Below are 144,179 nucleotides of genomic sequence, written 5' to 3' on the forward strand. Positions count from 1 at the left end.
CATGCATGTTAAGAGGTGATAAGTAGGCATTCAATTCAAACCTAAGCCAGTAAGGGGGATCAGGAGTGCAGGGACTGGGAGGTTTGAAAAGCTTGATTTTTAAATAATCAGCTTAGGCCTTGTTGAAAACATGCTCTTTTTGAGCAAAAAATATGGAAGAAGTAAGAGATGACCTACATAGATATCTGGGGCAAGAGCATTTCTGCAGAGGGAACAAGCAGTACAGCATCCTTGCAGCAAGAATATGTTTGAGATGTTCAAGGAGCAGCCTGTCGGTTCCTCAGAAAGTTAAACATAGAACTATCATATGACCCAGCAATCCCGCTTCTAGGTACATACCCAAAAGAATTGAAAGTGGGTACTCGCACAGTTATCTGTACACTGATATTCAAAGCAGCATTGTTTACAATTGCCCAAAGTGAAAGCAACCCAAGTGTTGACCAACATGAATGGATTAACAAAATGTGGAATATACAATGAATGCAGCCATAATAAGGAATGAAGTTCTGATACATGCTGCTACATGGATGAACCTTGAAGATATCACCTTGAGTAAAATAAGCCAGATACAAAAGGACAGATGCTGTAAGATTCCACTTATAAAGTAACTAGACTGTGCAGATTAATAGAGACAGAAAGTACAGTACAGTTTCCTGAGGCAGGGTAGAGAGGGAATGGGGAGTTAATACTTAATGATGGATACAGTTTCTGTTTGGAGTGTTAAAAGGTTTTTGGTGGTAACAGTAGCACAACACTGATTTATTTAACACCACTGAATTGTATCTTTGAAAGTGGTGAAGATGGAAAATGTTACATTTTCTATCTGTTACTGGATAGTTTGTTAAGCTGCCTGGAATGCAGTATACCAGAAATGGAACTATTTTTAAAAGGAATTTAATAAATTACAAGTTTACAGTTCTAAGACTGTAAAAATATCCAAACTAAGGTATCCAGTGAAAGATACTTTGACTCAAGAAAAGCTGATGGGTCCAGAACACCTCTGTCAGTTGTGAAGGCACATGGCTGGCACCTACTGGTCCCCTGCTTCTGGGCTCTTGCTTTCAGCCTCTGTCCCTGTGGGGATTCCTCACTTTGCTTCTCCTTGGCTGGCTTTCATCTCTTGGCTTCCCTTGGCTCTCTCCAGGTTCCGGTTTGCTTAATAATATCTCATGGTGATCTCTGCTGGGCTCCAAGCATCTCCAAACATCCGTGTCTCTGTTCTGAGCTCTCTCCAAAATGTTTCCTCTTTTAAAAGACTCCAGTAAACTAATCAAGGCCCACCTGGAATGGGTGGAGTCACATCTCCATCTAATCAAGGGTCACACCCACAACGGGGTGTGTTACGTCTCTGTGGAGACAGTCTAATAAAAAAATTTCTGCCCAACGCTGTTAAATCAGGAGTTAAAGAAACGGCTGCCCCACACAAGATTGGATGAGGATTAAAACATGGTTTTTCGGGCAGGCCATGGTAACTCAGCAGGCTGAGTTCTTGCCTGCCATGCTGGAGACCCGGGTTCGATTCCTGGTGCCTTCCCATGTAAAAAGAAAAAAAAAACAAAAACATAGCTTTTCTGGGGGACATAATAGCTTCGGACTGGCAGTTACCGTAGTAGTTTTTTTAAAGGGGCAATCTGAGGCCAAGAAGCTATCTGGGGGAAAGTATAATTGGTTAAATTTGACACAGGTATGAAAATGTATGGAATTGTCACTGTAAATATTAACTAGAAAATGATTAACCCCACTGAAAATAATTTCAGAACAATGAAAATGGCAAAAATTGGCTTTGGGTTAGCTGCACCACTGTATGGTATTGATTAATTAAATTGGCTCAGGGGCATTCACTTCAGGGCAAACTTTCTCAACAGAAATTCATCTGAGTTGATATAATTCCAACTTAAAATATTAATATTGGTAAGCAGAGCCATCATATCAGAGGTCAGTTGCATGTGAGTCAGAGAGGCAAACCCAGGGCCAATTTAAGGGTCAGGGTCCGGGCAAGGCAACTTGAAATCAACAATCACGACCTGCATGTTCATTAATTCAATAATCTATTCACTCATTCACCCCACAAATATTTACCAAGTGCTTTCTGTGTGCGGGGGATACAGCAGTAAATAATATAGGAAACAGTCCTGTCCTTTTGGAGCTGACTTCTAGTATAGGGAGACAGGTGAAAAATGTAAAAAACATAAATATTTGGCATCATCAATATGACCTCATTTTGAAAAAGACCATTCCTGTAAGCAAAGAATCAAGTGTAGTGGTCCTACCCATTCCAGCTCCAACTGCTTAGCAACTTCCTGTAATTCACATTTGAGATTTTTGCAGCACTCCATGAGGTACTTCACATCATAACAAGAAAAAGCAATCAAAGCAGTCAAGTTCCCCTTCAGGCAGATTAGATTTGGTCAGGATTTTTATTAAATAGCCAAAGTCATCACTATTATAATATGATATCCATTTGACACCTCCACAGAGAACTACTCCATACGTCATAAGAAACTCTGCAAAGCACTGGGTCTCAATTCCTTCCTCTCATGTTTTTTAAATTGGATACCAAATGTTGTTAGTTGCTCTATAGAGACCTGGGCATACATGTCCTCCATCAAATTATATTTAAAATTAAACTTAAATTTAAACTACCACATTGACGTTCCTTAGAGGATATTCTGCTTGCTCATTCTTAAATGTCAGTCCTAGCTGAATTACCTTTAACAAGTTTGCATAGACAGCATTGCTTCTGAATTTTCCAATGGGCCTTGCAACCGTACCTGAAAACTCTACATCCAAACAAGGTAATTATAGTTTTGGATAAGTTGAGAAATTTTCTTCATCTCTTCATCCAAATTGCAAGCCCAAACTTCACAGATTCTTTGGCTATGATCTAACAGTACCTGCTGGCTTAATAAGGACACAAGGAAATCTAAATGCCAGGCATCAAAATGTTATACATGATTGAAGATTTGTTTCATAAAATGCTTTCTCCTTGGACTCTCAACTCTAGCTTTTCCTGTCTTCAGGCATTCTTGATCTATGCAACCCTCCACCAACACCCAGTGAACTATGGTAGAGTTATTTCCCTGTTTTATTTGACAGCACTTTGGAGACAACACTTGACAGCACTGTGATGACAGAAGTGAATGGAAGGACCATACTCAGCTTGACAAGTCAACTCATGACCTAGAGGTTGGGCCAGGTTTGTCCTAGACCTCAGGCTGGAGATGCTCCCTCCTGGGTGCTAGCTACTCTTGCAGCAGTAGCAGTAGATTCATCCACACAGACCCCTCAAAGTTCATGTTTACAATACCTCTTTGTCAAGAAGTTGTTTCTGAGCTGAGAAACATGTCACAAACTGACATGAGTGAGAAAGCAAGCAGTGACCTGGATATGTCTTCTGAAGTTGATGTTGGTGGATATATGAACGATAGGGCTATCCTTGGGAAAAATCTCAGGACTGATGACATCAATAGTGGGTACATGACAGATGAAGGGCTCAGCCTGTATACTGGAAGTCTGAACTGGATACCAGACACAGCGACTTCTGTGGATGTCATCCAGAGAGGGGTTCAAAATGTGACAGTGGATGCAGACAGGTGAGGTGACAGCAATTCAGTGAGCAGTGGCCTCAGTGACAGCCTTGATAACATTAGCATTGATGACCTGAACACCAGGTGCTCAGTCAGCTCTTACTCCAACATCACAGTCTCTTTGAGGAAGACTATTTAGCTGAAGACAGATTCAGATAAATGTTCCACAACAGATGAGACTGGGATAGTATTGAGGAGCTGAAAAAAACAGAAGAGGACTTTGGCTGCCATGGGGATGGTGACGGCAAGTGGAAAGGTGTTTCCTCAGGATTTCCAGATGACCCTGAGAAGGCAGAGCAGAAAAACCTCCTCGTCTGTTTGACAGAAAATTTCTTGGAGAAGAGGCATGTCTTCCCAAGGAGGATCACCATCTAGGCAGAAAGCTGAAACAAGTGCTCTCAAGACTCCTGGGAAATCTGATGATGCCAAAGCCTCTGAGAAAGGGAAAACTACCCTGAAAGGGTCATCTGTTCAAAGAACTTCTTCAGATGCAGGAAAAAAGCAGTGGAAATGAGGGGGAAAAGCCCTCCTCAGGCATTGGAAGATCAGCTGCCACCAGCTGTTTTAGATTTAAGAAGCCAAGTGCAGTAGGATCATTTACTACGATGACTTCTAGTGGAGCGACCATAACAAGTGGCTCAGCAACACTGTCTAAAGTTCCCAAATCACCGTCAGTGGGAAGTCAAATGCTGGGATTAAAACCAGTTTGACAGTTCACAGAATCAGGATGATGTTGTGCTGCACGTTAGCTCAAAGAGCATGCTACAGTACTGCAGTTTGCCCTGCCCTTCAAAATCCGGTACCAGTGGCATTCCTGGCCTGGGTGGCCACAGATCCAGCACAAGCAGTATTGATTCCAGTGTCAGCAGCAAATCGGATGGTACTGCCATCTCAAAACTGAAGGAGCCAACTAAGATTGGATCAGGGTGCTTCAGTCCCATCACTGCTGATCAAACAGACAAGGACAAGGAAAAAGTAGTAGTCTCAGATTCAGAGTTTCTTTGTCAGGTTCCTCCATCCAGCCCCACCTTTGCTAATGCTTGTGGGACACAAGGCCTTAGGTAGTCAGGGACCAAGTATCCTGATATTGCCTCACCTACATTTTGAACGTTATTTGGTGCCAAGGCACGTGGCAAATCTGCCTCTGCACCTAGTAATGAGGGTGTGAAATCCCAGTCCTAGTACCATATTAGTGTAGCAAGACAGTCTGGAGACACCGTTATCTGGTATGGGCAGCATGGGCAGTGCTGGTGCATGAAGTGGCAGCAGCATCCCTGTCTTCAATAAACCCTCAGATTCAACTACAGATATTATAAGCTTTAGTCACTTGTTGGCTTCCAGCCCAGCACTGGTTCACTCTTTCACATCAGGTGGTCTTATGTGGGCTGCCAATCTGAGCAGTTCCTCTGCCGGCAGCAAGGATGCTACAAGTTACCAGTCCATGACTAGCCTCCATATGAGCTCTGAATCCATTGACCTGCCCCAAGCCACCATGGCTCCTTGTCTGAACTGAACAAGAGCCCTCATGAGGTTCGGAGCCTGCTCATGAGAATGAGTAGTGTGAGATCTGCTTTCTCAGAAAGCATACAGCTTGATAGAAATAATTACCCAAAAAAGAGACTAAGATACACCCCATCATCTCGGTAGGCCAATTAAGAGAGCAAAGAATGGTTGCATTCCCATTCTACTGGAGGGCTGCAAGATACTGGTAACCAGTCACCTCTGGTCTTGCCTTCTGCCATGCCATCTTCTGCAATAGGAAAATACCACTTTTCAAAGTTGGGTAAAATATTCTAAAACATCCACTTCATTTTTCTCCTTTTACTACCCACACTCATACGAGCCCTGGTATCTCTGCATAAAGATTGTTCATCAAAAGGTGATAAAATCACATTAACAGTAAAACAAAACAAAACAAAAAAAACCCTTTATCCTTTATTTGTGTATTTCTGTCTCTGAGCTTGTGCTCCTCCTCCTCTTCCTCACCTTGCAGACAGCACCCCACGGTGGTGGCAGTAGCAGTAGCAGCAGCAGCAGGTGCTCTGTAGATAACCACTTGCCCAGCAAGGGGGTAAAAGGGAGCCAGAGCTGTTTTGCACCCCACTGTGCTATCTCTTCTCCATGTATTTCTTTTTGAATGAGTTTTGGTAATTGGTGTCTTTGAAGGAATTTGTCCATTTCATCTATGCTCTGGAATGTATTGGCATAAGATTGTTCATAATATTCCCTTATTATCCTTTTTAATATCTATAGAATCTATCACTTCTCTTATTCCTGATACTGGCAATTTGTCTTCTCTCTCTTTTTCCTTATCAATTTTATTTATCTGCTTAAAGAACCAGCTTTTGGTTTCATCAATTTATTTCCTATTGTTTTCTATTTCATTGATTTCTGCTGAGCTTTGTATTTCTTCTCTTCTGTGTCCATTAGCTATAACTTGCTCCTTTATCTAGTTTCTTTTTTTTTTTTGGCTGTGTTTATTTTCATTTTGAAACACAAATCCCATATCCAATCAAAGAAATCAGAAAGCACATATTCATGAAAATATACTGATAAAAGTATTTTCTATGTAAACATATTTTGATTTAATTTTACAAGAGATTGTGTTGATATGCAACTAATACATTTCAGAAATGATTTAAAGGAAGATGTTTACACTGATTTGTTTTGAACAATAACAAAATAAGTATATGTTTGTTACCAGATGAATGGATGTAATGTATTTTAAAAAATATTTTTATTGAGAAATATCCACACACATACAGTCCAGCCATATTATACAATCAATGGCTCACAATATCATCACATAGTTGTGTATTCTTCACTATGATCATTTTTAGAACATTTGCATCACTTCAGAAAAAGAAACAAAAAGAAAAATAAAGAACTCATACATCCCGTACCCCTTACCCCTCCCTCTCATTGGCCCACAGTATTTCTTTTCTCTCTTTTTTTTTCAGTTCTGGAAATTTATTTAAGAGACATTATGATAATAACTACTCCCACATATATAACGTACTTGCCATTTCCACTAGATTGTGTGTACATAAAATAAGGCTAAAAGGATCTGTAAAAAGAAACACATTTAGATACAACTTGTATACTTCATGATATTCCATTTTGAATATGAGTTTTGGGTTAACACAACTTTTCACACATTCTCTTATGTCTACATATGTTGCAGAATTAAAATGGTACTTGAATTTTGAACAGAATATAGAAAAATATACGTTAGTGTGAGGAAATTACTGTAGCATTTCCTTTGAAAAAAATCCCTGACGCTACAATCTCTAGCCGCAGTAGGGATGGTCACAACTATCTCAGGCTGTGATCCTGAGAAAGGAGATGAGGCAGAGCCCCTAGCTGAACTTAATAGACATATAGTGAGAATGAAATAAATACTTGTTGTTTTAAGCTATGAAGATGTTTTAATCTTTTATTATTATAGCATAACCTGCTCTGTCTGATAGACTCAAATATTTCTGATATAATCATGAAAACAGCTGTCAATCTACTTCCTTTGGAAATCCCACCTGTGTCAGATCATCTTTATTTGGAATCTGAATGTGCCTCTGAAGTATTGTTTCTTCTTGATGTTTCACTCCTCAGCTGAAATAGACACTGTACCTCAGTTAACAATCTTTTACTTTATAATGATGATACAATTTGAATATTGCAAAGTAGAGGGTGAATGGAAAGGTATCAAGCAAATAGGTTAAGTACAATTAGTTTAAGTACAAAAGTAATATATTGACATTTATTTTTCATTTAGCTGACAAATGGGATGATGATCCCTCAAATCTGAGATTTCTATGCAACTGTACAAACTCTTACTTTTTCAAAAAATATTTTTTATTGAGAAATCTTCACATACATACAGTCCATACTTGGTATTCAATCAGTGGCTCACAATATCATCACATAGTTGTGTATTCATCACCATAATCATTTTTTAGAACATTTTCATCACTCCAGAAAAAGAAAGAAAAAGAAAAAAGAAAAAACTTATACATACGATACACCTTACCCCTCCCACTCATTGACCACTAGTATTTCCATGTACCCAATTTATTTTACCCCTTATCCCCCTTATTATTTGTTTATTTTTTATCCGTATTTTTCTACTCATCTGTCCATACCCTGGATAAAAGGAGCATCAGAGACACTTCGGAGAAGATGGCGGCTTAGTAAGATGCGCGGGTCTTAGTTCCTCCTCCAGAAAAGCAACTAAAGAAACAGAAACAATACGAAACAGCTCCCGGAGTCACGACAGAGACCAAAAAGACAGTGTACCCCATTCTGGAACAGCTGAACGGGCAGGGAGAATCTGCTGCGGTGAGATACCCGAGGGGTGCGCATTTTCCCGGCCGGGGCGGCTGGCGACTGGGGTCCCCTCCACGCACGTGGCTCCCCGGTCTGACTGGGAACGTTGGATAGCGGGGCCCTCCCGTCACGCTTGGCGTTTCGGGCCAGCTGGGCAATTAGGACCGGCACTCTCCCAAGCCGCGGCGGCCAGCGACCCCCGCCTCCACACGCGGTTTCCCGGGCCGACTGCCGTGCAGACAGACGAGCGCCACGAGCGCCACCTACTGGGCAGGAAAAGAAAAACAGAGCCCAGAGATTTCATAGAAAAAGCTTTCAACCAGCTGGGTCCCACACCCAGGGAAATCTGATCAAATGCCCAGACACCAGCAGAAAATAATGGATGACGCTCGGAAAATTGAAGATATGGCCCAGTCAAAGGAACAAACCAATAGCTCAAATGAGATACAGGAGCTGAGACAACTAATGCTGAATATACGAACAGAAATGGAAAAACTCTTCAAAAACCAAATCAATAAATTGAGGGAGGACATGAAGAAGACATGGGCTGAACAAAAAGAAGAAATAGAAAATCTGAAAAAACAAATCACAGAACTTATGGGAGTGAAGGACAAAGAAGAAAAAATGGAAAAAACAATGGATACCTACAATGGTAGATCTAAAGAGACAGAAGCTACAATTAGTGAACTGGAGGATGGAACATCTGAATTCCAAAAAGAAACAGAAACTATAGGGAAAAGAATGGAAAAACTTGAGCAGGGGATCAGGGAACTGAATGACAATATGAAGCGCACAAATATACGTGTTGTGGGTGTCCCAGAAGGAGAAGAGAAGGGAAAAGGAGGAGAAAAACGAATGGAAGAAATTATCACTGAAAATTTCCCAACTCTTATGAAAGACCTAAATTTGCAGATCCAAGAAGTGCAGCGCACCCCAAAGAGAATAGACCCAAATAGACGTTCTCCAAGACACTTACTAGTTAGAATGTCAGAGGTCAAAGAGAAAGAGAGGATCTTGAAAGCAGCAAGAGAAAAACAATCTGTCACATACAAGGGAAACCCAATAAGACTATGTGTAGATTTCTCAGCAGAAACCATGGAAGCTAGAAGACAGTGGGATGATATATTTAAATTACTAAAAGAGAAAAACTGCCAACCAAGACTCCTATATCCAGCAAAATTGTCCTTCAAAAATGAAGGAGAAATTAAAACATTTATAGACAAAAAGTCACTGAGAGAATTTGTGACTAAGAGACCAGCTCTGCAAGAAATACTAAAGGGAGCACTAGAGTCAGATACGAAAAGACAGAAGAGAGAGGTATGGAGTAAAGTATAGAAAGAAGGAAAATCAGATATGATATATATAATACAAAAGCCAAAATGGTAGAGGAAAATATTATCCAAACAGTAATAATACTAAAAGTTAATGGACTGAATTTCCCAATCAAAAGACATAGAATGGCAGAATGGATTACGACCCAGCAATACCACTGCTAGGTATCTACTCAAAGGACTTAAGGGCAAAGACACAGATGGACATTGCACACCAGTGTTTATAGCAGCATTATCTACAATTGCAAAGAGATGGAAACAGCCAAAATGTTCATCAACAGACGAGTGGCTAAACAAACTGTGGCGTATACCTACGATGGAATATTATGCAGCTTTAAGACAGACTAAACTTATGAAGCATGTAATAACATGGATGGACCTAGAGAACATTATGCTGAGTGAGTCTAGCCCAAAACTAAAGGACAAATACTGTAAGGTCCCACTGATGTGAACCGACATTCGAGAATCAGCTTGGAATATATCATTGGTAACAGAGACCAGCAGGAGTTAGAAACAGGGTAAGATAATGGGTAATTGGAGCTGAAGGGATACAGACTGTGCAGCAGGACTAGATACAAAAACTCAAAAATGGACAGCACAATAATACCTAAGTGTAATGTAACTAGGTTGGAACACTGAATGAAGCTGCACCTGAAATATGGTTTTTTGTTTGTTTGTTTGTGTGTTTGTATCTTTTGTTTTTGTTTTTTTCTTTTTCCTTTATATATATATATTATTAGAATTATTATTTTAATTCTCTTCTCTATATTAATATTCTATATCTTTTTCTGCTGTTTTGCTGGTTCTTTTCCTAAATCGATGCAAATGTACTAAGAAATGATGATCATACATCTATGTGATGATACTAAGAATTACTGAGTGCATTTGTAGAATGGAATGATTTCTAAATGTTGTGTTAATTTCTTTTCTTTTTTTTGATTAATAAAAAAAATTTAAAAAAAAAGGAGCATCAGACACAAAGTTTTCACAATCACAAAGTCACATTGTAAACGTTATATCTTTATACAATCGTCTTCAAGAATCAAGGTTACTGCAAACAGCTCAGCAGTTTCAGGTACTTCCCTCGACCCACTCCAATACCCCATAAAGTAAAAAGGGATATCTATTTAATGTGTAAGAATAATCTCCAGGAAACCTCTGGACTCTGTTTGGAATCTCTCAGCCACTGACACTTCATTTTCTCGCATTTCTCTCTTTCCCCTTTTGGTGAAGAAGGCTTTCTCAGTCCCTTGATGCTGGGTCCTGGCTCATCCCGGGATTTCTGGCCCACGTTGCCAGGGAGATTTATACCTCTTAGAGTCACGTCCCATGTAAGAGGGAGCTCCCAGTGTGTCACTGCCGAGTTGGCTTAGAGACAGAGGCCACATCTGAACAATAAAAGAAGTTTTCTGGGGGTGGCTCAGGCTTAATTTTAAGTAGGCTTAGCCTACCCTTTGCAGGAGTAAGTTTCATAGGGGTGAATCCCAAGATCAAGAGCTCGGCCAATTAATTTGGTTGTCCCCATTGCTTGTGAGAATATTAGAAATTCTCCAAATGGGGAAATTGAATATTTCCTCCTTTCTCCCCATTACCCCAAGGAGACTTTGCTAATATTTCTTTATTCACTGCCCACATCACTCTGATTTATTGGGGCATCACACTAACTTGGACAAACCAATAAAATCTCATGTCCTATTCAAGATTCCATGTACTTATGGTGTTCAACTAAATTGACCACAAAAGTTAAATTAGGAAATGCACTACCCAAAGAATGAATTTTGCACCAAATAAACACCTCTCCCTTTAGTCTCACACAGAAGTTGAAAGTTTAAAATATAGACGATACCATCCTTTACCCTGTATTCTGATATACCTTAGTCCTATCTAGATCAGCTTCATTAATATCTCTACTCGACGTCTGGTCACTTTTTCAACTTTTTAAACTGTTCCTGTTTGGGTACTGCTGATTTTCATAGTTTCAGAGCTCTAAATCTGAGCCTCAGGTATCATATAAATACCTGAAGTTTCTGGGAACGACTGTGTTATATGCAAACAGCTCAGTATCTCAGGATTTAGAATGAACAATTACACCTCCTGAATATATGTGGCTGCTGTAAGAGCTTAAATCTAGGACCCTTTACAATAAATCCCAACCTGATAACCCATGCTCTCGATTTTGGTTCACTGAGTTTTTTTTTATTTATTAAAAAAATTTATTAATAAAAAAATAATAACAAACACTTTCTTAACATATGATCATTCCATTCTGCATATATAATCAGTAATTCACAATATCATCACATAGTTGCATATTCATCATCATGATCATTTCTTAGAACATTTGCATCAATTCAGAAAAAGAAAGAAAAAGACAACAGAAAAAAATTCATAATACCCTACCCCTTACCCCTCCCTTTCATTGATCACCAGCATTTCAATCTACTAAATTTATTTTAGCATTTGTTCCCCCTATTATTTATTTGTATTCCATATGTTTTACTTGTCTGTCGATAAGGTAGATAAAAGGAGCATCAGACACAAGGTTTTCACAATCACGCAGTCACATTGCGAAAGCTGTATCATTATACAATCATCTTCAAGAAACATGGCTACTGGAACACAGCTCTACGTTTTCAGGTAGTTCCCTTCAGCCTCTCCATTACATCTTGACTAACAAGATGATATCTATTTAATGCATAAGAATAACCTCCAGGATAACCTCTCAACTCTGTTTGGAATCTCTCAGCCATTGACACTTTATTTTGTCTCATTTCACTCTTCCCCCTTTTGGTCGAGAAGTTTTTCTCAACCCCTTGATGCTGAGTCTCAGCTCATTCTAGGATTTCTGTCCCACGTCGCCAGGAAGGTCCACACCCCTGGGAGTCATGTCCACTAGTGAGGGGGAGGGAGGTCAGTTTGCTTGTTGTGTTGGCTGGAGAGAGAGGCCACATGGTTCACCGAGTTTTTATATTATAGTTAGTCCGTATGGTTGAGGCATGATAATATTTGACTTTTTTGTTTCTGACATTTCATTCAACATACAGTCCTTAAGGTTCATTCACCTAGTTGCATACCTCACAACTTCATTCCTTCTTGTAGCCCCTCAGTGTCCATTGTATGTATACACCATAGTTCCCTCTTCCATTCCTCAGTTGTTTTACCCTTAAGCCACTTCCACCCATTATGAATCACAAACACTGCCGCCATAAACACCAGTGTGTAAATGTCCATTCCTGTCCCCACACTCAGTTCCTCCAGGTATATACTGAGCAATGGGGTTTCAGGATCATAGGGCAAATCCACCCCTAGCCTCCTGTGGAACCACCACACTGCCCTCTAAGGGACTACACTTCTCATTTCCCTACTGATAGTGAATAAGTACATCTCTTTTTTCATATTTTCTTTAGCACTTGTTCCTCTCTGTTCATTTTCAAAAAGTTTTATTCATGCATCATACATTCCAACCCAAGTATATAGACATGCTTTCACCACCATACTCTATCTGAAGACATTTCCTTTTCTCCCACAGAGAATCCATACCTCTTTCCCATTCTCCCTGCCTGTTGACATTTAGTTTTGGCCTAATGACTGTTACATTCAGTGAAAGCATATTACAGTGTTGCTTTAGACCCTAACTTGCATTGATTGTACTTTTCCCCATATACCATCTATTTTCAACACCCTGCAATATTGACATTCATTTCTTCTCCCTCATGCAAAAACTTTATTAAATTTGTACATTTAATCACCACCATTGTCCACTCTAGGCATTCCTGAATTTTACCGTCTCAGTTTTTATCCTCTATCTTTCCCTCTGGTTTCATACATGCCCCCAGTCCTTCCCCCTCTATCTTTCTCACATTTATCGTCATTCAGTATACTTATATTATTGTGCTACAATCAAACAGTATTGTGCTATCCATTTCTGAATTTTTACAATCAGTCCTGTTGCACAATCTCTATTCCTTCAGCACCAAATGTCCAATCTCTACCCTATTTCTATCTCCTTATAACGTGTTCTTAAGTTCAATTCTTCAAGTTCACTCATTAGTGTTAGTTCATATTAGTGAGACCATATAGTATTTGTCATTTTGTTTCTGGCTAAGTTCACTCAATATAATGTCCTCAAGGTCCATCCATGTTGTTACATGCTTTATTCTGTCTTACAGCTGAGTAATATTCCATCATATGTACGCACCACAGCTTGTTTAGCCACTCATCTGTTGATGGACATTTGGGCTGTTTCCATCTCTTGGCAATCGTAAATAGCACTGCTATAAACATTGGTGTACAAATCTCTATTTCTGTCATTGCCCTTATGTCCTCTGAACCTAGCAATTGGATTGTTGGGTCACATGGCAATTCTATACTTAGCTTTCTGAGGAACCACCAAACTGCCTTCCAGAGCAGTTGTACCATTTTACATTCCCACCAACAGTGGATAAGTGTGCCTCTTTCTCCACGTCCTCTTCAGCACTTCTATTTTTCTGTTTATTTTATAATGGCCATTCTAGTGGGTGGGAGATGATATCTCATTGTGGCTGTGATTTGCATTTCCCTATTAGCCAGTGAAGTTGAGCATGTTTTCATGTGCCTTTTAGCCATTTGTATTTCCTCTTCTGAGAAGTGTCTGTTCATGTCTTTTGCCCATTTTTAATTAAGTTGTTTGTCTTTTTGTTGTTGAGTTGAATAATCTCTCTATATTCTGGATACTAAATCCTTATCTGATATGTGGCTTCCAAATATTGTCTCCCATTGTTAGGTTGCCTTTTTACTTTCTTAACAAAGTTCTTTGATACAGAAAGGGTTTAATTTTGAGTAGTTCCCATGTATCTATTTCTTTCTTCAATGCTCATGCTTTGGGTGTAAGGTCTAGGAAACCACCTCCTATTACATGTTTTCTAAGATATTTTCCTACATTTTCTTCTAAAAGTTTTATGGTCTTAGATCTAATGTTTAGATCTTTGATCGATTTTGATGTTCTGGAGAGGCTGGGCTAGGTTTCAGGAATTATCTGGACCAGTGACCCATCTGGAGGTTGTAGGTTTCTGGAAAGTTACTCTAGTGCCTGGAACCCATGTGGAATCTTATATACTGCCCTAGGTGTTTTTTAGGATTGGCTGGGATGGTCCTGACTGGAGTGGGCAGGTTATGATAGGTAGCAAGGTCTACCTGAAGCTTGCATCAGAGCAACCTCCAGAGTAGCCTCTTGACTCCATTTAACTCTCTCTGTCACTGATACTTTATTAATTACACTTCTTTTCTCCCTTTTTGTCAGGATGAAATTGTTGATCCATGGTGCCAGGTCTGGATTCATCCCTCGGAGTCTTCTCCCACATCACCAGGGAGACTTTCACCCCTGGGTGTCATGTCCCATGTAAGGGGGAGGGCAATGATTTCACTTCAGAGTTGGGACTAGAAGACTGAGGTCACATCTGAGCAACAAAAGAGGTCCTCCTGAAGTAACTCTTAGGCATAACTATAGGTAGTCTAAGCTTCTCTGCTACCTACATAAGCATCACAAGAGTAAGCCTCATGATCTAGGGCACGGCCTATTGATTTGGGTGTCCCTAAGGTTTGACACAGTATCAGGGGATTCCTTAATGGTAAGGTTTAATAGTTCCATATTCTTTCTCCCTTCCCTCAGGGGACTTTGCAATACTTTTTGATTATCTGGTTAATATACTCTAGGATGTTTCCAGGCATTGCAATAATCTATACAAGATTAAAGGACCTCTTTCTCATTTTGTTCTCCCTGTGTTTCAGTTGTTCAAATGAGCTATACAGATAGATTGAATTAGGTTAGGCACTGCAGAAAATTTCAGTTCCAGGTCAAATTTCTTCCACAGGTCTCAAAGAGTACATGTTGTTCTAAAATATAGACACTGCCTTTCTTATCCCTATGTTCTGAATTACTTTAACCCCAACCTGTTCAGCTTCATTTTTATCTCTAAATATCAGGTTATATATTTAAATGGCCTCTCAAAATCCAGAAATAATAATCACTGCTCCGGACTTAATGTGTCTATTATAAAAGCTTACAACCTAGGCCCCTGTTTTCTTATAAGCATTTTCTTAAGGTGACCATACCATTGTTTTTTTGTTTGTTTGTTTCTGGCTTAGCTTGTTTCACCAAATATCCCACATGTTCATTTACATTGTTGCATGCCTCACAACATGGTTCCTTTTTGTAGCAGCACAGCCTCATTCATAAGAATACACCATCATTTGCCAATATACGTCTCCATCAGTGCATCTTCAGCCACCTGCATTCATTGGGCATCATGTAGAGGGCCCAAAGCCCACAGTCCATCAAAATTCTCAATTTTAGATAATTTCCTTGTTCCCAAGAGACAGAAAGCCAATAAACACACCCTAACCCAATAGGAAATCTAAACCTCCTCTTAACTCTTGTCCCTCACCCCATTATTTACCTCTGCTCTTGCTGTGGTAGTTGTAATGGTTTCCTTCTGAGCATAGCTCATAGCATGCAATAACAGTTTTTCTCCTGTAACCTGGACTGATTCTCTTTATACATAAATCATATCTTTGAAGTAATTCTTACAAGAACTCATTCATATTTCTAGTGTAAGCCACTGGGACCTGTAGGTCTGTACAACCTCTTTCAATCTTGTTCATCTTTAATGTGGCAATATTATTTCTAGACCCACTAGAGAATCACCTTCACTCCTGTATATTTCCTTACATTGGAGTTCAACCCTGTTAGCTACCGGTTCACCCATCTCTAGCTTCTATGTATCTCTAAGTCCCCTGTATTCTGTAGTATAAGCCTCTGATTATACCTTTATGCTGGCCATAAAAGTGGAATCTTACAGTATCTATCCTTTTGTGTCTGGCTAACGTCACTGAACTTTATGTCCTCAAGTCTCATCTATCTTGTCATTTGCTTCAGGACGTCATTTTGTCTTACTGTTGCAAAATATACCACATTTTGTTGATCCACTCATCTGTTGATGGGCATTTAGTTTCTTTCCATCTTTTGGCGATTGTGAGTAATGCTGTTATGAACATTGGAGTGCAAATGTCTGTTTGTGTTGTTGCTTTCAGCTCTTCTGGGTATATACCAAGTAGTGCAATTCCTGGGTCATAGGACAACTCGATATTTAGCTTCCTAAGGAACCACCAAACAGTCTTCCATAGTGGCTGCGCCATTATACATTCCCATCAGCAGTGCATAAGTGTCCCATTTTCTCCACATCCTCTCCAACATTTGTAGTTTCCTGTTTGTTTAATAGCAGCCATTCTTATAGGTGTGAGGTGGTATCTCATTGTAGTCTTGATCTGCATTTCCCTTATAGCCAGTGAAAATGAGCATCTCTTCATGTGCTTTTCAGCCATCTGTATTTGCTCTTCAGAAAAATGCCTGTTCATATCTTTAGCCCATTTTAGAATTGGATTGCTTTGTTGTTGTTGAGTTGCATTATTTCTTTGTATATACAGGAAATTGAACCTTTGTCTGATATGTGATTTCCAAATGTTTTCTGCCATTGAATTGGCTGCCTCTTCACCTTTTTGGCAAAGTCTTTTGAGGTACAAAGGCATTTGATTTTGAGGAGTTCCCATTTATTTATTTTTTCTTTTGTTGCTTGTGCTTTGGGTGTCAAGTTTAGGAAGCTACCTCCTATTACTAGGTCTTGAAGATGTTTCACTACATTTTCTTCTAGAAGCTTTATGGTGCTATTTTTTATATTTAGGTGTTTGATTCACTTTGAGTTAATTTTTGTGTAGGGTATAAGGTAGGGGTCCTCTTTCATTCTCTTGACTATTGATATCCAGTTCTTCCATGCCCAATTATTGACAAGACTATTTTGTCTCAGTTCAGTGGATTTGGGAGTCTTGTCAAAAATCAATTGACCATAGATTTGTGGTCTATTTCTGCACTCTCAGTTCAATTCCATTGGTCAATGCTTCTGTCTATGTGCCAGTACCATGCTGTTTTGACCACTGTGGCTTTATAATAAGTTTTAAAGTCAGGGAGTGTTAATCCTCCCACTTCATTCTTCTTCTTTAGAATGCTTTTAGCTATTCTGGGTCTCTTTCTCTTCCAGATAAATTTGGTAGTTAGCTTTTCCAGATCTTCAAAGTAGGTGGTTGTAATTTTGATTGGTACTGTGTTGAATCTGTAGATCAATTTGGGGAGAATTGACATCTTAACTATATTTAGCCTTCCTATCCATGAGCAGGGTATGTCTTTCTACCTATTTAGATCTCCTTTGTTTTCTTTTAGCAATGTTATGTAGTTTTCTGTGTACAAGCCCTTTACGTCCCTAGTTAAGTTATTCCTAAGTATTTGATTCCTTTAGTTGCTATTTTGAATGGAATTTTTCCTTAACTGACTCCTCAGCTAGCTCATTGCTTGTATACAGAAATGTTACTGAGTTTTGCACATTTATGTTACATCCCACCACCTTGCTGAATGTGTTTATTAGCTCAAGTAACTTTGCTGTAGATTTCTCAGGATCTTCCAAGTATAGTAAAATATCATCTGCAAATAATGAGAGTTTTACTTCTTCCTTTCCAATCTGGATGACTTTTATGTCTTTTTCCTGCCTGATTGCTCTAGCTAGAACTTCTAGCACAATGTTGAATAATAGTGGTGACAGTGGGCATCCTTTGTCTTGTACCTGATTTTAGGGGAAAGGCTTTCATTCTCTCTGTGTGTTAGTTAGAGTCAGTTGTCAACTTGGCCAGGTGAGCATACCTAGCCTTGTTGCTGTGGACATAAGCCAACGGTACGTGAATCTCATCTGTTGCTAATTACATCTGCAGTCGGCTAGGAGGCGTCTGCTGCAATGAGTGACGTTTGACTTAATTGGCTGGTGCTTAAATGAGAGAGCGCAACATAGCACAGCCTAAGCAGCTCGGCATTCCTCATCTCAGCACTTGCAGCTCAGCCCAGGCCTTTGGAGATGCAGAAAGAAGTCACCCTGGGAAAGGTTGTTGGAACTCAGGGGCCTGGAGAGAAGACCAGCAGAGACCATCCTGTGCCTTCCACGTAAGAAAGAACCTCAGTGGAAAGTTAGCTGCTTTCCTCTGAAGAATTAACAAAATAAATCCCCTGTTATTAAAAGCCAATCCATCTCTGGTGTGTTGCATTCCGGCAGCTAGCAAACTAGAACACTCTCCACTGAGTATAATGCTGGCTCTTGGTTTTTCATATATTCCCTTTATCATATTGAGGTAGTTACCTTTGATTCCTATCTTTTGGAGTGTTTTCATCAGAAAAGGATACTGAATTTTGTTGAATGTTTTTTCAGCATCAATCGAGATGATCATGTGATTTTTCCCTTTCGATTTGTTAATGTGCTGAATTACATTAATTGATTTTTTGTGTTGAACCATCCTTGCATTTCTGGTATAAACCCCACTTTGTCATGGTGTATAATTCTTTTAATGCGCTGTTGGATTTGATTTGCTAATATTTTATTGAGAATTTTTATGTCTATGTTCATTAGGGTGATTGGCCTGTAGTTTTCCTTTCTTGTGGCATCTTTACCCTGTTTTGATGTTAAAATGATATTAGCTTCATAAAACGAGTTAGGCAGAGTTCCTTTTTCTTCAATTTTTTTGGAAAAGTTTGAGCAAGATTGGTGTTAGTTCTTTCCGGAATGTTTGAAAAAAATTCCCCTGTGAAGCCATCTGGCCCTGGACTTTTCTTTGTAGGAAGATTTTTGATGACTGATTGAATCTCTTTACTTGTGATTGGTTTGTTGAGTTCTTCTATTTCTTCCTGAGGCAGTGTGGCTTGTTTGTGTGTCTCCAGGAATTTGTGCATTTCATCTAAGTTGTCCAGTTTGTTGGCGTATACTTGTTCATAGTATCCTCTTATGATTTCTTTTATTTCTTCAGGGTCTGTTATAATGCACCCCTTCTCGTTTCTGATTTTGTTTGTTTGCATCCTCTGTCTTTTTTCTTTGTCAGTCTTGCTAGTGGCCCATCAATTTTATTGATTTTCTCAAAGAATCAATTTTTGGTTTTATTGATTCTTTCTATTGCTCTTTTGTACTCCCATTCCTTTATCTCCCTTTTTTTATTTTTCTTCTTCTATTTGCTTTGGGGTCAGTTTGCTGTTCTTTCTCAAGTTCTTCCGGGTTTGCTATTAAGTCCTCGATTTCTGCTCTTTCTTGTTTTTTAATATAGGCATTTAAGGCAATAAATTTCCCTCTTAGCACAGCCTTTGCCACATCTCATAAGTTCTGATAAGTTGTATTCTCATTTTCATTCATCTCCAGATAGCTGCTGATTTTTCTAGCCGTTTTTTTTTTTTTTTTGACCCACTGGTTGTTTAAGAGTGTGTTATTTAATCTCCTTGTATTTGTGAATGTTCTCATTCTTTGGTGGTTATTTAAAAACCACTTCATCCCATTGTGATCGGAGAAAGTGCTCTGAATAATTTCAATATTTTAAAATTTATAAAGACATGTTTTGTGCCCCGGCATATGATCTATCCTGAAGAATGTTCCATGAGCACTAGAGAGGAATGTACAACCTTGTGCTTTGGGGTGCAATGACCTATATGTGTCTGTTAGGTCTAATTCATTTATCAAGTTATTTAACTTCTCTGTTTCCTTGTTGATCTTCTGTCTGGTTGTTCTATCTATAGGGGAGAGTTGTGTATTGAAGCCTCCTACTATTATTGTTGAAGCATCAATCAGTTCCTGCAGTTTTATCAATGTCTACCTCATGTACTTTGGAGCTCCTTGATTGAAAGCATAAACATTTATGATTGTTATATCTTCTTGGTGAATTGACCCTTTAATTAGCATATAGTGTTCTTCTTTGTCTCTTATGATGTCTTTACATTTAAAGTCTATTTTGTCCTGCTTTCTTTTGGTTACAACTTGCATGGAAGATCTTTTTCCATCCCTTCACTTCCAGTCTATTTGAATCCTTGAGTCTCTTGTAAGCAGCATATAGCTGGATTTTGTTTCTTAATCCATTCTGCCAATCTGTATCTTTTAATTGGTAAGTTTTGTCCTTTAACATTCAAAGTTATTACTGAAAAGGAGTCTCCTGATTTCACCGTCTTAATTTTTATTTTATTTGTCAGATCTATATATTCTTTTCCCTCTTTCTCTTTGTATTCTTTAAATTACCCTTAGTGGTACTCTTCAATTCTGTGCCCTCCTCTAGACCTCCCTCTCCTGTCTTCTTTTTTTCAGCTGGCAGAACTCCTTTTAGTATTTCTTGTAGGGCTGGTCTCTTGTGGACAAATTCTTTCAAGACTTCTTTGTCTGTGAAAGGTTTAATCTCTCCCTCAATTTGAAAGGACAGCTTGGCTGGGTACAGAATTCTTGGCTGAAGTCTTTCTCTTTTTGGATCTTGAATATATCATAACACTGCCTTGTTGCCTCCAGGGTGCTAGTTGAGTAGTCTGAATGCAGTCTTATTTTTTTTTTAAATAAATATTTTTATTGACAAATCTTCACACATATACAGTCCATACATGGTGTACAATCAATGGCTCACAATATCATCACATAGTTGTATATTCATCACCATGATCGTTTTTTTATTAATTAAAAAAAATTAACAACAAACAAAAAATATTAACATATCATTCCATTCTACATATACAATCAGCAATTCTCAATATCATCACATAGTTGCATATTCATCATATCTTAGAACATTTGCATCAATTCAGAAAAAGAAATAAAAAGACAACAGAAAAAGAAATAAAATGATAACAGAAAAAAAAGATTATACATACCATACCCCTTACCTCTCACTTTCATTTATCACTAGCATTTCAAACTAAATTTATTTTAACATTTGTTTCCCCTATTATTTATTTTTATTCCATATGTTCTACTCTTCTGTTGATATGGTAGATAAAAGGAGCATCAAACACAAGGTTTTCACAATCACAGAGTCACATTGTGAAAGCTCTATCATTGTTCAATCATCATCAAGAAACATGGCTACTGGAACACAGCTCTACATTTTCGGGCAGTTCCCTACAGCCTCTCCATTACATCTTGACTAACAAGGTGATATCTACTTAATGCGTAAGAATAACCTCCAGGATAACCTCTCAACTCTGTTTGGAATCTCTCAGCCATTGACACTTTGTCTCATTTCACTTTTACCCCTTTTGGTCGAGAAGGTTCTCTCAATCCCTTGATGTTAATTCTCAGCTCATTCTAGGGTTTTTCTCAGTCCCTTGCTGCTGAGTCTCAGCTCATTCCAGGATCTCTGTCCCACGTTGCCAGGAAGGTCCACACCCCTGGGAGTCATGTCCCACGCAGAGAGGGGGAGGGTGGTGAGACTGCTTGTCGTGTTGACTGGAGAGAGAGGCCACATCTGAGGAACAAAAGAGGCTCTCTTGGGGGGTGACTCTTAGGCCTAGATTTTAAGTAGACTTGACCTATCCTTTGTGATAGTTTCATATGAACAAACCCCAAGACTGGGGGCTCAGCCTATAGCTTTGGTTGTCCACGCTGCTTGTGAGAATATCAAGAATTTAACTTGGGGAAGTTGAATTTCTCCCCATTCTCACCATTCCCCAAAGGGGGCTTTGCAAATACTTTTCCAGTCACTGATCAAATCACTCTGGGATTCATCAGGACATCACTCTGGACAAACCAACAAAATCTCATGTCCTACCTGAGATTCCAAGTACTTATGGCGTTAAATCATACTATCTACATAAGTTATATTAGGAAATGCTCTAGTCAAAATATAAATTTTGTAACAAATAAACATTTTTTGCTTTAGTCTCACACATAAGGTGATGTTTTAAATATTAATTGACATCTATTCTGAACGCAGTCTTATTTGATTTCCCTTGTGTGTAGTAGATTGTTTTTCTCCTGCCGCTTTCAGGATTTTCTTCTCTTCAGCATTTGACAGACTGATTAGTATGTGCCTTGGGGAAGGCCTATTTGGATTTATTCTGTTTGGAGTCCTTTGGGCTTCTTTGACATGTATATTTATGTCCTTTATGAGAGTTGGGAAGTTTTCCCCCATTATATCCTCAACTACTCTTCCTAGCCCTTTACTACTGTCTTCTCTTTCTGGGACACCAGTGATTCTTATATTTGTGTGCTTTGTTTTGTATATCATTTCTCTGAGTTCCCATCCAATTTTTTTCCATCTTTTTTGCCATTTGCTGTTTTGAGTCTTCAAAGTCAATTATCCTGTCCTCTACATCACTTATTCTTTATTCTGTCTCTTCAAATCTGGTGTTGTGTGCCTTTAGTATGTTTTTTATTTGGTCAACAGAGTCTTTAATCTCTGTGATTTCTGCTGTTTTTCTATATATTTTTTCAAGTTCCTCTTTGTGCTCTTCTACTGTCTTGATCTCCTTATGTCATTTGCTATCCCACTTATTTAATTAAGTAGAGTTGTATGAACAATTTTGATTAGTTGTTCCAATGTCTGTGTCACTTCTGGTGTTTTAATTTGGTCATTAGGCAGGGCTATATCTGTCTGCATTGTGATATCCTTAGTGATCTTCTGCTGTCTTTGTCGCATGTAGATATCTTGATTTATTTAGCTTGGGAGTTGATTTCTTTCAGTAGTGTAAGGCCTTGTGTTTGCAGGATGATTGTTCAGAGGGAGCAGGGCATGGGATGGAGCACTCAGTACAGTGATTTGTTTCAGAGCAGGTATGGGTGCAGGTTGGGGATGTTACACTGATGCTTGTGAATGTGGGCACCCAGTGGCCAGGGTGGATATAAATGTGCGGGTACACTGGTCTTTGGGGTGTAACCCTGGTATGCACTGGTCTAAGGCATGGGGCCCTTTGTGCACATGTGTAGAGCTGTGGCAGCAGGTTGGCATTACGCTTTCATGGATTGCAGGCAGATGTGACCTGGCTGTGCAGGTTGGCACTTTCTCAGAGCTGGAAAGTGAGGCTGAGGGCTGTGTGCATGCACAGTTCTAGGGCTGCAGTAAAGTGCCATTCCCAGAGCTGAATGATGTGATTGGGGTCCCATGCACATGCATGGGCCTGGGAGTGCTTTAAATGGATGCACTGAGCTCAGGGAGGGCAAGGTGAGGCTGTGTGCACTATGGGCGGGGAGGAGAGCGATGGTAGCCTAGATAGAGAGGTCAGTGCCTGCAACCTGTATGCGCTGGCAACAGCCTGCAGGAAACAGAGAAGGGAAGGTAGTGCTTGGGAGGGGTGCAGGAGAGGTGGGCTGTACGGCACTTGGGGTTGGGGTGGGGGGCAGGTACGTGCACTGGGGGCTGGTGGGGTGGGGGCGCCTGGACCGCGGGGAATGGGAGCGGGTTAGGGGGTTCAGGTGTGTGTTGTGTGGGATGAGTCACTGGTAACAGGGCTGCGAGGGTAACGCTCCCAAGAAAGGCGGCCTGGCTTACTTCCTAGCCCCATGTACCTGTCCCTGCATTCCCACGGGCTCCACTGCTCCATGCCTCCATGCCAGGCTCCAGCTTTCTGCCTCTCAGTTCCTTGGCCTCTGCAACCAGGGTTGCCACATGTGGTGCAAAAGGCTCTCCCAGGTCAGCCACACTCCCGAATTGCCGCCCCAGTTGCCATTCTGGCCTTTCTCTAAATTTTCTGTGGAGCAGGGCTAATCTCAAGCTACTCTGGTCGGCCATCTTCCCAGAAGTCCTATAATATTTTTTTACTCATTTGTCCATACCCTAGATAACAAGAGCATCAAACACAAGGTTTTCACAATCACACAATCACATTGTAAAAGCTATATCATTATACAATCATCTTCAAAAACAGGTCTACTGGAGCACAACTCTACAGTTTCAGGTACTTACCTCCAGCCACTCTAATATAACATAACTGAAATGGGGATATCCATATGATGCATAAGAATAACCTCCGGGATAATCTCTCGACTCAATTTGAAATCTCTCAGCCACTGACACTTTATTTTTTCTCATTCCTCTCTTCCCCCTTTTGGTCAAAAAGTTTTCTGAATCCCTTGATGCCAGGTCCTGTCTCATCCTGGGATTTCTGTACCATATTGCCAGGGAGATTTACACCCTGGGGCATCATGTCCCACGTAGAGGGGGAGGGCAGTGAGTTCACTTGCTGTGTTGGATTAAAGAGAGGCCACATGTGAACAATAAAGGAGGTTCTCTGGGGGTGGCTTAGGCTAATTCTAAGTAGGCTTAGCCTATCTTTTGCAAGAATAAGCTTCATAGGGGTGAACCCCAAGATCAAGGACTTGGCTTATTGATTTGGTTGTCCCCACTGCTTGCTAGAATATTAGAAATTCTCCAAATGGGGAAGTTGAATATTTCCTCCTTTCTCCCCATTCCAAGGAGACTTTGCTAGTATTTCTTTATTCATTGCCCATATCACTCTCGGATTTATCGGGGCATCACACTAACCTGGAAAACCAACAAAATCTCATGCCCTATTCAAGATTGCATGTACTTATAGTGTTCAACTAAACTGACCACAAAAGTTAAGTTAAGAAATGCACTAACCAAAATGTAAATTTTGCACCAAATGAACATCTGTTTCCCCCTTTAGTCTCACACAGAAATTGAAGTTTTAAAACATGGATGATATCCTTTACCCAGTCTTCTGATATACCTTAGTCCTATTCAGATCAGCTTCATTCATACCTCTACTCAATGTCTGATCCCTTTTTCAACTCTTTAAACTGTTTCTGTATGGGGTACTGCTGACTTTCATAGCTTCAGAGCTCAAACTCTGAGTCTCAGGTGTCACATAAATACCTGAAGTTTCTGGGAAAGACCATGTTATATATAAACAGCTCAGTATCTGAGAATTTAGAATTAACAGTTACATTTCCTGAATATGTGTGACAGCTGTAAGATCTTACAGTCTAGGACCGTTTACAATAAATCCCAACCTGATAACCCATGCTCTTGACTTTAGTTCACTGAATATTTATATTATAGTTAGTCCTTACGATTGAGGCATGATAATATTTGTCTTTTTGTCCCTGACATTTCATTCAACATACAGTTCTTAAGGTTCATTCATGTAGTTGCATACCTCACAACTTCATTCCTTTTTGTGCCGCTCAGTAGTCCATTGTATGTATACACCATAGTTCCCCCTTCCATTCCTCAGTCATTGTACCCTTAGACCACTTCCATTCATTATGGACCACAAACACTGCCACAATAAACACCAGTATGCAAATGTCCATTTCTGTTCCCACACTCAGTTCTTCCAGGTATACACTGAGCAGTGGGGTTTCAGGATCATATTACAACCCCACCCTACCCTCCTGTGGAACCACCACACTGCCCTCCAGGGGCTAGACCTCTCATTTCTATACTGACAGTGAATAGGTACATCTCTCTTCCATTCTCTCTACACTTGTTTCTCTCTGTTCATTTTTTTTTTTTATTAACGGAAAGAAAAAAAAAAAGAAATTAACACAACATTTAGAAATCATACCATTCTACATATGCACTCAGTAATTCTTAACATCATCACATAGATGCATGATCATCGTTTCTTAGTACATTTGCATCGGTTTAGAGGAACTAGCAACACAAGAGAAAAAGATATAAAATGTTAATATAGAGAAAAGAAATAAAGTAGTAATAATAGTAAAAAAAAAAAACAAACCCTATAGCTCAGATGCAGCTTCATTCAGTGTTTTAACATGATTACTTTACAATTAGGTATTATTGTGCTGTCCATTTTTGAGTTTTTGTATCTAGTCCTGTTGCACAGTCTGTATCCCTTCAGCTTCAATTACCCATTATCTTACCCTGTTTCTAACTCCTGCTGGACTCTGTTACCAATGACATATTTCAAGTTTATTCTCGAATGTCCGTTCACATCAGTGGGACCATACAGTATTTGTCCTTTAGTTTTTGGCTGGACTCACTCAGCATAATATTCTCTAGGTCCATCCATGTTATTACATGCTTCATAAGTTTATCTTGTCTTAAAGCTGCATAATATTCCATTGTATGTATATACCACAGTTTGTTTAGCCACTCGTCTGTTGATGGACATTTTGGCTGTTTCCATCTCTTTGCAATTGTAAATAACGCTGCTATAAACATTGGTGTGCAAATGTCTGTTTGTGTCTTTGCCCTTAAGTCCTTTGAGTAGATACCTAGCAATGATATTGCTGGGTTGTATGGCAATTCTATATTCAGCTTTTTGAGGAACCGCCAAACTGCCTTCCACAGTGGTTGCACCATTTGACATTCCCACCAACAGTGGATAAGTGTGCCTCTTTCTCCACATCCTCTCCAGCACTTGTCATTTTCTGTTTTGTTGATAATGGCCATTCTGGTGGGTGTGAGATGATATCTCATTGTGGTTTTGATTTGCATTTCTCTAATGGCCAGGGACATTGAGCATCTCTTCATGTGCCTTTTGGCTATTTGTATTTCGTCTTCTGAGAGTTGTCTGTTCAAGTCTTTTTCCCATTTTGTAATTGGGTTGGCTGTCTTTTTGTTGTTGTTGAGTTGAACAATCTCTTTATAAATTCTGGATACTAGACCTTTATCTGATATGTCATTTCCAAATATTATCTCCCATTGTGTAGGCTGTCTTTCTACTTTCTTGATGAAATTCTTTGATGCACAAAAGTGTTTAATTTTGAGGAGCTCCCATTTCTTTCTTTCTTTCTTCAGTGCTCTTGCTTTAGGTTTAAGGTCCATAAAACCGCCTCCAATTGTAAGATTCATAAGATATCTCCCTACATTTTCCTCTAACTGTTTTATGGTCTTAGACCTAATGTTTAGATCTTTGATCCATTTTGAGTTAACTTTTGTATAAGGTGTGAGATACGGGTCTTCTTTCATTCTTTTACATATGGATATCCAGTTCTCTAGGCACCATTTATTGAAGAGACTGTTCTGTCCCAGGTGAGTTGGCTTGAATGCCTTATCAAAGATCAAATGTCCGGAGATGAGAGGGTCTATATCTGAGCACTCTATTCGATTCCATTCTGTTCATTATAAAACAGTTTTATTCACACATCTTACAGTCCAGCCTAAGTGTATAGACATGCCTTTGCCACCATACTCTATCTGAAGACATTTCCTTTTCTTCCACACAGAATCCATACTCCTTTTCCAATTACCTTTTGGGGGTTTCTTTTTTTATTATTAATATTTTCATTGTCAAACTTTAACAAGTAAACATATAAACATTCTTGACATACAAACATTCTGTACATGGTGTACAATCAATGGGTCACAGTATCATCACATAGTTGTGTATTCATCACCATGATCATTTTTTTTTTAACATTTGCCTCTCTCCAACAAAAGAAAGAAAAAAGAAAAAAGAAAAAACTCACACATACCATACCCCTTACCCCTTGTGCTGGTTTGAAAGGAAGTATGCCCCCTAAGAAAAGCCATGTTTTGATATAAATCCCATTTCATAAAGGTAGAATAATCCCTATTCAATACTGTATATTTGAAACTGTAATGAGATAATCTCCCTGGTTGATGTGATTTATTCAAAAGGGTTGTTAAACTGGATTAGGGGATGATATGTCTCCACCCATTTGGGTGGGTCTTGATTGGTTTATTGGAGTCCTATAAAAGAGGAAATATTTTGGAGAATGAGAGACTCAGAGAGAGCAGAGAATGCTGCAGCACTACGAAGCATAGTCCACAAACCAGTGACATTTGGAGATGAAGAAGGAAAACGCCTCCCGGGGAGCTTCATGAAACCAGAAGCCAGGAAAGAAAGCCAGCAGGTGATGCTGTATTCACCATGTGCCCTTCCAGATGAGAGAGGAACACTGAGCCTGTTTGCCATGTGCCTTCTCACTTGAGAGAGAAACCCTGAACTTCATTGGCCTTCTTAAACCAAGGTATCTTTCCCCAGGTGCCTTAAATTGGACATTTCTATAGACTTGTTTTAATTGGGACATTTTCTCAGCCTTAGAACTGTAAACCAACAACTTATTAAATTCCCTTTGTTAAAAGCTGTTCCATTTCTGGTATATTGCATTCTGGCAGCTAGCAAACTAGAACACCCCTCCTTCTCATTGACCACTAGTATTTCAATCTACTCAATTTATTTTAACCTTTGTTCTCCCTATTATTTGTTTAGTTTTATCCATATTTTTTATTCATCTCTCCATACTGTAGATAAAAGGAGCATCAGACACAAGGTTTTCACAATCACACAGTCACATTGTAAACATTATATCTTTGTACAATTGTCTTCAAGAATTAAGGTTACTGCAACACAGCTCAGCAGTTTCAAGTACTAAAAACGGGATATCTATATAATGCATAAGAATAAACTCCAGGATAACCTCTCGAGTTTGTTTGTAATCTCTCAGCCAATAACACTTTATTTTGTCTCATTTCTCTCTTTCCTCTTTTGGTTGAGAAGGCTTTCTCAATCTTCTGATACTGAGTCCCAGCTCATCTTTTGGGAGTCCCTTGTTGACTGATTCAATCTATTTACTTGTGACTGGTTTGTTAAGGTCATCTGTTTCTTCTTGAGTTAATGTTGGTTGTTCATGCCTTTCTAGGAAGTTGTCCATTTCAGCTATGTTGTCTAGTTTGTTAGCAGTTAGTTGCTCATAGTATCCTCTCATTGTCTCCTTTATTGCTACAGGGTCAGTGGTTATGTTTCCTCTTCCATTTTTTATTTCATTTATTTGCATCCTCTCTCTTTTTTTGTCAGCCTAGCTAAGGGTCCATGGACTTTATTGATTTTCTCAAAGAACCACCTTCTGGTTTTTGCTGATTTTTCTCAATTGTTTTCATATCCTCAATTTCATTATTTCTGCTCTAAACTTCATAATTTCTTTCCTTTTGTTTGCTTTGGGGTTAGTTTGCTGTTCTTTCTCTAGTTCCTCCAAGTGAACAGCTAATTCCTCAACTTTTGATCTTTCATTTTTTTTAAGTATAGGCATTTAAGGCCATACATTTCCCTGTTAACACTGCTGTTGCTGCAAGCCATAATTTCTAAAAATTTTTTATTAATTAAAAAAATACAAGAAAGAAACACAAACATTCCCAACACATGCAACCCATAATTTTTGATATGTTGTGTTTTCTTGCCTTGAGATATTTACTGATTTCTCTTGTAACTTCTTCTTTGACCCACTGGTTGTTTAAGATTGTGTTGTTTAGCCTCCAAATATTTGTGAATTTTCTGGCCTTCTGCCTGTTATTGATTTCCAACTTCTTTCTATTATGATCAGAGAAAGTGTTTTGTATAATTTCAATATTTTAAAATTTACTGAAACTTACTTTGTGACCCAGCATATGGTCTATCATTGAGAATGATCCATAACCACTTGAGAAAAAGGTGTATCCTGCTGTTGTGGGGTGTAATGTTCTGTAAATGTCTGTTATCTATCATATTATTCCAAGCTTCTGTTTCCTTATTGAGCCTCTGTCTAGATATTCTATCTATTGATGAAAGCAGGGTATTGAAGTCTCCAACTATTTTCATGGAGGTTTTTATTATTTAAAATTTTTAAATTAATTTCTAAATTGTTTTAAAAATATGACAAAAAGAAACACAAATATTCTTAACATACGATTTTTTTGTCTGAAAATATTTTAATCTCTCCCTTGTGTTTGAAGAATAGTTTTGCTGGGTATAAAATTCTTGGTTGGCAGTTTTTTCTCTTTTAGAATCTCATATATATCAAACCACTGTCTTCTTGCCTCCATGGTTTCTGCTGAGAAATCCACACATAGTTTTAGTGGGCGTCCCTTGTATGTGATGGATTGTTTTTCTCTTACTGCTCTCAAAATTCTCTTTGTCTTTGACATCTGACAATCTGATTAGTAAATGACTTAGAGTATGTCTATTTGGATCTATTCTGTTTGGGGTGTGTTGTACTTCTTGGAGCTGTAATTTTATATCTTTCATAAAAGAGGGGAAATTTTCAGTGATTATCTCCTCCATTAGTCTTTCTGCTCCTTTCCCCATCTCTTCTCCTCCTGGGACACCCACAACATGTATATTTGTGTGCTTCATTTTGTCATTCAATTCCCTGAGACCAGTGCATATTTTTTCATTCTTTTCCCTATATTTTATTTTGTGTGTCGAATTTCAAATGTCCAGTCCTTTAGTTCCCTAATCCTTTTTCCTGCCTCTTCAAATCTATTGTTGCAGGTTTCCATTTTTTGTCTCTTCTATTGTGCCTTTCATTCCCACAAGTTCTGCAATTTGTTTTTTCAAACTTTCAAGTTTTTCTTTATATTCACCCAATATCTTCTTTGTATCCTCCCTCAACTTGTTGATTTGAGTTTTGATTGAAATTTTGCATGTCTATTCAAACATTGTGAATTAGTTGTTTCAACTTCTATATCTCATTTGAAGTGTTGGTTTGTTCCTTTGAGCTGGCCATATCTTCAGTTTTCCTAGGGTGATTCCTTATTTTTTGCTGACATCTATTCATTTGATTTCCTTAATTAGCTTATTTTGGAGGGTGTTTTCACTCTTTTAACTAGGGTTTTCTTACTGGGTCGTTTTGTTCTCTATTTCTTCTTTGACATTCAGTTCAACTTATTCTAGGCCTCTAGCATAGGTTCTGTTTAACTGATGAGAATTTTTATGTTTCTTGCCCTGCTTATATGGAGCCATTTTTTTATGAGGGTCTCCTCAGATATTATAGACCCCAGTTAGATTTTCCCCGACCAGAGTCCCAGGTCTCAGGAGGAGAGAGTAGCCAGCATCAGTTTTCCCTGAGGGTGAGACCCAGCAGGTTGTCAGATTTTTGTATGAAGCTTCTAGACTATGTCCTTTTTCTCTCCTGCCAAGCATGTGGTGCTTGTCTGCCCATAGCTTCCCACCATCTTAAAGTAATGTAGTGCCTTTAATTTCAGCAGACTTTCCCTGCCAGGGGCATGGTTGAGACAGAGGTGAGGCAGTTGGCCAGCTTTGACTGCTTCTGTTTTCCAGTCCCTGGGGTCTGAATTCCTTGAAGGAGGGATTCTGCTTGAACTGGGCCCCACCCCCATTTTCTTGTGGGAGATATGCCCTTTAGGGAATTGTGATAGTTAGTTCAGGTGTCAACTGGGTCAGGTGATGATGCTCCGTTGTTCTGTTGCTGCGGACTTAAATCATCAGTATGTGAAATTCATCTATGAATGAAGCTGATTGAAGTTGTGGTTGGCTAAGGGGAGTGCTCTCCACAATGAGTGAGGTTTAATTTAATTAGCTGGAGTCTTAAAAAACAGGGGTCAGAAGAAAGCTCAGTAGCTCAGCATACCTCATCTCAGCACTCACAGTTCTGCCCAGACATTTGGAGATGCAGAAAGGAACTGCCTCAGGTAAGGCCATTGGAACCCAGAAGGCAGGAGAGAAGGCCAGCAGTCATCACCATGTGCCTTCGCATGTGACAGAGATACTCAGATGAAAGCTGCCTTTCCTCTGAAGAACTATAAATTTGTAACTAAGTAAATGTTCTTAAAGCTGATCCATCTCTGCTGTGCTGCATCCTGGCAGCTTTAGCTAACTAAAACCAGAATTAACCCCTTTTATCTGACTAGTTACTTTGTCTCACAGACATGCTTTTGTTACACCCTTGCCTGAGGCAGTGCTGGAGTCTGAGTGTGCTTGCAGTTCTACCTAATGAGCTGTTTTTAAAAGTGAAAGAAAGAAGAATCAAAAGAGCCAGACTCCCACTCCTCGGTTTGCCAATAAAGAGCTTGAGTTGGTACGTGGCTCTATGTGTCTCCAGGCTCTATGTACCCCCTCTTCTTGGGGTCCAACCCTTTCCCAATATTTTGTGCTGTTCAACTCATAAGCCTTTGGTTTTTTTTTTTTTTTTTTTCTTTTCTCATCAGCCCCACTCCTGTCTACTGGGGCAAAAACTCCTAGTGCCTTTAGTGCTTGTTCCAGGTTTATCTGTGCTGGTGTCCTGTTTTCAGTAGTAAGAATTTGTTAATTAATTCTGCAACTGGAGCTTGGTTGAGCTGAACCCTTGCTACAAAGTAAAGTCTGTTTCCTTTCCCCTCGGGAATCAGTATGCTGCACCTGTAGGGGAGGGGCACCATTCTCCACTGCTTGGGGGACTTACAGTTCTGTGTGGGATCTCAGCTGTTCCACCTGGTCCAGACTGGCATACACTGTGTGTCTAGTCACTGACGTTCTCCCAACAGTTTTTCTGTTTATCTAGTTTCTTAAGGTGAAATCTGAGGTTATTGATTTGAGGATTTTCCTTTTTTTTCTAACATAGGCATTTTGTCTTATAAATTTCCTCATATGTATCACTTTTGCAGCATCCCAGAAATTCTGATATGTTGTATTTTCATGATTCTTTCAAAGATCTGTTTTGATTTCTTTGATCTATGCATTATTTGAAAGTGCACTATTTAGTTTCCAAATATTTGGGGATTATATCAGGATCTTTCTGTTATTGATTTCTAAACTAATTTGAATGTAGTTGGAGAACACTTTTTTTTTTATTTGAATTGAGCGCTTTTGAATTTGTTGAGACTTGTTGATGGCCAGGAATATATCTTGGCAAGTGTTCTATGGGCACCTGAAAAGAATGTCTGTTCAGATGTTGTTGGATGGAGTATTCTAAAGTTGGTTAATAGTATTGCTCTAGTCTACTATGTCCTTGCTTATATTCTGACTACTTTTTCTATCAATTATTGAGAGAGGCTTATTGAAATCTTTGACTTTAATTGTGGTTTTGTCTGTTTCTCCTCACATTTACACCAGTTTTTGCTTCATGTATTTTGATGCTCTGTTTTTAGGTGTATCGATGCTATGGATTCTTATATCCTCTTCATTTTTTTATCCATGAAATTTACCTTCTTTAATATTAATAAAGTCTCTCCAACTTTTTTTTAAGTAATATTAGCATGATATATAGTCTTTGTCCTTTTTCTTTAACCAGTTACTGTCTTTATACTTGAGGTAAATTTCTTGTAGGCAGTAGAGAGTTTTTTAAAAAAATTATTAATAAAACCACTCAACATACAACAGAACATTCTTAACATATGAACATTCCATATTTGGTGTGCAATCAGTGGATCACAATATCATCACATAGTTGTATATTTATCACCACGATCATTTCTCAGAACATTTACATCATTCCAGAAAAAGAAATAAAAAGAAAAAAGAAAAACTCATACATACCATACCCCTTACTCCTCCCTCTCATTGGCCACTAGTATTTCCCTCTACCTAATTTATTGTAACATTTGTTCCCTCTATTATTTAATTTTAATCCACATTTTTATTCATTTGCCCACACCATAGGTAAAAGGAGCATCAGAACAAGGTTTTCACAATCACACAGCCACTTCGTGAAAGTTATATCATTATACAATCATCTTAATGAAACATGGCTACTGGAACACAGCCCTACAGTTTCAGGCACTTCCCTCTAGCCTCTCTAATACACCTTAAACTAAAAAGGGGTTATCTATATAATGTGTAAGAAGAACCTCCAGGATAACCTCTCAACTCTATTTGAAATCTCTCAGTCACTGACACTTTATTTTGTCTCATTTCTCTCTTCCCCCTTTCAGTCGAGAAGGTATTCTCAATCCCTTGATGCTGAGTCCCAGCTCATTCTAGGATTTCTGTCCCATGTTGCCAGGGAAGTTTGCACCCCTGGGAGTCATTTCCCTTGTGGGCGGGGCAGTGAGTTTGCTTGCCATGTTGGCTGAAAGATAGGCCGCATCTGAGCAACAAAAGAGGTTGTCTGGGGTGACTCTTAGGCCTAATTTTAAGTAGGCTTAGCCTATCCCAGGGATAAGTTTCATATGAACAAACCCCAAGATTGAGGGTTCAGCCTTCAGTTGATTTTGTTGTCCTCACTGCTTGCGAGAATATCAGGCCTTCTCCAAATGGGGAAGTTGAATTTTCCCTCTTTCTCACCATTCCCCCAAGGGGGCTTTGCAAATACTTTTTTATTCACTGTTCAAATCAGCAGTAGAGAGGTTGATCTCGCTTTTTTTTAAATCACATTTGACAATCTTTACTTTTTAATTGGGGTGTTTAAACATTACACTTAATGTGATATTGATATGGTGGTTAGGTGTGATTCTACCATCTTGCTATATGCTTTCTATTGGTCACGTATGTTCTTTGTCCACTCTTTCCTTTTCTTCTGCCTTCTTTAGGATCAATTAAATACTTTTTGTGATTCTATTTTATCTGTTTTTTTGTGTGTGTGTGGGTGTGTGTGTGTGTTTGTTTTTTTTCCCATGGGCAGGCACCGGGAATCGAACCCGGGTCCTCTGGCATGGCAGGCAAGCATTCTTGCCTGCTGAGCCACTGTGGCCTGCCCTATCTGTTTTTTTTGTTTTTGTTGTTGTTATTTTTTTTTACTAATTAAGTTTAACTCTTTGTTATTTTGATGGTTTCCTTAGAATTTATAGTACACATTGTTAACTCATCAGAGTCTACTTTCAAGTGATATATCACTTCATGTATAGTACAGAAAGACCCTACAATAGAATACACCTATTTATCCCTTCCAGGCTTTTATGTTATAATTTACTGCATTCTACTTTTACATAAGTTATAAAACCCAAGAATACATTACTTTTTTTGTTTAAGCAGTAAATTATCTTTCAAAGATATTTAAATAATAAGAAAAAATTTGTATATGTGTCCATGTAATTACCACTACCAATGATCTTCATTCCTTTGTGCAGATTTATGTTTCCAATTGTTATCATTTTCCTTTTGCCTGCAGCACTTCCTTTAACATTTCTTGTAGTTTGGATCTTCTGTTGCTGAAGTCTTTCAGGTTTTGCAAGTCTGACAAAGTCTTTGTTTCAGCTTATATTTTAAAACTTTATTAAGAAGGGGTGTACAGGTGGTTCAGTGGTAGAATGAACCTTCCATGTGGGAGACCCAGGTTCAATTCCCAGACCATGCACCAAAAAAGATTATTAAGAGATGTTATGGGTTTACTGAGAAATCATGCATAAAATAGAGAATTCCCATATACTACCCTATTAATAACACCTTGCATTGGTGTAGAACATTTGTTACAATTGATGAAAGGACATTTTTATAATTGTACTATTAACTATAGTCCGTGGTCTAACTAAGGGGTTCACTGTGTGGTTCCATGGATTTTAAAAAATTTTTGTTCTGTTGCCATGTATACAATCTAACATTTCCCCCTTTAATCACATTAATATGTATATATTTTATGCTGTTAATTGTGTTCACAATGCTGTGCTACCATGGCCAGCATTCATTGCCAAAACATTTCCATCATTTCAAATAGGAACACTGTACATTTTAAGCTGTAACTTCCCATTCCTTATTGTTGCAGTTTGCTAAAGCTGCTGGAATGCAATAAACCAGAAATGGGTTGGCATTTACAATGGGGGATTTATTAACTTACAACTGTGAAAATGTCTCAAATAAGGCATCAACAGGACAATACCTGGATTCTGAAGACAGGCTGCTGACACCTGGGACAGCTCTGTCATATGGGAAGGTACATGGCCAACATCTGCTGGTCCTTCTCTTGCAGGTTTTGTTTCTTTCAAGTTCTGGCTTCAGTGGCTTCCTTTCTGTTTTCAGTGGGTCCTCTCTTATCTTCTCTGTGATATTCTCTTAATTTCATCTCTTTTTTGTTTCTATATGTGTTTTATCCTCCTATAAAGGACTCCAGTACAAGAATCAAGGCCCAACCTGAATGAGACATGTCATATTTCAATGGAAATAACCTAATCAAAAGTTCCCACCCCCAATAGGTCTGTACCCACAAGAATGGATTAAAACAACATGACATTTTCTGTGGTATATAATAGTTACAAACTACCACACCTATGCCCACCCTGTCCTCTGGTAACCCATACTGGATTCTGACTTTATGAGTTTTCTTATTCTAATTGTTTCAAATCAGTGAGATCATACAATAGTCGTCCTTTTGTGTCTCACTTATTTCACTCAACATGATGTTTTCCAGGTACATTCATGTTGTTGCAGGTATCAGGACTTCATTCCTTCTTATGGCTGAATAATATTCCACTGTATAAATAAAATAATAATACTTTATCCATTATTCAGTTATGTATACTTGGGTTGCTTCCATCTTTTGACAATTGTGAATAATGCCACTATAAGCACCGATGTACAGATATCTATTCAAGTCCTGCTTTTAATTCTTTTTGATATATATCTAATAGTGGGATTCAGGTCATATGGTAGTTCTTTAGTTAGCTTAACGAGGAACTGTCAAACAATCTTCCAAAGCAGCTGCAACCATTTTACATTGCCAGTGGAAATAAATAACTATTCCTATTTCTGTGCATCCTCTCCAAAACTTGTTATTTTCCATTTTTTAATAGCAGCCATTCTGATGGTTGTAAAATGGTATCTCATTGTAGTTTAGATTTGCATTTCCCTGATGGCTAGTGATGTGGAGCATCTTTTCATGTGCTTTTTAGTCATTTGTATATCTTCTCTGGAGAGATGTTGTGCTGGTTTGAAAGGATGTTATGTACCTTAGAAAAGCCATATTTTAATCCTAATCCTATTTTGTAAAGGCAGCCAATTCTTCTAATCCCTACTCAGTATTGTGTGTTTGAAACTGTAATTATATCATCCCCCGGAGATGTGATTTAATCAGGAGTGATTGTTAAGATGGATTAGGCGGAGGCATGTCTCCACCAATTTGGTGGGTCTGATTAGTTTACTGGAATCCTATGAAAGAGAAAACATTTTGAAGAAAGTGAAAGATTCTGAGAGAGCAGAATGACATAGCCACAAGAAGCAGAGTGCCCACCAGCCAGCGGCCCTTGGAGATGAAGAAGGAACATGCCTCCCAGGGAGCTTCATGAAAAAGGAAGCCAGGAGAGAAAGCTAGCAGGTGACACCGTGTTTACCATGTGCCCTTCCAGTCGAGAGAGAAACCCTAAATGTGTTCACCATGTGCCTTCTCACTTGAGAGAGAAACCCTGAACTTCATCAGCCTTCTTGAACCAAGGTATCTTTACCTGGATGCCTTAGATTGGACATTCCTATAGACTTGTTTTAATTGGGACATTTTCTTGGCCTTAGAACTGTAAACTAGCAACTTATTAAATTCCCCCCTTTTAAAGCCATTCCATTTCTGGTATATTGCATTCTGGCAGCTAGCAAACTGGAACAGATGTCTATTCTACTCTTTCTAACATTTGTAAATGGGATTGCTTGTTTTTTTTTTTTTGTTGTTGTTAGGTTGAAAGGTTTCATTTTACATATTCTGGATATTAAACCTTTTTCAGATATGTGGTTTCCAAGTATTTTCTCCCATTATGTAGGTTGTTCTTTTATTTTCATGATGAAGTCCTTTGAAGTACAAAAGTTTTTAATTTTGATAAGGTCTCATTTAGCTATTTTTGTCTTTTGATGCTGTACTTTGGGTGTAAAGTCTAAGAAACCATTGCCTAGCATAAGATCCTAAAAATGCTTCCTTATGTTTTCTTCTAGGAGTTTGATAGTTCTGGTTCTTATATTTAGGTCTTTGATCAATTTTGAGTTGATTTTTTGTTTAAGGTGTAAGGTAGGGGCCCGTCTTTTTTTTTTTTTTTTGCAAACAAACGTCCAGTTTTTCCCAGCACCATTTGTTGAAGCAATTATTCTTTCCCAATTGAGTGATCTTTCCCCTGTTGTCAAAAATTAGTTGGCCATAAATGTGAGCATTGATTTCTGAACTCTCAATTCTATTCCATTAGTCTATATATCTGTCCTTGTGCCAGTACCATGTTGTTCTGCTTACTGTGGCTGTGGTAGTTTGAAGCTGTATTGTACTCCAGAAAAGATCATGTTCTTTTAATCCATTCTTGTGGGTGTAGATGTATTGTTGTGGGGGAGGCCTTTTTTTATTAATTAAAGAAAAAAAGAAATTAACACAACATTTAGAAATCATTCCATTCTACATATGCAATCAGTAATTCTTAACATCATCACATAGATGCATGATCATCATTTCTTAGTACATTTGCATCGTTTTAGGAAAAGAAATAGCAAAGCAACAGAAAAAGATATGGAATGTTAATATAGAGAAAAAAATAATAAAAAAAAGAAAAGGAAAAAGAAAGAAAAAAGAAAAAAGACACAAACAAACAAACAAACAAACAGACAAACAAAAAAAAACTATAGCTCAGATGCAGCTTCATTCAGTGTTTTAACATAATTACATTACAGTTAGGTATTATTGTGCTGTCCATTTTTGAGTTTTTGTATCTAGTCCTGTTGCACAGTCTGTATCCCTTCAGCTCCAATTACCCATTATCTTACCCTGTTTCTAACTCCTGCCGGTCTCTGTTACCAATGACATATTCCAAGTTTATTCTCGAATGTCGGTTCATATCAGTGGGACCATACAGTATTTGTCCTTTAGTTTTTGGCTAGACTCACTCAGCATAATGTTCTCTAGGTCCATCCATGTTATTACATGCTTCATAAGTTTATTGTCTTAAAGCTGCATAATATTCCATCGTATGTATATACCACAGTTTGTTTAGCCACTCGTCTGTTGATGGACATTTTGGCTGTTTCCATCTCTTTGCAATTGTAAATAATGCTGCTATAAACATTGGTGTGCAAATGTCCGTTTGTGTCTTTGCCCTTAAGTCCTCTGAGTAGATACCTAGCAATGGTATTGCTGGGTCGTATGGCAATTCTATATTCAGTTTTTTGAGGAACCGCCAAACTGCCTTCCACAGTGGTTGCACCATTTGACATTCCCACCAACAGTGGATAAGTGTGCCTCTTTCTCTGCATCCTCTCCAGCACTTGTCATTTTCTGTTTTGTTGATAATGGCCATTCTGGTGGGTGTGAGATGATATCTCCTTGTGGTTTTGATTTGCATTTCTCTAATGGCCAGGGACATTGAGCATCTCTTCATGTGCCTTTTGGCTATTTGTATTTCGTCTTCTGAGAGTTGTCTGTTCAAGTCTTTTTCCCATTTTGTAATTGGGTTGGCTGTCTTTTTGTTGTTGAGTTGAACAATCTCTTTATAAATTCTGGATACTAGACCTTTATCTGATATGTCATTTCCAAATATTGTCTCCCATTGTGTAGGCTGTCTTTCTAAGTTCTTTGATGCACAAAAGTGTTTAATTTTGAGGAGCTCCCATTTATTTCTTTCTTTCTTCAGTGCTCTTGCTTTAGGTTTAAGGTCCATAAAACCACCTCCAATTGTAAGTTTCATAAGATATCTCCCTACATTTTCCTCTAACTGTTTTATGGTCTTAGACCTAATGTTTAGATCTTTGATCCATTTTGAGTTAACTTTTGTATAGGGTGTGAGATACGGGTCCTCTTTCATTCTTTTGCATATGGATATCCAGTTCTCTAGGCACCATTTATTGAAGAGACTGTTCTGTCCCAGGTGAGTTGGCTTGACTGCCTTATCAAAGATCAAATGTCCATAGATGAGAGGGTATATATCTGAGCACTCTATTCGATTCCATTGGTCGATGTATCTATCTTTATGCCAATACCATGCTGTTTTGACCACTGTGGCTTCATAATATGCCTTAAAGTCCGGCAGCGTGAGACCTCCAGCTTCGTTTTTTTTCCTCAAGATACTTTTAGCAATTCGGGGCACCCTGCCCTTCCAGATAAATTTGCTTATTGGTTTTTCTATTTCTGAAAAATAAGTTGTTGGGATTTTGATTGGTATTGCATTGAATCTGTAAATCAATTTAGGTAGGATTGACATCTTAACTATATTTAGTCTTCCAATCCATGAACACGGTATGCCCTTCCATCTATTTAGGTCTTCTGTGATTTCTTTGAACAGTTTTTTGTAGTTTTCTTTATATAGGTTTTTTGTCTCTTTAGTTAAATTTATTCCTAGGTATTTTATTCTTTTAGTTGCAATTGTAAATGGAATTCGTTTCTTGATTTCTGGGGGGAGGCCTTTTTAATGCAATTTTATTGAGATATATTCATGTACTATATACTCATCCAAAGTATATAATCAATGGCTGACAGTATCATCATATCTGAGCCATTGATTATGAGTCATATCATCACCATAATCAAATTTAGGACATTTTCATTACTCCAAAATAAAAATGAAAAAAGAACACCCAAAACATTCCATACCCCTCCCTCATTATTTATTTATTTTTCGTCTTTATTTTCTTACTTATCTGCCCATACACTGGATAAATGGAGTGTCAGTTATAAGGTTTGTACAATCACATGGTCTCAGAGTAAAAGCCATATACTTATACACTCATCAAATTATACACTTATATGCTCATCATCAAAAATCAAGGCTATTGGATTGCAGTTCAACAGTTTCAGTTATTTCTTTCTAGCTATACTAATACACTAAAAACTAAAAAGAGATATCTATATAATGCAGAAGAATAACCTCCAGAATGATCTCTCAATTCTATTTGAAATCTCTTAGCCACTGAACCTTTATTTATTTATTTCTTAATTTCCAAGTACATTTTAACTAATAGTTATACAACAGATTTTAAAGTTTAGTTCCACGATTTTTCATTTTTTCTTCTAGCTGCTCCAAGACACTGGAGACCAAAATAAATATCAATATATAGATTCAGCAGTCATATTCATTTGTTCAATCCTATTTTCTCTGTTATATGCTTCCTTCTCCTTTTTTCTTTTTTTTTTGTGGGAAATAACATATATACAAAAAAGCAATAAATCTCAAAGTACATTGCAATAATTAGTTGTAGAACAGATTTTAGAATTAGGTATGGGTTACAATTCCACAATTTTACTTCTAGCTCCTCTTAAGGTACTGGAGACTAAAGGAAATATCAATATACTGATTCAGCACTCATATTCATTAGTTAAACCTGACCTTCTCTGTATAACTTCACCATCACCTTTGATATTTCTTTCACTCTTTAGGGATATTTGGGCTATTCCCATTCTAACATTTTCACATTGGAAGGGGCTATTGATAATATGGGATAGGGGGATGGAACTAATTGATGTTCTGGAAAGGCTGGCCCTTCTGCATTTCAGAACTTATCTGGTCCACTCCCACATGGAGTGTGTAGGCTTCTGGAAAGTTACCCTAGTGTATGGAACCTTTGTAGAATCTTATATAATGCCCTAGATATTCTCTAGGATTGGCAGGAATGGCTTTGTTGGGGTTTGGCAAGTGGTGATGGTAGCAATGTCTAACTGAAGCTCGCATAAGAGTGACTTCCAGTGTAGCCTCTTGACTCTATTAAAACTCTCTCGGCCACTGATACCTTATTTGTTATACTTCTTTTTCCCCTTTTTGCCAGGATGGCATTGTTGATCCCATAGTGCCAGGGCCAGCTCATCCCTGTGAGTCATTCTCCCATGCTGCCAGGGAGACTTTCACCCCTGGATGTCATGTCCCACATAGGGGGGAGGGCAACGGTTTCACTTGCAGAGTTGGGCTTGGCCATACCCGAGCAACAAAAGAGGTCCTCTGGCGGTGACTCTTAGGCATACCTATAGGTAGGATAAGCTTCTCCATTATATATACAAGCTTCACAATAGCAAGCCTCAAGATCAAGGGCTTGGCCTATTGATTTGGCCTAATGTTTGACACAGTATCCAGGGTTTCCCTGCTGGTAAAGTTTAATAGTTCCACATTGTTTCCCCCTCTTCCCTCAAGGGATTTTGCCAATACGTTTTGATTATCTGCTTAATACACTCTGGGATATATCCAAGTGTTACCTTAAACTATACAGGATTAGAGGCTGTCATCCTTATTCTGAGATCCCTGTGTTTGGATTGTTAAAATATCTATTCAAACAGGTTGAGTTAGATTATATGCTACTGGAAATTTAGGTTCTAGACAAAGTAAACATTTCTTCCTTTGTTCTAAAATACAGACAATGTCTTCCTTACCCCCGTATTCTGAATTACCTTCATTACAACCCGATCGGCTTTGTTCTATCTCTAAAGCCCGGGTTATGCATATATAAAGCAGCCCCTCAAAATCCAGAAATAACAATTACCACTCTGGACTAAATGTGACTGCTATAAGAACTTACAATCTAGGCCTTAAAGCTACATGTGTCCCACATGTTCATTCACATTGTTGCATGCCTCATAACATCATTTCTTTTTGTAGCTGTACAATGTTCACTTATATGTATACACCATCATTCGCCAATCTACTCAATCAGCGCATCTTTCAGCCACCTCCATCTACAGGGCCTCATGTATAACATCCAAAGTCAACAGTTTATCAATTTTAGATAATTTCATTGTTCCCAAGAGAAAGACAGCCAATAAACACACCCTCAACAAGTAGAAAACCCAAACCTCCCCCTAGTTCTGGTCCCTCCCCAATTATGTACCCCTGGTATTGCTGTGGTACTGTTGATGTTTTTCTGTTAAACATAGCCCATAGCATGCAATGGCACTTTTCCCCTATACCCAGAAATTATGCACTTTTTGTACAAGATTCATACCTTTGCAGTAGTTCCTGTAAGAGCTTATTTATATTTGTAGTGTTAATCGGTGGGACACATGAGTCTATACAAATCCTTTTAAATCATGTTCACCTTCAATATGATAATATTATTTATAGACCCACTAGTGAACCACCTTCACTTCTATCTCTATGCTTACAATTCAGTTCACTCATCAGCTAACTGTTCACCCATTTCAAGCTTCTATATATCTCTAGATCTCCTATATTCTGTACTATAAGCCTCTGATTTGACCTATACTATGGTCATAAAAGTGGAATCATACAGTATCTGCCCTTTTGCATCTGGCTAATTTCACTCAGCATTATGTCCTCAAGGCTCATCCATCTTGTCATGTGCTTCAGGGCATCATTTCATCTTACTGCTTCATAATATTCCATCATATGTATATACCACATTTTGTTGGTTCACTCATCTGTTGATGGGCACTTTGATTGTTTCCATCTTTTGGTGAATGTGAATAGTGCTGCTATGAACATCGGTGTGCAAATGTCTGTTTGTGTCACTGTTTTCAGCTCTTCTGGGTATATACCGAGTAGTGGTATTGCCGGGTCATAGTGTTAGAAAGAACACCATACCTGTGCTGGTTTGAAAGGATGTATGTCCCCTGAAAAGCCATGTTTCAATCTAAATCCCATTTCATAAAGGCAGAATAATCCCTATTCAATACTGTATGCTTGAATCTGTAATTAAATCATCTCCTTGGAGATGTGATTTAATCAAGAGTGTTGTTAAACTGGATTAGGTGGCAACATGTCTCCACCCATTTGGGTGGGTCTTGATTAGTTTCTGAAGTACTATAAAAGAGGAAACATTTTGGAGAATAAGAGATTCAGAGAGAGCAGAGCAGAATGATGTAGCCACGAGAAGCAGAGTCCATCAGCCATTGACCTTTGGAGATGAAGAAGGAACATGCCTCCCGGGGAGCTTCATGAAACAGGAAGCCAGGAGAAGAAGCTAGCAGATGATGCCGTGCTCACCATGTGCCCTTCCAGATGAGAGAGGAACCCTGACCGTGTTCACTATGTGCCTTTCCAGAGAGAGAACTCGGTGTTCCCCATGTGCCTTTCCAGATGAGAGAGAAACTCTGTGTTTGCCATGTGCCCTTCCACTTGAGAAAGAAACCCAGAACTTCATCGGCCTTCTTGAATCAAGGTATCTTTCCCTGCATATTTTTGATTGGACATTTCTATAGACTTGCTTGATTGGGATATTATCTTGGCCTTAGAACTGTAAATTAGCTACTTATTAAACTCCCCTTTTTAAAAGCCATTCCACTTCTGGTATATTGCATTCTGGTAGCTAACAAATTAGAACAATGCCTAAAGGAGAACAAACGTTCATCCGATTGTGGAGGAGAAAAGAATTTATTCACAATCTTGCAATAACAGGCCCCTAGCCAAACACAAAATGCCAAACAGTAGAATGCCAAGGTTACACCTGTGCCTGACCTACAGTCCCTCCCCTGTTTCTTTGCTGATTGGATACTTCAGAGGTCACAGCCTAGTCAAGAAATCTAAATAATTTGAACTTCCTGCTGAAGGTTCCTCCTTTGATTATCTTCTACTTTTTTTTTTTTAACATGCCCCAGGAATCGAACTGGGTCTCCAGCATGGCAGGCGAGAACTCTGCCTGGTGAGCCAGCATGGCCCACCCATGTTTTACATTTTTAATGACCCTAGTCATTAAGGATTTGGTACCTATTCTAAGCTTGCCTCAGAGGCTCTCCTCTTTCGCCTGACTGCATCACCTTTCTGAGAGCCTAACTTAGTTTGATTCTTACAAATCCCCTCTCTCTCTTTTTTTAAACCTTTAGCTTTCACATTTTAGTCTTTTTTTAAACCTGATAAGAGCTTTTTCACACTGTTTATTATAGGGATCTTCCTCTCTAAGGAGGTTCTTGATGAGTATCTGAACTAATCCTTGGGCACCTGGGATAATGCAGTACCTAAGTATTGTGAGTACTCCAGCTATGACGCTTAGAGAAGCTAGCATGGACACTGTCACCCCTTCCCATTCCCCAAACCAATTTTCTGACCATCTCGTGAGGGAGTCATCAATGCCTGAATATTTTACCAGTTCTTCAGATAAGGGCCTCAGACCTTGTAAAGCTTTGGTGATAGTTCCATTTGGGGCTGTATTATTCCCCAATAACCATAACACAAATGCTTCCCTTTTCAGCTAACATTATGTTTAGGGCCATCGTATTCTCCCAGGTCGTTCAGCTAGTAGCATCCAACTGTTCTGCTATTCCCTCAACTGCATCCTTGACGTAATTGATAAATCTTTGCTGATTAATCCATTCCACATTTTTGTTGATGGTGATCCACCAGAATAAGTATGACTTAAATTTTGCAGGTACTTGGTTTTTAGCCTTAAACTCATCTGGGATTTCCCTTGGCACCCTTATGCTGTCTAAATCAACTTGATCCTCTTCCTTTTCAAATACCAAGGTGAATGGGATGACCAATTGGATCAGAGCACAGATCTCCTTCCACTTCTTGGGCAAAACCGGTTGGAGGATGCCCTTTCCACAATACCACCAAAGATCTGCTCATGTTATGGTGAAAATGGCGAAATGGCCAGTACTATCCTCAGCCACATCCCATGCTTGGGTGTGCAAGATCATGGTCCCACGATCCTGGACCCCTTCTTCCCATCTAGAGAGACAGGCAGAGTGGTTTCCTGAACCAAGGTGAGAAGCCAGTATGGCTTTGACTTTTCCGCTCCTGAGTGGAGGGAAAAGAGAGGACAATGCACTACAATTTTTACCAGGAGTAGTATTCTGAAAAGGGAGTACCATGCACTTGAACTTCTTTTCATGTTCCTCCATTCCCATTGGGAAGGGCATGACAAGAACAGTAGGTCAGCCTGTTGTGTAAGCATAACAGTTGCTTTTGTCTAGACTCTGGACTGTATATTTAAGCCTTTCCACCCAGGCATTTGTATCTCTGCACCCTGTTTCTGCCCTTATGGTTTGCTCCAAGTTTTCTGTCCTGTCCACCCTGACAACTTTGGGATCATTTTGTATTAGGGAACTACCCCCTAGCTGAATGTTCTTTGGTGCTATTGAAGGGCCAATCGAAAAGGACATTATTGGTGTCAGGGAGAGGACATGCATCCAGAATCTTCCCTGAGACACCTCTCCAGTAATTTTTTACTGGCTCTGGACACAGGTACCCATTTTCCAAACTTAATTATTGTTGACTCGTCAAGTTTCCATGGTCCACCACCTGGCAAACATTAAACTGCACAGTTCATGGCTCTAAACCTTCAGCTACACTCATCACCAACTTCACAGGGCTCATTGCATCCCCAATTTGGAGCATTATGACTAGTATAATTATTTTTGTTTTTAAATTGGGCCTCAGATCCCTCATTTGTCCTTTGACCAGGGTCACCATTAATTTTTTAGGTTAAAATACAGACTCCAAAACCCCAAATCCAAAGCCCCCTTTATCACCCAACTATTGTCTCTTTAACATAATTTTTTAATTTTAATTTTTATTTTTGTAATGTAAGTTTTAAAGGGTCTGAGGTTGGAGTTATTTCCCAGGAATTAAACTTATCATCTGGTTCAGGTACTGGTCCTTTCACTTGGGTATAGTGGGTCCAGCCTTCTCTGCCATCCAGATGGCTGTTTCAGTTGTCAAGAGAACTTGATAGGGTCCTTCCCAGGATGGTTGGAGTTTGGGCTCTTTCCATTATTTGATGAGGACCCAACTGCCAGGCTAGTGTTGATAGACAGCAAATTCAAGAAGTGCAATCTTGGCCAGCAAACCACAGTGCCTGAGGGATGACAGAGTAGAGGACAATGTCAGTACATAATTCTTAAGGAAGAGGTCCTTTGATTCTAAGGAAGGAAGCTCTCTAGTTCTTCTTGGAAAAGGCAAGCCAAAGAGCATTTCCTAAGGGGAGATCCCTAATTTTTTCCTAGGAGCAGTTCTAATTCTTAGCAGAGCTACTGGTAGACATTTAGTTCAAGGTAACTTGGTTTCTAAGACCAGTTTAGAAAGATGCTTCTTTAAGGTTTGATTCATTCTTTCCACCCTTCCTGAGGATGGCAAATGCCAGGGTGTGTGAAAATCCCATGCAATGAAGCCTACGCTTCACATAATACCTCACAGTACATGGGAGGTAAAGTGGCTACCATTGTTGAATCGACATTCTCTACCAACCGATAGTGGGGAACAATTTATTCAAGGATAATTTTTTAAGTTCCTGATGCTGTAGCTGAAACCAGAGAACATGCCTCCACCCACCCTGTTAGATAGTCTACAAGAACCAGAATATACTTTAGCCTTTTCACTGGAGGCATCTCAGTGTAATCAACTTGAGTGCTTTGAAATGGTCTGAGGCTGGTTCCCTTCCCCCGTACCTGTTTCCTTAGAACATTTTAATTGATTTTTTTGCAAATTATGCACAGTTCACATGTTTGTTTAGCTATGGTGTAGAGACCTACACACCCCAAATGTTTAAGAATCAGGTCACACATGGCTTGTACTCCCCAGTGACTTCCCTGATGTAAGACTGCTAATATTTTCATCATTACCTGTTTATTCAACATCTGCCTGCCATACAGGAGGACCCACCTCCCCTGAATGTCTGGGCTTGCTCCCAATTGTTCCAGTTCCTTTACTTTCTTCTCAGAGAATACAGGGATGTCAAATTCTCTGGGAATGGAGGATATTAAGGCCATTAACTTCAACAGGGGCAAAGAGAAGCTTCCTGAGCCTTTTCATCTGCCAACCTGTTGCCGTTTGCCTCAAAGGTATGGCCTTTCTGGTGTCCATGTACATGCACCACTGATATTTCCCTTAGTAAGAGTAGATTAATCAATACTTATTTTATTAATTCTCCATGGACCAATTCCTTCCCCTTGCTATTAATTAGTCCCCTTTCCTCTGAGATTTTTCGAAAGGTGTGGACTACCCCAGTCATACTTAGAGTCAGTATAGACTGTACTATCTTTTCCTTCAATAATTTGAGGGCTTGGTTTAATGCATACAACTCACAAGTTTGAGCTGACCAATCATTGGGCAATCAACTAGCTTCCCTTATTTTATAAGTTAATTCACCCACAATTGCATAACCATTGTGCCTCTTTCCCTCCAAGACCCTAGAAGACCCATTTATGAAGAATTTCCCCCCTAAATGTAAGGGGAGATCCCCCACGTCAGGCCAAACTTGGATTTGATAATCAATTAAGTCCAAACAGTTATGTTCAAGGACTTCCATCTGGTCAGGCCCTTTCTAAAGAAAGGAGGCCAGGTTCAAGCTATTGTTTACAGTCAAAACCAAGTCATCTTTCTCCATTACAACTGCCTCATACTTCAGGATTTGGGAATCAGTTAGCCACCTCTCTGCCTTTTGGGATAAAGTAGTCCTGACCTGGTGAGGAGTGCTGACCACTAATGCCCCTCCAAAGGTTAGTTTCCTACTTTCCTTCTACTAGGAGAGCGGTTGCCACAACAGCCTGCGTGCACCCAGGCCATCCTCTGGAGACAGGGTCCAAAAGTTTAGAAAGGAAGGCTATGGGTTTCCTTTGGCCTCCCCAAGTTTAGGTTAGTACCCCAATGCTGTTCCTTAATCTACTGTAACAAATAGATGGAAAGGATTCTCGAGGGGAGAGCTAGAACAGGAGCCTGTACTAGTACCCGTTTGAGCCCTTCTAAGGCTCCTACTTCCCCCTCCCTCCATTCTAATTTGTCAGGCTCTTCCTCTAACAGTTTTTGTTATAACCTTTTAGTTTGAGAGGCATAAGAATCTATCCACAACCTACAGTACCCCACTAATCCTAAATTCCCTCTTTGTCTGGGGAAGAGGCAATCCAATTATGGCCTAAATTTTCTCTGGATTTATTCGCCTTTTTCCTTCACTGATGAGATTGTCGAAGTATTTAACTTCCCTTTCCACAAACTGTAGTTTATTTTTTATATTCTTGGTCCTTGGTTCCCTAGGAATTCAACAGGTACTTTGTAGTCTGGGAAACCCCCTGTTTTTCTTTACCTGATATTAACAGATCATCTATGTGGTAGTTAGGTTCAGGTGTCAAGTTGGCCAAGTGAAGGTGCCTAGTTCTATTGCTGTGGACCCGAGCCAATGGCATGTGAACCTTATCTGTTGCTGATTACATCCGCAGTCGGCTAGGAGGTGTGCCTGCTGCAATGAATGATGTTTGATTTAATTGGCTGGTGCTTAAATGAGAGAGCTCAATGTAGCATAGCCAAAGCAGCTCAGTGTACCTCATCTCAGCCCTCGCAGCTCAGCCCAGGCCTTTGCAGATGCAGAAAGGAATCACCCCGGGGAAAGTTGTTGGAACTCAGAGGCCTGGAGAGAGGGCCAGCAGAGATTGCTTTGCTGCCTTCCCACATAAGAAAGAACCTCAGTTGAACGTTAGCTGCCTTTCCTCTGATGAACTATATGTTAATTAAATAAATCCCCTTTTATTAAAGCCAATCCATCTCTGGTGTGTTGCATTCTGGCAGCTAGCAAACTAGAACAATCTACATACTGAAAAAAGTTTTTCAGATGGGATCAAAAAACATTCCAACACTTTTTCTAGTTCCTGCCTAAAGAGATTGGGGGATTCTGTGAAGCCTTGGGGTAGGACCGTCCACCTATATTGTTGACTCCTTCCAGTGAAGGAATTTTCCCATTCATAGGTGGGTAAGTCTCTACTCTCTGGGTCAAGAGAGCAGGCCCAAAAGGCATCCTTCAGATCTACTACACTGAATCACTTATGATGGTAGGGAATTCTACTAAGGAGGGTATAAGGGTTAGGGACCATGGGGTGTCTAACTTGAACAATTTGATTGATAGCTCTCAGGTCCTGTACCATCCTCCGACTGCCATCTGCTTTCTGGATGGGAAGAATGTGAGCATTAAAAGGGGACATACAAGTTTCAGGAGACCTTCAATGATGGGCTGAAGTCCTTGTCTCCCCTTCAATGGTATGGGATATTATCTTTGACAAACCACCTCCTCTTATTTTTCATTTTAATTTTTATAGGGGGAACTTGCAACACCCCCACCCCCATTTCTCTCACTCACCCGTACTTTTTCTTGGATGTCTTTCTTTTTTCTTTTTCTTTTTCCTTTATTTTTTTGATTTTTGACTTTTTTATTGTCTAGTATAACATATACACAAAGCAAAGAAAGAAAAAAAGCAATCATTTTGAAAGCACTCTTTAACAAGTAGTTACAGAACAGATTTCAGAGTTTGTCATGGGCTACCATATGATCCTCCCAGATTTTTACTTCTAGCTGCTCCAGAATATAGGAGGCTAGAGGGCTTAAATACGTTTTTATCACCACAATCAACTTTTTTCTTTATTATTTTGTGACAAATAACATATACACAAAAAGCTATAAATTTCCAAGCACAGCACCACAATTAGTTGTAGAACATGTTTCCAAGTTTGACATGGGTTGCAATTTCACAATTTTTGGGTTTTACTTCTAGCTGCTCTAAAATACTGGAGACTAAAAGATTTAATTTAATGATTTAATTTAATGACTGAGCATTCATATTCATTTGTTAAATCCTATCTTCACCGTATAATTCCACCATCACCTTTGATCTTTCCATCCCTCTCTTTAGGGGTGTTTGGGCTATGGAAATTCTAAATTTTTGATATTGGAAGGGTATGTCACTAATATGGGGTAGGGAGATGGAACTATCTGATGTTCTGGAGAGGCTGGGCCCTCTAGGATTCAGGACTTATCTGGTCCAGGGACCCATCTGGAGGTTGTAGGTTTCTGGAAAGTTACTCTAGTGCCTGGAACCCTTGTGGAATCTTATGTATTGCCTTAGGTGTTCTTTAGGATTAGTTGGAATGGTCCTGGTTGGGGTTAGGCAGGTTATGATAGGTAGCACAGTCTAACTGAAGCTTGCGTAAGAGCAACCTCCAGAGGAGCCTCTCGACTCTATTTGAACTCTCTCTGCCATTGATACTTTATTAATTACACTTCTTTTCCCCCTTTTGGTCAGGAAGGAATAGTTGATACCACGGTGCCAGGTCTGGATTCATCCCTGGGAGTCATTTCCCATGTCACCAGGGAGACTTTCACCCTTGGATGTCATGTCCCATGTAGTGGGGAGGGCACTGATTTCACTTGCAGAGTGGGGCTTAGAGACTGAGGCCCCATCTGAGCAACAAAAGAGGTCCTCCAGAAGTAACTCTTAGGCATGCCCACAGGTAGTCTAAGCTTCTCTGCTACCTACATAGGCTTCACAAGAGTAAGCCTGGTGATTGAGGGCATGGCCTATTGATTTGGGTGTCCCTAAAGTTTGACACAGTATCAGGGGATTCCCTGATGGTAAGGTTTAATAGTTCCATATTTTTCTCCATCCCTCAGGGGACTTTGCCAATACTTTTTGATTATCTGCTTAATACACTCTAGGATGTATCCAGGCATTACAATAATCTATACAGGATTAAAGGACCTCTTTCTTATTCTGTGCTCCCTGTGTTTCAGTTGTTTAAATGAGCTATAAAGATAGGTTGAATTAGATTATGCACTACAGAAAATTTCACTTCCAGACCAAATAAACCTTTCTTCCATTGGTCTCAAAGAGCACATGTGGTCTAAAATATAGACACTGTCTTCCTTACCCCTATGTTTTGAATTACTTTAACCCCAACCTGTTCAGCTTCATTCTTTTCTCTAAATATCAGGTTATATATATAAAACAGCCTTTCAAAATCCAGAAGTAATAATCACCACTCTGGACTTAATGTGTCTGCTCTAAAAGTTCACAATCTAGGCCCCTGTTTTCTTATAAACATTTTCTAAAGGTGACCATACCATTCTTGTTCTTTTGTTTCTGGCTTATTTTGTCTCAAACAAATGTCTCACATGTTCATTCACATGGTTGCATGTGTCATGACTTTGTTTCTTTTTGTAGCAGCACAGCCTTAGCTTATAAGTATACACCATCATTCACCTATCTACTTCTCCATCAGGGCATCCTTCAGCCACCTGCATTCATCAGGCATCATGTAGAGGACCCAAAGTCTACAGTCCATCAACATTCTCAATTTTAGATAATGCATTGTTACCAAGAGACAGAAAACCAATAAACACACCCTCACTAAATAGGAAATCTTAATCTCCTCTTAACTCTTGTCCCTTCCCCAATTATTTACTTCTGCTTTTGCTGTGGTAGTGCTGATGCTTTCCTTTTGAACATGACTCAACATGTAATAGCAGTTTCCCCCTGTACCCTGGACTAAACACTCTTTGTACAAGAATCATATCTTTGAAGTAATTCTTGCAAGAACTAATTCATATTTCTAGTGTTAATCAGTGGGACACATATGTCTATACAACCCCTTTCAATCTTGTTCATCCTCAGTATGGCAATATTACTTATAGACCCACTAGGGAACCACCTTCACTCCTATCTATTCCCTTATGTTGGAGTTCAACCTCATTAGCTGACTGTTCACCCATCTCTAGCTTCTATGTATCTCTAAGTCCCCTATATTCTGTATTATAAGTCTCTGATTATACCTTTATGCTGATCATAAAAGTGGAATCAGACAGTATCAATTATTTTGTGTCTGGCTAATTTCACTCAGCGTTATGTCCTCAGGGCTTATCCATATCATCTTGTGCTTCAGGACGTCATTTTGTCTCATTGCTGTATAATATTTCATCATATGTATATACCACACTTTGTTGATCCACTCTTCTAACAGAGAAACTGGAACTCTCATACATTGCTTGTGGGAATGCAAGATGATGCAGCCATTCTGGAAAATAATCTGGCAGTTTCTCATAAGATTAAATAAACATTTACAACATTACCCAGCAGTTCCACTTCTGGATATTTACCTTACAGAAATGCAAATTTATGTTCAGAAAAAAAAATCATGTGCGAATGTTTATAGCAGCTCAATTCATAATCACCCTAAACTGGAAGCAACCCAGATGTCCTTCAGTGGGTGAGTGGTTAAACAAACTGTGATACATACCATACAATGGAATACTATTCAGCAATAAAACAGAACTAACTATTGATTAATATCAACTTGGATGAATCTCAAAGACATTATGCTGCATGAAAGAAGTTAGTGTGAAAAGGTTGCATACCGTATGAATTCCTTTATATGACATTGCCAAAAAGTAAGAACTGTAGTGACTGTGAGCTTATTAGTGGTTTCCAGAAACTATGGGTGAGGGGGGAAGGTGTGACTATAAAGGGAATAAGAATCTATATATGTGTTAAAATTGACAGAACTGCACAATAACAGAAAAAATGCCAAAGAAGGGAACAAATATCACCAAATTCTATATCTGATAAGGGATATTTATATACATAATACATAACGAACTCTAAAAAGGCAGCTAAGCATAAGAAAAAGATTCAAACAGACATGTCTTAAAGAAGATATATGGATGGAAAATAAGCACATAAGAAGATCGTCAACATCATTAGTCATTAGGGTAATGGAAATTAAGACCACAATTTGATACCACAGGCACCTATTAGAATGGCTAATTTATTATTATTTTTTTCTATTTTATTTTATTTATTTTTTATTTTTTTTAAAAATACCAAAAAACACCAAACGCAAACAATCGTAACTTTTGATCATTCTATTCTACATATATAATCAGTAATTCACAATATCATCACATAGTTGCACATTCATCATCATGATCATTTATTGGAACATTTGCATCTATTCAGAAACAGAAATAAAAAGAAAACAGAAAAAAAATTCATACATACCATACCCCCACCCCTCCCCCTCACCGATCACCAGCATTTCACTCTAAATTTATTTTAACATTTGTTCCCCCTATTATTCATCTTTATTCCATGTGTTTTACTCGTCTGTTGATAAGGTAAAGGAGCATCAGACTCAAGGTTTTCACAATCACATAGTCACATTGTGAAAGCTATATCATTATTCAATCATCATCAAGAAACATGGCTACTGGAACACAGCTCCACATTTTCAGGCAGTTCTCTCCAGCCTCTCCATTACATTTTTTTTTTTAAGGATTTGACTTTCTTTTTTTATTATTAATTAAAAAAAATTAACAACAAACAAAACATTAAGATATCATTCCATTCTACATATACAATCAGTAATTCTTAATATCATCACATAGTTGCATATTCATCATTTCTTAGAACATTTGCATCGATTTAGAAAAAGAAATAAGAAGACAACAGAAAAAGAAATAAAACAATAACAGAAAAAAAGATTATTCATACCATACCCCTTACCCCTCTCTTCAATTGACAACTAGCATTTCAAACTAAATTTAACATTTGTTCCCCCTATTATTTATTTTTATTACATATGTTCTACTCTTCTGTTGATAAAGTAGATAAAAGGAGCATCAGACACAAGGTTTTCACAATCACAGAATCTCATTGTGAAAGCTATATCATTGTTCAATCATCATCAAGAAACATGGCTACTGGAACACAGCTCTACATTTTCAGGCAGTTCCCTCCAGCCTCTCCACTACATCTTGAAGTGATATCTACTTAATGCCTAAGAATAACCTCCAGGATAACCTCTCGACTCTGTTTGGAATCTCTCAGCCATTGACACTTGGTCTCAGTTCACTCTTACCCCTTTGGTCGAGAAGTTTCTCTCAATCTCTTGATGTTAATTCTCATCTCATTCTAGGGTTTTTCTCAGTCCCTTGATGCTGAGTCTCAGCTCATTCCAGGATCTCTGTCCCACGTTGCCAGGAAGGTCCACACCCCTGGGAGTCATGTCCCACGCAGAGAGGGGAGGGTGGTGAGACTGCTCGTCGTGTTGGCTAGAGAGAGAGGCCACATCTGAGCAACAAAAGAGGCTCTCTTGGGGGTGACTCTTAGGCCTAAATTTTAAGTAGACTTGACCTATCCTTTGTGGGGTTAAGTTTCATATGAACAAACCCCAAGACTGGGGGCTCAGCCTCTAGCTTTGGTTGTCCACGCTGCTTGTGAGAATATCAAGAATTCAACTTGGGGAAGTTGAATTTCTCCCGCTTGCAAATACTTTTCCACTCACTGAACAAATCACTCTGGGATTCATTGGGGCATCACTCTGGACAAACCAACAAAATTTCATGTCCTACCTGAGATTCCAAGTACTTATGACATTCAATCAAACTACATAAGTTGTATTAGGAAATGCTCTAGTCAAAATATAAATTTTGTAACAAATAAACATTTTTTCTTTAGTCTCACACATAAGGTGACATTTTAAAATATTAAATACCATCTATTTTCAGCACCCTGTAATAATGACATTCCTTTGTTCTTCCTCATGCAAAAACATTTTTAAAATTTGTACATTGTACATTTCACTATTATTATACACTCTAGGCATTCCTAGATTATAACATCTCGATCTTTAACATCTGTCTTTCTTTCTGACTTCACTGATGTCCCCAGCCCTCCTTCCTCTATCATTCTCACATGCAGCTTTATTCAGTGTTTTAACATAATTATATTACAGTTAGGTAGTATTGTGCTGTCCATTTCTGAGTTTCTGTATCCAGTCCTGTTGCACAGTCTGTATCCCTTCAGCTTCATCTCCATTACATCTTGACTAACAAGGTGATATCTATTTAATGCATAAGAATAACTTCCAGGATAACCTCTTGACTCTGTTTGGAATCTCTCAGCCATAGAATGGCTAATTTAATAAAGACTCGCTGGGGGTGTGAGGGTAGTTCACTGGTAGAATTCTCGCCTGCAATGCAGGAGAGACCCGAGTTTGATTCCCAGCCCATGTACTTCCCCCAAAAGCAAGCAACCAAGCAAGTAAACAGGCAAAAACACAAACAAGCAAAAAATTCAACAAATGGTGCTGTAATAACAGGATACTCACATGGAGAATTTCATTCAAAAGAATGAAATGTGACTCCACCATAAAGGTAACAAAAAAAAGACTCACCATACAAAGTGTTGGCCTCATATATGGCTGGAGGGAATGTAAAATGGTACAAGTAGTTTGGAAAACAGTTTGATAATTTCTTACAAATATAAAGTACACCTCATAAATTCTACCCATTCCATACCTACCCATTCCATTACCCTAATGACTATGATGTTGACAATCTTTTTATGTACTTATTTGCCATGTGTTCATACAAAGACTTATACATGGATGTGCACGGCAGTTTTATTTGTAATAGCAAATAATTAGAAACAGTTCAAATGCCCATCAATAGATCAATGGATAAACAGCACAAATTGAAATATAGCCATACAGTGGAACACTATTCTGCATTCCTTATTGGAATGAACTATTCATAAATGCAACAACATAAATGAATCTAAAAATAATTATGCCAAGTGAAAGAAGCTAGACAAAAAGTACGTACTATGTGATCCCATTTGTATAAAATCCTAGAAAATGCAGCCTAATTTATAGTGACAGAAATCATATCAATGGTTTCCGGGGGATGGGCTGGGGTGCAGAGGGGCAGAAGAAAAGGATTATAAAGTGACACGAAGAAAGTTTAATGAATCTTTTCAGTATCTTGTTTTTGTGGTGTCAGTTTCATGAATGCATATGTATGTCAAATATCAAATTGCACACTTTAAATATGTGCAGGTCAATTATACCTCAATAAAGCTTTTTTCATATTGATTTTTTTGGTTCCTTATTTAATGAAGGTGACATAAAAGTTTGAAAGTAAATAGAAGAGTTAACATGATTTTAAAAATACATTTTTTAAAATGTGAGAAGGCATTGTCTAAAATAATAAGGAAGGAGATGGTCAACATATAGTATATTGGTCTGATAAGACATAGAATCTTTGTCATTTGGACAGATTACTCAGATGGTTAAAAAACCTTTTATGGCTTTTCACTAAGGGCAAACACATAATCCAAGAAAACACTGTCATTTTAATAGAGTGAAAACCAAATTCTTGTTTTGCATGAAGATACATCTGATAAGAAAACTCTTTAAATAAAGCTTTTTAAAAAAGTATTATTTCCAAAGTGATATACTACTTTTCTATCTAGTAGGAGGCAGCTGGAACCATAGATTTTGCTGGTGTTTAATTCTTAATCTCCAGCAGTATTTCAGTTTGTATGATAACATATAGGAACAGCAATATCAAGGTGAATTAGCATCACAGTATATTTTACTAGATCCTGATGAAAATAAAAGGGAATGTGTGGTGGTTTAAAACTGTTGTGTACCCCAGAAAAGCCATGTCCTTTAATTCTAATTCAATATTGCTGGGTGGTAACTTTTGATTAGATGGTTTCCATGGAGATAAGTCTCCACCCATTCAAGGTGGGGTTGCTTACGGGAGCCCTTTAAGAGGGGACCGTTTTAGAGAAAGCTGAGAGCCCACAGAACCCACACAGCCAGAGACCTTTGGAGCAGAAGGAAAACGCCTGTGAGGGAGTTTCCTGAAACAAGAAGCCTGGAGAGAAAGGCAGCAGACTTCGCCATGTGCCCTTCCAGCTAAGAGAGAAACTCCAAACTTCATCGGCCTTTCTTGAATGAAGGTAACCTCTTGTTGGTGCCTTAATTTGGATATTTTCATAGCTTTAGAACTGTAAACTTGCAACTTAATAAATCACCCCCCCCTTTTAAAGCCATTCCATTTCTGGTATATCACATTCCATCAGGCTGCAAACCAGAAAAGAATATAATAGTAATAAATCATTACTAGGTTATTATTTATTCATCTTTTGAAGTTTTAGGTAAAGTAAGTATGGAATGCAGAATAAAGAACAGATCTGGTCCCTTCCCCCTAAGCAATCTGCAGAGCCAAAAAGCTGGTTGACAGTTAAACAATTATTTGCATTTCTATAGTACCTTTTGCAGAAGGCCTTATATATAGTGTTTTGTCAAAACCACCTGTTACCCCTTATTAAAAATACTTTACCTTTAAAAAATGGTAAATTAAAATGTAAACCAATTAATAATATCATTGCTTTATTTTTCTAACTAGATTGAAATTTCAGTCCCAGAATTCTAATTGCCTTCAAAAGTTCCTCCAGCAAGCAAGAAGGCCTGTCAGTTATCCTACATAGGGATAGGGGGGAATTCCTTTGACCCCCAGGCCAGTTATCTGTTGAAAAAAGAAAAGAGAGAAACTCTCATTAAAGGAATTCACATGTGTTCTTTGAAAACCTTTTTATGATTCATAATATATTTAGCCACCTATTAACCTTGTTTTATTTTGTATCATAAAAAGAAATTACTTGATTAGGTATTTGTGCTCAAAGCAATTATTCACATAGGTAATAATCCAACTAGCAACCATTTACAACTAATTTAGACTTAAAATAGAATTTATTTCTTTTCCAATTCTTATTAGCTTCCTGATTGCTAAGGAAGGGCTTTGAGCCAGATGATTTCTATATTTCTTTTCAGCTAAAAAGGTCTATGATTTGATTAGTGTTTGTTTCATGTTAAAAAAAAATATGTTAAAAGCCTGAAATTTTCTCATGACATCAAAACAATCAATTGATCTTGTAAACATGCTTCAAGCACTGATTTTCTAAGTTCATTCTACTGATTTGAAGAATTGCAACAAACACTACTGAAGCAAAAAAAATATCAAGAACTGTACAAAATAGGCTAAATGCAGTGCTCTGGACTTCAGGTAACTTACAATCTAGAAAATCTAAAATGTTCTAAAGACTAGCATGATGAGCTTAAAATGTTAAATAGAATGTATGTTTCAGAAGTATGCAAAAGCTCTAATCACTCAGTTCAGGGGGTCCCCACCCCACTCCCCAAATGAAAGGAATAGCCATATCACCTTGAAAATTCCACCAGCTTCAGGCTGCCTTAAGAGACCCTCAGGGTCCATTCCGTCCCGTGCACAGGTCACGTACATTTCAGAGTAATCTTTCCCTCCAAAGCAGCATGAAGTTGTTTTATCAACAGGCAACTTCACAGTTCGGAGTCTTTTCCCTAAGTAACCAAAATTTAGTTTGGTTATTAACCAAACTAAATTAAAGTTTCATTCTTAAAAATTTCCAACCTGGGAAACATTTCTGGACCCCTTGGGGAGTAATAATGAAGTTCCAAGAAGACTACAGAGGTCAGAATTCATTCATGTATTTAACCTACCTGCTCTGACAATTTATTTTGAAAAGGAAGACTTATTTCCATAGGAAAATAAGTTCTGATTATAAATTTTGGGCTTTATCTTTGACTTTTATTTCCAAAATCATCCAACTGAAAGCTTTGAATATATCTCCAACTCCATCAGTAATGAAGTTTCTCTAGTCCCTAGTGTCTGGTGTTTTCTAGATATGGCAAGGAATTTTCACTTTGCTGTGGGCCTACCTGTCTCAGGATCTAATCGAATCACTCTTCCTCCATTGTAACAGGCAACCCAGAGCTTCCCCTCAGTGTCAATACACATTCCATCTGGGATTTGTTCTTCTTTCTCCAGCTTGTAAACACTTCTGCGATTCACTGTGGTAGAAAACAGACCACTCAATACTGAGCATCAAATAGTGAGCCTTTAAGCTGATCATAAATCCAATGCTTGGCAGACGGAAGCCACAGATGAGACAGTTTAGAAGGATTCCTAATTCTAAAACAAAAACGTCCAGAAACATGAGGGTATTCCTCAATGAAGGATCTTTACCACATGATTTGGGGTAGATTCACTCCTTCTGGTTTGGGCACAGACATGTCTATCTAAGCCTTACAGAGGAGAAGAGAAAAAAGAAAGCAGAATTCTTACTAAAATACCAAGAGTTCTTTTTGAACCTGACCTGAACTGATGGTGTGCATGCCCATATGAGATAAACATCTGTCTATGGTTAGAACTTTGTTGCTTTAGTTACAAAAATGCCTACTTTAATCAACTCCAAGATCTAGAAGGCTACTTAATGGTGAATTAAGTATTCATCATTAAGTGAATGAGAAGTTCAAGCACACAATTAGTAAGATATTTTGATTTCTTTTTCTGCCTGCCTGAATGCTCCAAAATCACCTTATCGAAGTGAAATATTAGGGGACTGTGGGAAGATGATATCATAGGAAGCTCCAGGAATCAGTCCTGCCACAAAAGCAACTATTGAACTGGTAGGAATTGCTTGAATCAGCTACTTTGAAACTCTGGAGTCTAATGTAACACTGTGCAGCATCCAGGGAAGAGTGGGAGGAAGAGGCTGCAAAATTGCAGTAAATACCACTGAGTCCCATCCTTCCTGCAGTGGCTATCATCACCCTTCTTTCAGCTTCATAGCAGGCAGCACTGGGGACTGTAACTCAGGCTCCTGGTACAAGCAAGCTGAGCCAGGGTGAGATATAAAGAACTAGTAATCCAAGCTCTGGGGTTATGTGATATGATCCCTGATCACTGCACTGTAGGCTGGCTCTGGGGGCACCAACTGTTCCAATCCCCCTCCGACAAAGGCAGCAGAGGAATCTTAAAAACAGTAACCTTCTTCAAAACTACAGAAAACAATTAGTGGGCTGCATTAACCTGGCAACTGCTGAATTAAGAAAACACAACTTCAAAAACCATAGAAAAAGAGTAATGTTATCAACATGGAGACGTAAGACATACCCTGGAAAAGTTTCCTTTCAGAATCAACTAATAAAAGCATAAATCTCACTTGCTTGGAACTCAAAAATATGATAGGGACTGAGAAAGGACTCCACAAATGCTGAATTGGATAAAAAGAAAAAACCCTACCAAAATCAGTTAGGAGATTTATGTCCAGACCTGCCAGTCTGGATCCCTCCCCCTCACTTGGTCCTGAGCAGCTTGGAAGCTGCATAGAGGCAGCATGGCCTGGGTCCCTCCTGTCACAGATGCAGACCACAGAGCCACCTTCAGCAGTGAGTTAAAATTCCATGCATGTTCAGGTACAGGAACCATGTCGCAGAAACCCAGTGGGAAACACAAATGGCCGAGGAGTTCCATATACAAAAACACCCCCAGGAAAAAAGCAATGCCAGAACTTTTGGCAAAAAGTGCAAACACTCAATACAGTTTCTGTTTGATGGGTCACCTAAACACAAAATGAACCTTTATGGACTGACCCTATCTGGCTCCCCTGGTGGGATACCCAATGGGGAAGAAACCAGAAACAGAAAAGCACCACAGGGGAAAAACTGGGGAAGGGGGACTGAACTGCTGTAAGACAGGACGGGTCCCAGGGCTGAAAAAATGTAATGAAAAGGGGGCACTGATCTCACCTGCCATGCCGGAGACCCAAGTTCGATTCCCAGTGCCTGCCCATGCAAAAGAAAAGGGGGGGGGAGGCACTGAGTGAGGGAAAAAATTTAAACAAATCATAAGAACTGAGGAAAATATTCTGCACATAAAGAAACAGAACAGATCAAAATTTCCACAGAGAGAGGAACCTTCTCCTGGAGGTGAAACAACTGCACACAAAAAGGCAATCTTAAAAACTGTACTGCACATCCAGGGCAAGAGTCAGGTGCAGAAGAGCTGAGAAAATATGAACAGTTAAACATGGGCTACTCTAAAGGTCCAGAATAGATTGGACCAAGTGGCAAAGAAAAGCCTTAACATAAAGCAATAAAATCTTAGGCAGAGGGCGAAAGTGACATTCAGAGTTAACACATCAAAATAATCAGATGCCCAAACATCAGCAAAAAATTACAAGCTGTACTAAGAAAAAGGAAGATATGGTTCAGTCAAGGGAACAAATTAAAACTTTGGAGAAAACACAGAATATGGAACAACCAACCAAAGAAGTTCCAACGAATGTCCTAAATCAATTCAAGGGGATGAAGAAAAATATGGATAAGGGGTAAAGGATATTAAGAAGGCAATGAATGAGTATGAAAATTTATAAATAAACAATAGCAATTATGGGGATGAAAGGCATATTAATAGAGATTAAAAATACACTAGAGCCTCTTTCTTTGTCCGCCGGCCCGCCGCGCGGCGCCCACGCCCCGCAGCAGCCGACCCGCCTGCCCTCCTCTCCCCTCTTCCCCCTCCTGCTCCAGCGGCTCTCCAACCACCACGGTGCCCTCTTCCGCCTTCACTGGCTCCTCTGCCACCAGCCTCGACAGCCTTGCCACCCTCACCTTTCCTCCTCCAGAACAGCTACTGGGGGAGTGGAGACAATACAGAGCAGCTCCCGGAGCCACGACGGAGATCAAAGGGATGGCGTACCCCATCCTGGAATGGCTGACTGTCTGGGAGAACCAGCTCCAGTGAGATCACCGAGGGGCGCGGGTTTTCCTGGGCGGGACGGCAAGCGGCCGGAGTCCCTCCCTTCCTCCTTCCCAGGCCAGCTGGCAGAATTGGGCAGGCGGTCCCCTTGGGCCGCGGCGGCTGGCGCTCCCACCACGCGAGGCCCCCTGCACCAACTGAGAGAGTTGGGTCGAAAATCCCCAGACTGCGGAGAACGGTGACCAGGGGGTCCCTTCCAAACACGTGACTCCCCGGTCCGGCTGGGAACGGTGCACTCTCCCGGGCTGCACAGCTGGCACCTTTCCGCCATGCCTGGCGCCCCGGGCCGACTAGGAAATTCGGTCGGGCGCTCTCCCGTGCTGCGGCGGCCGGCGACCCTCCCCGTGTTCGGACCCCTGGGCCAGCTGGCACTCTTCCAAGACGCTTTGGCTGCCAAACCTCCCCCACGGTGAGAGTTTTCCAAAGTTAAAGGACCCACAGCTACTTTTACTGGTGGAACCCATAGACAAACGTGTGCCACGAGCGCCACCTACTGGGCAGGATAAGAAAAACAGAATCCAGAGATTTCACAGAAAAATCTTTCAACCTGTGGGGTCCAACACCCAGGGAAATCTGACTAAATGCCCAGACGCCAGCAGAAGATAACCGATCATGCTCAGAAAATTGAAAATATGGCCCAGTCAAAGGAACAAACCAATAGTTCAAATGAGATACAGGAGCTGAAACAACTAATGCTGAATATACGAACAGAAATGGAAAACCTCTTCAAAAACGAAATCGATAAATTGAGGGAGGACATGAAGAAGACATGGGCTGAACAAAAAGAAGAAATAGAAAAACTGAAAAAACAAATCACAGAGCTTATGGAAGTGAAGGATGAAGTAGAAAAGATGGAAAAAACAATGGATACCTACAATGATAGATTTAAAGAGACAGAAGATAGAATCAGTGATTTGGAGGATGGAACATCTGAATTCCAAAAAGAAACAGAAACTATCCGGAAAAGAATGGAAAAATTTGAACAGGGTATCAAGGAACTCAAGGACAATATGAACTGCACAAATATACGTGTTGTGGGTGTCCCAGAAGGAGAAGAGAAGGGAAAAGGAGGAGAAAAACTAATGGAAGAAATTATCACTGAAAATTTCCCAACTCTTATGAAAGACCTAAAATTACAGATCCAAGAAGTGCAGCGCACCCCAAAGAGATTAGACCCAAATAGGCATTCTCCAAGACACTTACTAGTTAGAATGTCAGCGGTCAAAGAGAAAAGGAGGATCTTGAAAGCAGCGAGAGAGAAGCAATCCATCACATACAAGGGAAACCCAATAAGACTATGTGTAGATTTCTCAGCAGAAACCATGGAAGCTAGAAGACAGTGGGATGATATATTTAAGTTACTAAAAGAGAAAAACTGCCAACCAAGACTCCTATATCCAGCAAAATTGTCCTTCAAAAATGAGGGAGAAATTAAAACATTCTCAGACAAAAAGTCACTGAGAGAATTTGTGACCAAGAGACCAGCTCTGCAAGAAATACTAAAGGGAGCACTAGAGTCAGATACGAAAAAACACAAGAGAGAGGTATGGAGAAGAGTGTAGAAAGAAGGAAAGTCAGATATGATATATATAATACAAAAGGCAAAATGGTAGAGGAAAATATTATCCAAACAGTAATAACTCTAAATGTTAATGGACTGAATTCCCCAATAAAAAGACATAGACTGGCAGAATGGATTAAAAAACAGGATCCTTCTATATGCTGTCTACAGGAAACACATCTTAGACCCAAAGATAAACATAGGTTGAAAGTGAAAGGTTGGGAAAAGATTTTTCATGCAAATAACAACCAGAAAAGAGCAGGAGTGGCTACACTAATATCCAACAAATGAGACTTCAAATGTAAAACAGTTAAAAGAGACAAAGAAGGACACTATATACTAATAAAAGGAACAATTAAACAAGAAGACATAACAATCATAAATATTTACGCACTGAACCAGAATGCCCCAAAATACGTGAGGAATACACTGCAAACACTGAAAAGGGAAATAGACTCATATACCATAATAGTTGGAGACTTCAATTAACCACTCTCATCAATGGACAGAACATCTAGACAGAGGATCAATAAAGAAATAGAGAATCTGAATATTACTATAAATGAGCTAGACTTAACAGACATTTATAGGACATTACATCCCACAACAGCAGGATACACCTTTTTCTCAAGTGCTCATGGATCATTCTCAAAGATAGACCATATGCTGGGTCACAAAGCAAGTCTTAAAAAAATTAAAAACATTGAAATCATGCACAACACGTTCTCAGATCATAAAGGAATGAAGTTGGAAATCAATAATAGGTGGAGTGCCAGAAAATTCACAAATACATGGAGGCTCAACAACACACTCTTAAACAACAAGTGGGTCAAAGAAGAAATTGCAAGAGAAATTAGTAAATACCTAGAGGTGAATGAAAATGAAAACACAACATATCAAAACTTATGGGACGCAGCAAAGGCAGTGCTAAGAGGGAAATTTATTGCCCTAAATGCCTTTATCAGAAAAGAAGAAAAGGCAAAAATGCAGGAATTAACTGTCCACTTGGAAGAACTGGAGAAAGAACAGCAAACTAATCCCAAAGCAAGCAAAAGGAAAGAAATAACAAAGATCAGAGCAGAAATAAATGAAATTGAAAACATGAAAACAATAGAGAAAATCAATAAGACCAGAAGTTGGTTCTATGAGGAAATCAATAAGATTGATGGGCCCTTAGAAAGATTGACAAAAAAAAGAAGAGAGAGGATGCAAATAAATAAGATCAGAAATGGAAGAGGAGACATAACTACTGACCTCACAGAAATAAAGGAAGTAATAACAGGATACTATGAACAACTTTATGCTAATAAATACAACAATTTAGAGGAAATGGACGGGTTCCTGGAAAGACATGAACAACCAACTTTGACTCAAGAAGAAATAGATGACCTCAACAAGCCAATCACAAGTAAAGAAATTGAATTAGTCATTCAAAAGCTTTCTAAAAAGAAAAGTCCAGGACCAGATGGCTTCACATGTGAATTCTATCAAACATTCCAGAAGGAATTAGTACCAACTCTCCTCAAACGCTTCAAAAAAATCGAAGTGGAGGGAAAACTACCTAATTCATTTTACGAAGCCAACATCACACTCATACCAAAACCAGGCAAAGATATTGCAAAAAAAAGAAAACTACAGACCAATCTCTCTAATGAATATAGATGCAAAAATCCTCAATAAAATTCTAGCAAATCGTATTGAACAACACATTAAAAGAATTATACATCATGATCAAGTAGGATTCATCCCAGGTATGCAAGGATGGTTCAACATAAGAAAATCAATTAATGTAATACACCATATCAACAAATCAAAGCAGAAAAATCACATGATCATCTCAATTGATGCAGAGAAGGCATTTGACAAGATTCAACATCCTTTCCTGTTGAAAACACTTCAAAAGATAGGAATACAAGGGAACTTCCTTAAAATGATAGAAGGAACATATGAAAAACCCACAGCTAATATCATCCTCAATGGGGAAAAATTGAAAACTTTCCCCCTAAGATCAGGAACAAGACAAGGATGTCCACTATCACCACTATTATTCAACATTGTGTTGGAGGTTCTAGCCAGAGCAATTAGACAAGAAAAAGAAATACAAGTCATCAAAATTGGAAAGGAAGAAGTAAAACTATCACTGTTTGCAGACGATATGATACTATATGTCGAAAACCCGGAAAAATCCACAAGAAAACTACTAGAGCTAATAAATGAGTACAACAAAGTAGCAGGTTACAAGATCAACAATCAAAAATCTGTAGCATTTCTATACACTAGCAATGAACAAGCTGAGGGGAAATCAAGAAACGAATCCCATTTACAATTGCAACTAAAAGAATAAAATACCTAGGAATAAATTTAACTAAAGAGACAAAAAACCTATATAAAGAAAACTACAAAAAACTGTTCAAAGAAATCACAGAAGACCTAAATAGATGGAAGGGCATACCGTGTTCATGGATTGGAAGACTAAATATAGTTAAGATGTCAATCCTACCTAAATTGATTTACAGATTCAATGCAATACCAATCAAAATCCCAACAACTTATTTTTCAGAAATAGAAAAACCAATAAGCAAATTTATCTGGAAGGGCAGGGTGCCCCGAATTGCTAAAAACATCTTGAGGAAAAAAAACGAAGCTGGAGGTCTCACGCTGCCGGACTTTAAGGCATATTATGAAGCCACAGTGGTCAAAACAGCATGGTATTGGCATAAAGATAGATATATCGACCAATGGAATCGAATAGAGTGCTCAGATATAGACCCTCTCATCTCCGGACATTTGATCTTTGATAAGGCAGTCAAGCCAACTCACCTGGGACAGAACAGTCTCTTCAATAAATGGTGCCTAGAGAACTGGATATCCATATGCAAAAGAATGAAAGAAGACCCATATCTCACACCCTATACAAAAGTTAATTCAAAATGGATCAAAGATCTAAACATTAGGTCTAAGACCATAAAACATTTAGAGGAAAATGTAGGGAGATATCTTATGAATCTTACAATTGGAGGCGGTTTTATGGACCTTAAACCTAAAGCAAGAGCACTGAAGAAGGAAATAAATAAATGGGAGCTCCTCAAAATTAAACACTTTTGTGCATCAAAGAACTTCATCAAGAAAGTAGAAAGACAGCCTACACAATGGGAGACAATATTTGGAAATGACATATCAGATAAAGGTCTAGTATCCAGAATTTATAAAGAGATTGTTCAACTCAACAACAAAAAGACAGCCAACCCAATTACAAAATGGGAAAAAGACTTGAACAGACAACTCTCAGAAGACGAAATACAAATAGCCAAAAGGCACATGAAGAGATGCTCAATGTCCCTGGCCATTAGAGAAATGCAAATCAAAACCACAAGGAGATATCATCTCACACCCACCAAAATGGCCATTATCAACAAAACAGAAAATGACAAGTGCTGGAGAGGATGCGGAGAAAGAGGCACACTTATCCACTGTTGGTGGGAATGTCAAATGGTGCAACCACTGTGGAAGGCAGTTTGGCGGTTCCTCAAAAAGCTGAATATAGAATTGCCACACAACCCAGCAATACCATTGCTAGGTATCTACTCAAAGGACTTAAGGGCAAAGACACAAACGGACATTTGCACACCAATGTTTATAGCAGTGTTATTTACAATTGCAAAGAGATGGAAACAGCCAAAATGTCCATCAACAGAAGAATGGCTAAAGAAACTGTGGTATATACATACGATGGAATATTATGCAGCTTTAAGGCAGGATAAACTTATGAAGCATGTAATAACATTAATGGACCTAGAGAACATTATGCTGAGTGAGTCTAGCCAAAAACTAAAGGACAAATACTGTATGGTCCCACTGATGTGAACGGACATTCGAGAATAAACTTGGAATGTGTCATTGGTAACAGAGTCCAGCAGGAGGTAGAAACAGGGTAAGATAATGGGTGATTGGAGCTGGGGGGATACAGACTGTGCAACAGGACTGGATGCAGGGGCTCGGAAATGGACAGCAGAATAATACCTAATTGTAAAGTAATCATGTTAAAACACTGAATGAAGCTGCATCTGAGCTATAGGTTTTGTTTGTTTGTTTGTTTTTGTTTTTTTGTTTTTTTTTACTATTATTATTACTTTTATTTCTTTTCTCTATATTAACATTCTATATCTTTGTCTGGTGTGTCGCTAGTTCTTCTAAACCTATGCAAATGTACTAAGAAACGATGATCATGCATCTATGTGATGATGTTAAGAATTACTGATTGCATATGTAGAATGGTATGATTTCTAAATGTTGGGTTAATTTCTTTTTTTTCCGTTAATTAATAAAAAAAAAAAAGAAAGCAGTGGCATGATATATTTAAGGCACTGGAAAAGAAAAATGGGCAGCTCAAAATTCTTTATCTGGAAAATCCATCTTTCAAAAGTGAGGGAGATTTTATTTAGGGTATGGACAGATGAGTAAAAAATGGATAAAAACAAACAAATAATAGGGGTAACAAAGGTGAAAATAAATTGGGTAGATGGAAATACAAGTAGTCAGTGAGAGGGAGAGGTAAGGGGTATGGTATGTTTGAGTTTTTTCTTTTTTCTTTCTTTTTCTGGAGTGATACAAATGTTCAAAAAATGATCATGGAGATGAATACACAACTATGTGATAATATTGTGAGCCACTGATTGTACACCATGTATGGAATGCTTGTATTCTAAGAATGTTTGTATGTTTATATGTTGTTTTATCAATAAAAATATTTTTTAAAAATGAGGGAGAGTTTAAATTATTCACAGATACAGAGAAACTGAGAGAGTTTGTCAACAAAAGACCTGCCATATAAGAACATTGCTAAAAAAATTCAAAGAAGACCTAAAAAATGAAAGGACACTCTGTGTTCATGAATTGAAAGACCAGTATTGTTAAGATGTCATTTGTACCCAAAGCAGTTTGCAGATTACACACAACAAATCCCAATCAAAATTCCAACAGCCTTCTTTGCTGAAATGGAAAAGCCAATCCATCAAATTTATATGGAAGAGTAGTGGGCTCTGAATAAACATCTTGATAAAGTTGAACAAAATGAAGGACACACTTCCTGATCTTCAAATGTGTTAGAAAGACACAGTAATCAAAACAGCATGGTATTGGCCTATGTACCAGTAGTCTTTTCCTAAAGCAAAAAATGTTTATTTGGTACAAAATTTATATTTCAACCAGTGCATTTCCTAATATAACTTATGTGGACAGCTTAATTGGACACCATAAGTACACGGAACCTTGAGTAGGGCATGAGATTTCGTAGGTTTGTCCAGAGTGATGCCCTGATAAATCCCACAGTGATTTGAACAGCGAATGAAAAAGTACTTGCAAATCCCCTTGGGGAAGTAATGAGAAAGGGGGAAAATTCAACTCCTCCAAGTGGAGAATTATTGATATTCTCATAAGCAGTGGGGACAACCAAAGCAAAAGGCTGAGCCCCCAATCTTGGGGTTTGTTCATATGAAACTTAACCTCACAAAGGATAGGCTAAGCCTTCTTAAAATTACGCCTAAGAGTCACCCCCAAGAGAACCTCTTCTGTTGCTCATATATGGCCTCTCTCTTTCAGCCAACGCGACAAGCAAACTCACTGCCTTCCCCTTCTATGTGGGACATGACTCCCAGGGGTGTGGACCTTCCTGGCAATGTGGGACAGAAATTCTTGAATGAGCTGGGAGTCAGCATCAAGGGATTGAGAAAACCTTCTTGACCAAAAGGGGGAAGGGCAAATGAGACAAAATAAAGTGTCAATGGCTGAGGGATTCCAAACAGAGTCGAGAGGTTATCCTGGAGGTTATTCTTACACATTAAATAGATATCACATGTTTAGTTAAGGTGTAACGGAGAGACTGGAGGGAACTGCCTGAAAATGTAGAGCTGTGTTCCAGTAGCCATGTTTCTTGAAGATGATTGTATAATGATATAGCTTTCACAATGTGACTGTGTGATTGTGAAAACCTTGTGTCTGATGCTCCTTTTATCTACCTTATCGACAGATGAGTAAAACATATGGATTAAAAATAAATAAATAATATGGGGAACCAATGTTAAAATAAATTTAGTAGATTGAAATGCTACTGATCAATGAAAGGGAGGAGTAAGGGGTATGGTATGTATGAAGTTTTTTCTGTTGTCTTCTTATTTCTTTTTCTGAATTGATGCAAATGTTCTAAGAAATTATCATGATGAAGAATATATAACTATGTGATGATATTGTGAGTTATTGATTATATAACAAGAACGGAATGATCATATGGTAAGAATGTTTGTGTTTGTATGTGGTTATATTTCATTAATAAATAAAAATAAATAAAACATTTTTTAAAAACCTAAAAAAAAAGAATAGTCTTTTCAACTCGCGGTGCCAGGAGAACTGGATATCCATATGCAAAAGAATGAAAGAGGAGCCCTATCTCACATCATATAAAAAATTAAACTTCAAATTGGTAAAAGACCTCAATATAAGAACCAGAACTATAAAACTACTAGAGCAAAATATAGGGAAGCATCTTCAGGACCTTGTTTTAGCCAGTGGTTTCTTAAACTTGACACCAAAATGCAAGCAAGAAAAGAAAAAAAAAATGGATAAATAGAATCTCACCAAAACAAAAAAATTTTTGTGCATCAAAGGGCTTTATCATAGGTGGTGTGATGGTGGCTCAGTGGCAGAATTCTCCCCCCGCCCCCCATGCTGGAGACCTGGGTTCAGTTCCCAGTGCCTGCCCATGTTTAAAAAAAAAATCAAAGGACTTTATCATGAAAGTAAGAAGACAACCTACACAATGAGAGAAAATATTTGAAAACCACATGTGCTGATTTGAAACTGTTGTGTACCCCAGAAAAAACATGTTCTTTAATCCTGATTCAATACTGTTTGGTAAGGTCTTTTTGAATAAGTCGTTTCTATGGGGATGTGATCCACCCAATTGTGGGTAGTAACTTTTGTTTGGAAGTGGTTTCCATGGAGATGTGTCTCCACCCGTTCAAGGTGGGGTTGCTTACTGAAGTCCTTTAAGAGGGAACCATTTTGGGAAAAGCTTCAGAGCCTACACAGCCAAAGATCTTTGGAGAAGCAGAAGGAAAACATCCCCAGGGAAGCCATTTTGAAAGGAGAAGCTGGGATAGAAAGTGAGCAGACATCATCATGTGCCTTCCCAGCTGACAGAGAACCCCTGAAAATCACTAGCCTTTTCTTTGAGTAAGGTATCTTTCTCTGGATGCCTTAGTTTGGACATTTCTATGGCCTTAGAACTATAAACTTGCCACTTAAAACATTCCCTTTTTTAAAAAATGTATTTTTATTAAGAAATATCCACACATGTACAGTCCAACCATATCATACAATCAATCATTCACAATATCATCACATAGTTGTGTATTCTTCATTATGATCATTTTTAGAACATTTGCATCACTCCAGAAAAAGAATTGACCCACAGTATTTCAATCTACTCAATTTTTATCCTTGATCTCCTACTATTATTTATTTATTTTTATCCTTTTTTTTTTCACTCATTTGTCCATACACTGGATAAAAGAGGATTCAGACACAAGGTTTTCATAGTCATTTTGTAAAGGCTATATAGTTATACTGTCTTCTTCAAGAATCAAGGCTACTGGAACACAGTTCAACAGTTCAACTTCCCTCTAGCCACTCCAATACACCATAAACTAAAAAGGGATATCTATGTAATGCATAAGAATAACCTCCAGGATAACCTCCCAAATCTGAAACCTCTCAGCCACTGAGACTTTGCTTTGTCTCATTTCACTCTTCCCCTTTTTGGTCAAGAAGGCTTTCTTATTTCGATGATGCTGCATCTTAGCTCATCCCTGGGAGTCAGGTCCCACATTGCCAGGGAGAATTACACCCCTGGGAGTCATGTCCCATGTATGGGGGGAGGGCAGTGAGTTCACCTGCCAAGTTGGCTTAGAGAGACAGGCCACATTGGAGCAACAAAAGAGGCTATCTGAGGGTGACTCTTAGGCATAATTATCAGTAGGCTTAGCCTCTCCTTTGCAGGAATAAGTTCAATAGGGGTGAGCCCCAAGATTGAATGCTCAACTTCTTGAATTTGTTGTCCCCAGTGCTTGCAAGAATATCAGGAATTCCCCAGAGGGGAAATTGAATATTTACACTTTTCTCCCCAATCCCCCAAGGGGACTTTGCAAATACTTTTTTATTCTATGCTCAAATTACTCTGGCATATATCGGGGCATCACAGTAACCTGTACAAACCAACAAGTTCTCACTCCCTATTCAAGATCCCATGTGATTATGGTGTTCAAGTAAACTGACCATACAAGTTAAACTAGCTAATGTGCTACTGAAAATATAAATTTTACACCAAATAAACATCTCTCCCTTTGGTCTCACACAGAAGTTGAAGTTTTAAAATATGGACAATGTCATCCTTTACCCTGTATTCTGATCTACCTTAGTCCTATCCAGATCAGCTTCATTCATATCTCTAGATGAAGTCTGATGGCTTTTTCAGCTTTTTAAACAGTTGCTATATGGAGTAATGCTGACTTTCATAGCTTTAGGGCTCTAACTCTGAGTCTCAGGTGTCACATAAAAACCTGAAGTTTTAGGGAAGGACCAGGTTTTATACAAATAGTGCAATATCTTAGAATTTAGAAATATCAGTTACAACTCCTAAATATATATGACTGCTGTAAGAGCTTACAATCTAGGAACCTTTGCAATAGTCCCCAACCTGATAACCCATGCTCTCAACATCAATTCTCTGAGTTTATATATTATAGTTAATCCATATAAGTGAGGCACAATAATATTTGCATTTTTGTTTCTGACATTTTGTTCAACATACTGTCCTTAAGATTCATTCACCTAGTTGCACGCCTCAACCCTTCATTCTTTCTTACTTCCCTTCCATTCCTCAGTTGTTGTACCCTCAGGTCACCTCAACCCATGTGAACTGCAAACACTGCCGCCATAAACGCCATAAACACCAATGTGCTAATGTCTGTTCCCTTCCCCACTCTCAGCTCCTCCAGGTATATATCTAACAAAGGAATTGCAAGATCATATGGCAACCCCACCCCTAGCCTCCTGTGGAACCACCACACTGCCCTCCAAGGGACTGTACCTCTCAGTTTCCCTACCAACAGTGAATAGGTACATCTCTTTCTCCGTATTTTTTTCTAGCACTTGTTTCACTCTGTTCATTTTTAAACAATTTTATTTGCACATCATACAATCCTACCTACGTGAATAGACACACCTTCACCACTGTAATCTATATGAAGACATTTCCTTTTCTTTTGCAAAGAATCATACCCTTCCCTCATGCCCCCCACCTGTTGACATTTAGTTTTGTCATAATGCCTTTGTCATATTCAGTGGAAGCATATTACAATGTTACTGTTGACTATAGACTTTAGCTTGAATTGATTACATTTTTTTCCTGTATACAATCCATTTTCAACACCTTGTGATGTTGACATTCATTTGTTTTCCCTCATGCAAAAACGTTTTTATATTTGTACATTTATTTAATCACCATCAACGTACATTCTAGGCATTCCTAAGTTATACTATCTCAGTCTTTATCCTCTATCTTTCCTTCTGGTTTCATATGTGTTCCCCAGCCCTTCTTGCTCAACCATACTCACATTTAGCTTCATTCAGTGTACTTATAGAATTGTGTTACCATCACAATTGTGCCATCCATTTCTGAATTTTTGCAGTCAGTCCTGTTGCACAATCTGTATTCCTTCCACATCAAATGCCCAATCTCTACCCTCTTTCTATCTCCTGATAACCTGCGTTCTTAACTTTAACTCTCAAAGTTCACTCATTCATATTAGTGAGACCATACAGTATTTGTCCTTTCGTTTCTGGCTAATTTCACTCAGCATAATCTCCTCAAGGTTCATCCATGTTGTTACATGCTTCATGACTTTATTCTGTCTTACAGCTGCATAATATTCCATTGTGTGTGTGTGTGTGTGTATATATATATATATATATATATATATATATATATATATATATATATACCACAGCTTGTTTAGCTATTCATCCGTTGATGGACATTTCGGCTGTTTACATCTCTTGAAAAATGTACATATGCTAAGTTCCAGAAGAGGGAGTGCTTCCACCAGGAGAAACAACAATGATTCCATTGAACTGGACTCTAAGACTGCCACCTGGTCACTTTGGGCTACTCATGCCCTTGGATCAACAAGCCAAGAAGCGGATTACTTTACTGGCTGGGGTGATTGATCCTGACTATCAGGGGGAAATAAGACTGCAACTACACAATGGAGGTAAAGAAGACCTTTCCTGGAATAGAGAAGATCCCCTAGGGGATCTTTTAGTACTACCATGCCCTGTGATTAAAATCAATGGAAAACTGCAACAACCCAATCCAGGCAGAACTACCAATGGCTCCCAAACTTCATAAATGAAGGTTTGGATCACCCACCAGGCAAAGAACCATGGCCAGCTGAAGAGCTTGCTGAGGATAAAGAGAACATGTAACGGGTAGTGAAAGAAGGTAGTGATAAATATGAACTACAACCACGTGATCAGTTACAGAAATGACGACTGTAATGCTGTTTTGTTCATGTTATAGTATTTAAATAGTAAGATAACAAGTTTAAGAATGAATATTACTCAAGGACTTGCACCCTATTATGGGGAGATTTAATGCATTTCTGCTTGTATGTGGGACAGTTGAGTATTGCTAGGTGAGGAGAAAATAGCTGCTATTGTTTTCTATTTAGAGATTTAAGTATGTTTTAAGGTGATGTGTATAGCTGCCAAGTTGACAAGGGGTGGACTATCATGGTCAGGCTCCTGTGTCAACTTGGCCAGGTGATGATGCCCAGTCGGGCAAAACTCTGGCCTGTTTGTTGCTATGAGGACATTTCATGGACTTAAATCACTATTACATGGACTGTATCCACAGCTGATTGCATTTGTAATCAGCTAAGGGGAGTGTCTTCTGTAATGAGTGATGCTTAATCTAATCACCGGAATGCTTTTAAAGAAGATTCAGAAGAGACAGTTCACTCTTCCTACTTTCAACTGGTAAGCCTCTCCTGTGGAGTTCATCCAGACCCTTCATTGGGGTCGCCAGCTTCACAGACTACCCTACAGATTTTGGACTCTTCCATTCCCATGGTTGTTCAACCAGCCTCTCCTGAAGGTTCATTGAGGAATTTCATCAGAGTTACCAGCTTGTGGCCTGCCCTACAGACCTTGGACTCTACATTCCCACAGGTGCCCAGCCAGCCTCTCCTGAGAGTTTGTTGGGGACTTTTGTTGGTTACCAGCTTATGGCCTGCCCTGCAGACCTTCGACTCTATGTTCCTATGGTTATGTGAGACATTTCAATAAATTTTATATCTACAGATATCTCCTGCTGATTCTGTTTCTCTAGAGAACCCTAGCTAATATATGCTACTATAAACATGGTTGTGAAAATGTCCATTTGTGTCCCTGCCTTCAGTTTCACTGAATATATACCTAGTAATGGGATTGCTGGATCATATGGCAATTCTATACTTAGCTGCCTGAGGAACTACCAAACTGACTTCACCAACAGTGGATAAGTGTGCCTCTTTTTCCACACCCTCACACTTGTCTTTCTCTGTTTTTTGTTTGTTTGTTTTTTTATTGATAATGGCCATTCTATTGGGTGTAAGATGATATCTTGTGGGTGTAAGATGATATCTTGTAGTGGTTTTGATTTGCATTTCCCTAATAGCCAGTGAAGTTGTGCATATTTTCATGTGCCTTTTAGTCATTTGTATTTCCTCTTCTAAAAAGTGCCTGTACATGTCTTTTGTCCATTTTTTAATTGGGTTGTTTGTCTTTTTGTTGTTGAGTTGAAGAATCTCGTTATATATTCTGGATATTAAACCTTTATCTGATATATGGTTTCCAAATATTGTCTCCCATTACATAGTCTGCCTTTTTACTTTCCTAACAAAGTTCTTTGATGCACAAGAGCATTTAATTTTGAGGAGATCCCATTTATCTGTTTCTTTTTTCAATGCTCATGGTTTGGGTGTAACGTCTAGGAAACCATCTCCTATTCCAAGATATATAAGGTATTTCCCTACATTTTCTTCTAAAAGTTTTATGGTCTTAGGTCTAATGGTTAGCACTTTGATCCATTTTGAGTTAATTTTCGTATAGGGTATGAGATACGGATCCTCTTTCATTCTTTTGCATATCGATATCCAGTTCTCCAAACACCATTTATTGAAGAGGCCGCTGCTCTGTCCCAGGTGAGTTGCTTGACTGCCTTATCAAAGATCAATTTTCCATAGATGAGAAGGTCTATTTCTGAACACTCTATTCAATTTTATTTGTCAATATTTCTATCTTTATGCTAGTATCATGCTGCTTTGACCATTGTAGCTTCATAACATGCTTTAAAGTCAGGTACTGTGAGACCTCCCGCTTCATTTTTCTTTCTCAAGATATTTTTAGCTATTCAGGATACCCTGCCCTTCAAAATAAATTTGGTTATTGGTTTTTCTATTTCTGCAAAGTAAGTTGCTGGGATTTTAATTGGTGTTGTGTTGAATCTATAAATCAATTTGGGTAGAATTGACATCTTAACTATATTTGGTCTTCCAATCCATGAACATGGTATGGAAAATTCTCTTTTTAAAAGTTGTTTTGGAGGACGTGCTTCCACCATTTCACTGGCCAATGGCTGGTGGTGCTAGGCTCCAAGGAATAAAGCTGGCACCGTGTTCCTGACCATGCTCCTACATTGCAATCAGATTCCTGGACACCAGTGGATTGGGCTGCACCAGCGGCTGTTGATCATGTCTTCCCATGCCAAGCAGAATCTGTCACTTGGAGATCAAAGTAGAGAACCACTCTTGGTTGAGCATGTCATGCTTTCTGTGCAGTAGGAATATGGCCATGCTGTGGCCTGCAGGGCACAGGTCTTTGAGGCCATCAAGGCAGCCAACACTTCCAAGTTTCCCACACACAGATTTGCTGTAGACCAGCTCAACTATCTCAATGTCACCAAGAAATGGTCTTAGCCATGAGCCACCAGTGTCATTTTTATATATGATAAGGTTGCTCTCTCTTTACTTGATCCTGGAAATGAAAACCTGCAGCCTCTAGAAAAAGGGGAGCTTTTGGAACGTGTTTTATATATAGAGTATACTGTATGATATTGTGTTCTTTAGATAGGAAAATGCCAGGAATTTCCTGGGTTGCAGATGATAGAAAACAAGAGGAAAGTTGCAATAAAGCTACAAATTATGCTCAGTTTGGGGTCTATGCTTATAAGATGGGGCTTACCTCATGACATTCCATTTGCTTATCTTCTGTCAAAAATAATTAAATGGAAATATGAACTTTTTCAACAGCATTTTTTGGAGGGTGTTATTTGACTACAATTGAACAATTAAATGAAGTAAAAGGTATTATCAAAAAGAAGAAAACTGTTCCATTTCTGGTATGTTGCATTTCTGCAGCTTTACCAAACAAAAAATCACATATCCAATAAATGGTTAATATCCAGAAATCCTACAACTCAGCAATAGAAAGACAAACAATCCAATTTTCAAATGAGCAAAAGACTTGAATAGATATTCCTCCAAAGAAGATATATAAACAGCTAAAAAATACATGAAAAGATGCTCAATATTATTAGCCATTAGGGAGCTGCAAATCAAAACCACAATGCGATACCATTTCACACCCAGTAGAAGGACTACTATTTTTAAAAATGGAAAATTACAAGTGTTGGAGAGGATGGTGCAGCTCCTGTGGAAGACAATTTGGAGGTTCCTCAGAAAGCTATGCATAGAATTACTATATGACTTAGCAATCCCAATTCCAGATATATACCCCCAAAAGTTGAAAGCAAGGACTCAAAGAGATATTTTCACATTGATGATCATAGCAGCCTTATTCACAATTGCCAAATGATAGAAATAACCCAAATTCCATCAACATGGACATATGACAACATAGATGAATCTTGAAGATGCCATGTTGAGTGAAATAAACCAGACACAATGATTCCATATCTCACTGATATGGAATAATTAGAATAAGCAAATTTGTAGAGTCAGAAACTAGAATATAGGTCACCAGGGGCTGAGGGTGGGAATAGGGAATGGGGAATTTATGCTTAAATTGTATGGAGCTTCTATTTGGGTTGATGGAATAGTTTTGGTGGTAATGAATGGTGATGATTGTAGCACAACATTGTGAACATAACTAATAGCACTAAATTATATATTTGAATGTGGTTAAAAGGGGAAGTTTTAGGTTGTATACATATTACTAGAATGAAAATTTGAAAAATAGTACAATTATAAAAATGTTCTCTGATTAATTCTAACAAATGTACCATTTGTTATACAAGGTGTTAATAATTAGATAGTATGTGGGAATTCTGTATTTTATGAATGATAGTACTGCAGAACTACAACCTCTCTAATAAAAATAAAATTAAAAACATACTAAATATTAAAAGAGCTTATTTTGTAAAGGAAGTGCATTCTGAAACCAACTGGCTAGTCTTACAGGGTGACTCATAGTATACAAAAAACCAACATCAAAATCCAGAGGAACTCCACATTATAAAACCCAAATTACAATGATAATCTGATTGAGGTATAATGGAAAAAATGATAAAACCGTGTAAGTAAAATGGGTAAAAATTGTCATAAAAAAAGGACTATATATTTCCAAGCAAAACATTTGTACTGGAATATTTTGCCTCCATTCAAACCTGCATGGGGTTTCTTGCGTTTTTTTTAGAAATTATTTTTATTATTGTTTTTTTTTTTTTCATTTGGCCCCTCTTAAAAAATAAAAGTACTTCCTTCTAAATTATTCCAAAGAATTCCTTTCCTTCCCAGTGTCTAATTATGACTCATTTTAAGCCCGTAGATGGATTTGAACCACTTTTCTGCTTCTTTACTGTGAAAATTGTTGATTTGTCTCTGAGTACTTGCCCATGGCTACCTAAAGTACAAAGAAGAAAAAAGCAACAAAAAGCTCTAATTTTCTTTTCTTTTAACCCATTCTTTGCATATTACCTGCCTTTAGGCACTGCCAGGTAGAATATGATTCATCTTACCTTGAGCCATTTTTCCCTAGAAAAGGGGTAAGGATATCTCATTTTATGCCAACTATGGACATATCTAGTTGTGGCAAGGGTCTTGGTTTGACGGGTAGCATAGTCAAGACTGTGTGATAATGAATATATTGGAATAAAAACTTTGGCAAGCTATTTGACAACAAGGATCTTTTCCTTGGAGTGAGGAAAAGTTGGCCTACCGTTCACATAGGCATGAAACAAACACCAGGAGTATTTAAAAAAGAGTGAAAAAAAATCACATACATATCTGTCCTGTCTGCAGGTCATAGTCAAAGGCATCCACAGAGTAGGATAGGCTGTCGATGTAATAGAAGATTTTGTGGTCTGGGGACCAATCCAAACCATTGGAGATGTCCACTTGGTCAAAGTACTTTTTCACGTTGTGGTCAGGGAAGAGGGAGTACAGGGAACCTTGGTGTCGTTCAAGAACTGCTGGGGCTGTTTCCTCAGCCATGGTACCTACAAAAACCAAAGAACACTGAGTTCAGCCTCACAGAATTTTGCCCCATGAACTACACCAGCTTTTCTCATCAGGAATCCTTCCCAGGATTTATATCATGGGAAACAATTATACAATTCTAATCTAGGTCCTGTAGTTTTTAAAATGACAACTACCTTATTCATAATGCAAATGAAAACTACACTGATGGGGTAGGGGTAAGGGGCAAGGGGGTTATTTATTAATTGGTACAATGTTTCTGTTTGGAGTGATGGAAGACTTTTGGTGAAAGATGGTAGTAATGGTCAAGCAGCACTATGAATGTAAATAACACAATCTATTATATATTTGTAAGTGGTTAAAATGGGGAAGTTGATGCTTTACATATGTCACCACAATTTAAAAAAACTACACTAAGACATTCTACTTCTGTAGCAAGCAGGCCCCTTGCAGCAGAAGGGGCCCCTCACCCTTCTTTGCACATATAAACTACCTCCTCTTTAAAAATTACCCAAATTCCTCTGAGCAGTCAGAACTCCACATGAACAGGATGCTTGCCCCTAGAATGGGCAAAACTGCACATAGGCAAGATGAGACAAATTCCTGTAAAGAAACCCCTCCCCTAACTGCTCATCCACTTCTGTAAACCCAGCTTTGCACCCATCCCAATTTAAACCAGCCAATCATTTACCTTGTCTTTAACGTGTCATCCTATCTATAAAAACTGATGTTAACCTTTTGTTCAGGGCTCAGACTTTCAGAGGCTACTCAGCTGAGCCTTTCAGCATGGACGACTGAGAACCTACTTTCTGAAACTTCGGAGCCTCGGTCCTGGTTTGTTCTGTTTCACGTAACATTTCTGAGGGCCTATCCAGGATCAAGAGGCCGGTGACATTTTCACCTCCCTCACCCACAGCAGCATTGCCCAGACCAGAGACCCAACAGAATCCAGGGCCAGCAACGGGGCTTTCCCCCCATCTCTCAGATTCCTGACCTCGCCAGGCAGGGCGCTTGTCACCACCGGAGTGGCGACAGCTTTGGGACAGTTTCTGGAACCAGGTTCCTGGGAGCACCGCCTGTCTGACTGGTAAGTGCCCAGGTGCATCAGTTTCAGCCCACTCATAAAAGGCGAGGGGAGCCTGAGTGGCAAGGGAGCCTGATCACCTCCCAGAGACTCTCCAAGTACTAGTCTCCAGTTGGAGGACCAGGGGAAATGGAAGTCTTCAGGTCTGGTTTCTGGAAGGGCGGTGCGGGAGGGGTGTTGGAGCATGTGCGTGTGATTGTGTGAATGAAAGGAAGTCCTGGGCCATAGGAGCCATGCACCAGGCCACAAGTGAGTTCGGATTCTGTGAGTTCGTAGCTATCCTCATACGGCTCAGGGTGGGCAACCTTGAAAGGTTGAGAGGCACCCAATGTCCCCGCTAGGGGAGCTGCCAGACCGAATGAAGTGACAGTTTATTCAAAACCTATTGTTGTTTGTCTGTAAGCCCTCTCACTAATCGTTGGTGCCGCAGATATGACAGGGGAAGTCAGTAAGACTGTTGTGGTGCATGATGTTTAACATTAAGAAAGCTTTTACTGATGACTGGGGAATCAAGCTGACCCCTGGCTGACTTAGGAAACTGTGAATTAAAGTGGACCACCCTTAGGGAGGATAAAAAGAAATTCTCTCGTATTATGGCTTATCATTACCCTGTTTTATAAATTAAAATGTTCACATATCAGAGTAAGAGGAGAACATCTGTGTAGGGGTTTTAAAATTTATCTCATTAAGAGAGTCTGTTCTGTACAACTGATGTTGCCATTGCATGACCTTGGTAAGAAACTATTGAAATGTGCACACTAGCTGGGAGGACTGGCTATCCTCCCAGAAGGAGGTGTACTTGATTAAAAATATCTGGGTCCCAGGAAGCTCTTCTTGGTCCCTAGCCAGTTCCCAGAGGACCAAACTTGGCCCAGTCACATAAGCTGATTGGAATTTGGCTACTATTATGTGACAATATCATAAAAAGAGGAAAGAAAAAAAAACTGCATGCAAACAGTTAAAGAAAGAGGAGAAACTTAAGAGAAGAAAAGAGAAAAGAATCTTATGAGAGAGGGAGAGCACCTCATCAGAACTTTATGCTCTGCTATGGATCTTAAGTAAGGAGACTCTGAATGCTATCCCCAAGATTGCTGTAGACTTTTACTAATGAGAGGTAAAATGCTGCTTCTGAAACTCTTCAGCTCTTCTTTTCAGGTGTTGGTGCCATCTTATCTGGTGATGTAACTATCCTTTATTTTTGAAGACTCTTTGAATTACTATCATTTCATTTTATCTTTAATTACTTTCCTAATAAAATTTGTTTTTATATCACTGAAGTCTGTGTTGTCCATGAATCCAAACCTATAAATTAAATGGCCACAAATATCACGCTGCCTTTTGTGCACAAAATTGACATTGTAAGCAGGATTCGCATTTCAGCACAGTTTCATAGTGGTGAAGGTCAGTAAGACAAGCTTTAGAAAATTTGTGCAAAAAATATGGTCTATGTTCTTCTAAATATTTTAATGCTTTATTAGGACTATTCTTGATAAATTTGAAGTTGCCGGTTTCTTGTCCTTCCTGTATGCAGAATGTTTGGATTTAAATGGTTTGTCTCTCTGGTTTGTACTTTCTAATGCTATAAAACATTTGGGAATTTTTAGGTCAGCAGCCTCTCTTCAAAATTTACTTGAAATAGATTAATAATGAGCCATAAGCTTTAGATATAGATTAGGAGATAATGTCATTTTTGAAAAAGTCCTCTAAGCTCAAAGTTAAAAACCAAAACAAATCCCAGGATGGGATGATTTACCTTACTCCTCACTTGCAAAAGAATGGGCAAAATGCACAGGACCCTGTGAAGATTCGGGGAATAGAATTAAACAGGGAGTGCCTATTCAGGTTGCCCTGTGTCTTGAAAACATTCCATTAGAAAAAGTGAAAGAAATAATTGGAATGTATAAAAAAGGATGGGCTTTGTTAATGGAATATAGAAAAATGTGTGAACAGAGAGATTGGGCAATCTCTGAAAAAATGAATTATGAAAAGGAATTGGCAGAATTACATGAAAAACTGTCCATGCCACAGAATCAAAATTTTGTTTTGAAAAATCAAATTTATAATTATCAGTCAGTAGCTGAGAGGGCAGCAGTCCATGTGTCCCAATATAACATAAAAAGAGATGAGGTAAAGTGAGCAAAGGGAAAGTACATACCACTGTTGCTGTTGATCGGACCCTGATTGGGATGAAGCAGATGATGGAAAAAAAGATGGGAATTTTTAAATGAGAAAGTTTGTCAGAAAGAAAAGAGTAAATATCCTCCAAAATAGGAGCTGCCCCAATACAAAGACAAAAAGAAGAGAAACAGGGCAATCAGGTTACTTTTAAAACCATTATAAAAGAGCAAAAAATAACTGACATTCTTAGGCCTTTTACTCAGAAAACTGGTGAGCCATCAATTACCTGGATGGTCAGAATTGCTGATGCAGGGGTTAGAGGATCAGTGCGGGACTATGCTGATTGCATAAAACTTATAGGAATTGGCACCAATCCCTTTATACAAACTGCTTTTCAGGAGTTTAGTCTGCAGACTGGAAAAAGTTTTAAGTTGCTGGCATTGGCTGCACAAAAGTGTAATAAGCAATGCCCTGCTGACACTGTGTGTCCACAGAATAATCAACCCTGGTACACTTTGTGAGATGCTATGCAGAAATTTAAAAAGAAAGTTATGAAGTCAGCAATTGTATTAGGAGAGGCTGACACATACCACCTCCTCCCTGTCAATGCTTCACAGAGAAATGCTATCATTAAGACAGCACCTCCAGCATTTAAACACTTGATGATGACTTTATTATTAGGAGAAATAGGCAATCCACCTAACAACATCTTAAATAAAATGGCAGATCTGGGAGACATGGGTAACAGGAATACAGGGGAAGGGAAAGCCAAAAGATGTAATGGGAAATGGTTCCCCAATACCAGTAACAGGATTTCCTGCAGAGACATATTCTAAGCCCTGCTGGAAGCTGGGATCAACCAAAAAAGTATTAACGTTTTGTCAAATAATGAGATAAAGAGAGTGTATGAAGAAAAATGTAAACCAAGTTATAATTGTAAAGTAAATAGTGCTCCTACTTCTGACAAGGCAGAAAACCTGTGTCCAGCTCCCTTGGCACCTCTGTACCCTCATTTAATCCCTTTCATCCAGACAAAGGGATTAGACCAAACCCCATTATCTTTGACTACAAATTTTTAAATTGGGGAAGCTGCTTAATACTGAAAAACTCCTTGCTTGCAAGTTTTATCCTTATAGTTTTTTGAAAAAGTCTTGATATGTGCCATTAATTTGTATTAAAAAATGTGTATTGAGGTTTCAAATATGCATTGACTAAAGCATTTTAAGTATTTAACATTATTCTGACAAATTCAATTTTGATGTTAATTGCATGCAGTGAAATATTTGAAGTAATGATTTAAGTATGAAGAATATAAAGGATGTGTTTTTACTGTAAGGAAAAAGAGAGCAGTTTTGTCCTAAGATAAAATAAATGGCTGTTACAGAATAAGGAAAATGTAAGACAAAGCCTGAACAAATATAGTAAGTTGCCAAAGGTTTGTGGAAAAGGAAATTATGTTCAAAGTTAGGAAAAGTTTTAGGTGAACTAAAAGGGAAGGTGTTGAAAGCAGTACCTGAACCCTTTAGCATCTACCTTCCCTTACATGAGGTTGAGCCAGGGAACGTGGTGTGGGGTAAGAGAGTGGGAAAAAAAAAAGGCTCCCTCCAGCCTCAATGGAGAGGTCCTTACCGTGTTGTTTTAGTAACCCCAATAGCTATCAGAGTCGTGGAGATCATCCCATGGATTCACCACTCTCAGGTCAAGAAGGCCACTGCAGACCACCCCTGGGAGTGCACCCCTGATCCTGAACACCTGATGTGCATCATTCTTCGGAAGCCACTGTGCCCTTCTCCATTGCAGCCAAGATTAGCTGACCAGCCCGCGACTGAGGCCTAAATGACTGCCGTTGCCCTGCTCTAGCTCACTGGAAGCAGCTAGTCAACGCACAGCTGAAGCCTAAGGAGACCTCTGAGCCCTGCCTCAGTCACCCTGGAAACTGACTGATCTATGCAAGGCCAAAGATTGAGGAATCAACACATGGGCATTCCAGCCTACTGGGTCTGTTGACTGTCTTTTCTTGCTCTTTGCGTTTGTCTTTCATTTAGCAGTTTTACCTTCCTGGAAATAGGTCGCCTGGAGTTCTTTCCGAAAACCAACTTTACTCTAATTTGGTGGGATCTCTCTTAATCAGGTAACTTTCCCCTTCCTAGCTGCTGCCCAGAATGTGTCTCCATTCCTTCCCTGAGGCTAATTATATGTTCATGTGCTGGCATTCCCCATAGCCAGCACCATGCGCCTCACTCCTCTGTTTCTGCTCGCCACGTTCATAAGCCCTTCCGAGGGGAATGATACATGCCAGGCATGCCTCAAGAGCACCTATGTTGGGAAAAAGGTAGAAGCTATAACCAGTATTCATGCCAGGGCAGTTCTCAGACCTGCATTATTCTGTATGCACCCTAAAGGAAGGTCCCCCAATATGCTATAATCCCACCTTGCCAAGTTCAGTAGTGCTGTTTTCGCTACTCTAGGGTGGCAAGGCTAGCGCCACAACCCCTAGAAAGGGAAACAGTTCCCAAGTCCACCTGACCTTCAACACATGTACAGTTTTACTGCCCCCCCCCCCACCTAATCTGACACCTTTCCCAGTACCATCCTCCTGGTAATGCAATGTGTACGAGACTGGGGGGGAGCTCTTGGCTATGCTGAGATGGAGGCCTTCTGGGAGTTGGTGTCATGCAATTTGTCTTTTGCTCAAAGCTATGAGCTGGGTCTTCACTGGAGGAAAAAAACCTGGGTTCCCCAAAACATGTGACCAAAGCTGGGACCCCGCCAGCGGGTGAGTAAATCCCAAAGCAGTTGTTGAGTGTGGAGGCCAGGGGGCATAGGCTGTCGAGGAAACAGATTGGAAACACATCACCCTGCTTGGTCCCAGAGGATGGCTAGTTAGCCAAAGATAGGTAAGATTCCTCAGGGAAGGAACAAACATAAGATAGGCACAGTCACAAAGGGGGCCCATCAGGAGAAAATGGGCCCAACAGAGGTGGGGCATAGACCCTAATTCCTCCCTCAACTTTGCAGGGGCCTAAACCCTGCATGGCTACCCTGTTTCCCACACCCAGCTCAGATCAGGACATACCAACAACTGCAACAAGAAAAGGACAAAATATAGGTGATGCTATAATACCTTCTTCTAAGTTGGGGAAAGCATCAAAAGGGGGAAATGTAGCAAGCAAGCCCCTTGCAGCAGGCGGGCCCCTCACCCCTCCTTGCACATTTAAACTTCCTCCTCTTTAAAAATTACCCAAATTCCTCTAAGCAGTCAGAACTACACATAAACTGCGCATAGGCAAGATAAAACAAATTCCTGTAAAGAAATCCCTCCCCTAACCACTTATCTGCTTCTGTAAACCCAGCTTTGTGCCATCCCAATTTAAACCAGTCAATCATTTACCTTGTCTTTAATGTGTCATCCTGTCTATAAAAACTGATGTTAACTTTTTGTTCGGGGCTCAGATTTTCAGAAGCGACTTGGCTGAGCCCTATGGCCATGGATGAATAAAAACCTACTTTCTGAAACTTCGGCGCCTCAGCCCCAGTTTCTTCTGTTTTGTGCAACATTTCCAGATAAGATGGTGTAAATATACACTAAGTACTTGCCCACTGAACACAACTATCAAACCTGGACAGAATGTATGGCACAGTTATTTGAGAACTCTGAAAAGTAAATATCAACAAGCAGATCAGAGAATTACACCAGAATTTGAAGTACCATTGAACTGGTGGTGAGTTCACACTATTTCTCCTCCAGTATCATCTTCCGGCCTGAACTCAGTGGAACCTGAAACCTGAAGTGAGAATTGTGGTGCAGACAGAGGAAGATCCGAGAGAAATCCCTACATCTGGCTCAAAGAGCAGTAAAGGCAACTCCTGAACCTCAGAGAGAGTAGAGGAATTCCCCCAGACCTTTTCCACTCTTTTTCTGTTTACTCATGCACAAGTCCCCATGCAATTCTGTAGTAGGGGTAGGAACAGCAGAGAGAGTGTTCAGCAACAGGAAACTACAGGACCCAAAATTCTGAGGGAAGGGGACCTTTCTCTATCTTTAGTGAAGCTATACTTCCAAAAGGATGGAGCAAAACATTGTTGCTTTTATATTCCATTTCTTTGTCCTTCTGACGCTTGGCTCCAGTGGTAGCACAATCATAGAAGTTGGTGGATTCTGGATGGAAGAATGAAAACAGGAGTTCCAGGAAACTGGAAAGTACTGGGAGATAGGAGGGAAGACAGAAGAGCTCAGGAATATGACTCCATAAATCTCTTTATGGTCTCCTGGGGTCATGTCCAATTTGCAAATACATGGATCTGCTTCTAATTGGCATACCAAAGATTTTGAGAATAGTGCTAATGTAGAGAACACCTGTTAAGCCCCAGAGTGACCAATGAGTAGGAAACATGTGGGTCAGACCCTAATGGCACCTAATAGAAAGCAGGTTAGAAATTGTAGCCTGAACCTAAACCTATAGATTTCTTGATAAGACAAATACATCAACATTCTCCATAATATTTAACCTGGAGTCTCATAACAGTATATTTAAAAATGTCCAAGATATAATCTAAAATTACTTGACAACACAAAGCATAAAAATCTCAATTTGCATAGGAAAAGCTAACTAAAAAAATGCCAAAATCGAGATGGCACCGATGATGGAGTTATTTGACAAGGAATAAAGTGGCTCTTGTAAAAATGCTCAAAAGAGTAGTCATGAAGTGTAGGAGATAGGATTAACATAAGATCCGAGGAACTACTTGGGAGTAGATGGCATTAGGGTGGTGGCGGCAGTAAACTGTGGAGATTGTTATGTAGAGCAGTGTGGGAGGAAGAGAATGTTTACCCCAAATGGTTATGTTAACTATGGAGGAAGAGAGCACTGAAAAATAAGCTCTCTGTTCTTTTAAGAAACGCATGCATGCCTTTTGTCACCCTGCAGTATTTAAGCAAGATCTGGATAAGAATAAAGTTGTCTGAAGTCTGTCTGATGTAAACTTAAGCTTCAGACCCCCTGAGCCAGTCTGTGTCTTTCTTTCTTTCTTCCTTCCTTTCTCTCTTTCTCATCATTCCTTAATATCCTTTGAGCTCCATTTCATAGGAAGCAACAATGAACAGTTTTGAAACAAAACTCAAGACAGTAAACATTTAAAAAGTATAAGATACAAATAATAACAAAATGGAAATTTTAGAACTGAAAAATAAAATAGCTAAGGTAAAAACTCACTACATGGATTCAATAGCAGAAGAAAGATGACAGAGAAAAGAATCGATATATTTGAAGTTAGATCAATAGAAATTAACCAGTTCAAATAGCAGAGAGAAAAACATTTGAAATAAAAATGATCAGACTCTTAGGGACCTGTGGAACAACAATAAAAGTGATAATATATGTGTCATCAGGTTTCTAGAGAAGAGGAGAAATAGTGCAGTAATGGCCCCAAACTTCTTATGTTTGGAAAGAATCATAAAACTATATACTCATGAAGATGAGCAAACCCAAAACAGGATAAACTCAAAGAAACACCCAGACACATTACAATCAAATTGCTGAAAACTAGGGTGGAATAAAAATTCTTGAAAACAATGAAAGAAAAATGGCATATTACCTATAAGGGAGCAATTATTTCAATGACAGTGGTTATCTCACAAGAAACTATAGAGACCAAAAGAAAGTGGTATGTTTTTAACATGCTGAAAGAAAAAAAGTGTCAACCTGAAATTCTATATTCAGTGGAAATAAGTTTTGGAAATGAAGGTGAAATAAAGACATTCTAAGATAAAATAAAAAACAAGATAATTCATAGTTAGCTGACCTTCTCTAAAAGAATTGCTACAGGAACTTCTTTAGAAGAAGGATAATGATATCAAAAGGAAGCTTGGAACATCAGGAATGAAGGAACAACAATAGAAATAATAAATATCTGAATAAACATAATAGATTATTATTTTCCTCTTTAGTTTTTAAAGATATAGCTGATGGTTGAAAGTAAAAAATATAACACTTTCTGATAGGGCTTTATATATATATATTACAACTATCACATAAAGACGTGAGAATAATATACCAATTGGAGTGATAAAGTACTGATCCTTGAAAGACTGCAAAAGGTTAATTATATATTTTGCAATCCTTAGAGCAATCCCTAAAAAGCTATGCAGAGATACAGTAAAAATAACAATAAATAAATTAGAATAGAATATTCTAAAATGTTCAAATAATCCAAAAGAAGGCAGGAAAGGGAAAAGAGAGGCACACAAAAAAAAACAGAGGAAGAAGAGAAAACAAATAATAAAATAACAGACCTAAATCCAATCAATAATTACATTAAGTGTATATGATCTAAACATATCAAATAAAATACAAAAATTGTCACAAGAGATTAAAAAACAAATATTTATGCTGGCTATAAGAAATTCATTTCAAATCACAATCATATAGATAGCTTAAAAGTAAAAGGATGGTGTTCTCGCCTGCCATGCCAGCGACCCGGGCTCGATTCCCAGTGCCTGCCCATGCAAAAAAAAAGTAAAAGGATGACCAGAAAACTGAATCCAACAGCACATTAAAAAAATTATACACCATTACCAAGTGGGATTTATTCCAAGAATGCAAGGGTTGTTCAACATAAGAAAATTGATCAATGTAATATGCCACAAAAACAGAATAAAGGGGGAAAATCATGTCATCTCAATTAACGCTGAAAAAGAATTTGACAAAATCCAACACCCATTCATGATAAAACACTCAGAAAAATAGGAACAGAAGGGGACTTCCACAACACGATAAAGGGCACATATGAAAAACTCATAGCCAATATCATAATCAGTGGTGAAAGACTGAAAGTCTTCCTCCTACGGTCAGGAACAAGACAAGGATGCCTGCTTTCATCAATGCTATTCAACATTGTATTGAAGTCTGAGAGCAATTAAGCAAGAAAAAGAAATAAAAGACATTCAAATTGGAAAAGAAGAAGTAAAACTATCTCTATTTGCAGACTACATGATCTTTTATATAGAAAATATCAAAGAATCCACCAAAAAACTACTAGAACTAATAAACAAATTCAGCAAAGTTGCAGGCTACAAGATTAACATTAAAAAAATAAGTTGTGTTTCTATACACCAGCAAAAAATACTATGGAATGGAAATTTTTTTTAATTCCACTTATAATAACTCCTAAAAAATAAAATATCAGGGAATCAATTTAACCAAGGTGAAACAAAACACTCGTGAGAGAAATTAAAGAACACCTAAATTAATAGGATGCCATCCCATGTTCATGGATAGGCAGACTTTAATTATTGAGATGCCGTTATTCCCCAAAATGATTTACAGATTCAATGCAGTATCAATCAAAATCCCAGTAGCCTCTTTTGGAGAAATGGTAAATCCAATTCTCAAATTCATGTGGAATAGCCAGGGGCCCCAAATAGTCAATCAATATTGCAAAGGAAGAACAAAATTGGATGTCTCATACTTCTTGATTTCAAAACTTACTACAAAGCCACAGTAATCAAAACAGTGTGATATTGACATAAAGATAGACACTAGACTAGTGGGAAGAAATGAGAGCTCAGAAGTGAACTCATACATCCATGGCCATTTTTTTTTTACAAGGATGTCAATTATACTGATTAGGGAAACAATGGTCTCTAACAAATGGTGCTGGGAAAACTGGATATCCACTTGCAAAATAATGAAGTTGCAGCCTTACTTCACACCATACACAAATATGAACTGAATCTAAATTAGGTCAAAGGCCTAAACAGAGGAGCTGAAACATAAAACTTCTAGAAGAAAACCTAGGGCGGAGCCTTCATTACCTTGCATTGGGTAGTGATTTCTTAAATATGACACTAAAAGCATAACCAAAAAAAGAAAATAATAGAGTTTTGGGGTAATGGAGATCGGTGATAGTAGCACAATATTGTGAAGATAATTAATACTGCTGGATGGTACACTTGAAACTGGTTACAATGGGAAATTTTGAGTTGTAAATATATTATTACAATAAAAAGTTTTAAAAAGTGAGAAGATGGAAAAAGACATACCATGCAAATAATAATCAAAAGAAAGCTGGAGTGGCTATATTAACACCAGACAAAACATATTTAGAGCCAAAAGAATTCCCAGGGACAAAGAGAGATACTACATATTGAAAATGTTCAGTTTACCAAGAATACATAGCAATCCTATGTATACACACCTAACAACAGAGCTTCAAATTACAAACAAACAAAAACCCCAACCATTGTCAGAACTGAAAGTAGAAATAAAAAAATCCACAATCATAGTTGGAGATGTCAACATCCCTTTCTCAGTAATAGATACAAGTAGACAGAAAAGCAGCTCTTCAGGTATAGAACTGAACACCATCATCCATTTATAGAATACTCCACTTGACAATAGCAGGATACATGTTCTTCTCAAGTACACCTGGAATATTCACTTAGGTAGACTTGAGCAATCTCAGGGAACAGAGCAGAATTTGACTGCAATGAAAAGACTGGAAAGTTATCCATCTAAAAGAAGAGCAAATTAGAGAAAGAAAATGGACTAAAAATGGGAAGCATGAAACAGCAAGCAAGATGTAGACAGGATGAACCCCTCTGTCCCTTCAGGGGTCTGACCTGTGCTTACCACAAAATAAAAATGCGTAAATGAGGGCTCCAGTTAGTCTTTCTGTGAGGTGAAGAGTGTGGAGAAAGGCTGTCTTGGACTATATCTGTGGTTGTATAAAGTCCAGGAAGATGGGGAACAATCTGTACCTAGTTGCTCAGATCTTGCCTGCTTCCCATATTGAAAGGAATAAATTGGGCCAGGACAGCATTTTTAATGTTGTGAGGTGGCAGCATGGGGAAGTGTAAATACCAAGGATTTAGAAAAAAATTTTGACTAATTAATTAGGTTGTTGAGAGGGATATGTTAGATAATATGTGAAATATATTATCTAATTTAAAACCATAATTGAGTCCTTTAAAGTTGTATATACGTCATTCTTCAGCCATGATAGTAAAGATTGGTTCCAGCAAGAATCATCAGTGAATATGAAATCTATGGGAGAAATTTTGATGAGGACCAGGATATTTGCATGGGCTTAAAGTATCTCCCTATGCTATAACCTGCCTCCAAGATGGCACCCAATGATCCTTGCCTCCTGATATTCATACCCTTGTATAGTCCTCTCCCTCACTGTCTGTGTGACCAGTAGCAATGTCCAAAGTGACAGTATATCACTTACAAGATGGGTTATAATAATACTGTAGCTTCCATCTTGGGTTCTCTCTCTCTCTCTCTCTCTCTCTCTCTCTCTCATTATTGGCTCTGGGGAAAGCCATGTCCTGAGCAACCCTTTAGAGATGCCCATGTAGCAAGGAACTAAAGCCTCCTGCTAACCCCTACATGAATGAACTTGGAAGCAGATCCTTCAGCCCCTTCCAAGACCGCAGCCCCTGGCTGAGAGCTTGAATGCAACCTCATGAGATAACCTGAATTTGAACCACCCAGCTAAGCAGCACCCAGATTCTTGACCCTCAGAAACCATGTGAGACAATGAATGTTTGTTGTTTTAAGCCCCTAAGTTTCAGGGTAAATTGTTACATAACAATAGTTAACTAACACATTCCACAAACTGTTCCTAAATTGCAAAAAAAAAAAAAAAAATAGTAACTATGAGGAAGAGAAATAAGAATCTAATTGGGTAATAAAAACTGACATCACCAATGATGGGTAGGTGGACATTGTGTGTCTCCAAATATGATGACCTGAGGATAGAACATTGCTTAGGCAATATTACACCTAGGGGTGCATAACTTAAATATAATAATGAAAACATCAGACAAACTCCAAACAGGGAATTTTCCATTATATAGAAGGGGAGAAATCATATTCTTTAAAAAATGTCAATGTTATTAAAGAAAAAGAAATGCTGAAGATCTGTTCCTGATTAAAGAGATATGACAATTAAATGCAATCCATGATTGACTAAACTGAATCTGAACTGGAGGATAAAAAATGCTATAAAAGACATTATTTGGTCAATTGACAAAACTAGAATACAGATAATATGTCAGATGAAACTGTTATCTCAATGTTAAATTTCCTTAAGTTGATAACTATACCGTGGTCATGTAAAAATGTGTCCTTTTTCTTGGGAAATTCACACTGAAGTATTTAGGGGTAAGGGCACATGATATATGCAACTTACTCCAAAATGATTCTGGAGAAAAATATGTCTGTAATTATAGATAAAGCAAATGATAAAGTAAATGGAATGAAATGTTAATAGTTGAATTTAGGTAGAGGGCATACGAGGTATCGTTTGCACTATTCCTACATTTTTTTCCTGTAAATTTGAAATTATTTCCAATTTAAACAGCAAGTAAAACCCCCTGTATTTAAAACTCATTTAAACTGACCATACAAATATTAGTCCCTGCTAGAGACAAAATTGAAAGGAATATCTGGAAAAATTTTGCCATAGGATTTTTTTTTTCAGTGATGCAAATTACTCAAGTTAATAAAAGAAGAGCCCCAAACCCATTATGAATAACATTTTCCCCATTAAAGCAGTGAGCCCTTCCTAAGTCATATTATGGTTTCCGCCAAAGCTTGGAAGAAAGTGCTGTAGATGAATCATACCAGCAAAATATCTCCCAGAGGGATCCACCTTCCCATCATTGAATCGATTGTTTTTCTTATCTTTATCCACCATGGCCAGAATAACTGCTGACTGATCTTCCCAGTTCAAAGCACAGAACTTTGTTCCAACTGTGGCAACATAGCCTCCCGACTGGCGAAGGGCCACAGAGCTGACTGGGGCATCTGCAAAAGCAAAAGCAGCAGTCAGAATGCAGCAAGCAGTCCAGTAGCTGAGCAGCACAGAGACCACTGTGCCACCTGGCATCTTAAAGAGGAGTATAGCTGTTTGACAATGGGAGTGCGATCATCCTTCTATTGAATCATGAGAGCTGCCTAATTGAGTGTGTTTGCTGAGCATAAACTCTGTGTACCGTTCTTGGCAGCAAGGATAGAAAGGGGACTCAAACCCCAGTCCTTTGGAAGCTCCCAGTCTAGTGGGAGGAGCTGAGAATTAAAACCACAGCTGCCATGATCCACTGGGAGCAGGTGTCAAAATAGAGGAATGTATCAAATTCAGTGGAGAGGTTCCTAACCTAGGAGCAACCAGAGCAATTCCAAGACACTCAATCTGCCTAACCTCCAGGAAATTCAGAGAAACAAATTGTGTTAAGTAACATCAACAAGATTTTGTGAACACCCCCCCCATCCCCACCCAGTCCAGGGCTTGTCTTTTTTAAAGGAATAAAATTATTTCTCAAATCCTTTTTGGAAGTAAGCATGGTAAAAACAACAAATAGATAGAATTGTAGATACAATGATAGTACAATCACATCTCAGTATATCACTATATTTTCTATATTTTAAGGTTTTTCTGGATTTTATATTTTTCCATGTCTAAGAAAACTTTTTCTGTAAAGTGTAGATATTATCATGGTGAGCAGTCACGGGAAACAGATTTATCAGAATTTATTTAGAAAATATTCCCTAAGTACCTATTCAGTGCAAGGAATCGGGGTGCCAGGAGCAGCTCTTAGCTAAAAGCTCTGGTCAGAAGTTGATTCAAGCCACGGAGGGCCCCAGGAAATTTGTGGGACTCTAACAGGAGAGACACCCTCTCATCAGGGGTCTTAATCTGTGGCTTAGAACCTGCTTCTCATGAGCTTTCCAAGCTACTGCTGACACCACAAGCCCTTTTCATGGTTTTGAGGGGTGTGGGACGCTTTGCCCGCATGTATCCTGGGAGAAAATAGGGAAGGCAAAGGGACCCTCCCCCACTCTGACCTCAGAGGTCACAATCACTTTGCTTCCAAGACACAGTCACATCTCTCTCACTAAAAATAAAAGTTTGAGGTCCCCAGTTCTAGGTTGAGAGCAACCCAAAATTACAGGAATTCCTGGTATCTCTTCCTACATACACAATAATGAGAGCAAGAACTTCTTTCTGTCACTAATCACTTCAACATCATTCCCTTGGACTACAGAATCTGATAAACCACTTCTCTAGAAATCACATGGTCATAAAGTGAATTGCAGTACAGTATATTTGAAATTCCGGTTATAAAGTTTCTTTTGTACACTGAACAGAGTCCCTGGTTTATTTTATAAGTCCCAAAGCTCTTCTTTTTCACGTTGATGTACCTGCCATTTTCTCAAAAATTGAGGCCTTGGCCTCGCCTAAGGTAGGTAGCTTTTGCTGTGTCACTATCCGGGTCAACAACGTTCAAGGCGGTCATCTAAAGTTGTTCAGGAAAGATATTACAGTGCCTCCTCACCAAAAGAAAATTGGGAATGTTGCTCTTCAACCAAAGAGAAAGAAGAAAGTATTGAGTACCTATAATTTACTCCTGAGTCAAAGTGAAAGTAATAGAGGGCAGACACAGAGAGGTTAACAACCCCCCAAATTTAAAACATATTCAGTATGGATTCACAAGAAGATCCGAGGGGAATGACAAACATTGGGTGGCTGCCCTGCAACTGGCAGGGACGACAATTGGTGAAGATCAGAGCACAGCCTTTCTCCTTACCCATGGTCACTTGCTGCACTTGCTTGGTAAGCGAATCCCACCGGCACACCTTTTGGGCAGGAATGTCTACGAAGAGCAGAGAGTTGGACACTTCCTCCCACACTGGAGACTCACCACACCGGCAGTTATTCCGCAAAACACACTCAATCTTAATGGAAGACATTGTCAGGCAGAGATCTACAAAAGGTTACAGAGATAAAAATGACATAGCGCAAATGAAGCAAAATACCAGGTTTACCCCCCTGGTAAGATCCCTATACAGTCTAATTTATTAGACCTAGAAAGGCTGGACACATTTTCCCCAAATCAGAAGAAGACAAGAAACGTAATGTGACAAGAAGAGACATGTATGTAAACGAAGAGCGGATAGAAGGTAACTTACCAGTGATTTTTAAAAGCTACCTTCTAAAAACGAAAAAAAGCAACACTCGAAAATCCACACCTTAGCACCAGCGACGCTGAGAGCTAGCTGTTTAGACACTGCAAGGCTGCCCTTTATGCCTACATGGCAGCCCAGGGGGTGGGCAACTCCCTCATTGGTGGCCCATCTGGTTGGTTCCAGGTCATCCTCGAACCCTCTCCATCCATTGATGTTGTCAGTTCCCTTCTCTGATCTTGCAGAGGCCAAGGCCTTCCTGACTGATCATTTTTAGATTCAGAACTGCAGTTATGAAATACATTCACCAGTACACTGAATTAGAACAAACAACTATTTTCAAATTTAGACAGTGGAAAGGGTGGAGGAAAGGACATTGTCTGGCCACGGGGTAGGAATTCACTCATAGCCCCTCATCTATTTCTTACTGCCTAAGGAAGTCCTTGCCCTTGAACTCCACAGACAGGAAAATTCTATGGGGTTACTTTAGACCATACTATGTGGGACCAGTGAACTGGGAGAATGGAAAAAAGAACTATCCGAAAAGAAAAGAACATTACCTTGGGTTTATTAACCCAAGTGGCAGTGGAAAGACGGGCAATTTTCTTTTTTTTTAATTTTAATTTTTTATTAATTTTTAAATTAAAAAATATAACAAACAAACGCAAACATTCTTAACTTTTGATCATTCTGTTCTACATATATAATCAGTAATTCACAATATCATCACATAGTTGCATATTCATCATCATGATAATTTCTTAGAACATGTGCATCAATTCAGATAAAGAAATAAAAAGACAACAGAAAAAAATTCATACATACCATACCCCTTACCCTTCCCTTTGATTGATCACTAGCATTTCAATCTAAATTTATTTTAACATTTGTTCCCCCTATTATTTATTTTTATTCCATATAAGACAGGCAATTTTCAAGAACCTTTTCTCCTTCCGAGACCTTGCCCTGAGTAGGTAGGTGGTTTTCCAATGATGATAAAAATTGCCCGCATCTTCATCCTTCTCTTGGGGCACCTATCTGCTTTGAAATGGTCATACACACGAGTGACCAAATGAATGATAGTGAAAAAAAGGAAGATAATATTTGGTTTCATATTCAGTAAACCTCATTTTTTGGGGGGAAAGAAACACATATGCACACAGCTCAAATCAGCCTCAAATACTGACTGCCAGCATCTTAGCTTTTGGAATGTTTATTGGCTGTTAAACCTTGGCACAGGTTCCAAAGGCCTTTGAGCTATCGATCTCAGGCCTAAGATTAGACCTGTGACTTTTGCAAGAGCTACGTTTAACCCCGTGCTCCCCGCTGTTCAGGGGACTGGCAAATGTTCCATTTCTGCCCAGGTTTCAGAGAGCGCGGTCCGAGACGGGACCGTGGCCACAAGAGTGTGGCTGGGAAGTGGGAAGCGGGGACAGGGTGTCAGATGCCCGGGTCACACGTGGGTACCTATTTGGGCGAGGGGCCTCCGCCCAACCCGGTATCGCCGCTGCAGGTTCAGGTGACTGCGAGTCGCTGGGAGGCTGAAGGAGAAGGCGGCTTCCTCCTCAACACTGGCCTTTGCTGAGAGCGCAAGGGGAGGGCGTGTGGCGTGGAGTCCCTGGTGTGTCCAGGGCAGTCGGTTTTCTTTCAGCCGCTGTCGCCGGACCTTTCCTGTCCAGGAGGGGGGCTGGGAGATTGGCCCGACTCGTCTACTCAACAGGCTGGCGACCTCTAGAGCTGCTCGAAGGTCATCCAGTAGAACGCGGGGAGGAGAAACTTGGCCTGGGACACAACTGTTTGGTAGGTAGAGCGGCCGGCTGCAGGCTGGGAAAGGGGAGGGCGCTTGACAACCCCAGTCTGCACATTCTCTCCCCACCCCCTTACGCTGTACAACTCCTCTCCCCGCTGGAAGATTCCTGCAAAGCCACACGCAGGCCGGGGCGTATGTGGAGGTGGGGTGGGGGTGGGGGCAAAGGTTTAGAGTCCAGTGTACCCAAGCTTTGAAGTTTGGACGGATATCTAAAGTTTATCTCTTACTTAATAAAAAAAAAGGTAAAATGCCTAACAGTAAGATAGGAACCTGGTCCGGTTAAACGCAAACAAGTTAAAAAGGAAAAATGGAATAAGTTAAACAAACCCTCCCTTCACTTAATCTAGAAGACACCAAGGGTTGGTGGGCAATTCCTGCAAAACGTTTTTGATGGTTGAGGAGGGGCTTTTTATTTTGTTATTTATTCATTATTTAGTACTTTTTATTATTTTATTCGATCTGATTTTTAAATCATGTGAAGTAAACAATTGTAAGCAGCCCTCAACTATACATTCCCCATTGAAAGTCTAAATGTATTCCTTGTCCTCCACTTGACCATTCATATTTTCTCTAAATAACCTGCAAATTTAAAACATTTTTTTTTAATTTAAAGGAGGGAAGTAACCAGATCAGTGGTTCCCCTAGGGATGGACGTGATGAACTGGAAAGGAGAATAAAAAGAACTTTCTGGGGTGATGGAAATGTTCCATATCTTGATGGAGGTCTGAGTTGCATAGGTGTATGCACTGTCAAAAATTATGGTACACTTCATATTTGCGCATTTATTGTATGTATTGAACCCAGGGTCTGTTTTACCTCATTATTTATATCTCTCAATCTCACTGTCCCATTCCTTGCCATGTGGACTCCTTAGTACACTTAAAAAACAATCATTTTGGTCTTCTAATACTCTTTAATTCATTAAGGAAGAAAGGGCGAGAAACCATTATCCAAAGGCAAAAGAAAGTTTGAGGCAAGAAGCGATGGTTGAAACAGTCTCAACTCGAAGTTTAAGGTCAATAATTTAGAATAACTGGCACTTACCACTTCAATTATTTCCCTTTCATCTTGAGAAGTAGTTTGGTCAACTACTTTCCCATGTCCTCCTTTCCAGATGGGAAAACACAAATCTGCAAAGTGAATAGATTCCCAAGGCCACATGTCCATCTGCGAAAAATCAGGCAAATAGCTCAAACGATTAGTAGAAAAATAAGAACTTGAAGGAAATGGACATGTATACTTGGGTGGGTAAAAAAATGGGATTGCCATCCTTCCCCTACTCCAAGATATTGGGGATCTCTGGTGTTTGGTCGTGCCCTCTTTTTTTTTTTTTTTAACATGGGCAAGCACCGGGAATCGAACCCGGGTCCTCTGGTATCACAGGCAAGCATTCCTGCCTGCTGAGCCACCATGGCCCACCCTGTGTCCTCTTTATAAGCAGTCTGTTCCTATTCCATGGCTTCCTCAATGCTGATGATTCTCCACACTGTATCTCAGTCTAGATCTCTCTCTCAAGCCACAAGCTTGTAGATAAAGCACAAGCTTGTGCTCTCCTCAGCAGCACACTGAGCTGCCAAAAACAATCTGAACATTATTCTCTACAAAGCTCTGGTGCACTCTGTTTTGTGAATGGAAACATGTTTCAACCAGTGGACCATGCAAGAATCCCAGAGACATCACTAGACTGCTCCTGTTCTTTAATTCAAATCCAGTTAGTCATTAGATCTTAGAAACTCTCATTTTCATGTCTTTTCAACTATATTAGCTCTGCCTTAGCACAGGTCTTCCCTCTTTCTTTCTTACCCAGATGGTTGTAATGGTCATCTACTTGGAGGCCCCGTCTCACCCCTTTGGGTCTGCTACCAAAATGACCTGTTAGATTGTGAGTCCTGTAGGGCGGGGGATGTATCTCATTCATCCTTACCTCCTCAGGTCCTACCACAGTTCTGACACATAGAGGTTGTTCAACTATATGCTTTTCTTTATTTTGCAGGGAGGGGTAACTGTATTTTGAAAAAAAAAATTCAGTCCTATAGAAGAATTGCAAAAATAGTAAAAAGAAGTAAGAAAAATCACAGAAACAAAAAAACACAAAGAATTCATGATTACCCTTCACCCAGATTCCCCCAAATGATAACAGTTTACCACACTTTTTATCCATCTGTCTCTCAGATATATATTCTATATATTGTATAGATGCATTTTCTATGTTCTCTATTTTTCTGAATGGTTTGAGAGTAAATTACAGACATGATGCTCCTTTACCTCTAAAATATTTCAGTATGTATTTTCTGAAAACAAGAATATTCTCTTACATGACCACAGCAAAATTATCAAAAGCAGGCAATTAACACTAATACAGCATTGCTTAATCTTCAGTCTCATTTGAATTTTTTTTTATTTTTTTAATTTTTTTAATTTTTATTTTTATTTTTTTTATTAATCAAAAAAAGAAAAGAAATTAACACAACATTTAGAAATCATTCCATTCTACACATGCACTCAGTAATTCTTAGTTTCATCACATAGATGTATGATCATCATTTCTTAGTACATTTGCATCGATTTAGGAAAAGAACTAGCAAAACAGCAGAAAAAGATATAAATGTTAATATAGAGAAGAGAATTAAAATAATAATACTAATAAAAAATATATATATATATAAAAAGGAAAAAGAAAAAAACAAAAACAAAAGATACAAACACACAAACAAACAAACAAAAAACCATATTTCAGGTGCAGCTTCATTCAGTGTTCCAACCTAGTTACATTACACTTAGGTATTATTGTGCTGTTCATTTTTGAGTTTTTGTATCTAGTCCTGTTGCACAGTCTGTATTCCTTCAGCTCCAATTACCCATTATCTTACCCTGTTTCTAACTCCTGCTGGTCTCTGTTACCAATGATATATTCCAAGTTGATTCTCGAATGTCGGTTCACATCAGTGGGACCATACAGTATTTGTCCTTTAGTTTTGGGCTAGACTCACTCAGCATAATGTTCTCTAGGTCCATCCATGTTATTACATGCTTCATAAGTTTAGTCTGTCTTAAAGCTGCATAATATTCCATCGTAGGTATAAGCCACAGTTTGTTTAGCCACTCGTCTGTTGATGGACATTTTGGCTGTTTCCATCTCTTTGCAATTGTAGATAATGCTGCTATAAACACTGGTGTGCAAATGTCCGTCTATGTCTTTGCCCTTAAGTTCTTTGAGTAGATACCTAGCAGTGGTATTGCTGGGTCGTAATGCATTCTGCCATTCTATGTCTTTTGATTGGGAAATTCAGTCCATTAACTTTTAGTGTTATTACTGTTTGGATAATATTTTCCTCTACCATTTTGCCTTTTGTATTATATATATCATATCTGATTTTCCTTCTTTCTACACTTCACTCTATACCTCTCTCTTCTGTCTTTTTGTATCTGACTCTAGTGCTCCCTTTAGCATTTCTTGCAGAGCTGGTCTCTTGGTCACAAATTCTCTCAGTGACTTTTTGTCTATAAATGTTTTAATTTCTCCTTCATTTTTGAAGGACAATTTTGCTGGATACAGAAGTCTTGGTTTGCAGTTTTTCTCTTTTAGTAATTTAAATATATCATCCCACTGTCTTCTAGCTTCCATGGTTTCTGCTGAGAAATCTACACATAGTCTTATTGGGTTTCCCTTGTATGTGGCAGATTGTTTTTCTCTTGCTGCTTTCAAGATCCTCTCTTTCTCTTTGACTTCTGACATTCTAACTAGTAAGTGTCTTGGAGAACGCCTATTTGGGTCTATTCTCCTTGGGGTGCACTGCACTTCTTGGATCTGTAAATTTAGGTCTTTCATAAGAGTTGGGAAATTTTCAGTGATAATTTCTTCCATTAGTTTTTCTCCTCCTTTTCCCTTCTCTTCTCCTTCTGGGACACCCACAACACGTATATTTGTGCGCTTCATATTGTCATTCAGTTCCCTGATCCCCTACTCAAGTTTTTCCATTCTTTTCCCTATAGTTTCTGTTTCTTTTTGGAATTCAGATGTTCCATCCTCCAGTTCACTAATTGTAGCTTCTGTCTCTTTAGATCTACCATTGTAGGTATCCATTGTTTTTTCCATTTTTTCTTCTTTGTCCTTCACTCCCATAAGTTCTGTGATTTGTTTTTTCAGATTTTCTATTTCTTCTTTTTGTTCAGCCCATGTCTTCTTCATGTCCTCCCTCAATTTATTGATTTGGTTTTTGAAGAGTTTTTCCATTTCTGTTCGTATATTCAGCATTAGTTGTTTCAGCTCCTGTATCTCATTTGAACAATTGGTTTATTCCTTTGACTGGGCCATATCGTCAATTTTCCAAGCGTCGTCCATTATTTTCTGCTGGTGTCTGGGCATTTGATCAGATTTCCCTGGGTGTGGGACCCAGCTGGTTGAAAGGTTTTTCTGTGAAATCTCTGGGCTCTGTTTTTCTTTTCCTGCCCAGTAGGTGGCGCTGGTGGTGCTCGTCTGTCTGCGGGTCCCACCAGTAAAAGATGCTGTGGCTCCTTTAACTCGCCAATCCAAATCTCGCAGTCAGCCCGGGAAACTGCACGTGGAGGCGGGGGTCGCTGGCTGCCGCGGCTTGGGGGAGTGCCGGTCCAAATTGCCCAGCTGGCCCGAGACGCCAAGGTGACGGGAGGGCCCCGCTATCCAACGTTTCCAGTCAGACCGGGGAGCCACGTGCGTGGAGGGGACCCCGGTCGCCAGCCGCCCCGGCAGGGAAAACGCGCGCCCCTCGGGTATCTCACTGCAGCACAGCAGATTCTCCCTGCCCGTTCAGCCGTTCCAGAATGGGGTACGCTGTCTTTTTGGTCTCTGTCGTGACTCCAGGAGCTGTTTCGTATTGTTTCTGTTTCTTTAGTTGCTTTTCAGGAGGAGGAACTAAGATCCGCGCGTCTTACTAAGCCGCCATCTTCTCCAGAAGTCCTCATTTGAATTTTGTCAATTGTCCCACCAATGTCCCTTATAGCAAGAAAGTAAAAAAAAACCTTTCATTTCCAAATGCAGTCTAAAGTAAAGCATTGCATTTAGCTGTGTTTAGTTTCCTTTTGTGTGGAAATGTTCCTCAGTCTTTCTTTGTTCATGGCACTGGCATTTTTAGAGACCACAAAATATAGAATGACAGAAGACACATATCTGATAAGAGTTTAATATCCAGAATATATAAAGAAATTCTGTAACTCAACAACCAAAAGACAAACAAACCAATTTAAAAAAATGGGCAAAAGACATACAATACAAAACGTCTCTGGAATTTATTTCTGTCATAGCTTCTCCCAGGGTATTTTCTTTCTAAGCTCTCTCTCTCCGTGAGCTGTTTTAAAGGTCTCCAGTAAAGGATTAAGACCCACATCAAATGGGCTGAGTCACATTTCCATGGAAACAGCCTAATCAAAAGGTCCCACCCACAACAGGTCTGCACCCACAGGGATGCATTAAAAGAACACAGGCTTTTCTGGGGTACATAACAGATTCAAACCAGCAGAATAGGTTATCAGAAGATAGAAAGAGGGTAGAGATTGTGAATTGAAACTCAAGGAGTATGAATGTTTAATAAGGTTAATTGTAAAGGTTCAGAAATGGATAGCATAATACGTGTGATGGTAGCACAAAACTGTAAGTGTAATTAACAAATCTGAGTATGAGTATGGTTGACAGAGGAGGACTAGGGTGGTGTATATCACCAGGAGGAAAGCTAGAGGATAAAAACTGGAACTGTATACTTAGTGAAACCTAGAGTGGACAAGGACAGTGGTTAATAATACAAATATAAGGAAGTTCTTATATAAACTAGAACAAATGTACATCACTATTACAAGGTGTTAATAATACGGTGGTGTTTCCGTTTTCTAAAGCTGCTGGAATGCAATATACTAGAAATCAACTGGTTTTTACAAAGGGGATTTATTAGGTTACAAATTTACAGTTCGAAGGTCATGAAAATGTCCAAATTAAGGCATCAGGAGGAAGATACATTGACTCTGAATAAAGGCTGCTGGCATCCAGGGTTTCTCTGTTACATGGTGTGCTAGATTGAAAAGATTAATGTACTCTAGAAAAGCCATGTTTTAATTCTTATTAAACTTGTGAGAGCAATGTTTTCTTCTAATCCCTACTCAGTACTATAGGGTGGAAACTTGATTAGGTTATCTCCACGGAGATGTGACTCAATCAATTGTGGGCATTAAACTTGATTACATGGAGATGTGTCTCCACCCACTCTATGTGAGCCTTGATTAGTTTACTGGGTTCCTATAAAAGAGGACACATTTTTGGAGAATGCCTTTTGAGAACGATGAGAAAGCCACAGCAGAGCTGAGCAGAGCCATGAGGTCGAGAGAACCACAGAGTCTACCAGCCAGTGAACTTTGGAGATTTGGACAGAGCAGAGAAGGAAACAGACAACCCAGAACCACAAGAAGAGCGTCCACCAGCCAGAGACTTTTGAAGATGAAGAAGGAAAATGCCTCCAAGGGAGCTTCATGAAACAAGTGGCCTGGAAAGAAAGCCAACAGATACTGTCATGTTTGCCATGTGCCTTTCCAGCTGAGAGAGAAACACTGAACATCATTAGCCTTCTTGAACCAAGGTATCTTTCCCTGGATGCCTTAGATTGGACATTTCTATAGACTTATTTTAATTGGGACATTTTCTTGGCCTTAGAACTGTAAACTAGCAACTTATTAAATTCCCCTTTTAAAAAGCCATTCTGTTTCTGGTATATTGCATTCTGGCAGCTAGCAAGCTAGAACACATGGAAACTCACATGGTGATACCTGCCAGTCCCTTCCTCCTGTTCTCAGCCTCTGTTTCCAGTGGTTTTCTCTCTGAGTATATGTGGGTCCCTGCTTGTTTCTCTGGGGACATGTCTCTGAGCTTTCTGTGCCCTGCATCTCTTCTTAGCATCTGTGGTGCATCTCTTTCTGTGTCCTTCACTTGCTTTCATCTCTCTACTCTTTGTATCCGTTCTGAGATCTCTTTATGTTTTCTTTTAGTCTCTTCATGTAGTACTCCAGTAAAATGATTAATAACCACCTTGAACTGAATGGGTCACATCTCTGTGGAAACAATATAAACAAAAGGTCCCACCCAGTAATAGGTCTGTCCCACAAGATTGGATTAGGAGAAAATGGTTTTTCTGGAGTGCATAATAGTTTCAAACGAGCACAGATAGTATCTGGGGAAAATACAATTCATGCAGAATAAAATCTACAGTTAGCAGTAACTTTTTAATATTCTTTCATTGATTGTAACAAAGGCACTATACTAAAGCTAAATGACAATAAATAATAGGGGGATCTGAGGGATATGAGATTTTTGTTTGTTTGTTTTCAAAAGAAATGAGAATGTTCTTACATTGACTGTGTTGGTAAATGCATAACTATGTAACCCATTGATTACACACTTAAGAAGGACTGTATGGTATGGGAATAAAACTGTTTAAATAAAAAAACTCCAAGCTCCTTGCCTTCAAATTTTATCTTTCATCCAAGACCAAGACACAATTTTGCCAAATTCTCTGCCACCTGTTTTACAAGTGTTGCCTTCTTTCCATTTTGCAATAATGCATGCACCATTTCTGTCTAACGCCTCATTGGAAACACCTTTAGCATTCGTATTTCCACCACCAGTCTCTTCAAAGCATTCCAGGCCTTTCCTTTTATGCTTCTCACAATTCTTCCAGAATCTTCCCTGTATCCATTTAAAAAGCCATTCTATCATTTTTGGCATCTGTAAATCTCAGCATCCTACTCCTCTGGCACTAAAATTGGTTTCAGTTTGCTAATGCTGCCAGAATGCAATATACCAGAAATGGAATGACTTTTATAAAGGGGGTTTATTAACTAACAAGTTTACAGTTCTAAGGCCATGAAAATATCCAAACTAAGGCATCCAGAAAAACATACCTTGACTCTGAAGAAAGGTGGATGTCTGTCACATGGGAAGGCACGTGGTTGGTATCTGCTGATCTTTCTTCTTGTTTCCATTGCTTCCAGTTTCTGATTCCAGTGCCTTCTTCTCTAAGTGTTAGGGTCCTGACTTAGTTTTTCTGTGGCAAAATTTTGGGCTTCATCTCTTATCCTAACATCTCATGGAAAGGCACATGATGACATCTACTAGGCTCTACATATCCAAATATTCGTATTTAGGTGTCTGTTCTCTGTTAGTACTCCAAACATCTCCACATGTCTGCATCTGTATTGGTCCTGAAGCAAGTCCAAAATGTTTCCCCTTTTAAAGGACTCTAGTAACCAAATCAAGACCGACCTTGAATGGGTGGAGTAATATTGCCATATAATCAATAGGCCATACCTACAATTGGCTGTGTCACATCTCCATGGAAGTAGTCTAATCCAAAGATCACATCCACAATTGAATGAGTCAATCTCCATGGAAAAATCTTACCAAAGGTTCCACCCTAAACAATTGATCTGCCCCCACAAGATTGGATTAAGAAAAGAACATGACTTTGGTGGGGTACACAACAGTTTCAAACTAGCACATTCATGGTTAATTCAGGTTATGCCTTTTCTACAATACTATAAAGGTGATGCTGTATCTTTCCCAGCATTTGGAGGCAAATGATGTTGGTTTATTAATTTCAATCACAATATGGTTATTGAAAGTGAATCTTAATAAAATACAATCTACTTATACCACCCATCAACATGCCCAAAAGCATAAGAGGCCCTTTACAGTCTGCTTATTTTTCCAAACTTGCTGGGAGACTTTTTTTTACTTCAATCACTTGAACCAATTTGCAGCACCTGGTCAAGCCATGTCCTCTCTCTGTTTCTTGCCTTTGAACTTGCTGGACTCTGCCTAGAGTTATATTCTCTCACTAATCCAACCTCTATCCCTGCAATGTGCTAACTCCTACCTAAGATTCAGCCAAGTGTCCCCTCCACCAGGAAGCTTTCTATGACCTATTACTCCTATAGCATTCTATCATTTCCTTTTATTATGATACTCATAATACTGATTGAGAACTGTTGTTTGTCTGTCTCTCTTGATATTTCATGAGCTCTCTAAGGGTAAATCTTGGATCTTGTTTTTTTAAAACTTTTTATTTTGAAATAATTTCAAACTTACAGGAGAGCTGCAAAATTAATCCAAATGCCATATGGATAACTCCAACATACTGCCCGCCCAGATACACAGATCACCATCTTTTATATTTTGTCACATTTGCCATATCATTCTATCTATCCATCTATCTATATTTCTATATATTTATCTATTTTCTAAACTTTTAAGAGTAGGTTTTATAAATCTTCTCCTTGAACATTTAATACTACCATGTATAATTCCTAAGAGCAAGGATATTCACTTATGTAACCACATGAAACTTTTAGTATGATATATATGTTCTTTGTTCAAAGACCACCTGCTGTGGAACAAATATGCTTTCACTGTCTCCTTGCAATTAGGGAAAACACACGCCATGGGGAATTATGGGACAGCTCAGTAAGAGAGTGTTAGAAAGAATCTATTACAGGACTTGACCTGTTGTTTTAGTTTGTTAAAGCTGCTTGAATGCAGTGTACCAGAAATTGATTGGTTTTTAAAAAGGAGACTTTATTAAGTTGCAATTTTCCAGTTCTAAGGCTATAGAAATATCCAAACTAAGGCATCCAGAGACAGATATCATAACTCCAAAGGTCTGATGATGTTTGGGTTTCACTCTCAGCTGGGAAGGACTATGGCAAAGTCTGCTAGCTTTCTTTCCTCATTTCATAACACTTCCACAGGAGCATTTTTCTTTTGCATCTCCAAAGGTCTCTGGCTGCATAGGCTTTGTTGGCTCTGAAGCTTTTTCCAAAATGGTTCCCTCTTAAAGGGCTCGAGCAAGCAACCTCACCTTGAATGGGTACAGACACATCTCCATGGAAACCATTGAATCAAATGTTAACCACCTAAGACAGATCACATCTTCCCTCAACAAATGAAAGCATAACACCAACCTGCTACCACCGCTCTACACATGCACACAAAGGGCTCTGCACCCTAAGCCAGCACACACCAGGGTTAAGCCCCCCAGACTGGTGCACCTGCACAGCTACATCCTCCCTGGCTGCTGGGCACCCACATTCACAAGCACCAGTGTAACATCCCCAACTTATAAATGCCCTGATATGAATCACCACACAGTTGTGCCCCGTCCTGTACCCTGCTCTCTGCTGCACATCCATTCTGCAAACACAAGGCCTACTACTGAAAGCAACTCCCAAAGTAAATTAATCAAGATATTTATATGAGATGAAAACAGCAGAAGATCACTAAGCATTTTACAATGCAGACAAATACAGCCCTGCCTAATGACCAAATTAAAACACTAGAGGAGAATCAGATGTTAGAGCAACTAATCAAAGAGGTTCATATAACTCTACTTAATGAAATAAGTGAGATGGCAAAAGACATAAAGGAGGTCAAGAAGATAGTAGAAGAGCATAAAGAGGAATTTTAAAGAATAAACAGAAAAATAGCAAATATTACAGAGCTGAAAGGCTCTGCTGACCAAATAAAAAACATACTAGAGGCATACAACACCAGATTTGAAGAGACAGAAGAAAGAATAAGCGATATAGAGGACAAGATAACTGACTTTGAAGACTCAAAACAGCAAATGGCAAAAAAGATGGGAAATTTTGAATTGGATCTCAGTGAAATGATAGACAAAACAAAGTGCACAAATATAAGAATCATTGGTGTCCCAGAAGGAGAAGAGAGGAATAAAGGTTCAGGAATAGTAGTTGAGGATATAATGGGGGAACACTTCCCAACCCTTATAAAGAACATAAATATATAAGTCAAAGAAGCCCAATGAACTCCAAACAGAATAAATCCAAACAGACCTTCCCCAAGACACATACTAATCAGTCTGTCAAATGTTGAAGAGAAGGAGAAAAATTTGAAAGCAGCAAGAGAAAAACAATCTACTACATATGAAGGAAACCACATGAGACTGAGTTCAGACTACTCAACTAGCACCATGGAGGTGAGAAGGCAGTGGTATGATATATTTAAGATCCTGAAAGAGAAAGACTTCCAGCCAAGAATTCTGTACCCAGCCAAATTGTCCTTCAAAGCTGAGGGAGGGATTAAAGTTTTCACAGACAAAGAAGTCCTGAAAGAATTTATCAACAAGAGAACAGTCCTACAAGAAATACTAAAAGGAGTTCTGCCAGCTGGAAAAAAAAAAGACAGGAGAAGGAGATCTGGAGGAGGGCACAGAATTGAAGAGTACCAAAAAGGGTAACTAAAAGGATATAAAGAGGAAGAGGGAAAAGTATATATAGATCTGATAAAAAAAAATCCAAATGATAAGATGGTGGATTCAAGAAGCGCCTTCTCAGTAATAACTTTGAATGTTAATGGATTAAGCTTAACAATTAAGATACAGATTGGCAGAATGGATTAAGAAATATAATACAGCCATATGCTGCTCACAAGAGACTCATCTTAGACACAAGGACACAAATAGACTGAAAATGAAAAGACGGAAAAAGATCTTCCACACAAATTGTAACCAAAAGAAAGCAGGAGTAGCTATACTTATATTGGACAAAATAGACTTTAAATGTAAAGATACATTAAGAAACAAAGAAGGATACTATAAACTAATTAAAGGGTCAATTCACCAAGAAGATATAACAATCATAAATGTTTATGCTCCCAATCAAGGAGCTCCAAAGGACATGAGACAGACACTGGCAAACCTGAAGGGTGTGATAGGTGTTTCAACAATAATAGTAGGAGACTTCAATACACCACTCTCCTCTATAGATAGAACAACCAGACAAGAGATCAATGAGGAAATGGATACGTTAAATAACTTGATAAATGAGTTAAACCTACCATACATATATAGGTCATTGCACCCCTAAGCACGAGGATATACATTCTTCTCTAGTGCTCATGGATCATTCTCCATGATAGATCATATGCCGGGGCACAAAACAGGTCTTTATACATTTAAAAACCTTGAAATTATTCAAAACATTTTCTCTGATCACAATGGGATGAAGCTGGATCTCAATAACCATCAAAGAATGAGAACATTCACAAATATATGGAGATTAAATAACACACACTTAAGCAACCAGTGGGTCAAAGAAGAAATTGCTAGAGAAATCAGTTGCTATCTGAAGATGAATGAAAATGAGTTACAACTTATCAGAACTTCTGGGATGCATCAAAGGCTGTGCTGAAAGGGAAATTTATTGCCCTAAATGCCTAATTAAAAAACAAGAAAGAGCAAAAACCGAGGACTTAGCACACCTGGAGGAACTTGAGAAAGAACAGCAATCTAACAAAGCAAATAGAAGAAGAGAAATAACAAAGATTAAAGCAGAGATAGAGGAATGGGAGAACCAAAGAATAGAAAGAATCAATAAAACCAAAAGTTGTTTCTTTGAGAAAATCAATAAAATTGATGGGCCACTAGCAAGACTGACAAGGAAAAAAAGAAAGATGATGCAAATAAACAAATCAGAAATGAGAAGGGGTGCATAACCACAGACCCTGAAGAAATAAAAGAAATCATAAGAGGATACTATGACCAACTATATGCCAACAAACTAGACAGCTTAGATGAATGGACAAATTCCTGGGAACACACAAACAAGCAACATTGACTCAGGAAGAAATAGAAGATCTCAACAGACCAATCACAAATAAAGAGATTCAATCAGTTATCAAAAATTTACCTACAAAGAAAAGGCCAGGGTCGGAAGACTTCATGGGGGAATTTTATCAAATATTCCAAAAAGAACTAACACTAATCCGTCCCAACCTTTTCAAAAAAATGAGGAAGAAGGAACTTTACTTATTAACTCATTTTATGAAGCTGATATCATTTTTATACCAAAACCTGGTAAAGATGCTATGAGAAAAGAAAACTAACAGGCCAATCTCCCTAATGAACATAGATGCAAAAATTCTCAACAAAACATTAGCAAATCAAATCCAACAATACAATAAAAGAATTATACACCATGGCCAAGTGGGGTTTATACTAGGAATGCAAGGACGGTTCAACACAAGAAAATCAATTCATGTAATACAGCACATTAACAAATCAAAAGGGAAAAATCACATGAGAATTTCGATTGATGCTGAAGAAGCATTAGACAAAATTCAACATCCTTTTCTAATAAAAACACTCCAAAAGAGAAATCAAAGGTAACTACCTCAAATGTGACAAAGGGAATATATGAAAAACTGATAGCCAGTATCATACTCAATGGAGAGAGACTGAAAGCCTTTCCTCTAAAATCAGTTACAGGACAAGGATGCCCACTGTCACCACTATTATTCAACATTGTGCTAGAAGTTCTAGCTAGAGCAATCAGGCAGGACAAAGAAATAAAAGGCATCCAAATTGGAAAGGAAGAAGTAAAAGTTTATTATTTGCAGATGACATGATACCATACTTGGAAGATCCTGAGAAATCTACAGCAAAGTTACTTGAGCTAATAAGCAAATTCAGCAAGGTTGTGGGATACAAAAAAATGTTAACCACCCACAATAGGGTGGGTCATCTCTCCATGGAAACAATGACAAAGATCCTACTCAGCAATATTGAATGAGGATTAAATAACATGGATTTTCTGGGGTACACAACAGTTTCAAAGCAGCACATCTGGTATTAGGTTATTTGGGGAAGAGTTCAAGAGTAGGATACTATCAAGAAGCAGAAATAACAGTATGATTGGGTATCTTAATTCTTTTCTAGAAGGGAGAAGAATGGAGTGATTGATAAAGAAGCAGCTCTGATTCATATGAGCTAGGGTAGAATGGTGTTTGGTCATTTTTGTGGTTTGTATCATGTTTATGCTTAGTCTTGTTTTTCTCTTGATCCACCACAGTCACAAAGTGACTTTGTCTGATATTGGTGTTCTTTGGAATTGTTTATGTTCAACAGGAGAACATCAAGTCCTGTGAGTACAAGGCCAACTTTCAGATGTTTCTTTTTCAGTTCCCTCATTTTTCCTATGTTAAATGAAGACAGTCCCCAGGATATCAATCTATGACATTCTGATCTTTACCGTTGCTAAGACTTTGCCAATTTGGAAGTTGCTCAGAGAAAAGTTGTCTGCAGTAGGACCAGAATTATTCTCTCTACTCTTTTTGTTGCAGGGAGAATTGTTGAATGCTCTGATGTGATAATGGCTGTGCAGTAGCGTTTAAGACTCTGGATGAGATCCATTGGTCAAACACAACACAGGCAATTACCAGAAACAAGATGATTAGTAGTCTTTGTAGTAGGCCCAGAATCCAGCTGATGTGTTTGCTTGATGATATGATGATGTCCTTGGCTCTTATGGCTGCAGAGTTTCCAGGTCTTTCTCAATCTGGATGCATATTGGTGACCAAAGTGAACGAGCTCCCTTATCTTTTGTTTTTCTTGGAATATATAATTCACTTTCCTTCTTTGAAGGACAGTTTTTCAGGATATGGAATTATTGGTTGGAAATTTCTTTCTTTCAGTACCTTAAATATGTTATTCTCCTGCTTTCTTGCCTCCATGGTTTCTGTTGAGATTTCAACACTTAATCTTATGGAGGCTCCCTTGTATGTGACAATTTGCTTCTCTCTTGCAGCTTTCAGAATTGTTTCTTTGTCTTTGGCATTTGACACTTTAATTATAATGTGTCTCAGTATGGATCTCTTTGAGTTTATCCTATTTGGATTTCATTGAGCTTCTTAGATGTGTATATTTATGTCTTCTGTTAAATTTGGGAAGTTTTCAGCCATTATTTATTTGAATGTTCTTTATGGCCCTTTCTCTTTTCTCCTTCTGGGATTCCCATAATGAGTATATTGGCAATCTTGATTGTGTCCCACGGGCTTCCTAGACTCATTTCACTTTTCTTCATTATTTTTCCTTTCTGCTCCTTAGACTGGATAATTTCAATTGTTCTATTTTCAAGTTCACTAATTTTTTCTTCTGCCAGTTCCAATCTGTTGTTGAACTCTTCTAGGGAATTTTCATTTCAGTATTCTGCTTTTCTGTTCTTTTCCCAGTTTTGCAGATTGGCTCAATGAAGATGCTCTACTTCAGAGCTTAGTCAGCTTTACAGTGAGCCTAAAGAACAGCCTGAGACAAAAGCATAGAGCCCCCTCTGGGCTTTTCTGAGCATGCATCTTGTCCTGGGCATATGCATGGGGCATTATGGATATTTTGAATGCCCCTCTACTCCCAGGGAACTTAAAATCTTTCCTCCAAGTCTTAGGCACTTTATTTTTTGTCTCAAAGCCCATAATCCTCTGCCTTAGGTAGCTGAAGTGTGATTATTTTCTCACAGCATTTTAGCTGCTCTGTGAGTCACTTCTCCGTCCAGAGGAATTCTGGAACCAGGAAGACAAAGACAAGTATTCTGGTCCAGTCCTTCAGACCGCCACTAGATGGACTGGTACAGACATACATGTACCCTGATCTGCACATAACAGTTATTCTTCTCCCTCCGGAACTGGGACCAGGGACCCACATTGAGAGTATAAGCTAGCTCTGAACTTAGTGGGGAAGGGGTGGGGGAAGGGCTGGCAAGGATGCCATGTTTTCCTGCTATTTTAAATAGTCTTTTTCTTGATTCAGTGCACACCCAGTCATTGTGACTGTGACCTTTTAACTGTTTCTTGGATCTCTGAGAAAGAGGTTTTAGTAGTTTTTGCTTGTTGTGCAAAAATATGTGGAGGATGGAACCCTGAAGCATCTCACTGGGCCATCTTGCTTATATCACTATTTCTTCTTGAACATGCTTTTGTAGTTTGCATCTTTGAAGGAATTTGTTCATGTATATCGTCAAATTTACTGGCATAAGTTTGCTCAAAATAACTTTAATATCTGTAGAATCTGGTACAATGTCATCTCTCTTATTTCCAATATTGTTAATTTCTGCTTTCTTTTTCCTGATCAGTCTGAATAAAAGATTATCAATTTTGTTTAATCTTCTTAAAGAACTAGCTTTTGGTTTACTTATTTCCCCTTTTATTTCTATTTCACCTCTGATTTTTACTATTTCCTTTCTTTTATTTACTTTGGATTTTCTCTTCTTTTTCTAATTCCTTAAGGTATTAAGGTAGGTGAGGTCATTAATTTGCGACCCATCTTCTTTTCTAATGTAGCTGTTGAGTGCTGTAAATTTCCCCCAAATACTGCTTTAGAATCATTCCACAAATTATAATTTATAATTTCCTTTTTGAGTTCTTTGATGTGTCAGTTATTTAGAAGTGTATTGTTTAGTTTCCAATGACTGAATTTTCCAGAGATGTTTCTGTTATTGATTTCTAATATAATTCCATTGTGATCAAAGAATATACATTATTTGACTTGAATCCTTTTAAATTTCTTAACCCCAAAGAATTGAAAACATCTGCTCAGACACATGTACACACATGTCCATACAGCACTATTCATAATATCCAAAAGGTGGAATGAGCCCAAATGTCCATCAATGAATGAATAGATAAACAAATTGTGGTATATACATACAATAGAATATTTTAAGTCATAAGAAAGAATGAAATTTTGATATATGCCATGTGAATGAATCTAGAACAGTTATGCTAAGTGAAGGAAGCCAAACACAAATAGTCACATATTGTATGATTGCATTTATATGAAATATTGAGAATAAGTAAATCCATAGAGACAGAATGCAGGTTGGTGGTTGCTAGGGATGGAGGGAGGTAGGAATAAGGAGTAACTGCTTAATTGGTGTGCTGGTTTGAATCTGTTATGCACCCTATAAAAGGCTATGTTCTCTTAATTCATCCCTGTGGGAGCAGACCTATTGTTGGATGGGACCTTTTGATTAGGTTGTTTCCATGGAGACATGACCCAGACCATTCAAGGTAGGTCTTAATCCCCTTGCTAGAGTCTTTTTATGAGAGGATAAAAAACAGATGAAACTCAGAAAGCTCAGAGAAGCTGAGAGAGAAACACACAGAAACATTTGGAGATAGTCATTGAAAGAAGGACCAGCAGACGTGGCCATGTGACTTCCCATGTGACAGAGGAACCCTGGATGCCAGCAACCTTTCCTCAGAGAATGTATCTTCTTTTTGATGCCATAATTTGGACATTTTCATGGCCTTAGAATTGTAAATTTGTAGCAGCCCAAACGATGGGTTTGGGTTTCCTTTTGGGTGATGAAAACGTTTTGGATGTAGACAGAGTTGGTGATTGTAATACATTGTGAATATACTAAATGCTGTCACTGAGTTGTTCATTTAAAAATGGCTAATTTTATGTTATGTGAATTTCACCTTCATTAAAAAAATGTATGAAACCAACTGTAATGGTAAGTTCCTGTGTCATCTTGGCCAGGTTATGATGTCCAGTTGTTTGGTATAGCAAGCACTGGCCTGATTATTACTGTGAGGCTATTTCATGAAATTAAATAATCAGTAAGTTGATAGCATTCATGGATGATTACATCTACAATCAACTGAGGAGATTGCCTCAAATGAGAGAAATCTTATCCAATCAGTTGAAAGCCTTAAAGGAAGAAGTAATGATTTCAGCAGTCAGAATTGAGAATTTCCATCTTTACTTCAACCAGCCAGCTTCCTCTCTGAAATCATCAGAATTCCCAGTTTGCAGCCTGTTCTATGGAATTTGGATTTGCCCATCCCCACAGTAATGTGAGTCATTCCTATTTTAAAATCTCATAATATTCACATAATGTATATGTATATATGCATCTATGTATCTTCTTTCAGTTCTGTTTTCCTAGAGAATCCTGATTAATACAGATTTGGTACCAGGAGTGGTGCTTTTTTTTTTTTTTTCATGGGCAGCACCAGGAATTGAACCTGGGTCTCCAGCATGGCAGGCGAGAATTCTGCCACTAAGCTACCATCACACTGCACCCAGGAGTGGTTCTAGAGAAACAGAATCTTAAGGATGAGATGTCTGAGTTGGTTCTTGGGTTTGTGGAATTGGTTCTCTAACCTGATTAGATTCAAAGGCACTAATGAATCTATTTCCAGCAATCAAGGTAGCACAGATAGGCCACAGCATGAGTTAGTGATAAAGATACTCAAAACAATCCCCCAAATGTTTGATTGTTTCCTTTTCCCCAATGCACAGATACCCTGGTAAAAGGCCATAGGTCTCTTTAAGGAAAGCTGGAGGATGACTGTGGATTACTGTAAACAATAAGGTGGTGATTCCAATTGCAATTGCAGTACCAAATGTGGTATTGTTGCTTGAGCAAATCAACAGATCCCCTGGTACCTTGCATGTAACTATTGATCTGGAAGATGTTTTTTCTCAATTTCAGGTAATAAAGACCACATGAAACAGTTTGATTTCAGCTTGCAAGGCCAACAATACACCTTACTGTCTTACCTCAGGAGTATATCAACTCTCCATCCTTAGATCATAATCTTGTCCAGAGGGAGCTTGATTGTCCCTTCCTCCCATAAGACATCATACTGGTCCATTATATTGATGATATCATGTTGATTGGATCTAGTGAGCAAGAAGAAGGAACTACTCTAGCCTTATTGGTAAGGCATTTGCATGTCAAAGGGTGGGAGATAAATCCAACAAAAATTCAGGGTCCATCCACCTCAGCGAAATCTCTAGCTGTCCAGTGGTGTGAGCATGTAGACATATCCCTCCTAAGCTGAAGGATAAGCTGTTGTGTTTGGTCCCTCCTACAACCAAAAAAAAAAAAAAAAGAGAGATACAATGTCTAGTTTGCCTCTTTGGATTTTGGGGGCAACATATTCCTCATTTGGGTGTGTCATTCTGGCCCATTTACTTATTGACCTGAAAAGCTGCTAGTTTTGAGTGGAGACCTGAAAAAGAGGAGGCTCTGTGACATGTCCACACTGCTGCGCAAGCTGCTCTGTCATGTGAGCCATATGATCCAGAAAATTCAATGGTACTGGAAGTATAAGTGGTAAATATAGAAGAGTCACAGCACAAACCCTTAGGATTTTGGAGCAAAGCCCTGCCATCCTCTTCAGATAACTACTCTCTTTTTGAAAAACAACTTTTGGCCTGCTACTGGGCCTCAGTAGAGGCTGAACACTTAACCATGGGCCACAAAGTTACCATGAGACCTGATTTCCTGTCATGAGTTGGGTGTTGTCTGACCTGCCAAGCAATAAAGTTGGTTCAAAGGAACACACCATCATAAATTGGAAGTGGTGTATATGAGATAGGGCCCAAACAGGTCTGGAAGGCACCAGTTACATGAGGGGGGTGGCTCAAATGCCCATGATCGCCATTCCTGTGTGTTACCTTCTCTTTCCCAACCCACAGCTATGGCCTCTTGGGGAGTTATTTATGATCAATTGACTGAGGAAGAGAAAACTTGGGCCTGGTTTAATAGACAGTTCCACATGATATACGGGTACCACCCAAAAGTATCACAGCCCCTTTCTAAGATGTCTCTGAAGGACAGTGGTGAAGGGAAATCCTCCTAGTGGGCAGAATGACAAACAGCACACCTGGTTGTTCATTTTCCTTGGAAGGAGAACTGGCCAGACATGCATTTGTATAGTGATTCATGGGCTGTCACCAATGGTTTGGCTGGATGGTCAGGAACCTGGAAGGAACATGATAGGAAAATTGGTGACAAGGAGGTCTGGGGAAGTATGTGGATAGACCTTTCTGGGTAGGCAAAAAACATGAGGATATTTGTGTCCCATGTGAATGTTCACTGGAGGGTGACTTCAGCAGAGAAAGATTTTTAATAATCAAGTGAATAGGATGACCAATTTTGTGGGTACCAGTGGGCCTCTTGCCCCCAGCCACTTCTGTCAATTCCCAATGGGCTCATGAACATAGTAGCCATGGTGGCAGGGGTGGAAGTGTTGCATGGGCTCAGGAATATTAACTTCCACTCACAAGGCTATCCTGGCTACAACCACAGCTGAATGCAGCAGAGTCCAACACCCAGTCTCGAATACAGCATCATTCCCTAAGGTGATCAGCCTGCTACCTGGTGGCAGGCTAATTACATTGAACAACTTCCATCTTGGAAGGGCAGCATTTTGTTCTAACTGGCATAGACACACACTCCGGATATGGGTTCCCTTCCCTGTACACAATGTTTTCTCCCAATGCTACCATCTGTGGGCTTACAGAAGGCCTTATCCACTATGTTTTTTTTTTTATTAATTAATGGAAAAAAAGAAATTAACCCAACATTTAGAAATCATACCATTCTACATATGCAATCAGTAATTCTTAACATCATCACACAGATGCATGATCATCGTTTCTTAGTACATTTGCATCGGTTTAGAAGAACTAGCAACACAACCGAAAAATATATAGAATGTTAATATGGAGAAAAAAATAAAAGTAATAATAGTAAAAACAAAACAAAACAAAACAAAAACCTATAGCTCGGATGTAGCTTCATTCAGTGTTTTAACATGATTACTTTACCATTAGGTATTATTCTGCTGTCCATTTTTGAGTTTTTGTATATAGTCCTGTTGCACAGTCTGTATCCCATCAGCTCCAATTACCCATTATCTTACCCTGTTTCTAACTCCTGCCGGTCTCTGTTACCAATGACATATTCCAAGTTTATTCTCGAATGTCGATTCACATCATTGGGACCATACAGTATTTGTCTTTTAGTTTTTGGCTAAACTCACTCAGCATAATGTTCTCTAGGTCCATCCATGTTATTACATGCTTCATAAGTTTATCCTGTCTTAAAGCTGTATAATATTCCATCGTATGTATATACCACAGTTTCTTTAGCCACTCGTCTGTTGATGGAGATTTCGGCTGTTTCCATCTCTTTGCAATTGTAAATAACGCTGCTATAAACATTGGTGTGCAAATGTCCGTTTGAGTTTTTGCCCTTAATTCCTTTGAGTAGATTCCCAGCAATGGTATTGCTGGGTCATATGGCAATTCTATATTCAGCTTTTTGAGGAACCGCCAAACTGCCTTCCACAGTGGTTGCACCATTTGACATTCCCACCAACAGTGGATAAGTGTGCCTCTTTCACCGCATCCTCTCCAGCACTTGTCATTTTCTGTTTTGTTGATAATGGCCATTTTGGTGGGTGTGAGATGATATCTCATTGTGGTTTTGATTTGCATTTCTCTAATGGCCAGGGACATTGAGCATCTCTTCATGTGCCTTTTGGCCATTTGTATTTCCTCTTCTGAGAGGTGTCTATTCAAGTCTTTTCCCCATTTTGTAATTGGATTGGCTGTCTTTTTGTTGTTGAGTTGAACAATCTCTTTATAAATTCTGGATACTAGACCTTTATCTGATATGTCATTTCCAAATATTGTCTCCCATTGTGTAGGCTGTCTTTCTACTTTCTTGATGAAGTTCTTTGATGCACAAAAGTGTTTAATTTTGAAGAGTTCCCATTTATTTATTACCTTCTTCAGTGCTCTTGCTTTAGGTTTAAGGTCCATAAAACCGCCTCCAATTGTAAGATTCATAAGATATCTCCCTACATTTTCCTCTAACTGTTTTATGGTCTTAGACCTAATGTTTAGATCTTTGATCCATTTTGAGTTAACTTTTGTATAGGGTATGAGATATGGGTCTTCTTTCATTCTTTTGCATATGGATATCCAGTTCTCTAGGCACCATTTATTGAAGAGACTGTTCTGTCCCAGGTGAGTTGGCTTGACTGCCTTATCAAAGATCAAATGTCAATTGCAACTAAAAGAATAAAATACCTAGGAATAAATTTAACTAAAGAGACAAAAAACCTGTATAAAGAAAACTACAAAAAACTGCTAAAAGAAATCACAGAAGACCTAAATAGATGGAAGGGCATACCGTGTTCATGGATTGGAAGACTAAATATAGTTAAGATGTCAATCCTACCTAAATTGATTTACAGATTCAATGCAATACCAATCAAAATCCCAACAACTTATTTTTCAGAAATAGAAAAACCAATAAGCAAATTTATTTGGAAGGGCAGGGTGCCCCGAATTGCTAAAAACATCTTGAGGAAAAAAACGAAGCTGGAGGTCTCGCGCTGCCTGACTTTAAGGCATATTATGAAGCCACAGTGGTCAAAACAGCATGGTACTAACATAAAGATAGATATATCGACCAATGGAATCGAATAGAGTGCTCAGATATAGACCCTCTCATCTATGGACATTTGATTCATTCTTGTGAGTGCAGACCTATTATAGGGGACCTTTTGGGGGACCTTTTGATTACTTTGTTTAAACTGAGATGAGACCCACCTGTGTTAGTTTTCAAGCTGCCAGAAGGCGATACACCAGAAATGGAATGGTTTTTATAAAGAGGAATGTAATAAGTTAAAAGTTTACAGTTCTAAGGAAGTGAAAGTGTCAAAATTAAGGTGCCAACAAACAGTTACCTTCACTGAAGAAAGGCCAATTGGTCTGGAACACCTCTGACAGCTGGGTAGTCACATGGCTGTTATCTGCTGGTCCCTTGCTCCTGGATTCTGTTGCTTTCAGCCTCTGTTCTTGTGGGGGTTCCTCACTTTTCTTCTCCAGGGCTGGCTTTCATCTCTTGGCTTCCCTTGGCTCTCTCCAGGTTCTGGTTTGCTTAACATCTCATAGTGATCTCTGTTGGGTTTGAAGAATCTCCAAACATCCATGTTTCTGCATGTCTGTATCTGTGTCAGCTCTGCTGTGAAGTTTCTGTCAGCGCTGAGGCTTCTATCATTTTTTCAAAATGTTTCCTTTCTTAAAGGATTCAGTAAACTAATCAAAACCCACCTGAAATGGTGATATCACATCTCCATCTAATCAAAAGTTAATACCCACAATTGGGCATGCCATATCTCCATGAGATAATCTAATCAAAGGATTCCAACCTGCATTATTGAATCAGGATTAAAAGAAATGGCTGCCTCCATAAAATGGAATCAGGATTAAAATATGGCATTTCTGGGGCTCATAATACTTTCAAACCAGCACATTCCACCCTCTGGACCTGATAAAAAATATGTTTATTCCATATACAAAATACATTCACTCCATCACAATATCACAAAAGCCTTAAACCATTTCAGTAACAATACAGATAACAATACAAATTTAAAACCAGTGCAAAACTCTCACTGAAGTCTGTTACAGACATGGTCTGTTCTAAAGCAAAAAATTCTTCTCTGGTTTGGACCTGTAAAACACAGAACAAGTTATCTGCTGCTAAAATAAAAAAGAGGGATAGTTATAGGATACATACTCCCATTTCCATAGGGAGAAATTGGAAGAAACACAGAGGTGACCAGATCCATATGGTTCTTTTTAAACTTTTTTTTATTGTATAATATAACACATACACAAAGCAAGGAAATGAAAAAGCAGTAGTTTACAAAGCACTCTTCAAAAAGTGTTTACAGGATAGATCCCAGAGTTTGTCATGGGCTACTATACGATCGTCTCAGATTTTTACTTCTAGCTGCTCCAGAATATAGGAGGCTAGAGCGGTTAAATACTTTTTTATCATCACAATCGACTTTCCCCCCCTTGTTTCTTGTGGACAATAGCATATATACAAAAAAGCTATCAATTTCCAAGCACAGCACCACAATTAGTTGTAGAATATATTTCAGACGTTGACATGGGTTACAGTTTCAGTCCATCACCATTCTGAATTTTAGATAATGTCATTGTTCCCAAGAGACAGAAAACCAATAAACGCACCCTCACCAAATAGGACATCAAAACCTCCTCTTAACTCTTGTCCCTCACCCCATTACTTACCTCTGCTGTTGCTGTGGTAGTGCTGATGGTTTCATGTTGAACATCATAGCATGCAGTAGCAGTTTTCTCCCTCTATGCTGGACTTAAACACTCTTTATAGAAGAATCATATCTTTGAAGTAATTCTTACAAGAACTCATTCATATTTCTAGTGTGAGTCAGTGGGACATGTAGGTCTATACAACCCTTTTCAACCTTGTTCATCTTCAATATGGTAATATTACTTCTAGACCCATTAGAGAATCACCTTCACTCCTATCTATTCCCTTACATTGGAGTTCACCTCATTAGCTAATGGTTCACCCATCTTTAGCTTCTATGTATCTCTAAGTCCCCTGCATTCTGCATTATAAGTCTCTGACTATACCTTTATGCTGGTCATAAAAATGGAATCATACAGTAGTTGTCCTTTTGTGTCTGGCTAATTTCACTCAGCATTATGTCCTCAAGGCTCATCTATCTTGCCATGTGCTTCATCATATCATTTTGCCTTACTGTTGCACAATATTCCATAGTATGCATATACCACATTTTGTTGATCCACTCATCTGTTGATGGGCATTTGGTTTGTTTCCATCTTTTGGCGATTGTGAATAATGTTGCTATGAACATCGGTGTGCAAATGTCTGTTTGTGTTGCTGCTTTCAGCTCTTCTTGGTATATACCAAGTAGTGCTATTGCTGGGTCATGGGGGCAGCTCAATATTTAGTTTCCTAAGGAACTGCCAAACAGTCTTCCATAGTAGCTGCACCATTGTACATTCCCATCAGCAGTGAATAAGTGTCCTATTTTCTCCACATCCTCTCCAACATTTATAGTTTGCTGTTGTTTAATGGCAGCCATTCTTATAGATGTGAGGTGACATCTCATTGTAGTCTTGAGCTGCATTTCCCTTATAGTCAATGAAAATGAGCAGCTCTTCATGTGCTTTTGAGCCATCCATATTCGCTCTTCAGGAAAATGCCTATTTATATCTTTAGCCCATTTTATAATTGGGTTGTTTGTTCTTTTGTTGTTGAGTTGTATGATTTCTTTGTATATATAGGAAATCAAACCTTTGTCTGATATGTGATTTCCAAATATTTTCTCCCATTGAGTTGGCTGCCTCCACCTTTTTGACAGTCTTTTGAGGTGCAGAAGAATTTGATTTTGAGGAGTTCCCATTTATCTATTTTTCCTTTTGTTGCTTTTGCTTTGATGTAAAGTTTAGGAAGCAACCTCCTACTACTAGGTCTTGAAGATGTTTCCTTACATTTTCTTCTAGACACTTTATGGTGCTACTTTTTACACTTTAGTGTTTGATCCACGTTGAGTTCATTTTTGTAGGGTGTAAGATAGGGGTCCTCTTTCATTCTCTTGGCTATTAATATCCAGTTCTTCCATGCCCAATTATTAAAAACACTATTTTGTCACAGTTCAGAGCATTTGGGGGCCTTGTCAAAAATGAGTTGACCATAGATTTGGTGGTCTATTTCTGCACTCTCAATTCAATTCCATTGGTCAATGTTTCTGTCTTTGTGCTGGTACCATGTTGTTTTGACCATTGTGGCTTTATAATAAGTTTTGAAGTCAGGGAGTGTTAATCCTCCCACTTCATTCTTCTTTTTTAGGATGCTTTTAGTTATTCTGAGTTTCTTTCCCTTCCAGATGAATTTGGTAGTTAGCTTTTCCAAATCTTCAAAGTAGGTGATTTGAATTTTGATTGGTGCTGTGTTGAATCTGTAGATCGATTTGGGGAGAATTGACATCTTAACTATATTTAGCCTTCCCTATCCATGAGCAAGGAATGTCTTTCCACCTATTTAGATATCCTTTAATTTCTTTTAGCAATGTTATGTAGTTTTCTGAGTATAAGTCCTTCACATCCCTAGTCAATTTCATTCCTAAGTATTTGATTCTTTTAGTTGCTATTTTAAATGGAATTTTTTCCTTAACTGACTCCTCAGCTAGCTCATTGCTTGTGTATAGAAATATTACTGATTTTTGCACATTAATTTTATATACCACAACCTTGCTGAATTTGTTTATTAGCTCGAGTAACTTTCTAATAGATTTCTCAGGATCTTCCAAGTATAGTATCGTATCATCTGCAAATAATGAGAGTTTTACTTCTTCCTTTCCAATTTGGATGCCTTTTATGTCTTTGTCCTGCCTGTTTGCTTTAGCTGGAACTTCTAGCACAATGTTGAATAATAGTGGTGACAGTGGGCATTCTTGTCTTGTACCAGATCTTAGGGAGAAAGCTTTCTGTCTCTCTCCATTTATCATATTGAGGCAGTTACCTTTGATTCTTATCTTTTGGAGTGTTTTTATCAGAAAAGGATGCTGAAAAGTCAAATGCTTTTTCTGCATCAATTGAGATGGTCATGTGATTTTTCCCTTTTGATTTATTAGTATGCTGTATTACATTAATTGATTTTCTTGTGTTAAACCATCCTTGCATTCCAGGTATAAACCCCACTTTGTCATGGTGTATAATTCTTTTAATGTGATGTTGGATTCGATTTGCTAATATTTTATTGAGAATTTTTGCGTCTGTGTTCATTAGGCAGATTGGCCTGTAGTTTTTCTTTCTTGTAGCATCTTTACCCTGTTTTGGTATTAGTTAGGTAGAGTTCCTTTTTGCTCAATTTTTGGATAAGTTTGAACAGGATTGGTGTTAGCTCTTTCTGCAATGTTTGAAAAAATTCCTCAGTGAAGCCATCTGGCCCTGGGCTTCTCTTTGTAGGAAGATTTTTGATGACTGATTGAATCTCTTTACTTGTGATTGGTTTCTTAAGATCTTCTATTTCTTCCTGAGTCAGTGTAACTTGTTTCTGTGTCTCCAGGAATTTGTCCATTTCATCTAAGTTGTCTAGTTTGTTGGTGTATAGTTGTTCATAGTATCCTCTTATGATTTCTTTTATTTCTTCAGGGTCTGTGGTAATGCACCCCTTCTCATTTCTGATTTTGTTTATTTGAATCCTCTCTCTTTTTTTCTTTCTCAGTCTTGCTAATGACCCATCAATTTTATCGATTTTCTCAAAGAACCAAGTTTTGGTTTTATTGATTCTTTCTATTCGTTTGTTCTCCCATTCCTTTTTCTCTACTTTAGTCTTTGTTATTTCTCTTTTCCTATTTGCTTTTGGGTTAGTTTGCTGCTCTTTCTCAAGTTCCTCCAGGTTTGCTGTTAAGTCCTTGATTTTTGTTCTTTCTTGCTTTTTAATAAAAGCATTTAAGGCAATAAATTTCCCTCTCAGTACAGCCTTTGCTGTATTCCATATGTTCTGATACGTTGTATTCTCATTTTCATTCATCTCCAGATAGCTGCTGATTTCTCTAGCAATTTCTTCTTTGACACACTGGTTGTTTAAGAGTGTGTTATTTAATCTTCATATATTTGGGAATGTTCTCATTCTTTAGTGGTTATTGAGATCCACCTTCATCTCATTGTGATCAGATAAAGTGTTTTGAATAATTTCAATGTTTTTAAATTTATGAAGACTGTTTTGTGCCCCAGCATATGATCCATCCTGGCGAATGTTCCATGAGCATTATAAAAGAATGTATAACCTTGTGCTTTGGGGTGCAATGACCTATATATGTCTGTTAGCTCTAATTCATTTATCACATTATTTAACATCTCTATTTCCTTGATGATCTTATGTCCAGTTGTTCTATATATAGAGGAGAGTAGTGTATTGAAGTCTCCTACTATTAATGTTGAAACATCTATTGCTCCCTTCAGTTTTTTCTTTTTTAAAATTTTTATTAATAAAACCAATCAACATACAATTATGAACATTCTTTTTTCATGGCATAGTTGTATATTCATCATCATGATAATTTATTAGAACATTTGTATCAATTCAGAAAAATAAATAAAAAGAAAACAGAAAAAAATTCATACATACCATACCCCTTACCCCTCCTTTGCATTGATCACTAGCATTTCAATCTACTAAATTTATTTTAACATTTGTTCCTCTATTTTATTTATGTTTAATCCATATGTTTTACTAATCTGTCCATAAGGTAGATAAAAGAAGCATCAGACACAAGGTTTTCACAATTTCACAGTCACATTGTGAAAGCTGTATCATTATACAATCATCTTCAAGAAACATGGCTACTGGAACATGGCTCTACATTTTCAGGAAGTTCCCTCCAGTCTCCCTGTTACACCTTAACAACAAAGGTGATATCTGTTTAATGTGTAAGAATAACCTCCAGGGTAACCTCTTGACTCTGGAATCTCTTAGCCATTGACACTTTATTTTGTCTCATTTCTCTCTTCCCCCTTTTGGTTGAGAAGGTTTTCTCAATCCCTTGATGCTGAGTCCCAGCTCATTCTAGGATCTCTGTCCCATGTTGCCAGGAAGGTCCACACCCCTGGCAGGCATGTCCCAGGCAGAGAGGCGGAGGGCAGTGAGTTTGCTTGTCGTGTTGGCTGAGAGAGAGAGAGGCCACATCTGAGCAACAAAAGAGGTTCTCTTGGGGGTGACTCTTAGGACTAATTTTAAGTAGGCTTAGCCTATCTTTTGTGGGGTTAAGTTCATATGAGGAAACCCAAGATTGGGGGCCCAGCCAGTTGCTTTGGTTGTCCCCATTACTTGTGAGGATATCAAGAATTCTCCCCTAGGGAAAGTTGAATTTTCCCCCTTTCTTGCCATTCCCCCAAGGGGACTATGCAAATACTTTTTTATTCACTGTTCAAATCCTTCTGGGATTTATCGAGGCATCACTCTGGACAAACTTACAAAATCTCATGCCCTACTCAAGGTTCCATGTACTTATGGTTTTCAATTAAGCTGCTAACATAAGTTATATTAAGAAATGCACTTGTCAAAATATAAATTTTGTACCAAATAAACATTTTTTGCTTTAGTTTCACACATAAGTTAAAGTTTTAAAATATTAATTACCACCAATTTTCAACACCCTGCATTATTGACATTCCTTTGTTCTTCTTCATGCAAAACATTTTAAAATTTGTACATTTCATCACTATCATTATACACTCTAGGCATTACTAGATTTTACCATCTCAATCTTTATTGCCTATCCTTCTTTCTGATTTCATTTTTGCCCCTAGGCCTCCTCCCTCTATCATTGTCACATTCAGCTTCATTCAGTGTTCTAACATTATTATATTACAGTTAAGTAGAATTGTGCTATGCATTTCTGAATTTTTAACATCAGTCCCTTTACATAATCTGTATCCCTCCAGTTCCAGTTACCCAATATCTACCCTAGTTCTATCTCCTGATGACCTCAGTTCTTAACTGAAATTCTCCAGGTTCATTCATTAATGTTAGTTCATTTCAGTGAGACCATACAGTATTTGTTCTTTTGTTTCTGGCTAATCTCAATCAGCATAATGTTCTCAACGCCCATCCACATTGTTACGTGCTTCATGACTTTATTCTGTCTTACAGTTGTGTAATATTCCATTGTATGTGTATACCACAGCTTGTTTAGTCACTCATCTATTGATGGACATTTGGGCTGTTTCCATCTCTTGGCAATTGTAAATAAAGCTGCTATAAACATTGGTGTGCAGATGTTTGTTTGTGTCCTTGCCCTCATGTCCTCTGAATAAATACCTAGCAATGGCAGTCCCAGCTCATATGGCAATTTGATATTTAGCTTCCTAAGGACTCGCCAAACTGCCTTCCACAGCGGTTGTATCATTTGACATTCCCACAAACAGTGGATAAGTGTGCCTCTTTATCCATATCCTCTCCAACACTTGTAGTTTTTTGTTTTATTGATAATGGCCATTCTGCTGAGTGTGCGATGATATCTTATTGTGGTTTTGATTTGCATTTCCCTAACAGCCAGTGAAGTTGAGCATCTTTTCATGTGCCCTTTAGCCATTTGTATTTCCTCATCTGAGAAGTGTCTGTTCATGTCTTTTGCCCATTTTGTAATTGGGTTGGTTGTCTTTTTGTTGTTGAGTTGAACAATCTCTTCATATATTCTGGATACTAGACCTGTATCTGATATATCGTTTCTAAATATTGTCTCCCATTATGTAGGCTGTCTTTTTCCTTTCTTGATGAAATTCTTTGATGCCAAAAGTGTTTAATGTTGAGGAGTTCCCATTTCTTTCTTTCTTTCTTTAATGCTTGTGCTTTCGGTGTAAGGTCTAGGAAACCATCCTGTTATAAGATTTATAAGATATTTCCCTACATTGTCTTCTAATAGTTTTAGGGTCTTAGATTTAATGTTTAAGTCTCTGATTCATTTTGAGTTAATTTTTGTATAGGGTGTGAAATATGGACCCCCTTTCATTCTTTTGCATGCAGATATCCAGTTCTCTAGGCACGATTTATTGAGGAGACTATTCCATCCCAGGTGAGTTGGTTTGACTGCCTTATCAAAGATCAATTGTCCATAGATGAGTGGGTCTATATCTGAACACTCTATTCAATTCCATTGGTCAATATATCTATCTTTATGCCAGTACCATGCTGTTTTGACCACTGTAGCTTCATAATATGCCTTAAAGTCAGATAGCATGAGACCTCTGACTTCATTTTTCTTTCTCGGGATACTTTTAGCTATTTGGAGCACCCTGCCCTTCCAGATAAGTTTTGTTATTGGGCTTTCTATTTCTGAAAAGTAAGTTTTGGGGATTTTAATTGGCATTGCATTGAATCAGTAAATCAATTTATGTAGAATTTACATCTTAACTATATTTAGTCTTCTAATCCATGAACACAGTATGCCCTTGCATTTATTTAGGTCTTCTGTGATTTCTTTTAATAATTTCTTATAATTTTCTCTGTATAGGTCTTTTTTCTCTTTAGTTAAATTTGTTCCTAATATTTTATTTTTTGGTTGCAATTGTAAATGGAAATTTTTTCATGATTTCCCCCTCAGATTGTTCATTACTAGTGTATTGAAACACTACAGATTTTTGAAAGTTGATCTTGTGTCCTGCCACTTTGCTGCACTCATTTATTAGCTCTAGTAGTTTTGCTGTGGATTTTTTGGAGTTTTTGACATGTAGTATCATATCATCTGCAAACAGTGAGAGTTTTACTTCTTCCTTTCCAATTTTGATGCCTTGTATTTCTTTTTCTTGTCTAATTGCTCTGGCTAGAACTTCCAACTCAACGTTGAATAACAATGGTAATAGTGGACATACTTGTCTTGTTCCTGATTTTAGGGGGAAAGTTTTCTGTTTTTCCCCATTGAGGATGATGTTAACTGTGGGTTTTTCCATATATTCCCTTTATCATGTTGAGGAAGTTTCCTTCTGTTCCTATCCTTTGAAGTGTTTTTAACAAGAAAGGATGTTGAATTTTGTCAAATGCCTTTTATGCATCAATCGAGATGATCATGTGGTTTTTCTGCTTTGATTTGTTGATATGGTGTATTACATTAATTGATTTTCTTATGTTGAACCATCCTTACATACCAGGGATGAATCCTACTTAGTCATGGTGTATAATTCCTTTAATATGCTGCTGGATTCGATTTGCAAGAATTTTGTTGAGGATTTTTGATCTATATTCATAACAGAAATTGATCTGTAGTTCTCTTTTTTTGTAATATCATTGTCTGGCTTTGGTATGTGGGTGATGTTAGTTTCGTAGAATGAGTTTTCCTTCTTCTTCAAATTTTTTGAAGAGTTTGAGCAGGATTGGTACTTGTTATTTCTTGCATGTTTGGGAGAATTCACATATGAAGCCATCTGGTCCTGGACATTTCTTTTTTGGGAGCTTCTTAATGACTGATTCAATTTCTTTACTTGTGATTGGTTTGTTGAGGTCGTCTATTTCTTCTCAAGTCAATGTTGGTTTTTCATGTCTTTTTTAGGAAGTTCTCCATTTCATCTATATTGTCGAGTCTATTAGCATAAAGTTGTTCATAGTATCCTCTCATTACTTCCTTTATTTCTGTTGTTTATGTCTCCCCTTTCATTTCTGATTTAATTTATTTGCATCCTCTCTCTTCTTCTTTTTCTCAACCTCTCTAAGGGTCCATCAATCTTATTGATTTTCTCATAGAAAAACTTCTGGTTTTGTTGATTTTCTCAATTGTTTTCATGTTCTCAATTTCATTTATTTCTGCTCTAATCTTCATTATTTCTTTCCTTTTACTTGCTCTGGGATTAGTTTGATATTCTTTCTCTAGTTCTTCCAAGTGTACAGTTAATTCCTCGATTTTTGCTGTTTCATCTTCTTTTTTTTTCTTTTTCTTTTTAAACTTTTTTTATTGTATAGTATAACATATATACAAAGCAAAGAAATAAAAAAGCAATAATTTTCAAAGCACTCTTCAACAAGCAGTTACAGAACAGATTCCAGAGTTTGTCATGGGATACTGTACAATCCTCACATATTTTTCCTTCTAGCTGCTCCAGAATATAGGAGGCTAGAGGGTTTAAATATTTTTTTATCATCGCAATCAAACTTTTTTCCTTCTTTTTTGGTGAAAAATAACATATATATCAAAAAGCTATAAATTTCAAAGGACAAGCACCACAATTAGATGTAGAACATATTTCAGAGTTTGACATGAGTTACAATTTCAGAATTTTAAGTTTTTACTTCTTTTTTTGTTTGTTTGGTTTTTCTTTTTAAATTTATTTATTTATTAATTAAAAAATTAACAAAAAATGAACTAAAACATTAACATATGAGCATTCTGGTCTACATATATAATCAGTAATTCACAACATCACCACATAGTTGCATATTCATCATTTCTTAGAACATTTGCATCAATTCAGAAAAAGAAATAAAAAGACAACAGAAAAAGAAAACGAAAACAGAAAAAAGATTATACATACCATACCCCTTACCCCTCATTTTCATTGATCACTAGCATTTCAAACTAAATTTATTTTAACATTTGTTCCCCATATTATTTATTTTTATTCCGTATGTTCTACTCGTCTGTTGAGAAGGTAGATAAAGGAGCATCAGACACGAGGTTTTCACAATCACACAGTCACATTGTGAAAGCTATATTCAATCATTACCAAGAAACATGGCTACCGGAACACAGCTCTACATTTTCAGGCAGTTCCCTCCAGCCTCTCCATTACATCTTGAATAACAAGGTGATATCTACTTAATATGTAAGAATAACCTCCAGGATAACCTCTCAATTCTGTTTGGAATCTCTCAGCTGTTGACACTTTGTCTCATTTCACTCTTCCCCCTTTTGGTCAAGAAGGTCTTCTCAATCCCTTGATGCTGAGCCTCAGCTCATTCTACGGTTTTTCTCAATCCCTTGATGCTGAGTCTCAGCTCATTCAAGGATTTCTGTCCCACATTGCCAGGAAGGTCCACACCCCTGGGAGTCATGTCCCATGTAGACAGGGGGAGGATGTTGAGTTTGCTTGTTTGTTGGCTGGAGGGAGGGGTCACATCTGAGCAACAAAAGAGACTCTCTTGGGGGTGATTCTTAGGCCTAAATTTTAAGTAGGCTTGACCTAACCTTTGTGGGGTAAAGTTTCATATGAACCCCTAGACTGGGGGCTCAGCCTATAGCTTTGATTATCTACAATGCTTGTGAGAATATCAAGAATTCAACTTGGGTAAGTGGAATTTCTCTCCGTTCTCACCATTCCCCGAAGGGGCTTTGCAAATACTTTTTCACTCATTGATCAAATCACTCTGGGGTTCATCAGGGTATCACTCTGGACAAACCCACAAAATCTCATGTCCTACCCAAGGCTCCAAGTACCCACGGCGTTCAATCAAGCTATTTACATAAGTTATATTAGGAAATGCTCTAGCCAAAATATAAACCTTGTGCAAAATAAACACTTTTTGCTTTAGTCTCACACATAAGGTGAAATTTAAAAATATTAATTACCATCTATTTTCAGCACCCTGCAGTAATGACATTCCTTTGTTCTTCCTCATGTACAAACATTTTAAAAATTTGTACATTTAGTCACTATTATTATACACTCTAGGCATTCCTGGATTATACCATCTCAATCTTTATCTTTCTTTCTGATTTCATTTATGCCCCCAGCCCTCCTTCCTCTATCATTCTCACATGCAGCTTCATTCAGTGTTTTAACATAATTGTATTACAGTTAAGTAGTATGGTGCTGTCCATTTCTGAGTTTTTACATTCAGTCCTGTTGCACAATCTGTATCCCTTCAGCTCCAATTACCCAATATCTTACCCTTTTTCTATCTCCTGATGGTCTCTGTTACCAACGAAATATTTCAAGTTCATTCACTAATGTCAGTTCATATCAGTGAGACCATACGGTATTTGTTCTTTTGTTTTTGGCTAATCTCACTCAGCATAATGTCCTCAAGGTCCATCCATGTCCTTACATACTTCATAACTTTATTCTGTCTTAAAGCTGCATAATATTCCATCGTATATATATACCACAGTTTGTTTAGCCACTCGTCTGTTGATGGACATTTTGGCTGTTTCCATCTCTTTGCAATTGTAAATAATGCTGCTACAAACATTGGTGTGCAAATGTCCGTTTGTGTCCTTGCTCTCATGTCCTTTGAGTAGATACCTAGCAATGGTATTGCCAGGTCATATGGCTATTCTATATTCAGCTTTTTGAGGAACCATCAAACTACCTTCCACAGCAGTTGTACAATTTGACATTCCCACCAACAGTGAATAAGTGTGCCTCTTTCTCCACATCCTCTCCAGTACCTGTAATTTTCTATTTTGTTGATAATGGCCATTCTGGTGGGTGTGAGATGATATCTCATTGTGGTTTTGATTTGCATTTCTCTAATGGCCAGGGAAGTTGAGCATCTCTTCATGTGCCTTTTGACCATTTGTATTTCCTCTTCTGAGAAGTGTCTGTTCATGTCTTTTGCCCATTTTGTAATTGGATTGGCTGTCTTTTTGTTGTTGAGTTGAACAATCTCTTTATCAATTCTGAATACTAGACCTTTATCTGATATGTTGTTTCCAAATATTGTCTCCCATTGTGTAGGCTGTCTTTTTACTTTCTTGGTGAGGTTCTTTGATGTGCAAAAGTGTTTATTGTTGAGGAGTTCCCATTTCTTTCTTTCTTTCTTCAGTGCTCTTGCTTTGGGGGTAAGGTCTATAAAACCGCCTCCAAGTATAAGATTTATAAGATATTTCCCTAAATTTTCTTCTAACAGTTTAATGGTCTTAGACCTAATGTTTAGGTCTTTGATTCATTTTGAGTTAACTTTTGTTTAGGGTGTGAGATATGGACCCTCTTTCATTGTTTGCATGCAAATATCCAGTTCTCTAGGCACCATTTATTGAAGAGACTGTTCTGTTCCAAGTGAGCTGGCTTGACTGCCTTATCAAAGATCAATTGTCCATAAATGAGAGGGTCTATATCTGAACACTATTCGATTCCATTGGTCAATATATCTATCTTTGTGCCAGTATCATTCTGTTTTGACCACTGTAGCTTCATAATATGCCTTAAAGTCAGGCAGCGTGAGACCTCTGACTTCGTTTTTATTCCTCAGGATACTTTTAGCAATTCAGGGCACCCTGCCCTTCCAGATAAATGTGCTTATTGGTTTTTCTGTTTCTGAAAAGTAGGTTGTTGGGATTTTGATTAGTATTGCATTAAATCTGTAAATCAATTTAGATAGAATTGACATCTTAACTATATTTAGTCTTCTAATCCATGAACACGGATACTCTTCCATCTATTTAGGTCTTCTGTGATTTCTTTTAACAATTTCTTGTAGTTTCCTTTGTATAGGTCTTTTGTCTCTTTAGTTAAATTTATTCCTATATATTTTATTCTTTTGGTTGCAATTGTAAACGGAATTCTTTTCTTGATTTCCCTCTCACATTGTTCATTACTTGTGCATAGAAACACTACAGATTTTTGAGTGTTGATCTTGTAATCTGCCACTTAGCTGTACTCATTTATTAGCTCTAGTAGTTTTACTGTGGATTTTTTGGAGTTTTTGACATGTAGTATCATGTCATCTGCAAACAGTGAGAGTTTTACTTCTTCCTTTCCAATTTTGATGCCTTGTATTTCTTTTTCTTGTCTAATTGCTCTGGCTAGAACTTCTAACACAATGTTGAATAACAGTGCTGATAGTGTACTTACTTGTCTTGTTCCTGATCTTAGGGGGAAGCTTTTCAGTTTTTCCCCATTGAGGATGATGTTAGCTGTGGGTTTTTCATATATTCCCTTTATCATTTTAGCCCTTTTATTCCTATCCTTTGAAGTGTTTTCAACAGGAAAGGATGTTGATTTTGTCAAATGCCTTTTATGCATCAATCGAGATGATCATGTGGTTTTTCTGTTTTGATTTGTTGAAATGGTGTATTACATTAATTGATTTTCTTATGTTGAACCATTCTTACATACCAGGGATGAATCCTACTTAGTCATGATGTATAATTCTTTTAATGTGTTCCTAGATTCGATTTGCTAGAATTTTGTTGAGGATTTTTGCGTCTGTATTCATTAGAGAGATTGGTCTGTAGTTTTCTATTTAGTAACATCTTTGTCTGGCTTTGGTATGAGGGTGATGTTGGTTTTGTAGAATGAATTAGGTAGCTTTCCCACCTCTTCAATTTTTTGGAAAAGTTTAAGCAGGATTGGCACTAATTCTTTCTGGAATGTTTGGAAGAACTCACATGTGAAGCCATCTGGTCCTGGACTTTTCTTTTTTGCAAGCTTCTTAATGACTGATTCAATTTCTTTAGTTGTTATTGGTTTGTTGAGATCATCTATTTCTTCTCAAGTCAATGTTGGTTGTTCATGCCTTTCTAGGAAGTTGTCCATTTCATCTACATTGTTTTGTTTATTGGCAAAAAGTTGTTCATAGTATCCTGTCATTACTTTCTTTATTTCTGTGGGGTCAGTGGTTATGTCTCCTCTTCCATTTCTGATCTTATTTATTTGTATCCTCTCTCTTCTTCTTTTTGTCAATTTTGCTAAGGGTTCATCAATCTTATTGATTCTCTCATAGAACCAGCTTTTGGTTTTATTGATTTTCTCAATTGTTTTCATGTTCTCAATTTCATTTATTTCTGCTCTAATCTTTGTTATTTCTTTCCTTTTGCTTACTTTGGGGTTAGTTTGCTGTTCTTTCTCTAGTTCTTCCAAGTGAGCAGTTAATTTCTCGATTTTTGCCCTTTTTTCTTCTTTGATATAGGCATTTAGGGCAATAAATTTCCCCCTTAGCACTGCCTTTGCTGCATCCCATAAATTTTGATACTGATATATTGTGTTTTCATTTTCATTTGCCTCGAGATATTTACTGATTTCTCTTGTAATTTTTTCCTTGACCTGCTGGTTGTTTAAGAGTGTGTTGTTGAGCGTCCATATATTTGTGAATTTTCTGACACTCTGCCTATTATTGATTTCCAACTTCATTCTTTTATCATCTGAGAAAGTGTTTTGTATGATTTCAATCTTTTTTAATTTATTGAGACTTTCTTTGTGACCCAGCATATGGTCTATTCTTGAGAATGATCCATGAACACTTGAGAAAATGGTGTATCCTGCTGTTGTGGGATGTAGTGTTCTATAAATATGTATTAAATTAGCTCAGTTATTGGATTATTCAAATTATCTGTTTCTTTATTGATCCTCTGTCTAGATGTTCTGTCCATTGAGGAGAGTATGGAATTGAAGTCTCCAACTATTATGGTAGATTTATCTATTTCTCCTTTCAGTGTTTGCCTCATGTATTTTGGAGCATTCTGGATCAGTAAATAAATATTTATGATTGTTATGTCTTCTCATTGAATTGTTCCTTTTATTAATACATAGTGTCCTTCTTTGTCTCTTTTAAATGTTTTACATCTGAAGTCTAATTTGTTGGATGTTAGTATAGTTACTCCTGCTCTTTTCTGATTGTTATTTGCATGAAATATCTTTTCCAAGCCTTTCACTTTCAATCTATGTTTATCCTTGTGTCTAAGATGTGTTCCCTGTAGACAGCATATAAATGGGTCCTGTTTTTTAATCCATTCTCCCTGTCTGTGTCTTTTGATTGGGGAGTTTAATCCATTAACATTTAGTGTTATTACTGTATGGGCAGTATTTTCTTCTACCATTTTGCCTTTTGGATTTTATATGTCCTATCTAGTTTTCCTTCTTTTTACCTTTACTGATAGTCTTCATTTCTACACTCTTCTCCACACCTCTCTCTCCTGTCTTTTTGTACCAGTCTCTAATGCTCCCTTTAGTATTTCTTGCAGAGCTGGTCTCTTGGTCACAAATTCTCTCAGTGATTTTTTTTTTTGCTGAAAATGTTTTAATTTCCCTGCATTTTCAAAGGACAATTTTGGTGGATATAAAATTCTTGGTTGGCAGTTTTTCTCTTTTAGTAATTTAAATATATTTTTCCGCTGTCTTCTCACCTCCATGGTTTCTGCTGAGAAATCTACACATTTTCTTATTGGGCTTCCCTTGTATATGATGGATTGCATTTCTCTTGCTGCTTTCAAGATTCTCTCTTTCTTATTGACATCTGACACTGTAGTTAATAAGTGTCTTGGCGTATGTCTATTTGAATGTATTCTGTTTGGGGTATGCTGCACTTCTTGGATCTGTAATTTTAAGTCTTTCATAAGCGTTGGGAAATTTTCAGTGATAATTCCCTCCATTAGTTGTTCTCCTCCTTTTCCCTTCTCTTCTCCTTCTGGGAAACCCACAACATGTATATTCATGTGCTTCATGTTGTCATTCAATTCCCTGAGTCCCTACTCATATTTTTCCGTTCTTTTCCCTATATTTTCTTTTGCTTGTCAGATTTCAGATGCTCCATGCTCCAGTTCAATAATCCTATCTTCTGCCTCTAGAAATCTGACATTGTAGGTTTCCATTGTTTTTTCATCTCTTCTACTGTGCTTTTCATTCCCATATGTTCCCTAATTTGTTTTTTCAGACTTTTGATTTCTTCTTTTTGCTCATTCCTTACCTTATTTATATCCTCCCTCAATTCACTGATTATATTTTTGATGAGGTTTTCATGTCTGTTCAAACATTCTGTGTTAATTGTTTAAACTCCTGTATCTCATTTGAATTGTTGGTTTGTTCATTTGACTGGGCCATATCTTCCGTTTTCCTAGTATGATTCATTATATTTTGCTGGCATCTAGGCATTTAATTTCCTTAGTTTATTCTGGAGATTGTTTTCACTTTTTTTTACCTTGGATTTTCTTGCTGGATGACTTTGTTGTCTATCTGTTCTTTGACATTCAGTTCAGCTTATTCTAGACCTCTAGTTCAGGTTTTGTTTAACAGATCAGAGTTTTTCAGTTCTTGCTTTCTTGTTTCTTGCCCTGACTGTATGGTGCCTTTTTTTTTTTCCCCTTAGGAGGGTCTACTTAGGTATTTTTGACCCCAGCCAGGTTTTCCCAGACCAAACTGGCCTCCTGTCCATAAGAAAGAGTCCCCTGCATCAGTTTTGCCTGAGAATGAGACCCAGCAGGTTGAAAGGCTCTCCTATGAAGCCTCTGGGATTTCAGTTTTTCCTATCCTGCCCAGTGTGTGGTGCTTGTCTGCCTGCAGGTCCCACCAGCATAAAGTGATGTGGTATCTTTACCTTTAGCAGATTCTCCCTCCTGGGTGCGTGGTGGAGACAGAGGAGAGGTTGTAGTCTGGTTTTAATTGCTTCAGTTTACTAGACCCTGGGGTCTGAACTCCTTGATGGAGGGATTCCACCTGAGCTGGGCCCTGCCCCTCTCCTGCAGAAGGCACAGGCTCCAGACAAACACTCAAACAAGCTTAATTCTGCCTACGCCTGGGGCAGTGGAGCCTGAGAAGCTTGCAGCTGTATCCAAAGAGATGTCAAGCTGTAGAAACACAGCCACCAAAATGAAAGAGAAAAATCTTTTTCAGAGAAGGACCCTTGTTCCTTGGGTTTGCCAATCAAGAGCTTAAGTTGGTACGTTGCTCAGTGTATCTCCAGGTCCTATGTGCCCCCTTCTTTCCTTCATTGCCCAGAACTTTTCAAATCCCCCCAAAAAAACTCTGTTTTTTTTTCCCCTGTCAGCCCTGTCCTCCTTGCACTGGGGCAAAAACCAGCGACCTCTGCTTTTACTCGAGGTTCACCTGAGCTGGGGGCCTATTTCTAGTAGTCAGAATTTGTTAATTAATTCCACAATTGGAGTTTGGTTGTGCTCAGCCCCTCCTGCTGGTAAACTCTCTTTCCTTTCCCCTCTGGGAAGCAGCCTGTGGGGGGGGAGGGCGTCGGCTGCCTTGGTTTGGGGAACTCACGGTTCTGGGTGGGCTCGCAGCTGGTCCAGCTTGTCCAGACTGGTATATGCTGTGTGTCCGGTCACTGACATGGTCCCAGCAGTTTTTCTGTACTGTTCTTGGCTATTTATTAGCTGCTCTGGAGGACGAACTAAATCTCACACCTCTCTAAGCTGCCATCGTGGCCCCCTCCTATGACTGCTCCCTTCAGTTTTGCCAATGTCTGTCTCATGTACTTGGAGCTCCTTGATTGGGAGAATAAACATTTATGATTGTTATATCTTCTTGGTGAATTGACCCTTAATTAGTATATAGTGTCCTTCTTTTTCTCTTATAATGTCTTTACATTTAAAGTCCATTTTTTCTGATATTAGAATAGCTACTATGCTTTCTTTTGGTTTCAATTTCCGTGGAAGATCTTTTTCCATCCTTTCACTTTCATTCTATTTGTATTCTTGTGTCTAAGATGAGTCTCTTGTAAGCAGTATATAGCTGGATTATGTTTCTTAATCCATTCTGCCAATCTGTATCTTTTAATTGGTAAGTTTAGTCCATTAACATTCAAAGTTTTCACTGAAAAGGCATTTCTTGATTCCACCATCTCGTCTTTTTATTTCATTTGTCAGATCTGTATGTTCTTTTCCCTCTTTCTCTTTGTATTCTTTAAATTACCCTTAGTGGTAGTCTTCAATTGTGTGCCCTCCTCCAGACCTCTCTGTCAGTCTTTTCTTTTTTTCAGCTGGCAGAAATCCTTTTAGTATTACTTATAGGGCCAGTCTCTTGTTGACAAATTCTTTCAGAACTTCTTTGTTGGTGAAAGCTTTAATCTCTCCCTCAATTTTAAAGGACAATTTGGCTGCATACAGAATTCCTGGCTGGAAGTCTTTCTCTTTCAGGATCTTGAATATTTCATACCACTGCCTTCTCACCTCCATGGTGCTAGTTGAGTAGTCTGAGCTCAGTCTTATTTGATTTCCCTTGTAGTAGATTGTTTTTCCCTTGCTACTTTAAGGATTTTCTGCCTCTCTCCAACATTTGACAGACTATTAGTATGTGCCTTAGGGAAGGCCTATTTGAATTTATTCTGTTTGGAGTTCTTTGGGTTTCTTTGAGTTGTGTATTTATGTCCTTTATGAGGGTTGAGAAGTTTTCCCCCATTATATCCTCAACTACTCTTCCTAGACCTTTACTCCTCTCTTTTCCTTCTGGGACACCAGTGATTCTTATATTTGCATGCTTTGTTTTGTCTATCATTTCCCTGAGTTCCCATTCAATTTTTATATCTTTTTTTTCCATTTGTTCTTTTGAAGTCAATTATCCTGTCCTCTATATCAATTATTCTTTCTTCTGTCCCTTCAGATCGGTGTTGTGTGCCTCTAGTATGTTTTTAATTTGGTCAACAGAATCTTTAATCTTTATGAGTTCTGCTATTTTTCTATTTATTCTTTCAAATTCCTCTTTGTTCTCTTCTACTGTCTTCTTGATCTCTTTTATGCCATTTGCTATCCTGCTTATTTTACTAAGTAGAGTTGTATGAACATCTTTGATTACTTGTTCCAATGTCTGTGTCTCCTCAGGTGTTTTAATATGGTCATTAGGTTGGGCTATATCTGTCTGCATTGTGATATGCTTAGTGATCTTCTGCTGTCTTTGTCACATGTAGATATCTTGTTTGATTTACTTTGGGAGTTGATTTCTTTCTGAGTCTACGGCCTTGTGCTTGTGGGATGGTTGTACAGCAGGGATAAGGGCACAGGGTGGAGCACTCAGTATGGTGATTTGTTTCAGGGCAGATATTGGGGATATTATGCTGATGCTTGTGAACATGGGAGACCAGCAGCCAGGGAGGATGTTGCTGTGTGGGTGCACCAGTCTGGAGGACATAACACTGGTGTGTGCTGTTCTAAAGCATAGGGCCCTTTGTGCATATGCGTATAGCTGTGGCAGCAGGTCGGTGTTCCACCTTCATGGATTGGGTGAGAAGTGACCTGACTGTGCAGATCGTCACTTTCTCAGAGGTGGGAAGTGAGGCTGAGAGTTGTGTGCATGTGCAGTTCTAGCACTGCTGTAATGTGCAGTTCCCAGAGCTGAATGTCGTGATTGGGAACCCATGCACATGTGTGGGCCTGGGAGTGCCATAAACGGGTGTGCTGAGCTCATGGAGGGCGGGGTGAGGCTGTGCGACGTGATGGGCTGGGGACCGGGGGTAGTTTAGGTATGGAGGTTAGTGCCCACAACCTTTATGAGCTGGTAACAGCCTGCAGGGAACAGGGAGGGGGAGGTAGTGCTTGGGAGGGGTGTTGGAGAGGTGGGTTGGGCTGCACTTGGGGTGCGGGTATGGGGCAGGTACATGCACTGGGTTCTGGAGGGGTGGGGGTGCCTGGAGCACAGGGAATAGGAGTGGGTGAAGGGGTTCAGGTGCTTGGGGTGTGGGGTGAGTCGCCAGTCACAGGACTGCAATGGTGAGGGTAGTGCACCCAAGGAATGTGGTCTGGCTTACCTCCTAGTCCCATGTACCTGTCCGTGCACTCCTGCTGGCTCTGCCACTCTGAGCCTCCATACCAGGCTCCAGCTTTCTGCCTCTCAGTTCCTCGGCCTCTGCAACCAGGGCTGCTCCATGTGGTGCAGAAGACTTTCCCAGTTCAGCCACACTCCTGAATTGCTGCCTCAATCACCCTCTTATCCCTTCTCTAACTTTTCCATGGAACAGGGCTAATATCAAGCTATTCTAGTCAGCCATCTTCTCAGAAGTCCCATATGGTTCTTAAAACCTGCAGGGCAGACTCCACTTGATTTCAAATTCTGAGAGTCCTCAAGGCCTTAGAAAGTGGTAGTTCCACCCTTTCCAAGGGCCTATGCAGTGGCCTTGCTCTCTCTCCAAATGCTGGGGTGAGTTGCTGCATCGGGACCACACCTGGGCTCTCTGCCCTCTCCAGGGCCCAAGATCAACCCCTCCAGAACAATGTAGTGGCAGCCAGGCTCTCCCCAATTCCCAAGGAATGTGCTTCATACTCTTCAAATCCTGGGGCACAATTCTTCCTGAGCAACGAGGTAGAAGGCCAACCCTCTGCTTTTGGGGCAAATTCACCCTATTCAAATGCTTGGGTAGATCCACTCTCCTGGCCCAAGGTTTCCTTATTTTTTTAAAAAATATTTTTATTGTAAAAAATTAACATACAAACATATATTCTTGACATAAAAACATTCCACACATGGTGTACAATCAGTGGCTCACAATATCATCACATAGTTATATATTCATCACCATGGTCATTCTTTTGAACAATTGCATCATTCCAGCAAAAGAAATAAAAAGAAAAAAGAAAAACCTCATACATACCTTACCCCTCACCCCTCCCTCTCATTGACCACTAGTGTTTCAATCTACCCAATTTATTTTACCCTTTGTCCTTCTATTATTTACTTATTTATTTTTATCCATATTTTTTTACTCATCTGTCCATACCCTGAATAAGAGGAACACCAGATACAAGGTTCTCACAATCACACAGTCACATTGTAAACATTATATCTTTATACAATTGTCTTCAAGCATCTAGGTTACTGGAACACAGCTCAACAGTTTCAGGTACTTTCCTTCAGCCACTCCAATACACCATAAACTAAAAAGGGATAACTATATAGTGCATAAGAATAACCTCCAGGATAACCTCTTGGCTCTGTTAGAAATCTCTCAGCCACTGAAATTTTATTTTGTTTCATCTGTCTTCCCCCTTTTGGTCAAGAAGGCTTTCTCAATCTCTTGATGCCAGATCCTGGCTTATCCTGGGTTTTCTGTCCCATGTTGCCAGGGAGATTTACACCTCTGGGAGTCATGTGCCACATAGGGGGGATGGCAGTGAGTTCACATGCTGAGTTGGCTTAGAGAGAGATGGCCCGAGGTTCCTTGACTTCAGACCTTAGCTTCCATGGTTCTGCCTTTGAATTATTTTTCCTCCAAGGTGTTCCTTTTCTGCCCCTCTTAGTCCAGACCAGCAGTAGTTCTGTTTATACAGATCCCACAACACTCTTGTTGGTTTTCTATGCAATACACTGGGATCATGCCCGTCAGACAAAAGGACTTTCCACAATCCTTTCTGGATAATTCAACCTCCATTCCTGGCTTTTTCTGAAATGGCTGACTGGTTCCATGTGTGGTTAAATTCTCACATGGGGCCCTATTCACTGAGGTTCCACTTTCTGGAAGCCCAGAATTTTCCAGAATAGCAATTTCTGTTTTCTTTGTATCCAAGAGTTCAGTTCTCAACTTATCTCTTTCCTATCGCATTTTACTATAAGCTGCAAGGAGAAACCAGGCTGCCTTTTCCATGCTTAGTTTGGAAATTTCCTCAGCTAAGTATCCTAACTCATTGCCTTTAAATTCTAACTTCCATCCAATAGTATTACTCAATTTGGCCAAATTATTTGTCATTTTAAAACAAGGGTTGCCTTTCTTCCAGACTCAATGACACATTCCTCATTTCTGTCTAAAGCGTCATCAGAGGTATCTCTAGAGTCTACATTTCTACAACAGTCTCTTCAAAGAAATTCAGGCCTCTCCTATTAAATTCCTCATAATTCTTCCAGTCTTCCCTTTATCCATTAAAAAAAGCAAACACCATGTTTGGTATTTGCAAACCACAGCAGCTCCCGACTTCTCTCGTACCAAACCTGTTTTAGTTTGCAAGCTGCCAGGATGCAGTCCAGCAGAACTGGAGTGCTTTTTAAAAAAAATTTTTTATTAATTAAAAAAAAATTACAAGAAAGAAACACAAACATTCCCAACACATACACTCAGCAATTCACAATATCATCACATAGTTGCATATTCATCATCATGATCATTTCCCAGAACATTGGCATCAATTCAGATAAAGAAAAAGACAACAGAAAAATAAAACAAAAACAGAGAAAAAAATTTTACATACCATACCCCTTACCTCTCCCTTTCTTTGATCACTAACATTTCAAACCTAATTTATTTTAACATTTGTTCCCCCTATTATTTATTTTTATTCCATATGTTCTACTCATCTGTTGACAAGGTAGATAAAAGGAGCATCAGACACAAGGTTTTCACGATCACACAGTCACATTGTGAAAGCTATATCATTACACAATCATCATCAAGAAACATGGCTACTGGAACACAGCTCTACATTTTCAGGCAGTTCCCTCCATCCTCTCCATTACATCTTGAATAACAAGATGATATCTACTCAATGCGTAAGAATAACCTCCAGGATAACCTCTCAACTCTGTTTGGAATCTGTCAGCCATTGACACTCTGTCTCATTTCACTCTTCCCCCTTTTGGTCGAGAAGGTTTTCTTCTGTCAGCCATTGACACTCTGTCTCATTTCACTCTTCCCCCTTTTGGTCGAGAAGGTTTTCTTAATCCCTTGATGCTGGTTTTCAGCTCATTCTAGGGTTTTTCTCAATCCTTTGATGCTGAATCTCAGCTCATTCTAGGATTTCTGTCCCACATTGCCAGGAAGATCCACACCCCTGGGAGTCGTGTCCCACGTAGACAGGGGGAGGGTGGTGATTTTGCTTGCTGTGTTGGCTGGAGACAGAGGCCACATCTGAGCAACAAAAGAGATTCTCTTGGGGGTGACTCTTAGGCCTAATTTTAAGTAGGCTTGACCTATCCTTTGTGGGGTTAACTTTCATATGAACAAACTCCAAGACTGGGGGCTCAGCCTACAGCTTTGGCGGATCAAACTGCTTGTGAGAATATCAAGACTTCAACTTGCAGAAGTTGAGTTTTCCCCCGTTCTCACCATTCTCCAAAGGGGACTTTGAAAATACTGTTCCACTCACTGATCAAATCACTCTGGGATTCATCAGGGCATCACTGGACAAACCAAGAAAATCTCATGTCTTATACAAAGTTCCATGTACTTAAGGTGTTCAACCAACTATCTACATAAATTATATTAGGAGGTGCACTAGTCAAATTATAAATTTGTACCAAATAAATATTTTTTGCTTTAGTCTCACACATAAGTTGAAAATTTAAAATATTAATTAACATCTATTTTCAGCACACTGCAGTAATGACATTCCTTTGTTCTTCCTCATGCAAAAACAGTTTTTTAAATTTGCACATTTAGTCACTATCATTATACACTCTAGGCATTCCTAGATTATACCATCTCAATCTTTATCGTCTCTCTTTCTTTCTGATTTCGTTTATGCCGCAGCCCTCCTTCCTCTATCATTCTCATGCAGTTTCATTCAGTTTTTAGCATAATTGTATTACAGTTAGGTAATATTGTGATGTCCATTTCTGAGTTTTTATATTCAGTCCTGTTGCACAATCTGTATCCCTTAAGCTCCAATTCCCAATATCTTACCCTATTTCTATCTCCTGATGGTCTCTGTTACCAACGAAATATTCCAAGTTTATTCACTAATGTCAGTTCATATCAGTGAGACCATATAGTATTTGTCCTTTTGCTTCTGGCTAATCACACTCAGCATAATGTCCTTAAGGTCCATTCATGTTGTTACATACTTCATAAGTTTATTCTGTCTTACAGCTGCATAATATTCTATCTTATGTAAATGCCACAGTTTGTTTAGCCAACCATCTGTTGATGGACATTTTGGCTGCTTCCATCTCTTGGTAATTGTAAATAATGCTGCTATAAACATTGGTGTGTAAATGTCCATCTGTGTCCTTGCCCTCATGTCCTTTGAGTAGAGACAACATATAGATGGATCATGCTTTTAAATCCATTCTGCCAGACTGTGTGTTTTGATTAGAGGGTTTAATCCAATAACATTCAGTGTTATTACATGCAATAGTACTTTCTTCTACTATTTTGTCTCCTGGATTTTATATGTCATATCATATTTTCCTTCTTTTTACCTTTACTCATAGTCTTCCTTTCTACACTCTTCTCCACACCTCCCTCTTCTGTTTTCATATCTGTCTCTAGTGCTCCCTTTAGTATTTCTTGCAGAGCTGGCCTCTTGGTCACAAATTTTCTCAGTGATTTTTTGTCTGAAAATGTTTTAATTTCTCCCTCATTTTTGAAGGACAATTTTGCTGGATATAGAATTCTTGGTTGGCAGTTTTTCTCTTTTAGTAATTTAAATATATCATCCCACTGTCTTCTTGCCTCCATGGTTTCTGCTGAGAGTTCTGCACATAGTCTTATTTGGCTTCCCTTGTATGTGATGGTTTGCTTTTCTCTTGCTGCTTTCAAGATTCTCTCTTTCTCTTTGACCTCTGACATTCTGATTAGTAAATGTCTTGGAGTATGTCTATTTCAATCTATTCTCTTTGGGGTACACTGCACTTCTTGGATCTGTAATTTTAAGTCTTTCATAAGAGTTGGGAAATTTTCAGTGATAATTTCCTCCATTCGTTTTTCTCCTCCTTTTCTCTTCTCTTCTCATTCTGGGACACCCA

General features: G+C 38.6%; 1 protein-coding gene and 3 pseudogenes across 3 annotated transcripts; 2 read left to right on the plus strand and 2 right to left on the minus strand.

Annotated features, from left to right (window-relative positions):
- Positions 1-2,205: 2,205 nt before the first annotated feature.
- Positions 2,206-3,024, minus strand: LOC143672067 (CCR4-NOT transcription complex subunit 7 pseudogene; annotated as a pseudogene).
- A 9-nt stretch (positions 3,025-3,033) lies between these two features.
- LOC143672068 (neuron navigator 3 pseudogene) lies at positions 3,034-5,905 on the plus strand (annotated as a pseudogene).
- Positions 5,906-53,116: 47,211 nt separating this feature from the next.
- Positions 53,117-96,841, minus strand: RGN (regucalcin). 3 transcript variants are annotated; one of them, XM_077145560.1, is made up of 7 exons: positions 96,543-96,841; positions 94,700-94,876; positions 92,736-92,918; positions 78,707-78,922; positions 58,868-58,999; positions 58,335-58,489; positions 53,117-57,638 (listed from the first exon to the last, which is right to left on the minus strand). In XM_077145560.1, the coding sequence occupies exons 2-7, from the start codon at positions 94,860-94,862 to the stop codon at positions 57,588-57,590; spliced, it is 900 nt and encodes a 299-aa protein (XP_077001675.1). In that variant the 5' UTR covers positions 94,863-94,876; positions 96,543-96,841; the 3' UTR covers positions 53,117-57,587. The 3 variants fall into 3 exon arrangements, with proteins under 3 accessions (XP_077001675.1, XP_077001674.1, XP_077001676.1); XM_077145559.1 differs by lacking the exon at positions 96,543-96,841 and adding an exon at positions 95,082-95,311; XM_077145561.1 differs by lacking the exons at positions 58,335-58,489; positions 96,543-96,841 and adding an exon at positions 95,082-95,318.
- Positions 73,632-77,459, plus strand: LOC143671009 (large ribosomal subunit protein mL63-like; annotated as a pseudogene).
- Positions 96,842-144,179: the final 47,338 nt, after the last annotated feature.

This window comes from Tamandua tetradactyla, chromosome X (genome assembly GCF_023851605.1).
Source record: "Tamandua tetradactyla isolate mTamTet1 chromosome X, mTamTet1.pri, whole genome shotgun sequence".
NCBI lineage: Eukaryota > Metazoa > Chordata > Mammalia > Pilosa > Myrmecophagidae > Tamandua > Tamandua tetradactyla.

What these genes read in the sequence shown, in the direction of transcription:
- RGN (XM_077145560.1), bottom strand. Translation starts at nt 94,862, where the DNA reads ATGTCTTCCATTAAGATTGAGTGTGTTTTGCGGAATAACTGCCGGTGT. An exon ending in AGTGCAGCAAGTGACCATGG is followed by an intron (nt 92,919 to 94,699) that starts GTAAGGAGAAAG and finishes TTGCTTTTGCAG; the next exon opens with ATGCCCCAGTCAGCTCTGTG. An exon ending in AAGCTGGTGGAATTTTCAAG is followed by an intron (nt 57,639 to 58,334) that starts GTGATATGGCTA and finishes TTTTTTCAACAG; the next exon opens with ATAACTGGCCTGGGGGTCAA.